The 139,584-nt window shown below is 41.4% G+C and overlaps 5 protein-coding genes and 2 long non-coding RNA genes across 13 annotated transcripts; 5 read left to right on the top strand and 2 right to left on the bottom strand.

Moving 5' to 3' along the window:
- Positions 1-24,509: 24,509 nt before the first annotated feature.
- tex2 (testis expressed 2) lies at positions 24,510-53,344 on the top strand. Of its 3 annotated transcripts, none has more exons than XM_028599544.1 (13): positions 24,510-24,920; positions 25,820-25,881; positions 40,271-42,026; positions 44,602-44,802; positions 45,635-45,998; positions 46,719-47,002; positions 47,666-47,809; positions 47,956-48,055; positions 49,964-50,084; positions 50,598-50,714; positions 50,991-51,200; positions 51,965-52,085; positions 52,920-53,344. In XM_028599544.1, the coding sequence occupies exons 3-13, from the start codon at positions 40,296-40,298 to the stop codon at positions 53,067-53,069; spliced, it is 3,543 nt and encodes a 1,180-aa protein (XP_028455345.1). In that variant the 5' UTR covers positions 24,510-24,920; positions 25,820-25,881; positions 40,271-40,295; the 3' UTR covers positions 53,070-53,344. The 3 variants fall into 3 exon arrangements, with proteins under 3 accessions (XP_028455345.1, XP_028455344.1, XP_028455346.1); XM_028599543.1 differs by having other exon boundaries at positions 50,592-50,714; XM_028599545.1 differs by lacking the exons at positions 49,964-50,084; positions 51,965-52,085; positions 52,920-53,344 and having other exon boundaries at positions 50,592-50,714; positions 50,991-51,119.
- Positions 53,345-55,214: 1,870 nt separating this feature from the next.
- Positions 55,215-56,144, bottom strand: LOC114569604 (uncharacterized). The gene is made up of 4 exons (XR_003694409.1): positions 55,923-56,144; positions 55,723-55,804; positions 55,502-55,544; positions 55,215-55,356 (listed from the first exon to the last, which is right to left on the bottom strand). It is a non-coding gene; the product is annotated as an uncharacterized LOC114569604 (long non-coding RNA).
- A 115-nt stretch (positions 56,145-56,259) lies between these two features.
- ern1 (endoplasmic reticulum to nucleus signaling 1) lies at positions 56,260-76,438 on the top strand. 2 transcript variants are annotated; one of them, XM_028599740.1, is made up of 22 exons: positions 56,260-56,538; positions 61,863-61,983; positions 64,562-64,595; positions 64,783-64,855; positions 65,109-65,181; positions 66,189-66,311; positions 66,802-66,903; positions 66,993-67,254; positions 67,880-67,958; positions 68,283-68,442; positions 68,863-68,976; positions 69,141-69,337; positions 69,514-69,778; positions 69,902-69,992; positions 70,078-70,267; positions 70,659-70,758; positions 70,912-71,111; positions 71,490-71,637; positions 72,554-72,681; positions 73,055-73,178; positions 74,567-74,634; positions 74,718-76,438. In XM_028599740.1, exons 1-22 carry the CDS (start codon positions 56,461-56,463, stop codon positions 75,270-75,272), a joined length of 3,285 nt encoding a protein of 1,094 aa, XP_028455541.1. In that variant the 5' UTR covers positions 56,260-56,460; the 3' UTR covers positions 75,273-76,438. The 2 variants fall into 2 exon arrangements, with proteins under 2 accessions (XP_028455541.1, XP_028455540.1); XM_028599739.1 differs by having other exon boundaries at positions 70,078-70,291.
- A 1,220-nt stretch (positions 76,439-77,658) lies between these two features.
- Positions 77,659-89,172, top strand: samd9l (sterile alpha motif domain containing 9 like). The gene is made up of 3 exons (XM_028600640.1): positions 77,659-77,843; positions 78,750-78,813; positions 83,692-89,172. Exons 2-3 carry the CDS (start codon positions 78,810-78,812, stop codon positions 88,329-88,331), a joined length of 4,644 nt encoding a protein of 1,547 aa, XP_028456441.1. The 5' UTR covers positions 77,659-77,843; positions 78,750-78,809; the 3' UTR covers positions 88,332-89,172.
- A 934-nt stretch (positions 89,173-90,106) lies between these two features.
- On the top strand, positions 90,107-98,744 carry gaa (alpha glucosidase). The gene is made up of 19 exons (XM_028599183.1): positions 90,107-91,146; positions 91,850-92,001; positions 92,534-92,699; positions 93,133-93,229; positions 93,337-93,456; positions 93,636-93,754; positions 94,017-94,148; positions 94,395-94,505; positions 94,595-94,708; positions 94,893-94,977; positions 95,198-95,315; positions 95,769-95,902; positions 96,129-96,280; positions 96,534-96,682; positions 96,779-96,920; positions 97,057-97,155; positions 97,506-97,670; positions 98,216-98,368; positions 98,531-98,744. Exons 1-19 carry the CDS (start codon positions 90,598-90,600, stop codon positions 98,594-98,596), a joined length of 2,823 nt encoding a protein of 940 aa, XP_028454984.1. The 5' UTR covers positions 90,107-90,597; the 3' UTR covers positions 98,597-98,744.
- LOC114569369 (uncharacterized) lies at positions 97,085-98,303 on the bottom strand. The gene is made up of 3 exons (XR_003694398.1): positions 98,166-98,303; positions 97,441-97,624; positions 97,085-97,213 (listed from the first exon to the last, which is right to left on the bottom strand). It is a non-coding gene; the product is annotated as an uncharacterized LOC114569369 (long non-coding RNA).
- Positions 98,745-99,704: 960 nt separating the features above from the next.
- Positions 99,705-123,810, top strand: tbc1d16 (TBC1 domain family, member 16). Of its 4 annotated transcripts, none has more exons than XM_028599184.1 (13): positions 99,705-100,066; positions 104,943-105,155; positions 106,855-107,017; positions 107,505-107,813; positions 114,403-114,597; positions 114,811-114,958; positions 115,109-115,273; positions 115,854-116,002; positions 118,331-118,465; positions 119,417-119,603; positions 119,875-120,054; positions 120,717-120,863; positions 121,515-123,810. In XM_028599184.1, the coding sequence occupies exons 2-13, from the start codon at positions 104,975-104,977 to the stop codon at positions 121,806-121,808; spliced, it is 2,253 nt and encodes a 750-aa protein (XP_028454985.1). In that variant the 5' UTR covers positions 99,705-100,066; positions 104,943-104,974; the 3' UTR covers positions 121,809-123,810. The 4 variants fall into 4 exon arrangements, with proteins under 4 accessions (XP_028454985.1, XP_028454986.1, XP_028454988.1 ...); XM_028599185.1 differs by lacking the exon at positions 99,705-100,066 and adding an exon at positions 100,166-100,287; XM_028599187.1 differs by lacking the exon at positions 99,705-100,066 and adding an exon at positions 104,083-104,155.
- Positions 123,811-139,584: the final 15,774 nt, after the last annotated feature.

Below are 139,584 nucleotides of genomic sequence, written 5' to 3'. Positions count from 1 at the left end.
CAGCCTTGAAGAAGTTAAAATTAGTCCTTTTAAAAGGCAAAATTCAAAGCCGGGAGCATGAAAAGGAGGGCAGAATGAAATGTCGGCACTGCAGTGTTAAAAGGGAGATGGGAGATGAGAGATCCTAGTGTCTGACTTTGGTGTGACTTCAAAAGGCTGTGTTTAAAGCGGCAGGCCTTAATGCTGGCCTGATAGCAGAACTATCGTGTCTGTGTGACCTCCCACAGCTGGCCAGCCAGGGACACAGGATTAATGCAGCATGTGTGTGTGTGTGTGTGTGTGTGTGTGTGTGTTTGGTGATTTCTTGATGTGTGCGTATGAGCTTGTCTGCTTTTTGTACATGTGTGTGTCAGCACTCTTGTGGCTATAGCTGTGTGCCTTGATGTGATTGTCTGTGTGCCCTTTAATGTTTGTGTTCAGTGTATGTGTTTGCCTGAGCCGTGACTTTGCGCGAGTGTGTGCACACAAAGGTTGAAGATCTAAGCCAGGCTCTGCCCTCTCTCCCTATGCACAGGGGCTTTTTTTCCTTCTTGTTAAGATTCAAACGCTGATAGGCTTTGAACTGCAGCTGTAGACTCTGCAGTCATTTCACCACTTTAGCTCAACTAGCTAAAGTTGCCCTTGCACTGCCTGCCACCCTATCGCTGCTGCCATTACAAACCATCACACCAGCCACATTAACTGCATAGCAGCGGGCGAAGGCATGCGGCACTGTTTATTAAAGCAGGGATTGATGTGGCAAAACTGACAAGTGGTCTGAACATGAGGTCGCTTGGCTCAATGTTTCCCTTTCGGAGAAAGACAGTTGATCTAATGTTTGGCATGCAGTAAACAATTTCCAAAATGGATTGAAGTAAGGTACTGTATATTCATTTAACCATATTAGCTTTTTTGACCATGCCAGTAGAATGCCTCTATGGATGGCAATGTCAGTCCACAACTTTGATCCAGACTGAACAATTGGATGGATTGCCATGACATTTTGTACAGACATTCATGCTCCCCAGAGGATGCAATCCACCAAATGTAGTTATCCCCTGACTTTTCATCTAGCACCACCAGCAGGTCAAGCTTTTTATTCGTCCAGCAGCTTGGTTTATGACTTTCTAAATCTTGCAAAACGATCAACATTCTCATTATTCCTATTAGCCTCAGCTGTGTTTTGTGTTCAGCGGTAATTAGCAAATGTTAGCATGTTAACAGGCTAAGCTAAGATGGTACACATTGTAAACACTATACCTTTTTATATCAGCATGTTAGCATTGTCAGTAGCTGTGTTTCCATGAACATTTTGTAAGCACATTTTGAAGTTTTGCATTAGAAAAGCTGTATGGAAAATTCGATAAAAAATCCTCAATTGTGCTAAAAGGTTTTTATGCTCGCTTGAGGTGGTATTTGCCTTTGTGGAAAAAAGAGTTGATGCGCTAAATGGGATATGGAAACACGTTTGCTGAATAGGTTCTGACATAGCATTTAACTGCTGTTAGCGTCTTGCTGCATGCATTAGAATTATTGCATTAATTTGTCTTTGTCTCCGGACAACATGAAACATGGCCAATTCTAGCTGGTATCAATTAAAACTAGCTTAATAAACACCTGGTTGTTCTGTAAAGTACTTGTAGAGACAATAAAATCTGCGAGTCAGGCAGCAAGACGCTCCGCTTCTGAAGTGCTCCTGGTGTGGTATGGCACGTTGCGGAGGACCGAACCAGAGACGGTTTAGATCCGAGACGCCCCGACTCAGAGTGGTTTCCTGTATCTATGTCACGTGGGCTCCACCACGGCCACGCCTCTATAGGAGACTAGCAGCAGGTCCTGAGTGTATTGATTCCAACGGGAGAAGTGAACGTGAACACGTATTATGAGCGCTTCTTTGGCCCCCATAGTCACCAAAGTATATATTGGACCCATTTTTCACACGCCACATATCTCCAGAATATTCTGACACTAAAATGGCATTTTCAGACGAACACATCAGGAGAAAATTTACTTTGTTTGAAAGTTTCTGTCTCAGTACCAAACTCTCGCAAGATCTGGCAACGCAGAGAAGCTAACGTCAGCTAATGTTCGTGAACGCCCTAACAAAACTAATCTCCCCTAGAACATACAAATACATTTTTCAAATATGGGGTAGCCTGTGGCCAGGATAGCTCAGTTGGTAGAGCGAAAGCACTTATACAGAGGTTCATGCCTTGCCTCTATCTTCCTGCATGTCTTCCCCCTCTCTCTCCCCCTATTCATTGCTTTTCTATCATTAAAGGCATTTAATTGCATTAAAAGCAGAAAAGGCCCAAAAAATAATCTTTAAAAAAAACAAAAACATGGGGTGACCTCTAGCTCACCCCATATAAGCTGAGGCCTTTGCAGCAGCCTGGGTTCGAATCTGACCTGCGGCCATTTGCTGAGTGTGATCCCCCATCTCTCTCCCACCTTTCCTGTCTATCCACCGTCACTCTGAAATAAAGGGAAAAAAGCCCCCAAAAAATAATCAATTTTTATTTTTTATTCAAATACAACTGTTCTGGATGCCCGGATAGCTCATTTGCTAGAGCGGGAGCCCATATATAAAGGTTTACTCCTCGACACAGCGTTCCCGGGTTCAATTCCAACCTGCGGCCCTTTGCTGCGTGTCATTTCCCCTCTCTCTCCCCTTTAATGTCTTCAGCCGTCCTGTCAAATAAAGGCCTAAAATGTCCAAAAAATTATCTTAAAAATATATATATATATATCAATTTTCATCCATCCACACAACGTTCACTACATGTTCAACGAGGCCACGCCCCTGTAGGATACCGTTTCATACCACTGATGCTGCTTGAAATGCAAGAACACCTGATTGTTCTGTCTTGTTAAAATGTTCAGGTGTTCAAAAATGTGAAAAATCTCTAAACAGCGTCTTTGATTCCTCACACTGATTGAACACAAACATTGCTGGTAATTACCATGATGGATTCTTGACAGATTAATGGGTCTGGATTTTCTTTCTTTTTATAACTGTTATCATCTTGCACAGACTTGTCAGTTTATTTTTCTCTCTCTTTCTGTCCCTTATGTTCCTTTTGGTGCGGCTTTCCTTATCTGTTAGAGCTAGCAGGTGAGAAATGCCGAGCAGTCTCTTTCCTGCTCTTTAAAGTCCAAAAGGCAGGATACTGCTGAGAGCTGCCTCTCTTCTCCTGCACTTGTTTGTTCTCATTTCATCTCTCTCTATCTTCTCTCAGGAGAAAGCGCAGACCAGTGCAGATGTTGTGAAAAGACCACTACCTACACACAGCTTTGACACACCTTCATATCTTTGCACCTTTATGTTCCATTCACAGAGTGGAGCCCATCAGGGAACCTTTCTCTGCATATGCATCCCGCCACGTCCGTATCCTTGATTTCTGTTTTGAACTGAGCTGAGAGAGAAGACCTGTATGTGCCTATCAGTTGATCAAATAAAAAGTTTCCAGTGGTCACCTCCCGGCTCCTGACTGTGTGTCCGCTCGGCTGACAGCGGGAGAGAGAGGGAAACATCAGGAGACGCTCCTGTCACACCCCGATCTCTGCTTTGATGAGTCACATCAAACGATGTCCATATATATAAACGTCATCCTCAAAGGAAACACTGGGGGAGGTGTGTATATGTGCGGAAGATACACACAAAAAAGAAGAAAAAAAACCTGATAAAGACATAAACAGACTTCTTTGTTTTACTGGGTTGAGCTGTAGATAAGGTTTACTTATTCAAAAGTGCCAGATACAAGGATTGTAATTTACTTCAAAGTTCTGTGTGTTTGGGATTGTGTGTTGTGTCGAGATGCAAGTTGCCAGGCAGAGATAATAGACTTCTAAAGGGATATTAAGGCTTGGAAGTCTCTCGCCGGGCTATTCACGGGCAGAGATTTAGCCGCTATCTTTGCTATTGTGGCGAATTTGCATCTCAGGCATTGGAGCAACTGTTTCTGCAGTTTAGGGTTTAATCCAAGCTGTCATGTGCTGGCAAGGAGTCTGAGATGATAGCACACTGCAGAGCGCAAAAAGGAAACATCAAAGACTGATAGACTGATAATGTTACCTAACTGGATTTGAATTTGATCTACTATTCCTCTTATTCATATTCTACTTCCTGTTTCCTTGTAGCTTCTGCAGTTATTATCAGTTTTGTGGCTTTTGTTGATGATTCTCTTTTTACTTCTCTTATTTTCCTCCATTGTTTTGTCCTCTGGCTCTTCTTGGCATCGTGTTAAAACTACAGCTGCCAATAAAGAGGCTTTTTCCTGTGATGAAGATTTAATGTGCTTGTCACATGGCGCAAATGGCATATGTTTGCCCCCGTTGCTACTTTCTCAATATTCAGCTAGAGAGAAGGTAGGAGGCATGCATTTATTTATCATTTCCTACAGGTTCTTGTGCTGCTGTCAGGAGAAAATGAACAAAAATATACTTAGGCACCAAGTTGGAAATGTTTTAGGGTTGTTTTGTGTGTGCTGCTCAGTTTTTTTTTTTTATATGTCCTCCATTCAAGTTTAGATTCTCTGCCCGAGCCCGAGCCCGAAGTGGACATTTCCCGCCACTATCCATGTGCAGCATCTCTTCCACTCGCACGCATCACACCGCGCCTGCTGTGCTGTAGCTATGGTTTAGCTTAAGTGCAACATGGAGCTTGAGATGTAAAGCAAAAAATAAAAACAGGAGAATTAGCCTACCTTTGAGCAAGTTTGGAGGAAAGTTGGAGGTATGGAACCATTTTAAACAAGCCGTGGGCAGTGACAACATGTGTGTTGGCTTTGTCGAGTGCATTAAGTCCAGCATGCTGCTCGACTATGACAGCAAGAAAACGGGGACGATGAACAGACCCATGAAGCAGGCTGGCCATGGCAGAAAAGATGATAGTCATCCTTCAATGTCCTCTTTTCTCCAAGCATACCCCTTTTAAACAGATTTCTGCAGTTCTAACAACTCGGAATTGTAGTTGAGAACGTCAGTTATAACGGCCCACGTATTAAAAAATTTTTTTGGGTTTAAATCGGGTTTAGGCTCATAATTCCAGTTAATGTGTCGGGCTGGGTTGGGCTCGGACCCAACGTGCACGGGCTCGGGTAGGGTCGGGATTGATTTTTTGGGCCCGATCTAAGCTTTAATACAGCACTTCTTTTCTTTGTGACGTATTTTTTCTTTACGGCCGTGTTTTGTCACTTTTTTCATAATGCTTTCCTCCAGCCTGTTTTATTTGTGCCCAAAGAATGGCGAGGCATGTGTTTGTTTTAGATGGCTCCCCCACTTAAAAAAAAAAGTGGGTTAAAGAATCAAGCGTGTGCAGGCTATCTCCCCCTCCGTCTTTTTTTTTTTTTTTTTTTACTTTTCTGAAGGCCACGCAGAGGTTTAATTGAACATGGAGCACTTTCTTAAAACTAAATGGGCTTCATTCTGCTTTTACGTTAGCTGGAAGGGGCTTTAATAGCATGGTTCCAAGGAAGAGAGGAGGGGGAGAGGACTGAGTCATACAGAGATGTGAAGTTTTATGTCTTTGTTCATCTCTGTCAAAAAAGGAAACGAGGAAGATTGTGCATTGAAGATGAGAAAGAAAGATGCTGCTGGTGCACAATTTTTATAGAAAGAGTACTTTGTGTGTGTGTGTGTGTGTGTGTGTGTGTGCTGTGACATGTATTATATTTTTATATGGCCATGTGTCTGGCTGCCTGCATGTATGTAGTTTCTTGCACTGGCCTCCATTTGTGCCACCCTCCCGTCTCCGCTCTGTCGTTCTGATGAAAGTGATCAGGCCTCTTGCGCCAGCACGGGGCCCGGCCCGCTCATTAAAAATGCTAATGTCTCCCGCCGGGTCTTTGATGCAGGACCCAGGCACACAAAGCCAGCCAAGGTTACCAAGGGCTTGTGTAATCCTTTATTCGAGGCCCGAGGCAGGGAGACACCCAGCTGAGAGCCCTGACAGTCACAATCAATCATGTCAGGGACGCGTCACACAGGTCTGATCACCCCCTGCAACACGCTCTGCATTAATTAGCTAACGGAGGAGATGCACAAGAGCGTACTGCACACACACATACATGAACAAACAAAAAGTTCACATACTACATCCTCCAGCTTCTTGAGTGGCTTCAGATAGGCATCAAGCTGTGGATCTCTCAAGCTGTCAAGATGTGTGTGACTTAATTACTGTAATAGTGTGTATGTGCAAATGGACGAGGTGTGTGTGTGTGTGTGTGTGTGTGTGTGTGTGTGTGTGTGTGTGTATGTGAGAGAGAAGTCTTTGCCATCATCACTTCTTGCAAGCTTCTGATCACGTTTCTCTCCTGACAGCAAAGCAATGACGCTTAAAAGAGAAAGAGAGCAAGAAGGATGGAAAGAGAGAATAAGATGGGGGGGTGGGGGGGTGGGGGGTGGGGGAGAGAGCAGAGGATTGAGATGGGGGTTGTTTTGAAGTGTGACATCATGTTATCAGAGCTTGCCTAAAACCTCGATGGCTGGGCAAGAGCTGTGATGATGATGATGATGTGTGTGTGTGTGTGTGCGTGTGTGTGTGTGTGTTTGGAATTTGGGACACAGGTCTCGTCTGACTCAGAACAATAACACAAAGAGATGGCTCCCCGCCAATGCTCACCCCCACAAACATCTAGCTTTCAGCAAAGTATCACACTTTAATTCTTGATTGAAGAGAATAATGCAAAACTGCAAACTTTGAAGCAATACCTCACCCTCAAAATGATCATTTGTATTAATTACTCACCCTGTGTTACCTTGAATTCTTAAAGAAAAAATTATTTTTCTCACATGCGTCCGTGGTGAACGAAGAATCCAGAAACTGAGAAAATGATTGATAAATCCACACAGCCCCCTATTACTCGATTATTCTAAATTTTTTGATTCTTCGCTCACCGTGGAGGCATGAGAGAACAAAAGGGGAATATGTGTCAGGACTTAAGCCCGATTCATTCAGTTACCTGCTCTGTACGGTGGCCGACAGGGGCAAACACACTGCAACTTAATGAAACACACACAAATAGACAAAACACAAGCAAATTAAAAAAACCTCTTCATAAATAAAAGACAACACATGCGCAGCATTTAGCAAACACGCTGCAAATACACACAACACAACCAAATACACAAATGCGCTGCAAATACAGAAACTATGCAAAAAGAAAAGCGCACAAACTCCGAAAACAGAAACGATGCAAAAAGAAAAGCACAAAAACCCAGAAAACAAATGCAACAAAAAAACCCGCTGCATCCAGATTACACAACAGAAGTTCTCCAGGCCTCTAGGGGGAGCGCTAAGTGGCACAACTTGATTTTCGACCCCAGTCAGCTGCACAGCTTCAGGGAAGGCTGCTCTCCTGTACCTCGCTTATAGCTCCTTGGTGATCCCTCCTCGATCCTCGGGGCAGAAATAAGAGCTTTGAGACGGCCTTCACGAAGGAGGGACAGAACAACTTCCCGTTCAGCCAGGGACCGAGGAGCTATCAAATAAGGGAACTGGGATGTACTGAATATATCGGCCCATCTCCACCCTGTCTGATTGTCTCATTGTCTAGTTTGCATTCACCTAGCTTTTCAGCCTGCTTGATCCCTGGTTTGATGATTCTCTGCCTCCCCCTTATTTGATAAGTTTGCCTGATCTGACTGTTGTGACCCTTGTCTGTCTTTTGACTAAAGTAAACTTAGTCTTTTTTTGCCTATGAAGGTTCCTACCTGAGGGAATGACTCTGAAGTATCTGCAGCAAAGAGCTGGTCAAATTCTCTAAATGCAAAAAAAAAAAAAATCCTTTCTTATCTCCTTTAGCATAGGGCACACTAGACCATCCTTTGGAAGGAAATGAGATAATGTTGTCCCACAATTCATTGCAGCAGCAACATTTAACCTTAAAAACAAACAACATGCCTATCTTGCATAAATGTAACAATGATTTTCGTACAATCGCACTACTTGGGATTCATGTTGATAAAAATGAGGACAGCGGGGTGAGCATGAGCAATTCTGAGCCTTAACAATTTGGATGAATGACCTCAGTATTTTTTAAATCCCGAATACGGCCCTTATAAATGCTGAGATATTGTGAACAAGAATGCTGATATTATTTCACCTACAGTATCCACTTACATCGGTTACATAGTATCTGCACAGTTTTACACAGCACACAATTTGAATAGTATTTGCAGCTTATGTAGTGTATTTACATACTTTAAGCGGCTGACATTAAAATTCATTGCAGGCAGGCTGATGTAGAGCTTCCCTCAGGAGTTACTTTGCTCTTTGTAACAAACTTCTGAATCCACTGCACACACAGTAGGCTCGACTCCAAACAATACCTGAGCATACCTTCTTTTCCTGCTGTCACGCTCTGCTTTTATTTTGTATATTCTTGGCTTCCCCAGCCCTGAGCGCTTGGCACAAAGCTTGTGTGTGGCCTCATCATCATCCACTGTACTCAAAAATAGAGTGTTGCTCTCACTTCAGAGCAGGGCAGACTCTTGTTTGCTCTGAGTCCTGACAGCGGAGCAGTGTGGTTGGAAGGTGGCTCAAAGGAGACAGCGTCGACCAAGTGTGTGTGCACGCGCCGGTGTGTTTTTTTCAGTCTTGATGAGAGTAGGTGCCTGCTCGAATGAATGTGATTCATTTCTGGGAGGGAGTGCAGAGGCAATCAATTTGGCATGAAACAACCTGTTACATCTCTTCCTCCCTCAGCCTCATCCTCCTCCTCCTCCTCCTCCTCCTCCTCCTCCTTCACCTTTTCTGGTGCCACACGTCAAGGGGAAGCAGGAATGCAGGAAAGGGGAAACAACAACAGAGAATGTCCTTCTCCCTGGAGCTATCTGGCAGTGTTGGATTACAAACTGAACACACTCACATACACACACACACACACACACACACACACACACACACACACACACACACACACACACACACACACACATGCAACTCTTTGTAGTGAATCTACCTCTTGTCTCACCTTTGCCCATTACTGGTGCCTGAAATGTGAGAATACACTGGCTCGAGGGCTTGGCTCAGGGTGGCGCTTTGCACAACCTCCACCATTAAAAAATCTACAAATTCATAAGCCTTTAAGGAAGCATACATTTTGCCCATAGCTTTCTAAATTATTGATTGAGGTGAGATGGATATACGTGAATAACAGTAATCACAGTAATTATCCAGACAGATGTTCAGACAAGCAAACAGGAACCGCATAGCAGTGGATGCAGAAAGAAGAGCAAGCCAGCTTGTCACTCCGTCGGCTGCACAGTCAGGCAGCCAGACAAACATTTAGTCCAGCTGTCAGTCAACCAGCCCGACAGCCAAACCAGCAAACCAGACACTGTGCCTGGAAAACATAGAATTGAAAAGACAAGCAAAACCAGAGAGTGTCCGATGGCGGCTCCAACTTTTTGAGATGCCAAAGGAAGCGACACTCTGTCACCCAACACTTTAATTACCCGTGTGCGTGTGTGTGTGTGTGTGTGTGTGTGTGTGTGTCTCTGCAGCAGTGCCAGACCTGTTTGGCCAGATAGGATGACTGTCACCTCTCATCTTCTCAAATTAGTCTCCCTCTCCCAACCACCACCACCACCACCACCACCACCTCCTTCAGGCCAGCCCATACCAAGTTTCAGCAGAACACTTTTCAACACATTTTGGCATAGCTTACACAGAGATATTTGGCCCTATTTTCTCTGCAAACATATCCTCTTACTTCTCCTTTCTTCTTTTTTTTTTATCGTATTTGTTCCTGCAACCTTTGGGCACATTACAATCACATTCTGCTTAACATGAAGTATCTTTCAAAATATGACTCCTCAGTCCCTTTTTATTTCCTGTTTCCAGGTACTACTCTTGCAGATTATTATCTTACAACATACCTATTATTAAAGGGTCAAGCAGTCTGCAATCTGGTTCAGTATCATCATCATCATCATCATCATCATCATCATCATCATCATCATCATCATCATCATCATACTTGCCATTGTTGTGCACATACTGTTTTGCTGACAGATTATTGCCAACATTGTGGCTTACTTTCGGTTTTACCTCGATTGAAAGAAGTATTTTAGATAATCCTGCTTAACTGTTGTTCTGTATATGACCTGATGTCTGATCATCTAAACAATCAAGTTGCAATTTGTTTTCACAATGTCGCCATGTTCCCAGATCTCCCAGGCGATTACATGTTATAATAGCTGATTGAAACAATGGCCAAATCTACACAACCTTTCCTCTGGTTCTTGGGTAACACTTCACTAATGCTCCACTGGCTTCCGATAACCTCCATGCTCGTTAAATTTTTACGCTCTTTACGCATCAGCAATATGCTTCCATTTTCCCATCTCCAGTTGTTTTCTGAAGGTTTTCTCCAACCAACGATCGCTGCCCTCCTGACCCCCCACCTGCACATGCTGACTCAAGGTGTTCACTTACCCTCCTCGCTTTGCTCCCTTCCCCTCTGCCAAGTACCACTGATATGCACACACACCTGCAGCCAACAATAGAGGCCTTATTCAGGGTGGGCACACTGCTGATCCAGCCGGCCCTCTATCAAGGACTGTGATCTGGACATGGGCGGCTGCCATGCAAAGACCACGGTGCTTCTGAGAGTTACTCTAGTCAGAGCAGCCCGTGATGTTTTGCTTTCATCAGCAGCTTTAACAATGATCTCATCAGCCAAACAAAGGAAATTATCCAAAGAATAACATATCTGAACTGAGCAGTCTGTGATATAACCGTCTACTGTCATTATAGATTGGATGTTAGAGCCAGGTTTAACACTCTAAATCCTGTGTTTTCTCCCGTTCAGTCACAGACATAACATCCCCATGGCCATGACATCACTAAATAACATGCTTGTTAAGAATCTCTCTTGATGTCTGTTGCTGCACAGAGGGATGAAAGCGAGCAAATGAAAGAGAGGGCAAAAGCCATCAGATGCGTCTTCATGAGCAGCCTTTGGCTTCAAAGGCAAACCTTAGGCGCTGTGACAGAGAACAACAGCTGATGACGTCATGGAGGGAACAGGACATTTAACCAAACCTCCTTACTGCCCCAAAGCAATTCTCAGAGCACAAAAATAGAGGGAGAAAAAAAAGATGCAGAAGAGGGTTTAGGAGGTTTAATGAGGAAGAGAGAGAGAGAAACAGAGAGCACGAGGGTTCACAGGGGTTGGTGTGTGCACACATCAGGGTGGCAGGCGAGATCAGAGCCATGGGGAGCGTTCCCTTGTTTGGGATAGGAGGGAAAGATAAATAAGCCAGAATGGCTGCACAAAGAGAGGCAATGAAGAAATAGGAATGTTGAGATTCCAAAAGGAAAATCCATGTCTCTCTCCCTCACACAAACACACACACACACTCACACATACAGTACACACGTGTTCAGATGGAGAAGTGGTAAATGTGTGTGTGTGTGTGTGTGTGTGTGTGTGTGTGTGTGTGTGTGTGTGTGTGTGTGTGTGTGTTTTGTAACCATGGAACATAAGTTTTAGAAGTTTGTTATGGATTTGTTTTCAAAATGACAGGCTTTCACAACAACTCCCTTCCACTGCTGCGTGCCAGTAGAGCGTATGTTTTACATCATGACTCGCAGCCTTGGAGTAAAAAATATGCTAACAGCAAAACATCTGGCCATATCGTATATTTCTTAGTAACCTTTCTTTCACTGGAATGCTTTGGTCGTCTGATGTTATCCTAAGGCTTAAGCCTTATTGTATGATGAATGATGTCCATATGTGTTGTTGAACTGTCCATTGCCTTCCAGGTGATATTTTGTAATACTTAACTTTACGTTTTTGTTCTTTCTCAACCGTCATTAAGTTTCTCCTAATTCCAACAAATCCCAGAATGCCTTGTAACACAACATAGCACAGAAAAAGAAAATGTCTGTGGAGATTTATGATGTTTTCTCGGAATGGCTGAATGCAAAGTGATGGGTCTTCTAAAAGGACGTTAGATGTGAAAGGCCTCCTTGATCCTCCTGCGGCTGTCCACTGACCCCCATTAAGTGATTCTGACACCTTCCCCGCCAACACTATTCACAGACAGCGAATGTCGCATGGTAACCGATGCCATGAACGCCAAGAGATATGGCTGAATTATAAAATGATGCTTGAGTTTAGAATAGTTTATGTGATTTACAAGAAATGTGTTCACAACTTCCATGCTCATCACCCATATGTTTATGATCTAATATCTTAGCTCCACATCTTACTGATCAGAATAATGTCAACAGTACTCTGTAGCATACACTTTTGCATACCAGAAAGTGAAAGTTATCCAAAACCATGCATTTTCTTTTCTTGTGTTGAAAACAAATTACACTAGCACCTGCAGAAACCCCTTTTGCCTTAGCTGGGAGCCGTGGAGTAAGGAGAGGATATTGGCACCACACAATGGCTGTAAAAATCCAAAGTATCCCAAACAAACTTCATCACTCCCCTGCCGGCCTGTCCTCCCCTCTGATCTCTCTCCTCTTTCATCCTCCTCTGGTAAGGCCCCCCCCTCTTCCTCTCTCTTCGTTGTCCCCATTCTTGCTCGCTTTCGTCTCTAGGCAACAAGGCAATGGAGGTCTGAGCAGAGAGAGACAGAGACCGGCAGACAGAGAGATAGTAAGCTGCTCTTGAAACTTTGGACAGCTATGCCAGGAATGCACGTGCCTGCTGTGAGGACAACAAAGTGAGGAGGTCCTCCGTAGGAACGCAACGTGGGCAAGCATCACGTTGGTGTGCTGGAACCCTGCCCACATTTCAACTCTACTCGCCTGCTTCTCATGCAAAAAAGTTGTTCAAAATTGAGTTTCAAAGGGATATCTTTAGGTATGTATCTTTGTCACTGGGTAAGGCTCCTCAACATACTGCGTGACAGCAGGTCTGAAACTCCTGAAAGTTAATGAAATTTGTACTGATTATCATACATAAGATACGGCATATTTACTGCAGAAAACATGCTTATAACCTATACTCACTGTAAATGACATGCCCTCTTCTGTTAAGAAATAATTTGCGACAAAGAACAGCAGGGTGGGCTGTGTTGAGGCAACAAAAAGGTAGAAACAGATTTTACTGCATGGTCTTGACTTTCTTTTTCTTGTTCTGTCTTTTTTTTCGGCAGTCTACCTCTCTCTTTTTTTTCCCTTAGCTGCCGACACTGCTCTCATTCTCTCTTTCTCCTAGTCTGTGTTTTAGTCAGTAAAAAAAGAGATCCCACATCACAGAGAAGAGAAGAGTTTAAAACAAAGTGTAGGAGAGAGCTTGAAAAAGTTTGTGATGTGGCTGACTTAAAGGACACAGATGACAGAGAACACTTTAGACACCGATATGTGTGTGTGTGTGTGTGTGTGTGTGTGTGTGTGTGTGTGTGTGTGTGTGTGTGTGTGTGTGTGTGTGTGTGTGTGTGTACACATTAATCTGAGTGTCCCTGCAAGTGTATGAAAGCAAGACTGTAAGAAAGGTGTATTGACCTGTGTACATGTGTCTTTATGTGTGTCATATGATGTGAAAACATGGCTGTATACTTGTCTGGTTGTGTCAGTGTATGTGTTAGAGTAGTGCACAAATGTGTGTGTGTTATGTGTGGGCAGCTGCCCATCTGCCTGGTGAAGTCCTGGGGCCCTGTGGCCCTTACAGCCATTGACTGATGTGATTTAGTGGTGCGGGTCAAAGGTCAAGAGCCCCTAGTCTCCATCTGCGCCTGAAGAAAAGGCCATCAGGAAGGAATTAGGTTGGAGTCAATTGTCCTGGTGACATATCTGCCATCAGTTCACACACACACACACACACACACACACACACACACACACACACTCTCTTTAGTTTTTGTCCATTTTACAGATTAACCAACAGAACATCAGTATTTACACTGGTGTTAGCATTAGATAATGTTCATATTTGTATTTGTATTAGGCCTATTTTAAGCATTACTTTGAGTACTGGTGTTTAAGTATTAAAATTAGAATCAAAACTAGAATTCCAGTTATTGTTAACATTAGCATTAATATATATATGCACACAGATATTAGCATTATTATGAGTTAGAATAAATTTACTACAATCAAAGCTAAATATAATTTTCAATCCCTACTATATCCTTCCTATTATTGCACTCATGCATTCATGTAACATTTTAAAGTGATGGAAATTTACCCTGGACAGTTTTTTTTTTTTCTGCGCGTTCCCCTTTATTTCCTCTCCTAAATCCTACTAGCTTGAAGGTTTGTTTCAAACTTGAATAATCCTCTAACTGCTCGTGGTTGTTGTCCTGAGACCTTAGCACTTACTTGATGATTACAATGTTACCCTAACCGAAAAGAAGAAAACAATGTATTTCAGTAATTAACCATATATTTCCTTTTAATGTTAGTTTTGTATTAGCATTGCGTGAATATCAGCAGTAATATACGTAAGTGGTATTGTATTAGCATTAGCAGTTGTCTTTAGAATTCAACAGTAAATTATAACTTGCTCATTCCATACCAACATTTCAGTAGACAGCAGCAGAAACCTGAGGATAGTGTTATTTATGAGGAGTTGTTTGACTGACAGACAGGCCTGCGAAGGCTGAAGACAAGACGTGTTTGATGAAACATGGCAGGAGCTAAATCCCAGTCAGCCCTCATATTGAACCTACTGAAGGAGGACTATGTTGTGAAAAAGTTCCCCAAAGTGGCTCAGAAGAAGAGCCTGTTTTTTCCGCAGGTGAAGGGAAAACTGGCGAGCCAAGGGGAATAATGTTTATGTATTAGATTTCAAACACTTCCTTCCTGTGAGGAAATCCAGATATAAAGGTATGTTCTTCTGCCTCAAGGATCTGATGGATTTCTTCTTCTTTTTCTGCCTTTTATTTTCAGTATTTCCTTCTTCTCGGTGCCATGATGGCGTGACAGAGTTTGGCTCTCCATCATCACCAACACACAGGGTGTTTGAGCTAAATATGCATGCAGGTCGCTACAGAATGTATTGCCTGACATTCTTTTAAAATTTATCATGTGGGCAAAGTGTGTTTTCTCACAGCCTCAGACACCTTTAAGTTTGTGCGGTGGAATGTAAAAAAAAAAATACCTACCATTAAAAGCAATATCAGTTAAAGGCACTCCCTATAGACAAACCAATTTCTAGGCCTTTCAAGAAAAAAAGCCTGTTCTATGATGACGACAGAACTTTAATCTTCAAACAAACCTTATCCTGCTCTAGTGGATTTTTCTCGCTGCTCTTATCTTCTTGTGAGCGCTTTCAGCAGAGTGAATTTCTATATATTCTTACTTTCTTTGTCAGCATATATAAACAAACCCAAGGCCTTCACAAATACACACCTCTCTGCTTCCAAAAGTTTGATGAAGTCTTTTTCTTTCTCTCTCCCGCTACTCAGGGAGGAGAAAACGAGCTGTTAGCTCTTTGAGCCGGCTATCAGAAAATCCGGGGGAAATTTTGCTGAGCGCAGCAGTCGTACAGCAAAGGGTGATTACAAATTCAAATGGATGCTTTTACATCAATGGAAGGCTTTGAAGACCTCTTAATGAGTAGATAGCTGGAGTTAAACATTTGTGGAAGTGCCATCTTCGAAAGAAAAAAGGGGGGAGAGGGAGAGAAAGAGGGGGAGACGGCAAGGCTTTTTGATCCTGGCAGATATCTGCAGGGCAGTGCTGAGCAACTGTCTATCTCAGACCAGTGGTTGTCTTTTGAGAGTGTGCTGTTCAAGGCTCTGTTTGGATCCAGGGTTTCTGAACAAACTTGCACTAGAACAGCATCCCTGCTCCTGCGTACTGATCACTGTCTGTCAAATTTAAAAGACTGGCGTATGTGATGAAAGCGGGATTGAGACACAAAAAAAACGACGAATGACAAAAAGGGCTGCAGAGATCCGAGTGTACCTTAGAATCAAATATTGAAAATAAAATAAGAAAGCAAGAAACGGGCAAAGAAAAAGAGATCAAAATTGAAGCGTAGGCTAAAATAAAGTGAGGGGTCTTCTCAAAGAGAGGCGAAATGAAAAATAAAGGAGGGAAGCAATGAAAGAGAGATAGGAGCATGAAGGGAAGAGAAAGCAAAGCAAAGGATAAACAAACACAGGGAGGGAGAGGGAGCCGAATGTGTTGTTCCTCCATCTCAGCAAAGCAGCGGGAGTCTAGTGGAGCTTTGAACTTGGCCCCCATTAGAGGCCTGATGACGGTTTGAAGTGAACAGTTGAAACGAACCGGAGCATTTTAGATGTTAATTTGTTTTTGTTGTGTGTGTCTGTGTGTGTGTGTGTGTGTGTGTGTGTGTGGGTGTGTGCGTGTTGCATGTGTGTGGGTGTATTTTCCCATCCTTTTCAGGGTCTCCAAATCGTTCGTAGTCACACCCAATTTAACACAGCAGGATGCTTCCTTTAGCTTTGTTGTTTTTCCTTTTGCCTCCTTTCCTATTACCTTTTTTTGTTTCAGGAGGGAAGAAAATGATTCACGGTTGTTACAGCACAAATTTAAGCTGAATTCAGCTGTTTTATGGAATGTGTGGAGATGTTATCTTCATACTGTCGTGATTGGAGATTTTGTGCACTGATTGAGAGATACATCTTTAAAACTATAACTCATTGCCCAAAATCATCATTGCGCTCATATCCTTCTGTTAACCATCCATTACCACTAGTTTCTTGTGTGACGATCTGAGAAATGTGTAATCTGAAGATGGTAATGATATAAAAGTGTTTTGTGAAAGTTGACTCTCTCACCCATTAAAATCACACGCTGGCGCTTGAATAATGATGCCTTTTGGTGGCGTGACTTCTGTCAGATTGAGCTCAGTACCCGTGTTAAGTTCAATGACTTTACATTCAAATCCCTGTAATTATACAACATTAAATCAAGTGTCTGTTTGGGGGAGGGCAGCTGAGATGGCGCCAAACTAGAGGAGGTCAGCTGGCTTTTTTTATGGCTTCTTTGACCTCCGACCTCTGGCTGTATCTCCCATCAGGTCTGTGGCAGTCGGTCAGATCAGAGAGCCAGTCTGGCACCACCACCTCCAGGTTGACTCCCAGCCTTTGTCCTCGAGCTTTCCCTGCCAGGGTGACAGGTTCTAGGGGACACGGCTGGGGCAGAGAGGGGGGGTCTGGATGGGTCTGGTGTGTAAACACTGAGCGTCTGTGATCTGATGCCACATGAAAAGGGTCTGCCTGTGGGGTTGCCGGCCCATCGTCTATATGTCGACATCCCCCACCACACACACACACACACACACACACACACACACACACACACACACACACACACACACTAATGCATACACTGACACCAGATTTATGTATTTATGCATTGCGGCGGCACACCTCAAAGGGAGATGGCTGAAGGGGGTTGGGGGAGAGTAGAAGGGGAGCGAGGGGCTGTTTGGTCTGCATACAGAGACTGGTGGAGTACTGGGGGGTGGGGGTGGAGGGTGATCTATAGGTGACAGGAGAGATTGAAGGGCAGGAGGGAGAGGAGGATAAGGGGTGGGAGACAGCTGGAGAGCGATTATGCTGATTCATAAGTTGCTGCTTCAATTTGTCCAGAAGTTCTAGAGGTGGGTTCCTTGGTGCACACACACACACACACACACACACACACACACACACACACACACACACACACACACACACACACACACAAGAACATCTCTTACAAAATCTAAAAGCATTAAGTCAGATTAAGTGAATTGTCCTCATCATAACTTCAAAAGTTTTTTTTTCTTTTGCTCTATGATTATAATTACACTGCAGAAGCTAAAGGCTCAATATGTGGTGCAGTAAATCATAAGAAAAATCAGGGTATGAATATCATTGTGTCAGATCACCATCTAGTATGTTTTGATCTTTCAGCTATTTGATTAGGAAACTAGCCTGTGGCCTTAGATGTGACCCATTATTTATTCTAGCTTTCTGTACTCAATTGCACATCACATATCAAATTGTTTAAGCAATAGTCATGTTTCCATCAACATATTTTTATGCACATTTTGAAGTAACGCATTAGAAAATGTTGATGGAAACGGCCAAATTAGTTAAATAGTTTTAACGCTCACTTAAGGTGGTGTTTGCCTTTTTGAAAAAGAGCAAAATGGGAGATGGAAACAGCATTGCCAAATAAATTGTGACGTAGCGAACATGTAACTCACATGACTATAGTCCCGGTATCCGGGATGGGGGAAGGATCGGGATATGGGTCCCTTCCAGGGCGCCGTACGCTTGTGGCCCAAGGTGCGTAGTGGAGTTGCGGTGCCTCAGCCACGTTGGGTAAATTGATGAATTGCTTCAACAGCTTGAATCGCATGGCCCTGCACACCACAGTTGTCTCGCTGACACCAAATGTCTCTGCCATAACCCTGTATTCTGCACAGGTGGCCAACTTGTACAATGCTACCTCTCTCCATTTAGCCAAAGAACTTCTAAACTCTTTGATTTAGCAAGCCGGTTTGCAATCTACAATCGTGCATAACATCAACTACGCTTTGCGTAGTCTAGTTTATTCGCTCTAAACCAGTTGATGGAAATGCTTCTAATTCGCATTTTCTTTTTTTTGCGAACATTTTAAAAGTTTGCTTAAAATTTGCTTGACAATTAGATGGAAACATGACTAATCTGTAGTACCAAAAGCTAAACACTAGAAGGTAGCTTTGTGTCTTTCACAGAAGACATGCTATTTTAAGTTAAATCCGAGTGGATAAATTAAGAGATTTTTGGGGGATGTATGCTATGCATCCTGGTGTGTTCACAAAAACATGTTGATTTTTTTAATGTTGATTTTGAAGAGCTGATGTGCCAGGCATGATGGGGTTCAGTGATTTTCTCGTTTTAAGAAATAAGAGCAATAACAATAGCGTTGAGAGAGTATCAAGAGTTTCGAGAGTTTCCACACTGACTCAAAACACATCCTCAGATTGAATTGCATATTAGTTAAAGACTTCTGTTGGTGGCGACATTATGTTGACATTTACTTTTTTATATCTTGAAATATCAACAAAAATAAACCACCAAATCAGAATATGGGCCCAGACATGCTTGAGCATTTTAAGTTGGATACATCCTTTAAAATAGAAATGAAAAATCCAGTCAAGCTCAGGAATCACGTTTTTTTTTTTCAAACAAAATGTATAATGTTATGACTCTCTGTTGCAGTTCTGTTATGTCCTTGACAATTTTAAATGATGCTCTCCAGCATCTGATCACACATTAGAAAAATAACATTATGACGCAACTTGAAAAGCCTCACCAGAGTCCCTCAGGTCCTTCTCATCCACTTTCTGTCTTCATACGATTGTCTGTTGTTCTTGTTTCCTTCTCTTATAGGGTCCTATTAGTTGATTATTTCTGCTGAGATGTTGGGATCCAAAATTGCTAAATTTTGTAATTATATGTAATTAATAAAAAATCACAACACTACATTATTGTAAAAGAAATATCAAGATATAATATGAAAATCAGACAATATATTCCATCTTAATTCAAATTCGTGGAGGTGATCTCCTTGTGCTCTAAGAGCCATGGCTTCAATGTCAGACACTGTCGTTGAAACTTAACTGAAGCATTTATCAGTCATATCATATGATGTTTGCTCAAAACTACAGATGGTATTTACATCATAAAAATGTACACAAGATTTATTTCAGCCTCCAGAACAGTCTTTTAATCTTTTCTTGACTGGCAAAAAAGCTAAGCCTTCAAGAGTAGAGAGAGAGGGAGAGAAAAGGAAAGAAATAAAGGGGGATGTCTGGGTAACTTCAATAGCCTCTCTGTGTCCATCTAATATGGAGGGCTAGCATGCTGGGAGTTGGCCCTTTCCATTCAGACAGACCCCAAACTCATAAAGACCTCTTCTATGGCCCCCAACCTGAAACCCACCCACCAAAGCCCTCGCTGGTATAGGCCCCTTCCATGGGAACTTGCAATCTGCAACGTAATCCCACTTTGGCCCCTGGAGAAGCCTTTCCAAACAAACCATGTGAGTCCTAATACCCAGGGCTTCACAAGTGGCTCCTAGCTAGGCCTGAGCTCCACCACCACCAACAACTTGGCCCTCCTTCTTCTTTTTTTCTCATTCTCTCGCTTTTCTTCTTTCCACGGATAGACGACAAAAGAAAGGGATCTCCTTCTAATTGCTTCGAAGATTGAAAAGCTGAGAGGGGTGGTGGGCGGCTACAGGGGGAAATGAGACGGAGGCTCCGGAGGCAGCGGGGGACTGTCAGTCTGGCTTTGCCCGCCCTGGGTGTGCGGTAGCTGGGATAAAGGAGCTGGCAGGATAGCCTCTGCTGCAGAGCTGGGCTGAGTGGATCAGAGTGGAGGCGGGCGACTCCCAGGGCCCAGCTTTACAACTCTGGCCAAACGGAGGACTATGAGAATGTGGAGGAGCTGAAGCAGCTCTGCTGGAGGCCCTCTTCACTCATGGGAAAGGACGTCTGGTCTTCACAACTGGGATTCAGAAACCATAGGCTGCTGAGAACAGCGTGTTCAAGCCAAGAAGGAGTATCTGACAGAAAGAAGGCAGAAACATAGTGTATTGGTAGCCATCCAAACCCTCTGTGCCCCGGCTGAACAGTCCAGCCGCTATTGATCAGTGTGGTGGTAGATGATGAAGTGTGTGAACACACAGTTGGGGTGGTCTGTGACCTTTGGATCTGTTGCTATGACATGCAGAGTTGCTAATAACACACACACACACACACACACACACACACACACACACACACACTCAGACACACACCTTGACCTCTGCAGCAAGCATTGCCACAAATCCACGCCTCTTTCTTTCGCTCTGCCATCACTCAGTAGCAGCTCCTCTGAAGCTTAGCGGAGAAGTTTTGCTAAGCTGTTTGTTAGTGGGAAGCCTGAATGGGACACAAAGGATAGAAGTTGCTTTTGTGATGATAAAAATCAAGACAACATTTATTGCCAATTCCTTGCTGTTCAATAATAGTCATAAAAGATTTTTTTTCACCGAAAACAAAATTTCAGGTAAGCATGATATAATTTTGTTGGGGTCGGAGCACATAATGTCTAAGTTCAAAGATAGAATACAAAAGGGCCCCGCTTATCTGTATGTGTAGTGACACGATATCCAAAGTATTTTGGCCTTCCTAGCTCCAGAAAGTTCCACCAGTCTCCCCTCTCTGACCTCCTTTCATTCCTCCATCCCTCTGCCTTTCTTCTTTTTAATACAAATCAGCCACTCAATGCCATGCACATGTTTTAGTGTTATTTGAACTCTGGCAGAGAACTTCAAACAGCTTTCAAAGTGAACTGAGTTTTTCCCTCTCTTGCGCTCTATCTGTTTCGCTTTTTGAAAGAACACAGCCGTGCTTCCAAGTACACCTGATCAGAAGTTCGAGAGATGGGGATTATGATATGCAAATTAGGCTTTGTTATCAGCGTTGACATTCGTTAGAAAGCTGAACCGAGGAGAGGTAACATGAAAAGGTGGCAACTCACCCCCCTCTAACCCTTTTAGCATAACCTCCCCTCTCCAACACATTGGCCTACCTAAGCCCCCTTTTTTCATTTAGATCAAAAGGTTACACACAACAAAGAAAGGCCTGTGTGGAAAAGAAAACACACACACACTTCTGTGTACTTTTACACAGTAAAGACTATTGATTGGTCAACTGCCCTAGAGGTGTGTGCACATCTGTACAGTTTGTGTTAATGTCTGGATTTGACCGTGTCCTTATGAGGTTGTCGTCTTTTATGATGTTTAGGCAGAACGGAGGTCTTTGCAATTACCAAACACTGTAGAAAGGCTTTCATGTCTCTCCCCTGCTGTGACAGGATAAGGACGGGGACACACACCTACACACATATACACACACACAAACACACACATACACGGAGAGATTGAGTCTTTTCAAATACACACAGAAACATGCATATGGTTGCCCCCCTGTTCAATCTGCATACCGTTCAGTTCAAAGGAGTCCAAGCGAAGTGGCGGTCTGTGCTACTTTTCCAGCTATTAGCCTGACCCACCATCTGCAGTGATCTACTGAGGAGTGGGTTTGTGAACTTCATAAAGCTTCAGAGTGGAGATGGGCTGTCTGGCCTTTGAGTTTAGCAGCAGGGGTCCTGAGTGCTTTAATGTGAATCATACTGTTAAATAACTTTTGAGAGGTAGAGGGAGCTACCGAAACCTTACAAAAGGCCAATCCCCTGTTATATAAGTGATAATTGGCCTAGTTTCTTTCTACACCTTGAGTGCACGTCAATGACAAAGACACTGAGATATGTAAAGGTGTAGACATCCTCATCATCCTCTTATCTTCATTTTAGTATGACTTGTTATATCAAAACATCCCTCTCTTATAGAAGAAAGGTATAACAAAACAAAACAACAAACAAAAGTCAGAAGGTCCATTTGTGTTCTGGGGCTTTCAACCACATACATGATCTTCATCGACGGTTGGGATTTGCCCGGTTGTCATGGAATTATAAATGGTAAATTTTCATTTTTTTCTGAGCACTTCAAAGTCTTCTCATCTGTGTTGGTTTGTAAGCTGAGGATTAAGGTGCATTCTTGACCCTGGAGACAGCAGTTGCAAAAACAATCTCCTCGCAAGGTTCATGTAGTAGCTGCTGTGTTTGATCATATGACATGGTCTTCATCAACAGATGGACTTTGCCCAGTTGTCATTAAGTTGAAAAAATAAAATAAAAATCAACTGCAGTTTCCAAGGTCAGGAATTACCTTTGACATGTAATATATCTTTTCAATAATCAATCATTTCTGAAACTGCTGTAATTTCTACCAGAGAGCATTTTTGTAACAAGCTAAATTTGGATGTGATCATTGCCTTTTTACAAGGTGTAAGGAGAGGATAAAAGTGTGCTTAGTTGAACTATGTGCTCCCTATGGCCTGAAGGTGGTGCTGCTAATCCACATCCCAGTTACCAATGTCAACCCCACTATGAGCAGGGTCCTGCAAGTATTCAGGTGCTTTGCAATGCAGCAGATATGGTTTGCATGCACACTTTGCAGTCAGATAACTGCTATAAATGAGGTGGAATCGTTTTGACAAACTAGGACCTCAATGCGCCTAACAGGACACAACGTTTATGAATGGAAATAATTTTTTATTTACATTCCTTCAAACCTTTCAAGTTATACCTGGCTTGTATTAATGTAAGCAGTTGTAATACTGCTCAAATAAAAGACTCATATGTTAACCACATTTACTGGAACAAGAAACTGATGACGATTCAAGGAAAAATGTACATTTTTAGTGATAATATACATATTGTGATTGTCATACAATGTTATTTAATAATAAAGGTAGAGAGTGCAAAAGAAATATTGACACAATAGAATGTCTTTTATTGCCATTATACACATGTACAACGAGATTAAAAGCAACTCCTTTTTCCAGTGCCAACATGTAGGCTACGTAAAAGAAATGTAACAACATGGAATAAAATAAAGTAAGTAGTGCAAAAAGAAGAAGAAAAAGGGGGGGGTATACATGTATACGCTATATACATATATACAATAAAATAAAAAGATAAGTAAAGTTGTATATACAGTGTGGAGTAATGGTATTGCACAGTATACAGATATTGCACATTAGTGAAATTGCACAGTATTATCAGTATTATCAATAGTATTAAATATTAAATATTGCACAGTAGGTGGGTAGAGGAAAGTCCGGGGGTTTGTGGGTTAGACTGAAAACAAAAGGATATATTTAAATGCCAACTCATCAAATATGACTCGCAAAGCCAACACATCAACTGTCTGCACCACTATCACATGCTGAAAACAAATGATCAGTTAAATGTAATAAGAAAACATATTGTCTTCTATAAACCTATTAATTACTACTCATCTGTGTTTTCGGGTGCTGATAGGAAGCCTTCTGAATCGAGGAAAGTGAGGCAAGCTTCATTTATAGCACGTTAAGGTCCACACGCAAGGTGCTTTATGTGAAGAGGAAATAACGAGAACGAAAAAAGAAGAAAAGGGGGGACATTTCCTGATTTCTGATCAGGAAATAAATATATCAGTTTTACTGTAGGCATAGCTGGGGCTGAAGCATGCATCGGTGTCCACTAGATGGAACCCTTCACCTCTCAGATGGTTCTGCTCTCATGTTGCTGCTGAGAATCATCTCAGATGCATCGATCAACGTTTGTAGATCAGTCAGGATCAAATAATGTGTTACAGGTGGTGTCAGGTGGCTGTGCAGACTGACGCCTCTGCGCTCTCAGTGGGGATGCAGCACTCACGTGGACAGCTTCCCCTGACGTAATCACCTCAGCCCGGTAGGTGGCAGCCTGTTCAAGCAAATATAATCAGATGTATCTACTGGCCACCAGTAATACTGTACACCTGGTGGATCTGATCCAGGGGTGTCTGCAGTCTTACTATGTGGTTTTATTCATTTGTTAAAATGGCTCCATCTAGCAAAGGATATTTGTATTGGTTTTGTTTTGACCTTCACTAATCCAGTGGCCTTAATTAAAGGGAGACAAGGTTGTTAGTGCTGTTTGCGGAGGGGAATCCGCGTCTTACAGGCATGCTGCAACGCCATGACGCAATTCACACTCTCCTGCTGCAACACAATAAAATATGTATCACCAGAGTGCCGACGATGGGATGCTTCTTTGGGTGTAAATATCAGTTAAATGGTGAAGAGGGGAGGGGGGTGTGGCATTGACCATCACCCATTCACCAAAACAGTACACGCCCAGAGCTCGTGCATTTGTGGCGTAAAAAGCCGCGCCGGGGATCCGGTTTGGTCACTGTCAAATCTGCTCTTGGACTCTCGCTGGGTGCACAGGCCAGTCAGCCCGTCGGCAGCCCGCCGTGCTCCTTCCCTCCGCAGGCTCCGGGCTGCACGCAGGGATCCTCATCGCATTACGCAGATTCGAAGCCTGGACGCGGAGCGAACCAAAACCAATGGCCTGCACATGAAGATGCGATAACTACAATACGATTTAAGGTGCGTTTGCTTTTTTTTTTCGTCGGTTTGATTTGTGTGTCAGCTGTTAGGTCCATGGGTGTATTACAGTTCAAGACATAAACCAGGGAGCTAAAGCCAGGATGCGAAGAGGACAAAGGGGCGGATGGAGCCACAGAAGCCGTAGCTTTAAATATTTTGGTTTATTAGTGTTAATAAAAGAAAAGCACGAACAACAACCACATGGAACAAAGCTGTCAGGATGCTACAGTATGACCCAGTGTACTTCCCTATTAAAGCGAATTTCTGTGGCTGTTTCAGATTTAAAATCCTCACAGTGTTTGGATCATGTTGTCTGCCACAGCTGTGTGACTCCTGTAGGTCTAGGTAGGCAGCTGATGCATCTGTGGAGCAACTGTGGCTCATTATCTATATAGCCTGCTGTAAACTGTACAGAGCTATACCCAATCCTCTCCTCTCTTCGTGGTTCCCTTCCAGTAGCAGGCCACAGCATCATAGCCACACAAGGCATCGATCACCTAGACTTTCATCTCTGTGTCACCTAGTCACGCCAAATCCCCTCTTTATTCCAGGGATAGATCACCGAAGGCCTGTACAACATTGCTTATCAGATCATTTAAAGGAAGTTTGTGCACAGTGTCCTCCTGAAATGTTTTCTTAAGGAGCTGTAATGTGACTTCTTATACAGGTGTGTATATGGACCTGTTTTTTTTCCATCTATCACTCGTCCACCCTTATATTCCACTCAAATGGGCTGTTTCATGCAAGACACCATTTCACAACATTAGAATAAGATGTTATTTATACATAACATCTTGTTAATTTACAGTGGAACAACTGAGGCTGGTCTGAAAGTAGATGGCAACAGTTGTGCGTTACCTTACCATTAAACAAATGTATCTCTCTGTCTGTTTTTTTAGGCATGTTAGCGCCATGAGTGCAGGTTGTGTTGAAATAGATTGAATGCCTTCAAAATCTCAAGGTAAGACTTCTCTTCTGCTTTGACCGTGTGTGTGTGTGTGTGTGTGTGTGTGTGTGTGTGTGTGTGTGTGTGTGTGTGTGTGTGTGTGTGTGTGTGTGTGTGTGTGTGTGTGTGTGTGTGTGTGTGTGTGTGTGTGTGTGTGTGTGTGTGTGTTAGTGCTGGAATTGATCCATGGCATTGAACATGTTCTTCATCTCCACCGAAAGCAAAGATGTATGTTTGAATACATTTTCACATGCTGCATTTATGACTTTTTTTATACAAATATCTGTGTCCCACACTGAGGTGTGGTTGTAAATGAAGGGGGGTTTGTGTCAGCAAGTCTAAAGGGAATAACCTTTTAATTAGACAAATTGCTATGAGGGTAAAAGAAACATGGTGACAGCTGAACCATCTGAATAAGCGATTGGTTGTGGCTAAAAAGGGGTTTGATGTCTCAGTCACACATTGCTGGCTGGGGCAGTGTACATGTTTATGTGCATATGTGATGTTGTTTTTGAATTGATAATTGAGGGCAGTAGTAGAATAATCTCTTTTTGTAATGATGACTTAATCATAAATGACGTTCAAAGTTAAAACTTGAATTTGTAATTAGTTTGAGAGTTCTGCATGGTAACTGCTCTTCAGAAATAAGGGACATAAGTGTAGTCAGAGCCCAATAGTCATGCAAAGTGAAAAGGCACCATCAGCAGGAGATAAGGAAATAAGAAAAATAGTAATATGTACAAGAGGAAGGGGCTTGAGGTAGCCCAAATAGCTCACTATATATTAATTCAATTCAGTGTATTGTTATTTATAGTGAATTATCACCATGGAAAATTGTCTCAGAACACTTTAGCCCATGTAAAAGGCAAAGTTAACTATTAAATATCAACAACACAAAAAGGAATATAATTGGAACAACACAGGTTAAGATTGTTAAAACATGAAATAAAACAACAAAGGATAGTGCATAACAAATTAAACAATAAATCAAGGGTTTAGAGGTTATTGATTTAAAACATGTCCATAATTGTTTGAATAAAGAAATGTTTTAAGTCTGGATTTAAAAATGTCCACTGAGCCTGCCTCCTTAACGTTGGATGGAAGACCATTCCAGAGGAAGGGTGCACGAAAGGCAAAGGCCCGGTGACCAGCTGATCTTTTTTTTTAATATTTGGGATGTTCAGGAGACCAGCATCCATTAGATTTCTGTAATAGTAATCAACCATGGGTATTCCTCCTACTCAGGTAGGATATTAACTAACTAACAATATATGTATGAACTCTGAGAAAAACCCTGGAGGATAGATTTGAAGATGAATTATACTAGAGAATAGTATAGATATGTGTTGTTCCTGTTTGAGTTTTCATAAGTTGAGATAATCGTGTGTTCCAGCTAATTGTTGTTAGACTTTAACTTTTCCTCCTAAATATCAAAATGAATCAGTAAATACTGTCACACTATTGCCTTTCACTTTCATTTTCTCATTTTGTTTACCAGACAGGAATTTTGTCCTCAAATGTGCAATTGAATGTAGCGTTTCCCTTTATTCTGAAGGTGAAAGCAGATCCTTACATGATAAGAAGGGCAGCGCCTGCCGAGCAACGTTGTTAAAAACAGTAGCATCCCACAGGCATTGGTGTGCTGTATTTTACCTGCTCTGACTGATCTGGATAGCCTGACAAGCCAGACCCACATCAAGATGTTGGGTCTGGGAACTCACCATTGACAGGGCTCAATCCGAGGGGCGGGATAAACGGTTGTCTTTCAAATTCCCTCTGAACGCAATAGGATAGCGCTACAACCAGGCAGAGCAACGAAGAAGGTAGCAAAGCTAGTTGATAAATTAAACTTTCGCCGGCAAAACTCAGAATACATCTTCCTTTTCCTTTTTTAAGAATGATTTCAGTGCCATTCTTTGTTCTTTTCTCAAAGAAAAGCTTAACTCCAAATCTTCCAGAAGACCGCTGTTCCCAGCAGCAGCAGCAGCCATAAGCCCGCCCACCGACTCTATACACGATGACAACACTGTGCTTCCAACTTTGTGGCAACAATTTTGGGAAGGCCCTCTCACAATTCAACATGACAATGCCCCCATGCACAAAGCAAGATTCATAAAGAAATCCTGGTTTTGTGTGAAATAACTTGACTGACCTGCACAGAGCTATGACCTCAACTCCATCTAACACCTTTGGGTTTAGTTGGGCCACCTGCAAGCCAGGCCATATTTCCCAACATTGGAGCACAACTTCATTGATGCTCTTGTGGCTGAATGGGAGTAAATTCCTGCGGCCAGGATTCAAACATTTTGTCGAAAGCCTTCCCAGAAGAGTGGAGACTAAACGACAGAATAGGTTGTTTGCCAATGACTCCCAAAAATGTTTTAAACACGTGACCATAACACGTGACTGCGGTGGCAGTTTTAATCATGTGACCGTTGTATTTACCGTAATGGACGCAGTTTCAAACAAGTAGTTAACATTGTGAAACGGAACTAGTTAGGTTTAGGCACTAAAATACTTAGGCTTTAGGCAACAAAAACGATTAAAATTAGTCACGGTGTAACTACGTTGAGTCACAGATGTAACTATGTTATAAACTTAATGATGTCACAGACTAAGGTCTGTGTCAAAGTCCTGGGTGACAGGATCTGTGTGTGGAAAGAGATGTTCTACTATCACTAGTGGGTGTCCTCATACGTTTGGCCATGTCGAGCCTGTGGTCAGAGAGCCAGTAAAATGCAAATGTGATCTGCAACAGCCACACTGCCATACTGATGTTAAGTGCTGCAGGAAGCGTGACTTTGCTTATGGATTGGTTTGCGAGATAACTGACAAGCAGCACTATGTTGAGGGGAAAGGACACACACACACACACACACACATGCACAAATGCATTCACACCTTATCCACACACTGTGTTTGAATGAAAAAGCCAGCGGAGCAGCCATCAGTGCATGTCACTGTGACAAGCAGCCACAAGTGTCACAGCTAATGGCTTCTGATGCTGCCGTGTGTCCAGCTATTGACTGGAATATGAATTTAATAAAAGCACACTTACAAAGCACATACTCAACTCAATAGCCCAGCTATCCTATAGACAGTCATTCTGCTGAAGATACATCTGTTTGTACTTGAGAGAGAGAGAGAGAGAGAGAGAGAGAGAGAGAGAGAGAGAGAGAGAGAGAGAGAGAGAGAGAGAGAGAGAGAGAGAGAGAGAGAGAGAGAGAGAGAGAGAGAGAGAGAGAGAGAGAGAGAGAGAGAGAGAGATTTTCTGTTATTGCAGCTATCCCGTCAACCAGGAAGTTAACGTTAGAGAGAAAGGAGGAAGTATTTTTTGACAAGATCACACAAAGAGATTTGACCTACACACTGAACACACACTTGGTATGTGCACGGTAGCTTGGCGTTATGCTGTATGTGTGAGGTGCACCTCACCCTTGCCGAACCAAAACAAACAATCAATTCTACTAAAAAGTATTGTCTGTGTAGCCAAAGCCTGATATATCTTATTTCGGTATGCCGTAGAGCTCTATAGTTGTTTTAAAACACACTGAGCCATACTGAGCAACAGGTTCCTTTATTACCATGAACACACAGTTTATTTAGATTTTATCACACATACACTGTCTTGCTGCTATACATAATCACTAGAGCAACAAATGTGTTAATGCACAGCTTTAAAATTGAGTTTGAGTAATGTAATGCTAAAAAACCACAGTGTCCAGCTGTTTTAGGAAATTACTTAGTCTTTACAAAACAAAACAAAATATTTGTTTTTAATATTTACATCTTTAGTGGGAACCAATGGGCTTGTACAGTACCTGAGTGCCACAGACCGGGTAGGGAAGTGTTGAGAGATGGACTGACACATTGTTAGTTGTTTTTGTCTTTTCGTGGGTTTTGTTGACATTAACAAAAAATAGAATAATGCCAGCCTACACAGTACATAGTATATGACACTGTGAGGTATGAAAAGTGTCACAGACTCCAAGTTATATGGTTATTATTAGCTAAAGTGAATTGTTGCATCTATCTAAGTTTTTTTAGAAAGTAAGTTGGACTTTCACCTATTACAGGTGGATTTCTGTGAGATTCTGCATGTTCAGCCTTATCTTAATTCCCCCGAGATGCTACTATTTGATAACTGTTTCATGGCTGTTCTACTTAAGGGGAAGAAAAGGAGCTTTTCAGTTTGAGTTCAGAAAAATGTCAACTGGCTCTCACTTACCAGTACTTCTGACTTTGTGAGATCACATACAGAAAGTTTAATACAGCAAAGAATCCAGGTTTCCCTTTTGTTATTTCATCAAATTTATATGCTAATTCTGCTCAGTGTCTGTGCTGATGCCTTGATTGTGTGGCATATCACTGTTAAACAGGGGGGGGTATATTGTTAAAGATATTTTAAACTGCTTTCAGCTGCTACTTTAAGCTGCTTTCAGTGACCAATAATCTTGTAATGATGTCGGTCTGATGGCAGTGCTGCTTCTTGAAGTCAGGCAGGAAGTATTTGGGGTAAATACGGTGTGCAAACACAAATGTAAATGTAATTTAAATAGTTTATTTTGTTATCACCATAAAAGCTTGCAACAACTTTACACAGTGATCCATGAATACTAATTTCAAACATTTAAGATTCTTCTACTTTCTTCCCTTATTAACTACAGGCTATTATGTCTACGTCCTCATTTGTCTGTAAATACACTCACAATTGATGTTTTTCTATCTTTCTCTGTCTCTGCCCCCCACGTCTCCCTCCCTCCATCACTCCATTCATCATGTAATTGGTTGGATTATGACTGTTTGCGGGCTGTCAAGCATCTTTTACACAGATTATATATTGCTTAATTTTTGAATGACTGGTTGTTTGTATGTGTTCAGTCAGGAGTCAGGACTGCATGTTTATCCACCTTTTGATCTCTAAACTGTCAAATCGGGTTAGGCGGCACCAGACATCGATATTTAATGCAAATCCGTTATTTATAAAAGTGAAGCATTAAACCCATATGACACTACCTAAGCAAATCTACAGCTTGTAATTATGAAAACAAGCACATTTAGACTTTACAGAGAGGATCAGAGTTAACAGCTGAAGTTGTCAGTAGAAAGTGCATTGATGTTGACAACCATAATTAGAGGTTATAAATTGATCAGGCGCTCTTTCATCTTTGAGAAGGTGTTCCCCAGTACAGCTAAATGATGTATAAACACACTTTCTGTCTTTCACCCATCTCAAAGAGGTAGATCAAAGCCTTTTCAATTCTTTTTGGTGCTTTGGTTTAGTGTGCACGCACGCACGCACGCACACACACACACACGTCATTGACATAATGCATTCCCTAGACCCTTACCTTAACCTTAACCATCACAACTAAATGCCTAACCTTAACCCTTACCCTCACCCTAACCCTAACCTAATTATAACCCTAATCCTACAACCAAGTCTTAACCCTCAAACAGCCCTTTAACCTTGTGGGGTCCAGCATTTTGGCCCCACAAGGCTGTCCGGACCCCACAAGTATACTGTATTTCCGGTTTTTGGACCCCACGAATATAGTTAAAAGAGAACACACACACACACACACACACACACACACACACACACACACACACTGAAAACCATTCACTGAAGATGTTAACTAACACTCCACATACTCTGAGGACACCAGGGTTATACTGTGAGGAGAAGCTGCTTTGCCAAACAAAAAGCCACGGGGATAAGTGGAACAAGATGAAAGATTCACTGTTGGCATGGCAACCACCAAATGATCTGTATGGCAAGGTCTGATGTTTGATGTGTTTACGGTGGATTCTGGGTTAGAGAGAGAGTGGTGAAGAAAACTGGTTTGATCCAGCACAGCTGCGTGAGTGCTCTTTATCTCCCTGGCTGTTGTTTTATTGTTGTTTTGTTCTCTCTCCTCCTTTCGTTAAGAGATTCAGAGCAGCGGTGGTTCTCACCATCAAACCTCTTTCCTCTGATGCTGCTGGAGCTCATAATTCTGCCAGTCGATGCACTCCAAACCTGGAGCAGCACTCGTGTGTTCATACTGTATGTGCTTTTGGAGGTTTGAGTGCATGTCTGTTGCTATTCTGCAATAATGGTCTAACAGGAATATTGACACAACACACGTTAATAGTGTCAGTATTTTCCCCTGTCAATATGATGGAGGTCCCCACTCCCCTACTGGAGCAGCTCCATCAAAACTGTCTCTGAAGCCTGTGCAATCACATTTTCTTTGTGTGTTAATTTTTTATTTGATTTGAATGTTATATTGCATTTTATATGAATAATTCTTTATCAGAGGCCAAAGACATGCAATAAGTGTTTTTGGAGTAATATGTCCCACATGCTGTATCACAGGAATTTTTTTACAAACTCCAACATTGTAGACATTTATTTTATATTAATCAATAATATTGACAAGAGCTGATACAATTATTCAATTGGCAAGCAAAAGAAAAATAATTGGCAACAATTCAAATAATTAACTATTTCAGCAAAAAATGCAACAAATTGAATGGTTCCAGTTTCTCAAATGTTAAGTATTTTCAGATTGTCTTAGTGTTATTAAAATGAATATTTTAGGGTTTTTCGGACTGTTGGTCAAATAAAACAAGCAATTTGAAAAAATCAGCTAGGGCTGTGGGAAATTGTAATATTTATTTGTTCACCATATTCTGACATTTTATAGAATAATTGATTAATAGAAAAACAATTCTCCCTTTAACTGATAATGACAGTAGTCGCTAGTTGCAGCCCTATTGGCATAAAAAAAATTGTCGTTTTAATTTAAAAAAGATTTGGTACAGTTTTGGTCAAACCTTGACTGGCTTGTGTGCGGCAGATACTGCCGTGGAAAGAGCAGTCATGCTCAAAACTTTGTGCTTGCGCCACTTTTTTTCATCAGTCAGACATCTCCCTTGAGGCTCTGTCCTTTTTTTTTTCTCCATGCATCTCTTTATTCCTCCATCTCTCTGTCCGTCAGCAAGAGCTTTAAGTGGCCAGCCATGTGTTATGGGACTAACACCTAGACAGCCCCCTGGAGCTATTTTAAGAACTGCTGCTTGTGTTTGCTACCTCAGAGTCAGGTCTTTTGTAAGTCAAAGTGGGTGTAGCCTTATACGATGTGACCCTGAGCCTGCCATCTCTTCATCCACGTTTAGCTCTTCTTCCTCAAGTGCCACTTGTCTATTTTCCTGTCTTGTCTCATTGTTTTTCTTTTTTAGAAGAAACAACCAGTAAAAATAATTTATCCCCTTATATCCATTCAGTCCTCTCATCCGTTGCTGCATTCTTTTATGTAAGTGTACAGTACATCTACATGTATACCATAACCAGTGGGCTAGTGATGACAGGGACCAGTGTTCCCTGGAGAGAGCAGTGGAGCATGAAAAAAGGGCTAGTGGTGTGTTAACCTGCACTCTGCTGTTATGTGACTCTGTGGCCTGTAGTATGCTAGAAAACAAAGGCCTTTTTTCTTTTTCTATTTCTCTCTTCATCTCTCAACCTGCTTTATGTGCTCTCTGCTCATTACCTGGCTCAGTTCACCCTCCCTTTGTGTTACTCTTGTTTGCAGTCATACATATCCAGGCAACTGTGTGTGTGTGTGTGTGTGTGTGTGTGTGTGTGTGTGTGTGTGTGTGTGTGTGTGTGTGTGTGTGTGTGTGTGTGTGTGTGTGTGTGTGTGTGTGTGTGTGTGTGTGTGTGTGTGTGTGTGTGTGTGTGTGTGTGTGTGTGTGTGTGTGTGTGTGTGTGTGTGTGTGTGTGTGTGTGTGTGTGTGTGTGTGTGTGTGCTGTTAGTGACAATCGACTGCTCCTTGAGTTTCTCTCGCTCTCCTTCTTTCTCCCGATCTATCTTTCGCTGTCAGCCTCCCCTTTTAATGCCTCGCCGACTTGCTTCTTACTCGACTTGCTCTCCATTTTCCTCCTGCTCTATTTTTCACACAGTCATCTGCTCAGTATGCTCCTGACGCTCCTTCATTTCTTTTTCCTCGTTTCACTTTTCTATTTGATCTTCCTTCTGTGAAAACTTGGCATGCCAACTTAACATCCTTCAGCAGAGGTCACGTCAGTCTGTCCTCGACACCTGCTGACGCATCCAATCACATCAGCTTCACTTAAAGAGAAGGATTCAGTAGTTCGGTTCTGGAACAGATTCATGTGGAGTGAAGTAGACAGAGTGGTGAAGTTCTCAATTGAACAAATACAGCAAGCAATAATCCAACAGAAATACCCACAAAATATATCATGATGCAAATCATTTTTGTCCTGGTCTGCTCAGCCCACATGGTCCTCGTCATTGCAAAGCTGTGGATGTTATTTCCAAATCAGAGGCTTGAAAGTGGGTTTTTAAAGCCAAAGTATCTCCGCACCTGCTGAAGTAACTGAGTCATTGGTATTGATCCATGACTTAAAATAACTCCCACAATTACAGATATATCGTGGCCATTTTGTAAAAGTGGGGACTGTAAAAGTCTTAAAAGGGAACTTTACAGACTTTACACATCAATGTGTGTTTGCATGTGTTGGGGAATGTGACTGCATACGTGAGGAAAGTTGTATAAAGCCTTGTTTTGTGGTGCCAGATGGAGCCATGTGAAATCTGATAAATTGCCTTAAAGTGCTCATATTATGCATTTTGGCTTTTTCCCTTTCCTTTAATGTGTTATATTTCCTTTTTGTGCATGTAATAGGTTTACAAAGTGAAAAGACTAAAGTCTACTCCAAAGGGACTTACCATCTCCAACAGTCCACTGTTCACAAACTGCTCCAAACAGCTCTATTGTAGCCCAGCCTTTACTTCCGTGACGAACGTGCTTTGTAACACATGTTATAATGCTCGCCTAGCTGCTAGCATGGCACGCCCTCATACTCTGCTTCTGACTGGCTAGTAGTCCTTACCTAGCTACTGAGCATGTGCGACTCCCAACAGAGATGGTCAGAAGTGTGATGTCTCACTCAGTAGCTAAAACAGAGAGCTCAACACACAAGGTGAAAAGAGGAGCTGCAGCAATGTGCAGTACAACAAATATGTTTTTTTTGTAAATTAAACAATGTAAACCTATTCTGATATAATGTCTAAATACAATTATGAACCTGAAAATGAGCATAATATGAGCACTTTAAGTAGTGTCACTTTAGTCAGCGTTGGTTGGGGCTGAAGACAAGTTTGAAAATTTTAAAATAAATGCATTTTTGTATTGCAATCATTAATGTTATTAGTTACACCTATGTTTTTCCTGCTACAAGTCAAATTGTCTGCTGTAAAAAGGTCTATGAATCTAAATCATTTGGGAACATTGGAGTGTGCTGTGAAGTTTCAGGTTAAGAAGATTGTCTGCTGCTAGGGAGATTTTGTAGCTGTTTCCCCTTGTTTCCAGTCTCTGTGGTAAGTAGCTGGGTTCTGGCTGTTTGTAGCCCCCCTTTTCCCCACATTATCAAATATCCAGCTGGTCTTCCATCTCTCCACTAGAAAGTGAAGCTTATTTTCCAAAATGTTGACTACACTTGTGCAGACGTTCTTCTTGTCGTTCCTAACTCAGACCTTTACAAAAAACATAATCTCCAACTGTAGAAATGTACCCCAGCCCATGGTCCCTGGTGTTGTGTGACTCTTGTATAGGGACAGTGGGTCCTCACCCCTCCGACTCCACACGCCTCCTCGGGTCCTGATATTTGTCAGTGTATGTGACAGTCCAGAAGTATCTACCCATCCATCAAATGCAGTGAGGAGAGGGAGACCATGAGTTTCTATCAAAAAAAAAAAAGGAAAGAAAGAGACTGAAAAGTAGGAACATGGACTCTGCTGCAGCATCTGTCAGACCCAGTATATCAGCTGTGTTTAGCAGGAATGAAACAAGCAGAAAATAAAGAAAACTGTAGCGAACGCTGCTTTTCAAAGCACAGCTGGGGATGTTAAATCACAATAATCGCTTCTTGGCTCTTCAAAAAAAAAGAGTAAATTGGTGGTTTTCAGTGGTTCATTCAGCTGAAAGAAAATAGACTCAATATGCTGAAAGCGGCACAAACTGTTGACCATAAATACATGCCCAGCTCTCTTTCAGCACCCACTCTGTACCTCCCGCCTCCTCACCACTTATTCCTATGTTTGTTTTTTCCCTTTGGTGCCGGTTTCAAGCAGGATTTTGGGGTGGGACATAACATGGAAAGGGATTAGTTATTGTGGATAAGGACATCGTATTCTAATATCAAATATTACATTTTTTATGTACCGTAGAAGTAGTTCACTCCACAGCTTTTTCTTTGCCATTTTCTGCTTTTCTCTCCAGTCTCAGGTGTTTACCTTGCATCCCCTTTCCGTTCACCCTCTTATATCATTCTCATACCCTGCTGCTTTTAACCTCTCTCCCCTCCTCTCTCGTCTCCCAGGGTGCTGGCTTTAGCTGATCAGAGTGGCACTGCTTGCTTTGATTAATTGGATGAGTCTTGGCTCAGTGCCAGACTCCTCTCCTCACCTCATCCTCGTCCTCATCCTCATCCAAAAGCGGCTAAAACAAACACAGGGCTTTTAATGGCAGTAGTGCATTGATGAGCGGAAATAACTAAAACTATATGTGTCGGCAAACATTGTGCAGGTTGCACTTTATTTAACCTGAAAGGCACTATACATGTTGTGTCACCTATGGTTTAGCTTTAGCCGAGAATCTTTTGGGCGGTGCATGAGCCAAATTCATAGCAGTACATACGTTATTTTAGGTTTAAATTGTGAAAAAAAAAATGGCCATAACTGTCAAAATACAAATATGCACCATAGAAATTGAAATGTACAAGGTTTGAAAATAACATAAAATATGTACTGTAGGCACTTGTAGATTTTGGCTGTGCCCTCATAAAACCAGGAAAACTTGGAACCGTCCTTGTCTGCTCACCCTGTTGACCTCCACAATCTTTTAATCTGTCCTTCAGGCTTTGATGACAAACAACAACCACTTCCATCTCCATGGCTCTGTCTCCCGACTCATTTGTTTCCACCCTCCTCTCTCCTCTCCGTCCCTCTCTCTCGACTGTGTCATTCTCCCCATTTTCTCTCTCCATCTCTGCCGTCTTCAAGTGAATCCCACTTCAAAAGCTTGTCTCTGGAAGGTCGTCTGCAGCCTCCACAGATCCCCCGTGGCTCTTCATCTTCCTTTTTTTTTGTTGCTCTCTTTTCTGCCTCTCCCTTTTCTTGTGTTTATTCAATCTGCTGTGCCCCTAGCACAGCTATGGCAGAAGCAACACACAAAATAAACCCATTGTAGCACAGCCAAGTGAAAGGCTGGTTGGGAAAGTCAAACTCTCTGTTATTCCATCCCAGCAATTACAATCTCTGAAGATGCAGTGCCAACTGGAGAGCCCCCAAGGGGCGTCAAGGTATTCTCAGAAATGCAGACAATCACACAAGCTAACTGCTCTGTTGTTTCCCCCCGTCCCTTCTCCTTCCATTACAGGACATTTCTGTCAACCAGCCGAGTGACTGTGTGTGTGTGCAAACGGCATGTTTCTGTGTCTTTCTGTGTGTGTGTGCTTGTTGTGCCCTGCCTGTTTGATAATGCTAACCATTGACGATGGACTCTTTGTGACGTGGAAGAATAAACAGGCCCAATAACTCAATAACAACTTGAGGCCCCATTTAGTGAAATCACCGCATGATGAATGACTTTGGTTCCGCTGTGTTGAGACTGTACAATAGACGCCTTGTTCCTGTGATCACTAGAGCCTATAACAACTGCTTTGTTGTGTGATCATGTCGTGCATGTTGTTATGCGTGGGCAAGGGAAGGAGGGTTTGTTATATTTATGTATATGTTTATGTTTTTTTACGATCCCATAAAGCAGAAATAATGCAATACATGACAGTTATAGCCTAGTAAAAGATTAAATATAAGGACTAAATGGCAGACACAACAAATGGAATGAGAAGTATCAGAACAATATTTGAGCTAAGAATTAAAATAAGTAAAAGTAAAAAGACTAAATAAGAATTTTAAATGAATGTACACACAAGGTCCCAACCTTTTTATTTTTTTTACCACATCTGTTTAAAGCGGCACTATTTATTTGTATATGAACAATGGGTTGAACAATAGGTTAAATGATTATGCAATGATCATCCAATTCAGTTTACTCAAACATTTACTGTATTAATTGAAAAATGTCTCAAGGGTTTGCTTTACTTTGAATCACTGCACTAATATTTAGTTGCATAACCATTATTTCTGAGAACTGCTTCACATCTGTGTTGCATGGAGTTGACCAACTTCTGGCACCTGTGAACAGGTATTCCAGTCCAGGACGATTGCACTGGAATGTCCACAATTCCTCTGCATTACTGGGTTTTGCCTCAGAAACAGCATTTTTTTTATGTCACATATGGGATTGAGGTCTGGGGATTGGGCTGGCCACTCCATAACATCAATCTTGTTCATTTGGAACCAAGACTTTGCTCACTTACTGGTGTGTTTTAGGTCATTGTCTTGTTGAAAGACCCATTTCAAAGGCATTTCCTCTTCAGCATAAGGCAACATGACCTCTTCAAGTATTTTAATTTATTGAAACTGATCCATGATCCCTGGTATGCGATAAATGGACCAAACACCACAGTATGAGAAACATCCCCATAACATGATTTTTGCACCACCATGCTTTACTGTCTTCACAGTACTGTGACTTGAATTCAGTGCATGGGGGTCGTCAGACAAACTGTCTGCTGCCCCTAGACCCAAAAAGAAAAATTTTGCTCTCGTCAGTCCACAGAATTCTCCTTTGGCCAGTCAATGTGTCTTTTTTTCAGCAATGGGACTTTGCGGGGGCTTCTAGCTGATAGCTTTGCTTCACATAGCCTTCTTCTGATCGTAACAGTACTCACAGGTAACTTTAAGTCTTCTTTGATTTTCCTGGAGCTGATCATTGGTTGAGCCTTTGCCATTTTGGCTATTCTTCGATCCATTTGAATGGTATTTGACCGTTTTTTCCCACGTCGTTCAGGCTTTTGTATGCCATTTCAAGGCATTTGAAATCATTTTGGCTGAGCAGCCTATATTTTTTTGCACTTCTTTATATGTTTTCCCCTCTCCAATCAACTTTTTAATCAAAGTCCGCTGTTCCTCAGAGCAACGACCCATTTTGCTGAGTATTTCAGTGTGAAATGCACTATAACCAGCATGCACAACATTTGCTTCCTTCCTTCCTTAAATATGGGCCATAATTGACGCCTGTGTCTTCACAGAATCAATCACCTCACTAAGTGAACACAACACCGCTATTATTTTGAACATGCCCCTTTCAGTTCCAGATTCAATTACACAGAATGAGCAGCATGCATGTCATGACTGTTGAGTCTGTTGGTTTTCTATGACTATACAACACTTACTAGTAAATTGTTTGCCATGTAGAAATATCACTTCTACCAAAAAATTAGATTTATGAGGTTAGTGATGTTGGACTGCTATTATTCTGAACACAACTGTACATTCACTTCATCAAAAGGCAACAAAGTTCAAAGTCCAAATAAATGTTAACATTGATCTGTATCTGTTGGATGTGAAAACATTTCTAATATGTTAGCCATATCAACTTTATAAGGTGTCACAATATTCCATTGTCGTTGTTTTCAGCTTTTTGCACTGCCAACAAAATGATCAACTTAATGCAGTTTCAAGTTAAAATAATCAAAAAGCTTCCAAATGTGTGGCCGGGTTAGCTCAGTTGGTAGAGCAGGCGCGCATATATAGAGGTTTACTCCTCGACGCAGCGGCCGCAGGTTTAACTCCGACCTGTGGCCCCTTTGGTGGATGTCATTCCCTCCCTTTCATGTCTTCATCTGTCCTGTGAAAATAAAGGCCTAAAAATGCCCCAAAAAATAATGTTTCCAAATAATAATTTCCATCTATAATGATGATTTTCCATCCACTAGCCAGAGTAGCATCCTTCCTGTGTTTTCTCCTTCTCACAGCATTTAGTCAGCTGCAGTCTGCCTCCCATGGAGGGTGGAGTTGAATACAACTGATATGCTGATGGCCCCTCTCCTCAAGGCTCATGTGTTCTGTAGTAACCCATTAATCATGATGCCATAGCGGGGGCTAGTGAGTGAGTAGGATGCTGGTGAGACAGAGAAAGGCTAGGCCTGAGAGCGACTCAGTCTGTCAGCTAAGCCCTGCATAATGAGGGCTAATGGATCGGGGAGCATGGACATACCTGTCCAGTCTACTCGCATTAGGATGAATAGAGAGCTGCGGGGCTGTGCTCTTCAGTCCTTTGTACTGTGTGTGTGTCTGTATTGAAAGTGTGTAGAGCAGTGGGGGGTTTCTGAAATGATTTAATCAAATTGCTGATTTGCTATTTCTTCCATGCACCGATTTTTCTGTGGTTATTAACAGTGTACTGCTTCTGTCTCTGTCTCTCCCAGGCTGTGAGCCCTGTGCAGGGTGGTGATGAGCAACCAGGGCAGCAGCAGCAGGGGAAGTGGCCAGCATGCTGACACTACTCCCTCCCGTCACACCCCTGGACCCAAGCTGCAGGTGCAGCGCTCCATCTCTCGTGACATCATCACCATCCACTTCTCTGCTCTGGGGAAGGAGGAAGACGACGAGGAAGAGGAGCTCTACGGCCTACCTCTTGGATCTGCTGGGGCTAAATCCGAGCTTGATGGTGCAGGTCTAGAAGCTTCAGGGGCTGACGACCAGTCTGTCGCCACAGGCTTGGAGGCAAAAGAGGAGGTGCTGTTTGAATTTGCCGGTGTGGAGACGTCCTCTGGAGCTGCTGTGCTCCCCGTTTCATCCACCACCCTGTATGTGCAGCCTTCAGACCTTCATCCACACACACCCTCTCCAGCCGTGACTATTATCCCCACTCCCACGCACCCCCACCTGAGCTCCACCCCTCCTGCCAGCTCCTCCTGGCCCTCTGACCGACCCTCAGCCAATCCCTCATCCACGAGCTCTAGCTCCTCCTCCCCTTGCAAGTCTGCAGCGCTGTCCTCCTCCAAGCCTTTCCTCAGCCTGGTCAGGTCCTTGTCCAATGACGTTGAGTCTCGCGAAACCACTCCTGCGCCCACCACTGTCGCGCCATCGCACGCACGGCACCGTCACTTAATGAAATCTTTTGTGAAGTCTCTTTCCACGGACACTTCGAAAGCCGAACATCAGGAAGGGCCCCTTCATTACTATCATCAGCAACAGCAAGTGCAGACATCCCAGCGGCCTCCACCTCGCAACATGCAACTCTTCAAACAGTTCTCCCAGCCTCGATTGTGCTCCAGCCCTGTCATTGTCAAGAAAGCAGGTGGAGACTCCAAAACAGCCCCTTCTTCCCCGATCAGGTCCCCAGATGGTAGGTCTTTCTTCAAGGTCCAAGAGGTGGAGGCCAGGATAGAGGATACTAAGCGACGGCTGTCAGAGGTGATGTCAGACCCTCTGCAGCTTTTTAGTAAGATCATGGGGGATGAGTCTGGCGTGGGAGCTGTTGGGAGTGCCACTCATCGTGCCAAATCGCTGTCCTCCAGTGCGTCAGAGCTCAGCGGAGTGACAGCGGTAAACGGACACACAGAAGGTAACAACAACTATAGCATCAAGGAGGAGGAAGGGGCAGAAGAGGAAGAAACCCCCGCGGGCAAGGGCCCTGACTCTGTTTTTTTCTCCTTCCCATCACTGGCACCAGCCCCAGCCCTCACCCAGGCCTCCTCGTCCACTTTCCCCAAGTCTCCTTCTCTTACTCTGGGCCGCTGCTCTATGTCTGCCCTGGTTGCTCGACAGGAAGACGAGGACTTTTGTGAACTGTACAGTGAAGACTTTGAGATATGTACCGATACAGAAACGCCAGATGGGGATCGCCCGGGGTCCCGGCAGCCCCATACTGGTAGCACTGGGTTGTGTAGTGAACTTGACACAGAGGAGGAGGAGAAAGAGGAGGAGGAGGAGTTTGAGACTGTGCCTGTGACTGGCCTCATCTTCCTGACACAGTTGGTTTACTGGTACATAGTCCTTCCAGTGCCACCTTATGTATGTGCGGTGGTGCATGGGATAGTAGCTGGGTTCATGTTGGCCTTGCTGGTCCTCTGGCTGTCTTCTCCTGGACGCTCCTCATCAGGGACGAGAAGAGGGAGGCGAAGGATAGAGCACTGGAATGTGGCCCAGCTGGATATCAAAGAACCTGGAACCGTCAAGGTGAGACAAAGCATGGCATGGATGGCCAAGTTTGGACCTGTTGCTATATGACTTCAAAATGTCAACTTGTTTGGAGCTTCTTCTCAAAGGTGTCCTTGCTTCACTGGCTCTAGGAATACCATTAAGGTCTTGCTCTGCTTCAAGGGCAAGGACCTTGAAGCAGAGCAAGACCTTAATGGTAGTGCTCTGCTTCAACATTATCCTTTGCATATTTAGGCTGCATGCTTTGCACAGTAAAACATTTGCACACTCGCAAAAAAACACCTTGTTTTATATAGCCAAGATAACCTTTATTAGATTTAGCCTTACAGGTTTTACACATGCAGCTTAGGAGCCACACAGATCACCTACAACACTGCACTTGCAAATCTGAATACAGCTTTGGAGATTCTGATTACGCACGCGCAGATTCTGAAGACACATTTGCAGAACTCTCCACACACATTTGCTACATTTATTTGCTACAATAATGGCCCCACACAAAGAACTTTTATTTTGTATCTTTTAGACTACATGCTCTTCGCTTTCGCAGGAGCCAAGGACTGAACTTTCCCCTGTTGTTTCAATTGAATTGGCTTTGCTCACAGAGCCTCCTTTGGGACTGATAAAGCGGGAGGTTGGATGAGAATTAAACTTGATCCAGCCTCATGGGGCCCAGCAGCAAGATATTGGGTTTCATTACTCTTTTCTCCAGTGATGGCTACAGTTTTGCTTTGTACCAAACATTCGAATGAGAGTGGCCACCACAGTTGCCCCCTGTTCTCAGTTAACCTTAGTCAGTGCTGTAGAAACTCTGCTAGAATTGAAATGTTTAGTAGTTTGAGGGTGTGTGTGTGTGTGTGTGTGTGTGTGTGTGTGTGTGTGTGTGTGTGTGTGTGTGTGTGTGTGTGTGTGTGTGTGTGTGTGTGTGTGTGTGTGTGTGTGTGTGTGTGTGTGTGTGTGTGTGTGTGTGTGTGTGTGTGTGTGTGTGTGTGTGTGTGTGTGTGTGTGTGTGTGTACCTTAGTGGGTACCAAGCTGTTGCACAGGAGAGCCTTATGGCTAGAGGACACAGCTGTTCCAAAAGAAGAGCGCAGCAGTTGTGCAGTACATTATACACACATTTGAATGATAGACCCCAGAGCACACAAGTGCAGGGCAACAGCAGTGGGGGCACACTTTCTCTTCATCGTTCTCTTCCTCCGAGGATCAACAAAGAGTCAGTGTTTCAGATGCTCAACTTTATCTTTTGTTGTGTTGTATGAACTTTGTGGCACCGCACCTCCTGAGTGAGAATTTTGTTTTGAAATATACTGGTATGTGATTTAATTGTGATTCTAGAAAAATGCTGCAAAGAGTGATGTTTATTGATGACAACAGTTGGCACACAAAATTGTTGTATACCTACACATTTTTCATGTTTTAAGAGTAGAGCCACACAATGCAATTGTGATATTAGGTAATCACGGATATATCGGTTATCGGCATCCATTTTGGCCAATAAGTAACTAATTGCATTACAGAGAATGCCAAAGATATGTTTGCGATTTAAAAAAAACAACTAAATAAATGTTATTTAAATGTGTTGTTATTAATATTAATACTGGGCGATATATCATCAGACTTTTTAAAACTCTGAGGTAGTCATTATTGGTATCAACCACCAGTGTTGGTCATCTTACTTTAAAAAAGTAATAAGTTACAGTTACAAATTACTTCTCCCAAAAAGTAACATTGTAAAAGTAATTAGTTACTCAGCAAAGTAACTGTGACGTTATTTTTTATGTTCTATAACACTATTACATTCTATAACATCTTTAACATCAAAGATGTTTGTATTGTTTATATATCCTGGGCATAGCATGCATGTTACATAAACATTTTTGCCTTTAATTTCAATGAGCGAGAAGTAGTGCCGGTACTTCCAGTTCAAGAACGCTAGGGCCTACCTTCGAATTTCCCTGGCTCGACGCTATTGTTGCTGTCTTGTGTTTAGTGGTAGTCAAAGCGTGCAGTGAGACAACGTAAGCAGGGCATCCGCCCACCCAGCCAATCATCATCGCATTTGCAACGGTGTCATCATCCCCCCCCCTGCTCTCTCCAGGCAGCTGGTTTGTAGCCAATGCCTGACACCTCGCGCTTCATTCAATCAAGTAACGCGTCACTTTACATTCTCAGTAACGATAACGGCGTTGCAACGATGGGAAAAGTAATTAATTAGATTATTCCGTTACTGAAAAAATAACGCCGTTAGTAACGCCGTTATACTTAAACGCCGTTACTCCCAACACTGTCAACCACAAACATACATTATCATTGGCACTCTATTCACTAGTGGGGAGCGCCACATTAACTAGTGAAGCTTCTCGAATGAGAGGCAAAACTTATTTTTTGAGATATCCTTTTAACCTGAATGACAGAATCCTCATAGACAGGTTAGATGATGCTGTGTTCTGTCAGTATATATGCACAATAAACGTTTGGCATATTTGTACAGTGTGAACACCGAAACTCCAAACTCCTTGGTGTTGGTGAGAATATAATTAGAGACTGTGTCAATTAAAACTCTTCCCCTCTCCCCCACCCTCAATCTCTTAGGGCTGGATGAATGAGATCCACAGCTACGACCCAGAGATGTACCACGCCACCCTGACCCACTCTGTTTACGTCCGTCTAGAGGGCTCTGTCCTGCGTCTGTCCAAGCCTAACCGGAACATCTCCCGTCGTGCCACACACAACGAGCCTAAACCGGATGTCACCTACATCAGCCAGAAGATCTATGACCTGACGGATAGCAAGGTGTGGTGGTGGTTGTGTGTGGGTAATGAGAAATGCAAGAGAGATGCTGAAATTTCAGACTGTGTGCTTATGTGAGAGAAGGAAAAATATGAATGTGTTAAGTGCATGTGTGTCTCCGCTGGCTCCTCAGTGTATTTGTGCTTTTGACGATGAGTTTTACAGATGGTGACATCAAGCACACATCCCTTCATATTTGACTCTGCCTGAGTGCATGCTTGCTAATAGGTCAAGTTCCGTGACAAGGCTACTCATTGTCAGAATCACATAGCGTGTGTAAACATGGAGTGACTATCACAGTCACTGACCCTGTACACACAACTTTGCGTATTGTGCTGACTCGTTTGTTTTGTATATCTAAAGCGAGGACGGTAAGAAGACATTTCTCAATTCATGAAGCAAAGGGGTCATTATGGATGTCGTCATCATGCAGCTTCTCTCTGGAACTGAAAGGCTCCCTAAAGTATAATTTCACCATCATTATTGTGCGTATTTAGTCCGTCTTAAATGTTACCTGCAACAACAGACTTAGACAGACATTAACCATACAAGGGATATATTCCTACGTTGCTGGTCAAAGACAAATTGAGCTTTGCGTTAGATAAACATAATTACAAACTACATGAGTCGTTTGCACTTGTATTCCTGCCTGCATTCTTTCCTTTGGTTTATATTTCCAAAAACATTACCCCAGTTGCTGCCAATTTTAGTTTGGCCTTATTTTTCATTATTTCAATGTGGACAACCTACTGCCCCAAAAACAACAACAACAACACTCTAACATTGTCATCTTCATGCTTTGATTATATGAACTCTGTCTATATGCCCCCCATAGATCTACCTGCTGCCCCAAAGCCTGGCTAGGAAGAGAGTTTGGAACAAGAAGTACCCCATTTGCATTGAGCTGGCCAAGCAGGAGAACTTCATGTCCAAGGCCCAGGTAGAGAAGCCCGAAGCTGGGGAGGAGAAACTAACAGGGCTGGGTGAGAAGCTGGAACAAACTGACAAATACGAGAAAGTTGAGGTATCAGGGTCAGCAGAGGAACCCAAAAGACCAACCTCTGGAGGGGGGGATCTGACTATCTACCTGTTTGGGAGGACGGGGCGGGAGAAGGAAGAGTGGTACCGGAGATTTCTGCTGGCATCCCGAATAAAGTCAGAGGGAAGAGGTGGTAGTCTGCCTGGCATCTGCAAGAGTGGTGAGTTTAAGACTGAGCTGTGTACAGTATCACACACCAAAATGCAAACAGCCATTCATGTACAGTATATGGGTTTATCTGTCTCTCGCACCCTTTCCATACACATCCTATATTTGCACAGACACACACATCACCTTCCGCAGTCAGAATAGCCATTGTCTTGAAGATGTAACTACACAGCCATCAGATCTGTGCATAAACCCCCAGTTTAGGGACTGCCGATCCCCTCAATTGAGCGAACAGATGAGTGTGAATGGGTCAGCAGGATTACATGCACAGAGAAGCAGCATATTATAGCATTGGTCTCCACTGTGGGATATAAGCCTGCAAGGATAAGGCCCAATTCAAAGGAAAACATTAGCACTGTGCAGGTCTAGAGATAAAGGCAGTGCAGGGTGAACAGGATTACTGGGAAGATGATTTAAATACCAAGCCCTTTTTTGTGGATATACTGTACATAGCAGTTGTGTTGAAAATGACTGTTCCAGTGCTAATATGAGTCAGAGAGAGGATGCAGTGTGTCATCTGGTGTAAAGCATGCTGATTCAGAGTATTGCAGTATGTTGTGAGAAATTAATAAAATAATAGATGCTCACTATCCAAGGCCTTGACCATGCATTATGTATGTAAAATATGATGCATTGATTTGAATCACTGGAAGTGTTGTTGATGCATAATTGTATCACATTAACCCCCCCCCCCCCCGCCCTCCCCCTTTAGCCTTCTTGCCCTCCCGCAGTAGCAGCATCCAATCTGGTGGAGGTCTGGAGGCTGACAGCAGGAGCAGCAGCCGAGGTAGCCTGGAGGAGCTGCCTCAGTCTCGCAACAGAGAGACCTCCTCTGCTCCCTCCTGTGGCTATAGTGGAGGGATGAAGCAGAAGATGCTGTTGGACTATAATGTCTACATGGCCAAATATGTCAACCCCCACGCCCCAGAGAAAAGCCCAACTGCCACCGACAGCCCTGGGCCCAGCCCAGAGAGCAGCCCCACAACTACCAAAAAGGTAGGAGACTGGGGGATACATGAGAGACTGAAAAGACTAACCAGGCAAAGTGGGCATCACCTGGTCATGTCACTTGGTCATAGGTAATTTGTAGTTATTAATAATTGTAGATGTGTTGGTGAAATAATATCAACTAAGTCAGTCCCTGCTTTTTTACTTAAAAGTACCCTGTGAAGTTTTTGACCACTAGTAGCGCTATGGAGCAATCTTTTTCTAAAACTGGGCCCCTGTTTTGTTTGTATTTGATGGTTGATTTTTGTAACGTGCAAAATAAACTTGGCAATACGTCAACAAAGGGCAAGTAAGGAATATAAATTGTTTTAACACATACATTATCTGGATAATGATATCGAATTTTTGTTATCTCTATTTTTTTAAGAATAGGTTTACGCTGTAATGGATTGCATTTATACTTTGCATTAACATGTATTTTTTTTGTATCCAGGTAAGTTATCCAGATATTTTTTTTACTTTTGTTTGTTTGAAAAAAAACTCCACAGAGTATCTTTAATTGTGTGGCCATTTCATGTAAAGTGGCCCTTAGTCTAGTTTTCAGACCTTAATTATTTGAGTTTATATTGTGATATGCCATGTGGCCCACCAACAGGCTAATCTGGCCATGAAAGTAGATGGAGCCTTGAAATAAAATGATGTGTCCTTCAGATACGCAGGAGTTCAGAGGAGACGGTGGAGCCTGAGGCCTGGGTCAACGCTTTTGTGGGAAGGATGTTCTGGGACTTCCTGGGAGAGAAATACTGGGCCAATGTAGTCTCCAAAAAGATCCAGATGAAGCTCAGTAAGATCAGGGTGGGTACTGGTGCTAGCTCGTACAAACATACATCTGCAGTATAACTAACACATCAGAAAAATGTATCCACAATGTGATAGGTTCAAGAGACAGTTTTGTGTGTCTGATGGCTGTATTTTGTGTCTAAATGTCTTCTGTGTTTCAGCTGCCATATGTTATGAATGAGCTGACTTTGACAGAGCTAGACATGGGCTTTTCCATTCCCAAGATCCTTCATGCCTCCAAACCCTCTGTGGACCACCAAGGTAGGAAGAGAAGCTACACTAGGTATGTCATGTTTTCCACATGGTGGAGGCCTGCTACAAAACAGATTTTAGACCTGCCATCAATCTTCTTCCCCTTCCTCTGCTATCCTCCATCCTTCATCATAACCCAGGCTGTTTATCAGTTCTCCCTCTTACCTGTCTGACAGAATAGTGAGACATGCTTCCCTTTTCTTTTCCCCTTAATCTATCCATCTCCCTCTCGTCCCATTCCTCCATCTTCCCTAAACTTTGCTCTTCTCTCTGGATTAAGACATTTTCCCTTACACTCCAACCCTCTCTGTTCTGGAGTCCAGCCCCTCTGCATGCCTCGCTCTATTAAGCCACAGTAATTAAACTTCACGTTTTGGGTCATCCTCATCCATTACTGAGACACTGACTCACCCTGCCCGCTGCCTGCCTTGAGCCCCAGCAAAGGGATAGGTTGGACACACAGAGACAATACAGAGATGTATGACATATTAATTCCTACCGAGGTGGCCTGGTTTGAGAGGGGGGGATGAGAAATGAGAAGCTTACAAAGGGGAAGAAAATGAACAGGTTGTGGGAGCAGTGTTTTGATCATTAGTGGTGCTTTTAAGCAAAGAGTAAAGGAAGACATTTTTTAACATAAAGCTTGCTATTTTTCCCTTAATTAATATGGATGTAATGTGTAGGCTACCATATTTGTATTCTTCTGTCCTAATTTTTGAAATATTCAAGGTGTATTCAAAGATGGTTTAGTCTAATGTCTGAAGATACATTTTGCTATTCAGATGAAGCAGCCAGTCATGAGTCATTCTCCTGTCAGCCACATTCCCACGGCTGAGTCTGTGATGTTCATTAATGTGGTCTGTCTCAACCTATACACCCACAGAAATATACTCACAAAGCATAATCAGTTGATCCCAGCACATGGGGGGAGGGGGCTGGCATATCTAGAAGCGCTGTAAACCTGCATGAACAGAACACAACAGGATGCATTTGCTTCGATAATAACATTCCTAATTTCATACTATATTAATATTTCTTTTCTCCTGTGATGATGATAAGAAGGAGAGTGACTGAGTGCCTCCTGACTCCTTAATGTTGGGATGGCATGATTTGATTTACAATATTTGTACTGTGCTCCCAAGAACTACTAAATGCACAAAAGCTTATGATAAGCTCGGCATTACTTATATAATTAAGTAAAATGTTTTATTCAGTACCCAGACATTAATAATGTGATCATATGTTTATCAATTCTACAAGACTATCAAGGATTGGACATAATATAGGGTTGGCTGATATGGCTCTGTAAGACTTGTCTCATATAATATTGCTGTTATACTGTAGTGATATATTTCCCAATTCGATGTAGAAGTGGTTTAGCTACAGTATGTTGACATTTATTAGGCACTCCAGACCGTCTCTCCCTCCTCTGTGTCTCGTTCTAGACAGAGGCAACGAGACACTGTCCGACATTTTCTGACTTAATGCTGTCATTTAGTTTCTCTTTGACACTGCTGCCACACACATACAAACCAATGAGCATTATGGAGACTAGAATGAAGAGTCGGAAGGAGCGAAGCAGAGGATTAATAAAGATCACTTATCAGTTATAAACAACGTTACGGTTAATTGAGCAAACAGCAGGGGGATCGTCCTCCCGTCGCCTCTGCAGAAGTGTAAACAGGAAGTAGCCTGATAAGCCAATAAGGAGGCACCTCTTCCCCAGAGCTGACCTTTTCAGTGTTTGCTAGATAGGAGTTCCTCCTGACAGCTTTGCAGGGGACCTTGCCATGCAGATTACATACATATTACTCACAGAAATAGCATTCTGAGTTGGTATTGTTGGGGATGAAAAGTAGCATGGTTATAATTTTGAAACGTAATATGTATGCATGGTTTCCCTCACTATCTGTCCAGGTCTGTGGTTTGATCTAGAGGTTTCCTACACGGGCTCCTTCCTCATGACACTAGAGACCAAGATGAACCTGGCCCGTCTGGGGAAGGAGGGGGAGGGGCTCGGGGAGCACGGAAAAGAGTGGTGAGGATTTCAATCACATTCAGTAATGAAGCTTAGTCTGAGTTTTGCGAGTGATTGTTTGTGTTTGTCATTCTTATAACACATTCTCAGTGACTAGGCCAAAATAGCTTGTTTGAAGGATTAGCCTCTTCTTTTTTTTTTGCTAAACAAACAGCTCTGAGCTGAATGCTAATTGAGTAGATTTTCATTTAGAACCATTAGTTCACATCTGTTTTTCACAATTTCCTCTTGCTCCCTTCTCTTAATATACAAATCCTCTCTCTGGACGCTTACCACTGTGGATTTGTCCAATGGCTGGTGAGTTTGGGAATAGATGCCCATAGACGCCTGTCACTGAAACAACACATTTTGTTCTGGGTTATAGTTTCTTTTCTTAACTGAATCATTGGCGATTAATTCCCTGTGATTTCATCACCAGTGGGGATGCATTTAATGGGAATTGGCTTTAACTGTTAACCATTAAAGCATGACTTTGCAACAATGAGTGTGTTTATGTGTGTGTGACAGGCCCAGGCCACGGACATACTGTCTGGCAGACAGCGATGAGGAGTCGTCTAGTGCCGGCTCATCGGATGAGGAGGACCCCCCTGAACTCCTCAGTGACAAAGCCATTCTTCCTGGAGCCGAGGGGTGAGCGCATGTCTCTTTACATCATCACATGCTTGAATTGAAAATGGGCAGAAACAGATTCACACTGATGTGTTGAAGCAGACTGTTCTGGCCTTTCAGTCTGCCCACCCACTCAGTCCCAAATGTTCTGAAAGTTTGCTGCTGATTTAATGTAGCACCCGGTCACTCCCTCCATCGTGGGTGCTGAGTAGCAAGAGATGCTGTTCAGAATAAATAATGAACCTGACTCACTCCTTGCCTCCCTTCCTCCTCCGTTTCCATCCACTGCTCACGTAGCTACGTGGGAGGCCACAGGCCCAGCAAGATCATGCGCTTTGTGGACAAGATAGCCAAGTCAAAGTACTTTCAGAAAGCCACAGAGACGGAGTTCATTAAGAAGAAGATGGAGGAGGTGTCCAACACACCTCTGCTGCTCACTGTGGAGGTGCAAGAGTTCCGTGGGACACTGGCTGTCAACATCCCACCTCCCCCCACGGACAGAATATGGTACGTTGACTTCCAGGGAGGGGTACATTTAACTGAGGATGTAGTCAGTGGGTGTATGGGAATCCTGGTTTGAGAATATAACTTGGCGCCCTCTTATGGGCAAATACAGACATTCAATAAAAATGTGAAAAATGAACATAATATACTTGATATTTAAGAAAATGAGGGCACAAATGTTTCTATTTTCATTGAAGATGTGGAATGTTAAATCCTTAAGCACACACTGTGTGCTTTATGAGCTTAATTATAATGATTATCTTAGTAAAAATAATAATGATCACCTTCAGCATCTATAAACAGTGGTTCCCAATCTGTAAATTGAGAGGACAATCTGAGGGGTCACTGGATGATTAAAACAATAAGAAGGAAAACATGTATTTCTGTTTTCAAAATTATGTTTTTTTTATGAATACTCAATACTTTCACCTCTTTAGGCATCTAAAAGACCTTCAAAAACAATCCTACATGGAAAAATCACTCTTCGGCACACACTGAGGCCATGAACTATGATGAGAGGTCAGAAGTAGACTCTGCCTCATCTTAAGGGGTCACAAGCCAAAAATGTCGGGAACCAGTGATCTACAGCATCATCCTGATCTTAATTTGTGTCGCACTGCCTTATGTTGTAAAATAGGAGAATGTATTCAATTTTGTAGAATAAACCAAAGATTCCTACTTTCATGGAGCTTGAAAACTCAGACTACAATTTAGCTTGTATAAGATTATATCATTTTTAAACATGAATGTGTCCTCTTGGTTGTCAGGTATGGTTTCCGGAGTCCGCCTCACCTGGAGCTGAAAGCACGGCCTAAACTGGGTGAAAGGGAGGTCACTTTAGTTCATGTGACAGATTGGATTGAGAAGAAATTGGACCAGGAATTCCAGGTATACACTGAGAAAAAGATGCAAATGCAGAGTCATGAATACAATTTAATTACATTGTTAATATAATTAGTAGGTTATGTCATATTTTATGGTGTGTATCAACTTGCCTGACTGAGAGGCTGAAAGTTTACTCAAGGACAATGTCTTTGGGATTCATGTATGGCTGCCCAGCTACATGCACTTCAAAGCAATGTGCCTGTGGCTTTCCCACCCTTCATATACCCAAAGTAATGATACGCCTGCCTCTAGATAACTGCCCTGAGGCACAGCTGTAAAACTACTGTCCCTGTTAGGTCTACCACACATATACATTTATCCCTGCCTGACTCCGCTGGGGGTTATTATTATGTACCATCCCCCTAAACCATGCCTCCAGTAAAATAAAGTGCTGCAGTGCTCACTCTTGTCTTTTGTGAGTGAGTGTATACAACTGGCTTTTAACAAATGTTGAACATCAAGAAACTTAGGCCTCATTGGTTTCCAGACATGACTCTCTGACTGACTTTTAGCTAAACATTTCCAGCTCAGGTCGACATAGTCTCGCTTTGCCAGACCTTCCTGCACAGCGCTGCGGTGGAGGGTCTGGCTAGTCCATACAGCATATGCACAGGGGATGATGTATTTCAGGTAATTTTTTTTCCAATTTGTGTGTGCCAATATAATCTCATGCCACTGTCTTTATTTGGTGTATATTTCTTTAGTTACAAAAGTATATTAATCTGTAGTTTCTGCCCCATTCCCTTCACTAGAAAGATAGCTTTTGATTAGGTATATTTCCATTTTATTGTTGAAATTAAGAGGACTTTGCTTGTCACTGTGCTTGTCCTCCCACAGAAAATATTTGTGATGCCAAACATGGACGATGTATGGCTACCCATAATGCACTCTGCCATGGACACACGTTCCAATGCCAACTTGGTTACTATGACAAATGATGCCTTGAAGGACCCAGAACCTGAGGAGTCTGAGGTCTCTGACATGTGAAGACTGCTTTTCAAAGTGCATAATGACAGATATTTTATCAGCATGGTAATATGGCAAGTTCCCGCCCCTCTCATAGACCCATGGCTGTCGCAATGGGTCGGGCCAACTCTCCAATATTTTTACCCATGTTCCAGTCCCATTGTTGAACCACCGATGAAGTGCACTCACAAAAGTGTTGGGGTAACTAAAAGCAGGAAAACAGAGGACAATTGTGACTGATAGATTGTCATTCAATCTCACAGTTTTATTTCTGTGACATAAAATATTATGATTAATTCTCTGATGAAATACAATACATGGGCATGTCGAGACTGCTTAAAAAATGTGTGTGGTGATGGATCGACTAACAGCCATCAGATTCAACCAGAAGAACCATAATACCTGTGATGTACAGCTGCACCAAACATGGTAGTTGAATGGTGCACATATTTGTGCAACCTTTCTAATCAAGTGGTTTATTGTTGCTATAACTCTACAAGAACTTTGAGGCCACTGATGAAGAGCGTGTATGTCTGAGTGAGCAAACGTTTGACGGAATAATCCTAAAATTTGGAGATGGTTTTGCTGAAAGCCCCTGCGTCTATTATTTGATACACATTTCACAGGGATATCAACTCATTGATCACCCATCCACACTGCTGCCTGTGCCAGTTGCCCGGCACCTTTATGCAAAACAGATAAATGGCGCTCTGTCCATCGAAGACACAGTTCAGTTTAAATCCACAATGGACACTATCATACCATAACAGCCTGTGTGCTTTTAACTGTGTGGTAGGGATTAGAGCTAAAACTGACCTTAAAGGGGAGAATTAAAACATATCTGCAAAGACAGCAGCTAAACATTGCCTAGGTCTGATGAATGTATAAATAGGAATGCAGCTCCCTAGCTGTGCAAGGTATAGCTCATTCACTGACAACGTGCTTCTACACATGCTTCAAGATTTCTTTTAATGTTATATTCAGAGTTGAGTAAAAGTATATAACTTAATTTTTTATTGCCAAAGCAATCTTTCAGTCCTGTCTGAGTATGAGTTAAACCGTGACAAATTAGCAATCAGTTAATTCTTGTGTTCCTATTAAGGTCACTCCAGTGATGTACAGCCTAAGTTTGGGCAGACTGAAACCCTTTTGTAAGTTAGTTTTTTTTTTTTATGTAAACAGGGGAACATACCCACTCTTCCTGTTTAATTTGAATAAATAACATACTGGATATTAGCCATATTATTTAATGTTAGCATTCAAACGAATGATTTTTGTTGAATTATTTATTGATGATTTGCTGTTTCTTTCTGTAGGGTACTGTACACATTCAAGAGGAATAACACTATGTCAACTAGAACAGCTAATTTGTAATCTGCCATGGACGCCCGGATGCTTTACAGGCAACTACTATTTTACATGTTTTACATTTAAATGTGTGTTGGCGAAGTGTATTAGGCAGAAAGTGCCTTTAAAATAAACATTCCTCTGTAGTGAGCCACCACATTTGTTGCATCAGTTGAGGATAGAAAGTGTCTTTGTGCCATTACTGTGTATGTCATGACCTTTGTTTCCACAAGTTTCGGTGTTGTTCATTTGCACAGTGACGAAATATCAAATTACTGTTGTGTTCAGTGATGTCACAGAATGTTATGGTTCTGATCATTGTGGATCAATAAAACTTTTTGCTTGGAAAGTTTGTGCTTCATTGTAGTTCAACAGAAGAAAATTAAGGACTGCCAAATTCTCATCAGAAGCCATCCATCTGTGCATATCATGATTGCTTTACATTTCTGTTAAGGGCTGCAATGATTATCTTCATTATTAATTAATGTGATTATTTTTGGCTTATCATTCTGCCTATCAATAAAGAAAATATACAAATGTACATCCACAAGCAGATTTATGATGCAAGTCAGCAAGGACTGTGCACTTATTCAAAATGCTAACCCCTAAAGTTCTTAGTTGCTGCATTTAGATTGTGTCTTGCTTTTAAAAGAGAGACTTGGTAAAATTGCCAAGAAACCCCAGTTATAACAAGACATATGATCTTGCACTAGTCTTGACCTGTGTGAATAGCCAAGGAAAAAGCCATTCAGGTTTAAACTATAGTGCCTAAAAATCAATTTACCAAAACATGTAAGTGGAATGAAATGAAGACAATACTGTGCTGGTTAAGAAATGCTTTATTTATACAGGACATACTCCTACAGTTTAGACTTCCTGTTTTAAAATGCATGTTAATTTGAGTCCTGGCGTCAGCTATAACTTACAGCTCATTTATTTCCAGAGCACCGCAGTCTGATTGCTGCAGAACAAAACCAAAACAAATCTGTTATTGAAACACCATGCATTAAAGACGTGATGTCAGACTTAGGCCATCTTCATAAAAATCTGAGAAGTTTAACCATGAGAATTATTCATAACTTCCTGCTCACCCAAAATATACTTACCATGTTGCTAATGCTGGGATCTGTCCACACCGAAACCTATTCCCTGTAAAAATAAAAAGGTCTGAGTGAACACGATTATTCAAAACATGCACACCAGACTGCTGTTTGTGGGTCAAGTCAGATTAAATGTTGACTTCATTTTTTTACATCAGAAGTCTAACGCACGTTAATCATCATTCGTGACCTAAAAAGATTTTAAACTTTTTTTTGATTATACTCACTCGTTAAAGTCATTGCGGGCCATCATCCTTCAGACCTCGTGTAGCTCAAAACCACCGCATGGATCAGAGTTTAATACGGGACCTGTGGATCGCACAACACATTGAGAAAAAAAAAATGTAAAATTTGTATTAGAAAATATATATAGAAAATGTATAGTAAATTTGCAATATTGTCGTAAAAAAAACAACCGCAAACTTACCTCCGCATTTCCACGCTGATGAGGCCTAGTCGCATCGCTCCAACATGCACAATAATGTTTTATAATATAAAGTACATTTTCTGCATCCTTAAGTCATGTATTATAATACTGACTTAAAAATAAGCACAGAAATAACCTTTTCCTAGCCATGTTAAATGCAAATATTTCGAGTCGGAATAGAGCAAGCATGGTCTCAAGAGCGGACGTCTTCTGCAATCTGTAGAGAAAATGTCCCCCGGAACTATTTTATAGCACATCCGGTGTCTGTGGGTCTTTTCTCATTGGCTCATACGGACTGTACGTTTCCCCTCCTCCACTTGTGTGGATATCTATCCCAAAGTTCAACCCCCAAGCTTTTAATTCCAGGAAGAAGCGGATCCAACGTTGTATCCACCGCTGCTGGCTGGCTCTGTGCCTTCAACGTTACAGCGTTGATTTAAAATAATTTCATAATCTCTGGTTGTGAGCCCAAACACGTTTTCTATGTAGTCAACGGCCGTCAGGACCAGCTGTCTATCCCGGTTTGAGACCAGAAAATATGGACTGGACAGTGAGCAGTCGGGCCCTGTTGTGGTGCATTTTGGCGTTGCTTTGCTGCGCTGGTCTCCCACAAAAGGTAAGAGGGGCTAACTGGATAACTAGCTTAAGTTAGATGACATTAGCTAGGAGTTACCCGCAAAACTACACTTCCCGTTAGATTCGTTTTTCTGCCTTTAGTGCCACAAATATTAAAGTCCAAAGTTAAATATGCTATTCTGTGAACCTTTAATTGAATCTGTGTGCTGCGTATTGTCTTGACTTGATACAAGCTAACATAAACGTTAGCTTGCTGGCTCAAAGCACTAGTATTTAAGTATAGCTGTGCTTTAGAAAGCCTGTAGTTAACTTTGCCAACATAGTATTATCAACGTAAAACATTTACAATTCATTAGTCCAGTGTCACAAATCAAGGAAACCTTTTAAAGTACGGAAATTAGATCTCCATCTTCTTTCTGGAAACTAGCTAGTAGGTGAATTTAAAATACAAAAATATTTCTGTTAAGGAACTATATGGTAATTTGCTGTGCATGTTTATCATTTTGTTTTAAAGCTAGGCTTTCCCAACCTTTTTTAAAAATATATTTTAATGTCATCAACTCCACCCAAGTGAAGGTGAAGTATCAGTGAATAATAATAAAAAAAGCCATTTTAGTATTATTATTGTTGAAACATAGACCCTATCAAGGCTTGGTGAAATGCTAATATTTCTACTGCTTGCATGTTAACTTAACACCTCCTTATCTTTTCACAAGACTGAACACAAGTCTCTTGCTTGCACATAAGCAGCAGTCTTAAAACTTGCACAGTAAATGATGCAAGTGTAGCAAACCAGGCAGCGCAAGTTTGATGTCTTGGTGAAAGTTTGGTCTTTGACATTGTGGGCTTGCCAATAGATGTCTGTAGACATAAATACTTGTCATAAACATTCAAAACAGAAGACATATTTATATTAAACCGTAAAAATAGAAGCGTAATGCAAGTTTAAAGGATGCTTTACGACTTAATCCTTGTGTGGTCCTTCGGGTCCTTGTGACCCAAAGGACAAAACAAGGGTTAATGAAAGCCTTCCCTTTGAGTTGATTAGATCTCCACTGTCATTTGAAGTTAGCAGGACAGATGCAGTATGTGTGCATTATCTGTAGTCCCTAAAAAGGTTCCTACCCAAAGACATTGTTATGCATGATGATTCTTTGTGGTTGGGCTGATTCAATTATGCACAATCTGCACCATTTCAGTGAAAAAGAACATCTATGCATCTGTGCACATCAACATGAAATATGATTGGGTACACAAACAATAGGTTTGTAAAGTAGCAACAACTTTGCAAGAAAATGCTGGAATATAGATCTGGTACTGTTAACCAATTTTTTAAATCTTTACCAAATGAATTAGTTTAACAGAGAATGGGTTCCATAGTATTAGTGTCTGGCACACGTGGGAGCTAGCTAACTTGCTGAAACTGAGCCAGATCCTAGAAAGTTATTAGCTTCAAGCTAGTAACCCACTTTAGCTAAGAAGCAGATTAAAGTAGCTTTATAATCCACTATAATGTCTCAGGTTATAGCATGGTAGACAGTCTGCTTGTGTAGTGGGGGTGACAAATGATGAAGGCTATCTATAGATAGTGACATTTGTATGTGTAAGGAGCTACAGAGGAAAATGCATATCTTTCTCCGATCTCTTTTACAATTTAGCTATTTTAAGGTCAGCTGAAACGGTTTGTTTCAACAAATATTACTGTTTGTAAATGCTTCTCACATTATGCTAATGCATCACTTAACACATTTGCCAGCCCTTTACAACCACACTAATATATTTTTTGTAAACTTGTAACTGTTTCTAGAACACAATGTGTCCCTCAGCTGTAGTTTACCAATTGCTCTGTTACTATGCCCCATATTTTATTTCTTTAATTTTTTTGTAGATATGATTCAGAATGAACTAAGACAGGCTAATTTATTTTGAAAATGTTGTGATGTTCCTACACTATCTTATCACAAACATACTGTGCTTTGACGCAGTGTGCCTGAGCGAGGGCCAACACATGACATCCTCCTCACTGAAGCAACCCCACGCAGAGATGTTAGGAAGGTTACTAAAAAGTGCTCTACACTAAATTTTAAAAGTTTGAAACACATTGACTTTTGAACATTCCCATCCCCATGACATCCTTACCTGTGCTACTCTCGTAAAATTCAACTCTCCCATTGGTGTCTGAGACTGAAGGAAATCTAGCATCCCCAAGCCTGTGTCATCTTTATCTTTTTCCCCTGATGCATCTCTAAATGATCACATAACAGCCTGAAAGGTCAGATGGTAAATTAAAATCTTTGTGTCCGCTTTGCACAATCAGTAAGACAACTAAACAGTGCATCAGCTTTTCAAATGACACTACCAATTTAACTGGCTTTATGTAATTCAGACACACACTTGTTTCTTATGGAGCCCCACCGTTATTGTTGTCCGTCTGTCTGTGGCTTCTTGTTTTCTGATCAGTTTTTCAGAAGACCTTTTACGGCCACTAAACTCATTTGTAATGATCTGTCTAAACTAATACAGATTGGTGCAATGATTAGTCTCTACATCTTTACCTTTCTCTGCCCCATGAGTCCCCCCCCCTCCCCTCCCTCCCTCAGTGTCTCCTACATTTTTGTCCAGTCTTTCTCCTATAAAGAGGCCCTCTTTACTTAATACCCGAGCAATTCTCTTTCTTCTAAGGCGAGTGATTGCATTTTTACAGCTTTTGTCCAGGTTTCTCCAGATATTGGTTGGTGGTGATGTAATATTCACAAATTTTGAAGAAATGAGAGCATCTGACTAAGTGGTTAATGCAGGTGTACTACTAAAGTGCATGTTTACACTCAGTGGGAAAGCTATCCTGTGTTCAGGTTGGTCTGCCATGCAAGAGGCTGTGAAGCACAGTGACATGCTGGCCGGCTACCAATGATATCATGAGCATTGTAGTCTGTTCTTTTTTTAAGCTGTGTCTGGCCTCATTGTAGAGGAAAAAGTGAAGACTTCAGAACCTGCCAAGATGTTGCTTTCGCCCAGTTCTGTAGTATTATGTAACTCACTTGCGCAACAACTAAACATTTCTGTGTAGAATGAGGAAATGAGAGGAAAATGCCCCTGTGTTTAATTCTTCTGAAAAAAGCTTTATAACTCATCTCCTCTGAGTAGCTAAACATGATTGACCAGATGTTCCCAAAGCTAAACACTGTAGAATATTCCGTGTCCATCCAAAACTAGGAGGCTAACAGATGTTAAGAGAGTTATTTGCTTGCGAAACCAAGAACCCAGATTGAGGTTACGGGGGGCCCAAAAACAAGTTGGTTATGATTCTCCCAGTACAGTTAATGCTGGTGAGTTCGCAGCCCAGTGGGAACAGTCACAGGTGCACAATATTGACACAAATGCTTGTATAGGATGTGAGACTACAGCAGGGGATCAGTAGGCAAATGTGGAAGGACCCAGTTTCCTTCTGTAGAGAGGTTGAAACTTTCAGTTCATGGGGTTGTTTTGGCCTTTGGTTTTTCTTTGGAAAGTTAGTCAGTCTCTAGTATTTTCCTTAATCAGAAAAGCTAAAGAACACACAGGGAGAAAGTGATTGTCATGCACTGGACATCTTTTTATGGCATTGGTTTTGTGAGGAAATGCCAGCTGTGTGAGCAAGGGAAACACCCTGACTGAGTGACTGTGTGCTTGCTCTCCAAACCACATGCTCAGGCCCGACTTTGGCTCTGGTGGTTGTTTGTGTCTGACCTAGGAGCACCTCAAACCCCACCTTCTTTATCTTCTTTCAAAGTGTCTGAATGATCAGAAGAGTGTGTTTAGTAATTATATATTGATTATCTGTATTATAGGTATTATAGGGAATTACTGTAATTGTTGGGGTTTTGGAATTTATAGAGTGTGGTCTAGACCTACTCTATCTGTAAAGTGTCTCGAGATAACTTTTGTTATGATTTGATACTATAAATAAAATTGAATTGAATTGAAATAGGTGCTTTATGTAGGGGCTGTTTGCACTGCCCCAAGGGAGTTGTTCAAGGGGCTTAGTCAGGGATGTTGGGGATGTTGATCAATACTGCTATAGTTGAGCAGGAGAATGAGGGCTGTCTGCTCAACTTTTTTGACTCCTGTGGTTAAGACAACGGGTTAAGTGGTTAAGACACTCTGACCCTTAAGGCAAGTACTGAAAAGTCAGTCGGAGCTATCATACACCCCCACGGTCCAAAAACGATAAGATTCCCATGGATTTGTTATCAAAAGCCGTGTTTTTAGAATTCCATAGTGGGTAAGTGGAGCACACATCACCCACAATGCTGTTAATTCTGACATAAGCCAGGTCAGCTTTTTCGACTCATGTGGTTAAGACAACGGGTTAAGTGGTTAAGACACTCTGACCCTTAAGGCAAGTACTGAAAAGTCAGTCGGAGCTCTCGAACACCCCCACTGTCCAAAAACGATAAGATTCCCTTGGCTTGGTTATCAAAAGCTGCTGTTCTATTTTTTTCTTTTCTTTTTCTTTTGTATGGTGACTGTCATTGTGTTTTTGTCCCCTGCACTATCATTTAATGAACCAATCCAAGTGTTCCCATGTCTGTTTATGTGGGAGAGTAGAAGGTTCTGGAAAGAAGGCTGTCTATACGGCCTGCCAGCCCACTATTCATCTGTTCAGATAGAAGTTGGAGCACTCTCGTTTAAAAAAAAAAAAAAAAAAAAAAGCCAAACCATCCTTTTGAAGTATGCTGTGCGGTAGCACTGGTCCAATGCTGAAGTTTAGAACATGCATGCATGCTCATGCCCAGTTTGTTTACCGTCCTCCATGTTGCAATCCTCGGCTCCGGCGTTACTTTGAACCCTCTGAGAGTTCATTCAGCAACATGCCCTTCGTTACCTAGCTAGTCAGCCCCCACCTAGTTTGCTCTGCAGCTGTCATGTTAAGGTATTGATTTGAAGTTCATTGATTTGTAAAGCAGACTAAGGTGGCACACTCCCTAGGGCAGCACACCACCCCACCCCCTTCCAGCAGAATGCTAACTATACCGCGGTGATGATGAAAACAGGCAGCCTGCAGTAACATTTGTCAGACAATGGACAATCTTCTGCCACTTTGCTTCATATCAGTGTGTGAATAATTTCATTAGCATGCTGTAAGTTTAACATAGTCTGAGTGATTAGTGGCTGAAGTCATTATTCACAACCAAAATGCAGAAGCACACCTTTTTGACCTAAGCTGTGGACTTAAGTGGGAGCATACATGCTCCCACAGGCCTGCTTGCTAATGTATGAGTTTATTGTGTTACCATGATGATGAAAGTGCCTTATAATTAGTAGAGAGTATAGATGGGTTTGTTTGTATTACATCACCTTGAGTTTTGCGTTGTGTTTCTGTAGGGGGTTTGCAGCGCCAGCACAGTTTCCCTTCCTGAAAGCCTGCTCTTTGTGTCCACCCTGGATGGAAACCTGCATGCTGTTAGCAAGAAATCCGGCTCGATCAAATGGACTTTGAAAGAAGGTAAGGGGAGAGGACAAGAGTCAAGTAACTTTTTGTTAACTTTTTTTTAATTTTTTTTAACTCTTTGTAGGAGTTGGGTTTTTTTTCCTCCAAGGCACAGTTTCTTATTCAGGTTACATTTGCAACAACAAAGTGCTTTTGTTGTGTTGCCACAGGAAAAACAATGAGATGAGCTCCCATTGCTGTCTTTTTTAACCACAATGAAGTGATTGTGGCTTTAGTAATTTTCAGTGTCAGGGTAGTACAACAAAACAATAAGACTTTAATTAACTAAAGAATTAAACTAAGTGGGGGTCACATGTGAGATTTTGATGCCAAATCAAGGCTGTGTTACTTGCTTTTGTTGTCTGAATTGCTCTATTGGTCTGCACCAGCAGAATTTAAACCAAAAGATTTAAATGCATTAACACTCCTAATAGAAAAATATTCAACTTCAGTCTTAATACTAGGGGTGCACGATTCAGAAAATGTCACGTTTCGATTAATTAATTAATTAATTAGTTAATCATTGATTTTTAGGCTCGCGATTGAATTCAAAATCGATTTTCGATTCAAAAACGATTCTCGATTTAAAAAAAAAAAAAAAAAAAAAAAAAAAGATTCAAAAAATGAAATGTAGTTACTTTTACCATGTGATTACCAACATACAAAAAAAAAAAAAAAAAAAAAAAAGAATCTCGATAAAGATTTGAATCGATTTATTTATTTTTTTGCACACCCCTAATTAATACCTACTATTGCTGTTTAAGGTTTGTTTATCCCAGTAATTTTTCTAAACATGGGAGTAAAACAGGCCTATATTTTCAATTATGACCGGTTGAGAAACAAAACATATTACCGATAGGGCTTTTTGGTATTCTTGATTTATAGGAAATGTTTTTAGGGATTAAGCCAAGGCAATGCTGTGGGATGTTCTGTTAGGCATGGAGACTGGGTAATTATTAACAAAGAGAGGGGAAAATATAGCATGTAATCAAGGTCGGAGTGGGCAAGGGTAAGCAACTTTGCTGTAGTTTCACCTGCACACACAGCGTGTACTATGGATGGTAATGTAGACTATACGATTAGGAACGTAATTAGATAAGATACAGATAAGATATTAGATAAGATTTATTGAAAAACGTTTGCTGAAAAAGTCCATCTAAGACGTACTGTTGTTTCAGTTTATCTTTCTTATATATGACAGTTAAAGACGGTTCTGACTTTCCTGTTCTAAGCGTACAGTTTCTCACATTTTTTTAAGGATGACAATATTTCATGAGACATCTAAACTACTGTGGTTTGAAGTTTGAACCCACAAGTCCTGGTTAGGTCCACCTAATACCCAAGTCATTAATAATCAGAGGCAGAGACTGCTTCCTCCGCATCATCTGTTTTTCTGGAAGAGCTATTGAATATAAATTTGACCAGTTCTGTACCAGGCCTCACACACACCTGTTATTGTGCTCCAGTCAGGCAACCATACACCAACATAATGAGGGGGAAGCGGAAATCTTTTCCCTGGACCGAGACAGTACAACTCAGCCCACATGCATGTCCTCTCCCTGTTTTGCTTGTCACTCTCTGTTGGCTTTGCAAACCTGTATTTATGTATACGCTTACCGTGGTTAGCGTATTTTCATGAAACCATTGTTTTCTCATCGCCTTCTGCAATTACACATAACAAATGCTGATGCTTCTTGAGCACAAAAGTCAATGACCACCTTCAGGTAATCCTCCGCCTCCCCCTGCTATTGTTGACCCCTTCAGGCACCTCCACAGAGATCCGCACCATCTGGTCCACGCCCTGTATGTTCACACTGTAGGGAGGGGTGTGTTTGTCTAGTAGCATTAGAGGTTAGGGCCTTTGCTCTTGGCTTAAAAAGCTATTGTAGTATTTTAACCTTCTCACTATAGCTGAACTTAGCTTCAAGTGTATATATATATATTCTAACAATCTATAATATCATATTTTGAATGTATTTTCCCCTCCTTCCAGGCAGCTTTTAGTTGCTACTTTCTAGCCATGCCACATGGTGTGGAAATCAACTTGCAGCCATTTAAACATGCACTTCCTAGGCTACACCACAGCATAAATGGAAACTAATAGCTGCTTGGAAGGAAGGACACCTAATGGATAATGGAAAATTGTAGGCATTAATGTAAAATGTATCAAACTTGTAGTAAATGGGCTTGAAACATGCAAAAACATGATATGGTCCTTTTTATAAGCACGTGTCTCTGGGAGGCATTTCAGGAATAAAACTCGCAACATAGCTAGATAAATTTTGTCATGCCATTTCTACACATTTATTTACAATATTTAAATACAGTGAAACATTATACATTACATTAACTATATCGGGATAAGTGTAAAATCTGCTTCCTGGACTTAACCCTGTGCTTTTCTCAGTCTGTTAGATGGATCTTTGGTATCATAGAGGCTCAACAGGTTAATATGTTCCAGTACTTTCTAGATGATATGACCTCTTTAAAACTGTTCTTCTTTTACTCTTAACAGCTTCTGGCCACGGTTCACATTGTCGGTTGATATTCTTGTCAGTCCTGACTTGCGTCTTGTCTCCTTTTCTCCTCACAGATCCAGTTCTTCAGGTCCCCACACATGTGGCAGAGTATGTAGCTTTGGAGTTATTTTTCCGCATGGGTGTATGTGTAAATATCCTTGTGTACTGCACCTATCGTCTGTAATAAAAGATGGTGAATGCAAATTTTATTTGGTAACCTGTCGAGCTTGTCTTAATCTGTCACTCCCTTTACTGGTCTCAAGATGTGATGCATCTGCTTAAATCTTTATTCTAGGCCAGCCTTTCTGCCTGACCCCAACGATGGCAGTCTGTACTCTCTGGGAGGAAAAAACAATGAAGGCCTCACAGTAAGAGGAAATTATTTTTTATCACAAACTATAATCTCCCCTCTTTTGAGAGAAACCCACTGTTTAGTTCCCTATTCTAGAGAAAAATGTCTCCTCCTCACCATGTGTGTCATTTAGTCATTCTAAGAGTAATGCACCACTGTAACTGAAGTTACAAATGTGGTGGTGCATGCATGATGTTCCACATGTATCATAGGACATACAGCATGTTATGGTTATGTGTAATGCTCATTCATTCATTTTTCTCAAACAGAAATTACCGTTCACTATCCCTGAGTTGGTCCAAGCTTCTCCCTGTCGCAGCTCTGATGGCGTCCTTTACATGGGTAAGGTTAATTCTCAGATAGACATTATATCCTGCCTTTTGATTCAATACATTCATAAACACACATTCAACACATACTCTGTAGTTTCCTTATCCATTACCTTGTGCAGTCCATGTCCCAGTGTGTCTTCTCACCTAAATGAGCTGGTGTTATCTGGATATCTTCCGACTTGCGGTCGTAGCCTGTGGTCTTTTGAATTTGAAACCGTTAACAGAGGAAAGGTAATCTACCATAGTGACTGTCATTGTTTAAAGGGAAGCGGGTGACATTTGCTTCCCCGGAGACGTTATCAGTGAAGCTTTTGTTTTCATTCAACTGAAGCTGCTGCTGGAACAGAGCATATTGTAGTTGCAAAGGTCTGAATGTGCTACAGCCTAAATTCTCATCCTTTTAAATCTGTTTACTGTATGTATAAAATGTTTGCTAAATGGAGTTTGTAGGAATTATCAGGCCAAACCATCCTCCATCACCTGGACTCCCTAAAGTAGCGGTTTCCTGATTTTTATGGTTTTTTTGCATTTATCTTTAATAATCTATGATTAGGGTATTACTGCCACTCCCTGCATGACAAAGTAAGTGAGATGCCAGTAGTTAGATGCCATGATGGGTTGGTCATTAAATGACAGAATGGTAACACCCATCACTGTGAAGGATAGATGGCTGCATGTTATTTTGCTTGACTGCCACTTGTGCAGCTTTTACACCCTCGATTTGGAAAAATAGAAAAGCCACAAACCTTTTAACGGGAAAATAGGGAGAAACCTCAGGAAGAGCTGCCCTCTTCCAAGGTGCACAGACATGCAATAGGTGTGACATTTACAGAGTAGACAAAAGTACAGAACGTACTATTAAGTAAACATGAAATGTTATAAGTAGTTTTATTATTAGATAAGATTATGAAACTAAAATATGTTGTGCTTTTCCCAAGGGCAATATACATAAATGCTGTAATCATGGCAGAGGTATTGATTTTGTCTGTGTGTGTTTGTGGATGTGCTCATGTACAGGTAAGAAGCAGGACTTGTGGTATGTGGTGGACCTGTTGACTGGTGAGAAGCAGCAGACCCTGACTTCCTCTTTTGCTGAGATGCTGTGTCCATCTTCATCTCTTCTCTATCTGGGACGCACAGGTAAAAACAAAACACATCCAGCAACACAAGTCCAGCTATTTCTTTTCCCTTAACTTTGCCAGCCTCATTTTAGTCACATTATCATTGCAGACCATCGCATTCAATCGTTGATTTGATTTAATCTGGCTAATGAATAGGCCCCAGACTGTTGGCAAACCCTTATTTACCTCCTGCTCATCTCTGCTGCTATCTCTGCCTGTCTATCCATGGGATGGTAATTGTAGATGAGACCTAGAGAATGAGAAGCCTGCAAATTGAATACCTACTAAAAACCCACTCTTAACATGGTGTCAAGTCAAAGCTCACTTTGTGACTCAAAAGTATACATGCTGGACTTTGTTTCACCGTGTCTCCACATTTTCCATATTGTGAAATTGAACACCACTTTGCAGTTACTCCCAAAAATGGATACCCAAAGTATGGCTTTTGTGTATGTTACATGTTTGTTTTTTTTCCTATGCGAATATGCCCTTGTTCATCTCTCTTTTAGAGTACACCATCACCATGTATGACACCAAGAGCAGAGAGTTGCGCTGGAATGCCACCTATTCTGATTATGCCTCCACCCTTCCTGACGATGACACCAAATACAGTAAGGCTCTTGGACACATTCGCTCTTTTGTTTTGTTTAGTTTCTGACAGACCGTGCTAATCACTCGTCCGCTCTTTGGTTCCCCACAGAGATGGCTCATTTTGTGTCTAATGGTGACGGCCTCGTGGTGACGGTGGACAGCGAATCGGGAGATGTTCAGTGGGTGCAGAACTATAACTCTCCGGTGGTGGCCATGTATATCTGGCAGCGTGAGGGCCTCCGCAAAGTTCCCCACACTAATGTGGCCGTGGAAACCCTGCGTTACCTCACTTTCATGTCTGGAGAAGTCGGCCGCATCACACAGTGGAAATACCCATTTCCCAAAGAGAATAAGCCCAAGAACAAATTCCTGTAAGCAGACGTAGTGCAACGATCCCTACTTTTTGTCAGCTATTGTTTTTATGATTGTAACTACTTTGACATTTCTCTTTTTGAATACCCTTTTTTTTTTTTTTTTTTTTTTTTTTTTTTTTATTTAATAAATAGAAATATTGGCCAAACACTGTTTTAAACATGTTGAAACCTTCATTGTCTATGTATGTATTAATCATAGGGGCTTAACTTACTGAACGGGTGAAATCAAGATTACTTTTGTAAAATGTGAGATTGCTTAATGTTGGGATGGAGTCGAGACATGTCGTAACTAACAAATGGGTGCTGCTGGGTCTGGTTTCAGCTCTGGTTTCACTTTAAGTACTGTTTTTATTTTAAAAACATTGTGTTCACTCTTTACACCTGCCTTGCTGAAAAGGACAAACGGGACTTTCAGTGGTTGGGCCACTGTGAAAGTATCGCCTGTTAACGGTGATGATGGAGAACTGTAAAAGTTTCTCTCCATTTCTAATCCTTCATTCACTCCAGATGTGTTCACCCAGATCGTATTGTCACATCTCTATTTAGCATGAAATATGTACTGTATTTTCAAAAGTAAGCAGGCATTTGTTTAACTGCTTTTTCTTTTCTTCTTTTTTTTCAGGGCCACATTGTATGTCGGCAAATACTCCACCAGTCTATATGCCTCTCCCTCCCTGGTGCACGATGGAGTCACTGTGGTGGTGAGTGACAGTTGCATGTATATCTTCATTTAGGCAAAACACACTTCCTAATCAGTAAGACATGAGTCAAAGTGTATCTACTTGTTTTGTTTTCATAATCTTCATTTTTGATTAGTGGTTTCCAGGTATGCCAGTGAGTTTGTGTGAATACATCCTGTTCTAGTTGTGTCTTAGCTTGCACTACTTACTTCCGTCACTCTGCCTCACTGGCCTGACTCGGATGAATAGTAGTTTCCTGTCACAAGAAATACAATTGTGGGTTTTTTTCTTTTTTTGCTTCTGAAATGGAAATTAATCTAAATGTTTGTTTGTGTGTATGCACAGCCTCGTGGCAGCACCTTCCCCATGCTGGAGGGTCCGCAAAGCCAGGAGACTGAAGAGGACAAGGAGTGCGTCATCACACCCAGCACCAGTGTCAAGTTCAATGCTGCGCTCCGGGAGCAAAACCGTATCAACTTTATGAGGAACTACCTGCTCCTTATAGGTACTACATTAGTACATAAATCTCAAAGTAATATCCGGTCTGAACTACATACTCTGGATAATGTATTCTTTCCTGGCACAGTGAGGGAGAGGGATTCAGGGCCACCCCCTAAAAAAATTAATAAATAAAAATAAAAAGTTAGTTTTACTAGCAATTCATGTGCTAGAGTTTGTGCTGTTCACCACATTTTGAAGTCCAGGGCCTTGAACAGTTCACTGCACGTTGAGTGACTGTGTTGCACGGAGACTGCCCTCTGCTGGATGATAAAATAAATCATGTGATTCAGAAAACTATAACTACATTTAAGTATCATGACCGAAATCAGTGTTTGGTGATTATTCATGATTCTGCTGCTGATGATGATGATGATGATGATTGAGGATGATGATGATGACTAAAAAGTTCACTCCTGCATTTCAGGTCATCATGAGACACCCCTTGAAGCTCACACCAAGATCCTGGAGAAGTTCCCGGACAGCTTCCCTCGAAATCAAGGCAATGTCATTCCACCGACTACTGACAAGAAAGTTGAGGTGTGTGTGTGTGTGTGTGTGTGTGTGTGTGTGTGTGTGTGTCTGCATTTTGTTCAGAAGATTTTTTTTTTTTTTTTTTTTTTTTTTTTTTTTTTTTACATCTCAAAACATCTGTGCAGATTTTCTCACAATTTTCCTACCTGTCCTCACCTCCCACCATGTTGCAGAAGGTGAATGATAGTGGTATGGATGATGGCCCCCCTTCTCCGCTGCCTGAAACATCTATCCAAGAACCTGGGACCAGCAGTCGCACTGTGCGTCCAGAGGCACCTGTGGACTCTATGCTCAAAGACATGGCCACCATCATCTTCTCCACTTTCCTCCTGGCTGGCTGGGTGGCCTTTGTGATTACCTACCCCAAAGTAAGTCAAACATCACCACCTAGTGGACTGCTGGGGGCCTGCAACTTCCTACTTGACAGAAAATATTTGATTTGTAGAAATGAGGCTAGGAGTCTCAAATCCACAAGTGGAAATGAGTGCTGAATGCTCTTTAGTTTTTCTTAGAGCCTCATACATGGTCTCCTCTCTCACCACAGAGTGTTCACAAGCAGCAGCAGCTACAGCACCAGGAGTTCCAGAGACAGATGGAGGAGAAGTTGGAGCTGCTTCAGAGACAGCAGCCGTTCCCCCCTGCAGACGTGGGCCTGGGGTTGGCCCCAGACAGCGACTATCTGGAGGTGGCCCGCGCTCGCTCCGAATGCTCAGACCACAGCAGCCCAAATGTCACCCCCCGCGCCTCAAACCACTCCAACCTGTCTGTGTCTGAGCTGGGAAGCTCTGCCAATGAGCACGAAGATGCAGGTAAAGATTGAGAAATTAAAATGACATGCACACTTTTATTTTTTTTTTTTGTGCTTCTTCAACAATTGAGTAAGAATTTAAACCCTGTTTTCACTGTCCAAATTTATGTATTTGTCTTATCAGAGGAGGACTCCACTATTGTCAGAGTGGGCAACATAACTTTTCGTCCCAAAGAAGTCTTGGGTCATGGTGCTGAGGGCACCATTGTGTACAAGTAAGTCTGAACAATTATTTATGATAACTTTTGTTCAATTTAGAAGTACTATTGCAACGTTGTATTTCCATTGTTTCTCCACAAGGGGGCAGTTTGACAACCGTGCAGTGGCAGTGAAGAGAATTCTCCCAGAGTGCTTCAGCTTTGCAGACCGGGAAGTCCAGCTGCTGAGAGAGTCAGACGAGCACCCAAATGTCATCCGCTACTTCTGCACCGAAAGAGACCGTCAGTTCCAGTACATTGCCATTGAGCTGTGTGCTGCCTCACTTCAGGAGGTAATAAAAGCCTCAATAGATCACGTAAGCACCTTTTGGAGTCTGGGAGAAGCTAAGTTGTGTGTTGTTTTTTGCTAATAGCAGCCACGTTTTAGCTGATGGTTCCTTAATGATTCATTACCTTTTTGTGCCATTAGCATGTAGTTGTACTGCGAGTGTAAGTGTATAGGACTATATGATTTAGACTATATGAAATTCAGCAATAAGTGAAGGAAATAGCCAGGATTCTTTCTTTTTTGTCATTATTCGTAAAGCACTAAAACTAGAAGAAAGGACCTCCCATGCTAAAATTAATTTGGTGCTTTATACATCTTCAAACTATACAGTATGAAAATGAGACACAGTGTTATCATTATTGGACTACACTGACTGCGGTCTTTTATCCCTCTAGTATGTTGAGAGGAAGGATTTCGACCGTCATGGACTCGAGCCAGTTATGCTTCTTCAGCAGACCATGTCAGGACTGGCCCATCTGCACTCTCTCAACATAGGTATGCATCACTGAACATAAAATCACTTTCTTCTTTTCTTCTTCTTCTTCTTCTTCTTCTTCTTCTTGGCTGTTTTACCAAACAACATCAACACCACGTAAGTAACTGACCTCTTGCTTATCTCCTCTAACCTTTTTATACTTTTCCTAACAGTTCACAGAGACCTGAAACCTCACAACATCCTGGTGTCCATGCCCAATGCCCACGGTCGGGTCCGGGCCATGATTTCAGACTTTGGCTTGTGTAAGAAGCTGGCAGTGGGCCGCCACAGTTTCAGTAGAAGGTCTGGGGTGCCTGGCACTGAGGGCTGGATTGCTCCTGAGATTCTCAGCGAGGACTGCAAAGACAACCCGGTGAGTTGGTGGTAGAGTAGCTGCTCTCTCGTGGTGGGTAGACGTATTGTTGGTTGTCAGAATTCACAAAAGAAACCCAAAATGATACACTTTTTTTTTTTTTTTTTTTGAAAAGATGTGCAATCACTTCATGACAAAATATGAGCATTCAAGAAGCAACACCCAAATGTTCTCCACTTTTGACAGAACCAAACACTGAAAACTGCCCAAAGGGTGAATGTGGGACCCAAAGGAGCATTAGTTGACCTAATCAACTGGATACACCAACCCTAGTATACATAACTTGATACTGTGTAGAAATAGTTTTGGTGGCAAATGTGTTTCCTTACATGCCACACTGTGACCTCCTCCATTCTTCCCTTGTCTTGTCCCTTGTAGACCTGCGCCGTTGATATCTTCTCTGCTGGTTGTGTGTTCTACTACGTGGTGTCTCAGGGAAGCCACCCCTATGGCAAGTCTCTGCAGAGGCAAGCAAACATCCTACTGGGCACATACAGCCTTGACTATCTGCAAACTGACAAACATGGTGAGGACTAAAAGCTTTGCTTTTGTTTTCTCTAGAGATTTTTTTTTTTGCTACCGATAGCCGAACGTCGATGAGCCGTTTCGGCCGATTAACAGCTCATACCGCTCTTTTTACTTTTCTTTTTATATCCGCGGCTATAGCTGTATTACAGTATAGGTCAGTTTGACTACTTTGTAGTGTATTGGGATCTCCACCAGTTGGCAGTGTAACCTAGGCTATAAAGAATGTAAAGTTGACGTCAGGATGTATTAAATTTTGGTATGTTGGTATGTTTTTGGTATGTTGGCTGTTTTTCCATTCTTTACAACGGTGAAGCAACACGGACACACCACCCTCGTTTAATGTGCAACTCAGTCTCCGTTTCTGTAATCTGACCTGCAAACTGCAGGCAGTTCTTTGATCTGGTTTCCTATTCACTCGCCATAGTGTGACTGACTCGCATGGCAATCCGCTTGTCGTGCTTACCTCCAGTATATGTTGCGAATGCCGTACAGCTAATATAAGTGTCCGGACAGAACTCGCGCTTGTGAACTTTGGTTGCACATTACGTGCATTAATCTACATACAAAAAGGCTAAACTGGCAACTAGAAGGCATTATTGCTGCACTCTTGATCATGTATTTTTAGTGAGTATCGGCTGATAATGATCGGCGGCCGATCAATAGTTTTCTCAGATCTCTTCAGGTGAGGTGAGAGGTGTACAATAATAGTAATGTAGTTGGTAGGTAATGTAGATTACTATGGACAGGTAGGGTTGTGTGGGTGATTGGTTGTTTTAAGTATTTTGTACAGCTGTGGAGATTTATTTGATGGCAAACATTTATGTACAATATACAAATTATTTTTAAAATAATGTATGCCGTGTGATCATACCTTTCGAGCACATCATAACCAGCGTGTTTGTGTCATTTATCAGAGGCCATTGTAGCCAGAGATCTAATAGAGCAGATGTTGAGCATGGAACCCCATAAGAGGCCTTCAGCTGAGAGCATTCTCAAACACCCTTTCTTCTGGAGTCTGGAGAAGGAGCTGCAGTTCTTTCAGGTCAGCTTTTTACTTATCTATTTCTCTGCTTATTTGTATAGATCACATGTATTAGGCTGTGTACTGTAGTATTAGAGACTAGTCTGTGCACACACACTCAGGCAACTTTTGGAATTGTATAAATCCTTATGTACAGTATGGATTTCTCATTAATAAACTTCTTCATAAATGCAGGCTATTTTAATGTGATTTGGGCAGTAATAGCAGGTTATCTGTATTGGACTGTAGAAGAAGATGATTGATCATGTCTACTCTGCATTCTTACAGAGTTTTAATACAGGATGTATTAAATCAATCCTTTTTTTTTTTTTTTTTTTTTGCATGTATAAATGGTCTGAATGAGAATAAGACGACTTTTTGTGGTTGCTTGCAGGATGTGAGTGACAGAATAGAAAAGGAACCGCTGGACGGACCAATCGTGAGGCAGCTGGAGAGAGGCGGGAGGGCTGTTGTCAAGGGGGACTGGAGAGAGCATATCACAGTGCCACTGCAGACGGGTACGAGATTGGCTAAGTTTATACAACATGTCGAATACAAACTTCTGCCAAAGTCCTGACCCCCCCGGTTGTAAAGTAGTCTTCTTGTTTCTTGTGTTGCTTCAAACTTAGTGTTATAGTATACAGTAGCACTTCACAGTTGAACTGAATGCTGTATCCTGTCACTACAAAATATTACTGTGGGTGCTGAAGTACGCCTGCTGCTTCCTGTCAGCATTGCCATTTGTTTTATTGGCCAGTAAAGCAAATGGCGCTGATATACTAATGAACTGACAAAGCGAGGTTATGTGGGTATACTACATATATAAGGGGGTATGTGGGTATAATACTATAACAGCATAGTGTAAAAGTATGTGTTTTTTTTTTTTTTTTTTTTTTTTTTTTAGCTAGCCAGTCCTTCCAGAAAAAACCGCTGGACGGACCAATTGAGGCAGCTGAGAGAGGCGGGATTGCATAATTCAATGCATAATCAGCCAAAGTCCGAATATATTCATGCCGGGGCGCATTTTTTCAAATATGTATACAGTAGCACTTCACAGTTGAACTGAACTTCCGTCAGCATTGCCATTTGTTTTATTGGATAAATTGCCGATTTGAACTGACAAAGCGTGGGTAAAATATAACAGCATAGTGTAAAAGTATGTGTTTTTTTTTTTTTTTTTTTTTTTGCCAGTCCTTGATTTCATAATCATAATCCCGCATTTTCGTTGCAAAAAAATCACATATTTTAGCAGAAAGTTAAAAAAAATTTGCGTTTACTTCACACAAGAGCAGCCATTTTCCCAGGGTGTTGGAGGTTGAATTTGACATGTACTTTGTCTTTTAAGTTGGTATCCAATAAGAAACCTATCTTAATATCTGATGTCTACTCAAATTTCCTTAAGTGCTCCTGCTGTCTATATTATTAACGATTTTTGAAAGTCTGTCTCTTTTGTATGTTTTATTTCCCTCTGTTTAGACTATTACTTTTATTTTTACTTTAATATTATATTATTTGTATACATTTTTGTTTCTTATTTGTTTACTTATTGCAATGACTGAATATCTGTAAACTTTTTTTGGAAATTAAGTTTAAAAAAAGCAGGGTGTTGGGGGAATCACTTTTTCTTCTCTTTTTCATCAAACCGCAGTTTTTGCAAGTTTCTGCAATTTTTGCAAGTTCCCGCAATTTCATCGCATTAAAACTGCATAAATATCCTGCATATTCCATCGCATTTTTTAAGAAAACGTGCCGCATAATCAAGGATTTTTGCCCGCAACAATCACAAAAAAACTCTGCGTTTTTCTGGAAGGACTGACAAGCTAATTGTTTTATACTTGAAGTAAGTCAAACACTGGGGGACAAATGATTTAAACTTGGTGTGTGTCATTCTCTCTTTATTTGGCAGATCTCAGAAAATTTCGCTCCTATAAGGGTGGGTCAGCCAGGGACCTGCTGCGTGCAATGAGAAATAAGGTAGGAATGTATTTACATGTTTTGTATTTAAAAGAAATCCATCTCTATTGTTGGAGGCTTAACGCTTAACCTTCCTTCAACAGAAACATCATTACCGAGAGTTGCCTGCTGAGGTTCGGGAGACTCTGGGCTCCATCCCTGATGACTTTGTGTCCTACTTTACCTCCCGCTTCCCCCACCTGCTAATGCACACATACCTGGCCATGCGGACCTGTGCATCTGAGAGACTATTCCTGCCTTACTACTCTACTGCAGAGCAGTTTGCAAAAACACAGGCCCAGTACACAGTACACCTCGGGCCACAAAGACCAAATGAGCCATGCACTCAAAACCTGCCAACACACACATCATCACCTGAGGAACCTACACACTCACAGCCGTTGCAGGTGTCTGACATAACACCTGTTGAATCGGTGCCCTCTACATCACCAGATGAGCCTGTATCTCCACATTTGCCAGTTCAGACAGTGCCGCCAACAGCGCCAGCACTGTCCACACAGACTGACTTGCACAGTCAAACAGTGAACCCCACGTTTACTTCCGAATCGCCTACAGATCCTCTCAGGAAAAAAGAATCCAGTCAGTGTGAGATGCACACACCGCCAGGTCCTTCAACACTGGATAGTGAACCAGTGTGAACTGAACCAGAGTCAGGTGGACCCAGCACAGACGGGAGCATTGCATTAAAAAGTGGCACCAAGTGGGACTCAGTTGCTGCACCGTGAGCTGGTGAGGACCAGGCCTGCAGTGCCTGGGATCCACTGCTCGCTGCAGCTGCACCCTAAACTAAGTGCCTTCTGCTCACATGGGTTCAAATGTTCCCCAACAGAGCCGTCCACAAGTCTGTCTCTGCCTTGAGGAAGTCGGATAACCAACATGGTGTTGTTGGACATTATCTTGTAGCTGGACTGAGCAAAGAGGATTTTTATTTTTATTTTATAATGGCATGTCCAAAAAAAAGTGTTTGTCCCAAAAATATCTGGCCTCTATTGTCGGGGGAAACGTGTCTGGATGTTGTTGTTGGGTAGTTTTATAGTGCAATGTTGTATTTCTGAGTGAGCCTGTTCACTGCACAAATACTGTAGATACTTTTTTGTATAGACCGATTCAGAATTTGGATCATTGATGATTAATCATTTAATGTGGCCCATGTGCTTTTTTTTTAACTATCACTGTGCTGCATGGGTACAAATCTTTCAAATTGACTATGCTAAATGTGCTTGATTCCCGTTAATGCTGCTAGACTGCTTCTCTTGTCAATCAAGTTTTGCTGACTCCGTAAGAGTGGACCGTTCCTAAGGGTGTTCAGGGTGGCATCTGATTACGGTCGGTAATTTTATTCTTATTAATATGAATTTAGAGGTCAGGCTGCAGAACTTGCTTATCATAACTTTTCAAGGGTGTCAAAGTGAAATTAATGACTTGCACAATAAATTCTATTTTTTTTTTATACTCAGATTTTGCTTGTTGATCTTACTAACTACAGTCAGTGCCTAACAGAAGCTATATTATATTTAACAAATATTTTTATTTAAAGGTGCACCAAGCTGGTGTAACCTTTCTCTGTCTGATGTTGAAAGCAAAAGAAGGAATTTTACTTCAAGCAAATGAAGAAGGTCTCTGCGAAAAAGGACCAGCATAGTAACACAGAGCTGTTAAGAGCCAGTGTGTGAATCACTGCATTCTCTTCAAGTCACAGATATAAATGTATATACATGTTAATATATCAGACTTGCATATCAGAATGTAAACCGATGAATACAAATAAACCAAAATGCAATTTAGCCAGAAAGTAACAAAGGAACACTCATCTATCTATCAGTTTGTGCTTTCACTAAAGAGAGGTTTTTAATGTGTTAACATAACTTTGCTCAAAGACTGGAAGCAATAGCCAGTAGAAGTGGTCCAGGTACCCGGTAGAGATGTCCCATTGTTCCCTTTTTTTATGTGGTGTAGAACAGGTGTATAAAACAATGTTTTCCTTTATTAATAATTAAAACTTTTAACGCCCAATGACATAACCTGCTGGGGCTGTTCTGTTAATACTGGTACCATTTCTGGTAAGCATTAAACCATTTGAACAGAAAAATACTTAGCACAATATGAGGCAGCTGCGTCGGAGTAGGACAAGTATGTCAAAAGTTGCAAAGAAACTCGTGGCGCATCTGGAACTTGGAGACTCGCCCAGTGGAACATGCGAACATAAATTTAATAGCTGCCAGCTATTACATTTATGTTGGATTGTGTGCTGGAGTTTCTGTGCAAGCATTAACTCTCACGTACCATTTATCTCAATGTTATATAACTTTGGGTGTGGCTCAACAAAGTTATATAATGTGGAGAACAGTGGTACTGCTCAGGTCAAACAGGTGATTCTTTGTTTGGGTTTGGCTCAACAAAGTTATATAATGTGGAGAACAATCACTGCTCAGGTCAAACAGGTGATTCTCACCTTTTTTTTTCTTCTCATTAACATGTCTTCCAGTCCAAATTGTAAATCCCTGGCTTACCTACATATTGTGCAACATTCAGCTGCCAGACTCGCTAGGCATGTGTCCTCTGGTTTTATTGTGGAACTTTAAATTATTAAAAAGTATTACATTTACATGTAATTTACAATAGCTTTGCCAATGTACAGTGCAAAGAAATAATGAAACTCTTGGATTTCCCAGCATTTTTGCACAAATTAGTATTTCAATATCTTTGGGTATTCTTGCATGGTTGCAGCGTTGTTCCTTTTTGCTTCTGCGTTGCTTGCATGCAGCAGCAAAAAGTTACTGACCTATTTTAACGTGATATATTCGCTTATGCTTGGCTGAATCTTGACGTGTGTGTGTGTGTGTGTGTGTGTGTGTGTGTGTGTGTGTGTGTGTGTGTGTGTGTGTGTGTGTGTGTGTGTGTGTGTGTGTGTGTGTGTGTGTGTGTGTGTGTGTGTGTGTGTGTGTGTGTGTGTGTGTGTGTGTGTGTGTGTGTGTGTTGCTAAGTTATTTCTTCAAAAACGAAACTTAGTGAGTCAGTGTAGGTGCAGCCCTAGACTGTAGCCTACAGTCTGGTGCAGCCCAGAGACAGCTAGAAATGCCATGGAGTGAAGATACAGCAGTCCTGCTTTTGACGCTCAATGGTTGACGTTAAACTGGAACGTCGTCTGAAACTAACTCCATAACAGAAAAGGGTCAAAGGCTGATTTTTTTTTTAAGAATTTCCCCGAGGTAAGACATTTCCGCCTTTTTTGTTTGCTAGTGTAGGCCCGGAACAACAAGAAATGTATTTCTTGCTCCCGATTTGTTTGTGGGCAATCATTGGAGAGGTTTTTAGAATGAGACTTTCTGGGTCGATCTTTGTAGCAGAGACTGTTTAGAACCTTGTTTGTAGGTAACGTTAGAGCAAACTTCAGAAAGGCTTTGTGCAGCCGCATTCATTATCCACCCCAAATCATTGTCTCGCCACTGGGGAAACTCCAACCAACTCTATATGAGGCGTTACGTTAGGCTACTTTTTTTGCTGTCTGACAGCAAGGTAAAGTGGTGAAAATATTCTGAATATACTGTTGTGACCGATAAAGGATTTTTAAGGCCGATACCGATACAAATATTTGATGATTTAATGATTTAAAAATCCGATATTCCGATATATATTTAAAGAAATAAATCCAGAAACTGTAACAAAACAAACAGATTTCCTTAACATTATTTATTTGTAGTTATATATATTTGTAGTCACTAAAATAATATGATAATGCAGTTTAAAAATAAGTTTGTTTTATTGTCTCAACAGAACGGAGGAACATCAAAATATATTAAAGTTAAAATACAAACTTAAGATATGAAACTTAAAGTCCTTTGAACAAAAAGACAATAACAAAAAAATCAGAGTTTGTAGAGAAGGGTGTTTTGTCCGTTTTTTATAAATGATTATGAATATTGAATATTATAAATGCATTATAAATGCATTATAAATACAGATACCGATAGTTTGGAAAATACATAATATCAGTTGGGCTCTAGTGTGATTACTATTTTTACTACCAAGTTTGACTAGATAATTCTGCCTGTGAGCCAGTTTCATGTCATGATGATAATCAGCAGAACGTAACTGTATAACGTTTTCTTTTGCAGATGGAAGGTGATAATATTAAACACCAAAGTGTATAATGTGACAGAAGGAGAAAGAAAATCATGGGTGAGTGGAGTGACAATTTTTTTTGTTTTTATGAGATGGCCTTTTTTCAGTACAAGGAGGTGTAGTAGTTAGATCTGTGTGCAGTGGCATTTCTCTTTGTTTTCTTTGCTTTTAAAGTGTTAAAAGGTAACTTTTTTTTTTCTTCAAACTGGACCCTATTTTCCCACGTTTTGCGTTTAAATGACTGATAGGAACAACAATATTCTAAAATGGTCCAGTATTAAACCAGATTGCTGCACAGCAGTAGGGCTGGGTATCGTTCCAAAGTATTCAATACCAATACCGTGACTTCAATATCAGTTCCTAAACTACACTTTTTTTAATACCAATTTTATAAAACAAAAAGAAATTACAACATTACACATTACGGTACAAATCTTTTATTTATTTTCGTAAAATACGAGATCGTATGTATTTTGAACAAGCCGCCATTACTATCGGCTGGAGAAGCCAGACCCACGTGATGCGTTTGTCATTTCCGGTTTTCATTTTTTGGGCAACAATACAGATTAGCGCCGCCTGCTGTTATGGGGACGTATTACGTCTTGCGCACACGCAGAACGTACGCTCATGTCTGCATAGCTTCGGTGTGTTCCGAGGCACTTATTGGACCTTGGGGAGCCGACTGATCAGTCCGACTGCCTTTTCTGCTGACGTGTAACATTAGACAGCCAATCGCAAACATTATTACATCTCGGGAGAAGCATACTGCATGCTTATTGGCGTATTGACACAGATGAGCTGTCCTCCTTAGGTATGTAAATTGGGTATTGAATGACGAGGAATTTTTTGATACTCAATACTTTAGAGCCAATTTGGTCGGGGCCTAAAAAGTATTGAATCTGTTATCCAGCCCTACTCAGCAGTGGCGAATCAAGCTACAATGTAAGCTATTGGGCAATTGAGCACCTTCAATTTACGTCCACTAAAATGTTCAGATTATTGTTCCAAGTGTCTGACAACATCATGGAAATGATCCCTACAGAGGTCGACCTTTTTTTAGAAGAGTAAGATCCTTTTTCTAACATAAAAACATCCCCGAAATTGCTATCGCCAAACCCATCAGACTTCATTTAAATACACAGTAATTTTACCGTCATAAAATACACTTCATTCAAAGTCGACAAACATAAATTAAACTATAAAAAGCCATCTTGGTTTGTCTTTCCACTGTTCCAACAATCGCCTCTCTGGTTTGGTTGGAATAAAGTATTATTTACCGATTTCCATGTGGAAATGTGCTGGATCTATACATGCAAGTATTGCTTTTTTAAATGGAGTATGATGGATTTAACTATAGCGATCACGGAGCGGTTTCTGGTTAAACGAAAAGGATTTTATTCTTTAACAAAAAGGTCTTTCTTTTGGGATCCTTTCCATAATGTTGCAAAAACACACATAATAACAATATGAGCCAGTGGCCAAAACTTTTTGTTTTTAAATGAAACTATTTTTGCGACTAATTTTTTAAAGCTGCATTAATAAGTAATTTTATACTAGCAATGAGTCAAATGATTATGTGTAAAATGAAAGCGGTCACCTATGGTGGCAAAAACGTCATTTATCACTCCACTCTGCAGTTCCCCTCAACTATATGGGGCATTTTAGGGCGCTTTCACACCTGCCTCGTTTAGTTTGTTTGAATCAAACTAGAGTTTGTTTGCCCTGCTGGTGCGGTGCATTTGGGCAGATGAGAACGTGGCAATCGAACTCTGGTGCGCACCAAAAGCGGACCGAACAAGCATACCGAGACCTGCTTGAAGAGGTGGTCTCGGTACGCTTTCAATCTAACTCTGTAGCGGTTCTTTTGTGGTGAGAACGTGATTCGTACTCGAACTGCACCAACTAAACATACTCCGCAAGTCTGAGCTAATGTCTCCTGTTGTCAGCTGTGTTTAGTAGGGGTGTCACGATTCTCCAAATCCTCAATTCAATTATATTTTCGATTCTAATGTCACGGTTTGATTCGATTCTCGATTTTTAGCTTTTTGTTTTGTTTTTTAAAGCACAGGTTGCTATGCCATTTTTAGACTAGACTTGTATGTGATATAATATCTGACCTTTGTTCGCAATGTACCACATTACATTGTCAAATTTAAAACATTTATTAACAACATAATGTAACAATAACATGTCTTCAGTCAATTGGAAACTTGACAATTTGAGTCAAAGTTTATCTTCTATCAGCTTGAATCACTCGGCCCATTCTCCTCTGACCTCTAGCATCAACAAGGCATTTTGGCCCCCCGAGGACTGCAGCATTCTGGATGTTTTTCCTTTTTCAGACCATTCTTTGTAAACCTTAGAAATGGTTGTGCATGAAAATCCCAGTAACTGAGCAGATTGTGAAATACTCAGACCAGCCCATCTGGCACCAATAACCAGGTCACGATCTAAGTTGCTTAGATCACCTTTTTTTCCCATTCTGACATTCAGTTTGGAGCTCAGGAGATTGTCTAGACCTGGACCACACCCATAAGTGCGTTGAAGCAGCTGCCATGTGATTTGTTGATTAGACAATTGCATTAACGAGAAATTTAACAGGTGTTCCTAATAATCCTTTAGGTGAGTGTAAGCTGCTCTGTTAAGGCTACAAAACGTGCATGCAGGCTGAAATTCAACTTTGCGGTTTTGTTGGGATAAAGCTATAAGCAGAAGGAATATCCGCTAGCTGCTAGGCTAATATGCAATGGTAAACACACAGAATATGGTACACGCACATAGCAGAGCTTGCAAACTGTGGGTTTTTTGTTGACAACGTGAAATTTGTCAACATAACTCACTGGAAATCCAAAATACTTTCACACACTTAAGTGAAAGAGGAGGGGGCTCAAGTTCTGTCGATGGGTCTCCAGCATCTGCAGTTGCCATGCTATCTTTTGAATGGCTCTAGCTTTACGGGAGGTTGACTGACTCGCAGCACTTCAACACGTTTTTTTCATAGACAGTATATAATAATTAACAGCTTTTCTAGCTGCAGCAGCTGTTTTCAGCAAAAAATGCTTTGATAGTATAGTATAGCTGTGATAAACCCGCTGTACTCTACTTGCCCAGCACCAAACAACTAGGGCTGGGCATCGTTCAAAATCTTTCGATCCGGTGCCAATTTCGATACCTCAGTTTCGATGCCGGTTCCTTAACGATACTTTTTTCGATACCATATGTTTTAAAATCCATTTCAATGTCAACAAAAATACATTAAACACAAAACTTTTATTTTATACCATATTTGTGAATCAAAACAGTTATCAAAATTTAAAAATTCTGGTAACACTGCTCACTCAGAGAAACATTAATAAGACTGGTTGTGCTTTTCGATAGGGATGCGCCAGTCAGATACTTAGGATTCGTAACAATCCGAACTTTAAAAATTAACAAAAAAAGAGAAACCTTTTTCCCACAACATGAATATATTATAAGTAAAAAATAAATAAATAAACAAATGACATTGTGTACAGGCTAATATTGAACTAACTATTAGTGCAAACTGCATAATGACACAAACCTTTTAACAATAAACTTGGTAAACTAATGAAGACTTAAGGAAGGAAAGGAATGTAATTTAATTGCCTTGGTGCTGAAAGGTGCTGTAGAAGTTGCCTTTCCTTACAACCTCAGTCAGTCATCAGGGCACAGAAACCACTGTTGTGCCTGATTGTCTCCGAGGAAGAACAGCACACGACCGCTTTCAGCTTGCCATAAATATCATATCAAAGCAAACACTGTGTGCGTGAAGTTTTGAAAAACTGTAACCACACGTGAAACCACTTTATCAGCATTGCCATGACTCACTGTGACCTCAACAAAACTGAGTAAACTAGACAAAGCTAACAAGGCGCAGTATAGCCAGAAACGTAACTCCAAATGAGAAACATTTAAACATACCTTTAATGTTTTAGACATCCATTCAATTAAAAGAAACTATGAGATGTGCTGCGCTGGTGGAAAAAACACAAGACCACAGCCACACTGTTTGTGTTTCCCACCAGTAGCAGCAAGCGTGTTTTCAGCACAGCTGGAAGAGTTATAGAAGAAAGGAGGACTGGACTAAAACCTTCCACTGTGGATGCTGTGCTTTTTCTCTACGATGCTCTGTAAGAGACTGTGCTTTTGGCTGTAGCGTGGATTAGTTTAGATTGTACAGCCTGTTTGTTTTTCTGCATGCCGAGCAGTTTTTTTGGTTTTGATAATAAATGTTTAAACTAACATTGGGATATGCTTTAAGTGTTTTATATTTATGGATTTTATTGTAATACTGAGTTTATTGGGCCAGGGCTGGGCTAGGGCCCAGATTTTTAGCCCTTGCAGGGCTCTAGCTAACATTACTCTGGATCAACTGGATGTGTAAATAGGAAATTGTTCGCTAACCATAGGTGATATGTCTTTTGATTGCTTCAGACAAGACATGCTGTCAAGCTATTAAGAATGTGTGGGTGGGGAAGCTTCTTTCCATCTACTGCACATTTAGCAGTAGTAGCATCTAGAAGAGTGGCAACAGCCAGCCAGTGTTTGAAGCTCTGATATTAAGAGAGCTGATACTGATCCTTTGGTTGATTGATTTAAGGTAAGCACTAAGATCAATAAAATTGGTGTTAAGTGCCTTGGGAAAGCAGGATATTTTGGACTACACAAAGTGTCTGGTCTGTAGAAGTGGGCCTTTGGCAGGTTAAACCTCCCAGACCATTGATTGAATGAGACAGAGCAGTATTCTATAAAGCAGTATTCTATAAAACAAGATTTGTTGACAAATGTTGTCCCATTTAAAGTATATACTACTTCCAAACATCTGCCAATTGCAAGTGTGGAAGAAAACTATCGTGCTTCTCCAATTATTTGTAACCAAACATATTGTTTTTTCTGTCTTTTCTCACTACACAGCTGACGAACTTGAGCAGTCACCCAAGAATTGGACTGAATCTCAAGTAAGCACCTGGCTAAGATCCATTGGAGTGAAGGAGCAGTACATAAAAAAGCTCTATGAGGAAGAAGTAGATGGACAAATCTTTCTTGCACTGAATGAGGACTTTTTGAAGACAAAGATTTGCATGAAATCAGGGCCTGCTCATTTGATTATTCAAAAGAGAGATGAGCTCATCAAATCCAAGGAAAGGTCTCAAGAGAACAAAAAGCTGACTGGTGGCAAAAAAACTGAGTTGGAACAGAAAAGGATTAATCAAGAAACTGTTCAATGTACTCCTGCAACAAGTGAAGGTCCTCCAGCACAGACTCCGGGGAGAGATCAAGATGTTTTGAAGGACAAACAAACTGCTCAGGAACAATGTGTGTTGATTTCAAAGGAAGATTGCAGACCACGACCATTTGATCAAGAAGGGATTGATTTCATATATGTAAAGCACAGAGTCCTGCAACCTGAATCGGGTGCTTTTAATCTGACAACTCCATGCCATGAATTTAAGTCTTTTTCTATAGCTGCTGCATTGGATCGCACAAGACTCCAAGCTAAGTTTGCCAAAGAGGTCCTTAAATTTGCAACTGGCTGTATGAATATCAGATCAAATGGCACAATACACTTTGGCGTGATGGATAGCAAGGAGGATGCAGGGTATGTGCATGGTGAGATAGTTGGTATCCCTATACAAGAGAAAGACATTTATGTAGATGCTTTGGACTACATTGAAAGGAGTTTCTCCTCTGACAAGGAGCATGTACGCCAGTGTGTGCGTCCACCAAGGTTCATTGAGGTTATGGATCGAGAAAGTACAGAAAAAAGCTATGTGGTAGAGGTTGACGTTGTGCCTTCAGTGGGTATTGTTAAGAACAAAGTGTATGCAGTTCGTCTGCCAAACTTCAAAGAGTCATCAAACAAGGTAGAATTTGAGAAAGAAACAATTCTGCGGAGGGTGGGTTCAAAAACAGAGCCAGTGATAGACAAAGACCTAAGTGATTTTTACCAGCGAGTCAAAGATCGGGATGCCCATAGAGAAGAAGCAGAGAAAAGTCAGTTCCTCAGTGCTCCAGACTTCTGCCAAGACCTCGGAAGGAAACTCACAATGCTAATGACCAGTGGGAAGAAATTCATGGAAAAGGACAAATGGTTCATATTTGTCACAAACAAATTCAACCCTGATGACCTTTGCAACATTGACTGGCTGCTTAACATGAACATATTCTGTGTGTTTGACTTTGACCCAGACTCAAAGATATCAGGTCTTTGCAGTAGATACCTTCAGCATCATGCTGCAAACATGCATTCTCTGCAGAGCTATAGGATGTCCGGTGACATGAGCATCAAAGAATTCACAAGCCACTTGTATCTGTTCGACCAAACTAGCTGGATCTTTTGTAATGGCCGTACAGACTTCAAAGGAAGTGAAACTCCATGTGATGAAATGACTTGGATCAAGACAAAAATGACTTTCCTGCGGGAATCTGTGTCTTTGATCTGTAAACAAATCTTGCCAAAAGGGACGTTCCAGGTCATTTTTCTTCTCACATCACCAGTTGAGAAACCACTCTTGCACACCTTTAATGAGTTTTTCACAGACATGGAAGGCCATCAAGACATCATCTGCATCTGTGAGTCACAGGAAAACTTTCAGAAGTGGCAAAGCTTTGCAGAGGGCTCATGTGGAACAGAAACTGTGAACAATTCCAGTATTGTTGGGATGAAAATGAGTCACATTAATTCAACTCTGCAGCAAGTACAACCCGTAAAGGCATGTGCCAGCAAACACTTGCCAGTCTTTGTGAAGGGGACATGTCTTCTTGAAACACACGTAGAGGAACAGATGTATTCTCTTGAAATTCTGACGGTCGATCATTGTGATGAAACAAGCGAAGACTACATCAATGAGGAGAAAGCAAACATTGAACAGCAGTTCTACCGTGGTGGAAGAGTGAACTGGTTGAATTTCTGGCTTGCTGAGAACAAGTATGTTGGAGACTTAATTGAAAGAGATGCCTATCGCGATGTTTCCAAACTTCTCGATGATGCTTTGAAATGCAATACAGATGAAACTCCGGTGAACAGTATAAACATCTACCATCACCCAGGAAGTGGTGGAAGTACTGTCTCAAGACAAGTTCTGTGGAACAACAGGAAAGACCTAAGGTGTGCAGTTGTGAAGCCTTCCTACTCCGCTGCTGTTGTTGCACAGCATGCAGTTGAATTAAGAGAATGTGAAGAAAAAGATTCACAGAGGTGTCTTCCTGTGCTGCTCCTCATTGAAGACTCAGACAAAGATTATCTAGATGATCTCAGAAATGAACTAGAGGTTGCCATTCACACCAAAAGAATCCAGTATGGATCTCCATGTTTTATTCTGTTGAGCTGCCGACGGTCCTATGATCCAGAGAAGAGATGCAAGGAATCTCCATTACAGAATGTGTCTGTCACTCACAAACTGTCTGCTCAAGAGAAGAGGAAGTTTGCAGGAAAGCGACAGGTGCTTGAGAAACAATATGAGCCTGCATTTATCCTGACTTTTGTTTTGATGAGTGAAGGATTCAATGAGAATTACGTTCAAAAGTTTGTGGAACATTTGCTGCAAGGTATTGACCGTCAATCAGTTGTCACTCGCCTTATTCTCTATGTAGCACTGCTGAACACTTATGTTCAAAACTCTTTCATCTCTCAATCCCATTGTGAAGCCTTGCTTGCCTTAACCTTTCACTTGGAAAGATTTCACCAGCATGAGTTTGAGAGATCACTCAGCCCTCAGGCACAACTAGTGTTCTTGCACCTTAGGGACGACAAGACACACATTGAATCAATCCGAATCATCCACCCACTTGTTGCAAAGGAAATTCTCCAACAACTTTTGGGGGACCAACAGACCCAAAGCAGTTTGGCTATGCGTTTGCTCTGTGAGAACATGCTATTTGAGCACAGATTTGGAAGGGAAGAATATCTGTCATTTTTGAGAGCACTTTTCATAAGGCGAGCCAGAAAAAGCAAAGGAGACAAATATGATAGTTTTTTCTCTCCTCTGATTGAGCATGTGTGTGAAAAGGAGAAAAGCCCAGACACAGCAATTGAGCTACTCAAGGAAGCGTTCCAGTGTTTCCATAAAGATCCATTCTTTGCACAACAACTTGCTCGTCTTCATTATACTTATGAGAAGTTTGAAGAGGCAAAACACTGGGCAGAGACAGCAGCCAAACAGCTGCCCAACAACTCATACATACTCGACACAAAAGGGCAGGTGTACAGGAAATGGTTCCAAGCCAAATGCAAAGCTATTGACAATGACAATGCACCAAAGACTGCCCAAAATATAGCAGATGCTGTGGAAACTGCACTGAAAGCCCTGGAGTGTTTTCAAGAATGTGAGAAAGCAGCTGATGCAGATATGGAAAACCTTAACAGCTCAGGGTTTTTTTCTGAAGTTGAGGTTGGATGCAGCCTGCTCAAACTGATCTCTTCATCATCAGTGTTTGCAAACAGAGCCAATGGCCATTCAGAGTGTATGAAGTACCTGTTAACAGATTACATTCCGAAGGAAGTTGAAGATGCCTGGGAACCATTTCATGACCGTTTGAAAAAACTTCACAAGACGATGCAAGATGCCTTGGAATGGATTTCAGAAGATCTCAGTTACTTCCAGACAGACATTGGTACTGATGAAGGAGAGACCCCTGAAAGTCCTGAAGAGAAGATAAGCCATCCACTGACATGGTTGGCAAAAAAATCTTCGGAGTATGGGAAGTACTTCAGTGAAGCTTATTCTACTGCACTTCTACAACATGGGCAATTAATCCCAGGCAATCTAACTCCTTTCCAAAAAAGAATGATCATCTATCATCTTGGCGGGGGTAACATAACATCCATTCTCTCCAAGCTAACTGACCAGAGGGATGCAGTACCTCTTCTGGAGACCATCCTTTCTCTCTACCCCAACAATCCAGAAAAGGCCAAATTTGGTCAGAGGGATATTGTCAATTACATAATGACCCACATTTCTCTGAACTGCCTTTCACCACAGACTCAAAAGGTAGCTCCTCTGAAAGATCTGCAGGCACTTTGTCATCAGTTCCCAACTGATAAAAGGAAATGTTTACCAAATGCCCTGTTCTTGCTTACCTTGCTATTCTGGCCAGAGGATCATGAAACAGACCTTGAGAAAAAAACCAAATATGCAATTGTGCAATCAGCTATTGAACACCTGGAAAAAGGCTACTGGAACAAGAAGAAAGACTTTCCCCCGCGGAAAAGAAGGATTTACACCCATTTCTTTCTGGGCAATGGGAATGGATTGGATAAGTTTGTCCAGAAGAAAAAGGTTGAAAGAGTCACAAAGGGGTTCTCTGTCTCTGAGAAACGCATGAAGTGGTTTAGGGGTGAGGCATGGAAAAAGCCTGAGATTGCCAAGATGCTGAAATGTGTGTCTGGGTGGACTGAAGATGGAGTTGTGTACCTTGAGGGCCCCCGGAAAAAGAAGTTCAATATTCTGCCTCTTCATGTACCTTCAGTGCCTCATAGTAATGAAAACATCACATTCTACCTGGGGTTCACATTCAGAGGCCCTGTTGCCTGCAACATCATTGTGAAACCATAGTTTGCCTTTGAACAATGATCCTGCACCCAGGCTGTACATTGCCAAGAGCAAGAACCGATTACGAAAAGATCAATTCAAAAACACAAGCCTTTTTGTAACATCTGACAAGTAGGCAATATTTGTAAAAAAAACTAAACAAAAAATGTTGAGGCACGTGGTAAGGTATGAGTATTGTTGGTTTGATATTTACTGTATATGTATACAAAGTTTTCTTCAAAATACAGTCAAACTGTACTGATTTTGTGTGTGAACATGGACTATGTTATTACTTGGGGAATCTAGAGTGAATCATGTCAATGTGCTACTTCACAGCACAATGCTTCTCAAATAGGAACTTTAAGTCCCTATTTGGACCAGTATTTAGTATCCCGTCAATTTCAGATTGTTTGTAGTTCGGGTGGACTGCAGTTCACACCATCAAAATGTATTTCAAATGTATCTTAAGTGACTATTTGTGCTTGGATTTTTGCAAAAATTGACTCCCATATGGTGTCATTCTATGGAGACTGAATACTACTAAACAGAAAAAAACGTTTTGTGTGTTGTGTGGTGGCTGTTTTGGTGACCAGAATGTGATGAGTGAGTAGATCATGATAGCTTATACTCACTCTTCTATATTTTCCAGAAATTGGTTTTAACAATAAATGTTTTCAGAGCTAAATAGCAAATATAAGGCTACAGTGCATACCACTTTTATTGCTATAATTTTTTTGTTCTGTATTTTATATACTTATATTGAATGATCTGTTTTTGATAGTAACATGAAGAACTCATTGACTGTAAACAGTGTTTTTAAACATAAAACATGCCACTGAACTCAATAAACCTTTTTTTCCTTCAATTTTAGTTTGATGAATGAACAAACTACATCAACATTTCAAGTTCAACTGATGGTCTTTTCAGAAGATATTCATTAATTTATATTAATTTATAGTGCAGCCACTGGCAGACTTTATAAAACAGTCTTAGGTCTATACTTGAAAGAAAGAAACAAATTGACATGATCAACACTGTCCAAAGAACTTTAATATTGTTACTGCAGTTTCAAAGAGCGTGCACATATGGAAAACTTCTGAAAGAAAGAAAAACACTGCAGTGTTTACAGTTTAAGTAAAATTATAGGATGTTTATCTTTTTTTTTGGTAAAATTCCAAAGATTAAGAGCGATCTTTGCCAGTGTGATTATCTTTATTTTACACATGAGAACAGTCAAAATAGAATTGTCTGTTCATCGCTCCATTGTGATACTGAGCTAGACCATGTAGCTTTAGAAATTATAAAATGACCTAAAAATCAAAATGCTGGGTGTTTTATTTAATAGAAGTATTTTGGACTAGTTTTTGTGACTGAGACACGTTAGTCAGGGTAGCCAATATGGGATTAATACATCTCAAATGCAGATTAGTATAGCCAACCTAATTCTGAGACATTTCATAACAAAAAGGGAGTGAAGAACTTTTCGGACATGTTAAGACAATTGAGTCAAGTTAATGCATTTTTTAATAGTGGTTAAATATATCAGGGAGTTCTATTAGTGTGTGTGATCATCAGAGTTACATTTTTGGAACTAGGACATGATGATCAGAAGAGATAATTCAGATTAAAGTATAACACACTTTAGAAGTTTGATGCAACAACACATGACACGATAAATATAACTTCTGAAATGATGAAAATGTTAAATTTAATATTAAAACCTTTTTTGTTTGTTTAATAACTGAAATGACGTAGTTTTAGTTTATTCACAAAAAGAGGAGAAAGGAGAAGCAGCAGCAGCAGGTTTTTGAGCCCTTTTGTCCTAGTATGCTTGCCCTAGTTTGATGTTCGTGTGCACTTTGCTTCGATGTTTACAGAAATGCTATTTCATTGTAGAATTCTTATTTCACGGAATATCTGCGTGTTCCGCTGCCTTGCAGCTTATCTGCCACTGCTCGCATGTCGTTTGGTTGGAGAGAAATGTTAAATACGAGCTGCGACACTGAACTGACCGGAACTGACCGATAGCTAATTGCTAACTAACGGCTAACAAATCATTCTGCCAGTAAGCCAATGAAAAACTGTTCACGTCCACAACGTAAACAAAACTGTGAGTCATTGATATTATTAGTGGTGTAAGTGATTTTCCATTAGTGATATGGTCAAAACGGATTTTTGAAATTGGTACAAATTAATTTACTATTAATTATTTTCACCATATGAAGCAGACATGTATTTTAGAGCTCACTTGAAGTGCCCTTTAACCTAGCAAACCATCTCTGATGAGGGTATGGGGGGTCTGCTGTCTAACCTAACTGCAGCAGTGCTCCTCCTGGCCTTTGCTTTCTCAGTATGTTTGGACATTAACCACTTGACAATCCATCAGAACAGGCTGGTTAGATCAGTCTATGCTAAGCAAAATAAAACCAAAGCCCATGAAAGACTTGGTAATAGTAATAATAAGCCAGCAAAACCACAGAACAATTCAGTGGAAACAAGGGAAGTCCACCCAAAAAGCTCCCAAGAGACTGATATATCCAGAGATGATAAATGCACCATTGCCCCAGAGAGCCGGTTTGACTGTGCCAGAGACCGGCTTCTCGGCCAGAGAGAGTGTGAAGAGAGGGGATGCTGTTATGCCCCACTGCATAACTTTGATGGACCACCTTGGTGCTTTTACCCCAGCTTGTACCCTGGCTACAAAATGGGTCCCCTCATTCCCACCACGCGAGGCCAGGCTGCCACCCTGACCCGTGCCACCCCCTCATATCTCCCCAGTGATATATCCACTCTACGGCTGGAAGTCATAGAAGAGACTGCAGGCTGCTTACATGTCACTGTAAGTACCCAATACTTATGTTCAAAAGACATGATGAAGGAAATGCCGGAGGGCCCACTTGAGTTCCCTGTTGATTTGCATGTAAAAGTTACTGTAATGTAGTTTGAGTGGAAAATGTAGTCTATTGCAAGAGTAAAATGTATCTTCATGTGACCATTGAGGTTGGCAGATTTAAAAACATGTAGGAGTAAAACAGAATGCATGAGCTGTGTGATTTGAGAGAAGTGGAAGTGATTACCACTTTCTATGAAATGGCGCAACAAAACCTTGGAATATTATGGTGTACCAGATGGTCAATAATTTTGATCTGTTTACATTTGCTAACTTTGTCTCAAAAGCCTGATAAAGAAGGCAAGATGGACTATTTAATTCATATTTCCTTGGATGTCTCCATCATTATGCAGTACATGTGTCAGGGTTTTTTAATCTTGTTGTAGAGATCTTAAGAGCTCATTGTGAAAGTTGCTGGAGTTGATTTTTTTAAATAGTTGTGTTTGAAAATGTATATGCAGCCACTCTTAATCTGGTTTTATGTGAATTTTGTGGTGTTGTAAGCCAACGTGGTCTTGGCATGGTTATATGAATAATAATAATAATAAAAACATGTATGAGATCAAGAGATTAGACCTTCTTTTATTCTATACACACTGTTTATTAGGATGTGCGGGTTAAAAAAATGAACTGACATTTGTGTTCTCTCAAGTTAAAGGACCCATCATCTCAGCGATATGAAGTTAAACTCCCAGCTGGAGTTCCTCAGAGCAAAGCTGATACCCAAGATGCCCTCTATACCACTGAATACCAGTCTGACCCATTTGGCTTCATAGTGAGGCGGAAATCTAATGGAAGGGTGATGTGAGTAGTTCTATTCAGTTTTATTCTATATAGGAAGAAATGCTAGTGTTTCTATTTGCAAGGTGTTCACTCCTTCATATGGTTTACTTCAGTTAGTTTGATATTTATGTTTATACACTGTATATTTTTGGAATGTATGTTTTTACTATTTATATACACTCAGTGGCCACTTTATTAGGTACACCTGTAAAATGTAATGCAGTTCATTACAACAGCTCAGCTATAAATTCTACCTTTACAAATATTATATTGTTCAGTTTTGATTGACACTGTCAACACTGACACTGTTTAATTTTTGAGGTTTGCAGAGGTGTTGAACCGGACTGCATTATATTGAAATGTATTGGCATTATATTGTATAGATGTACCTAATAATGTGTCCAGGGAGTGTATTTATTTCAGTATTTGTATTGATCATCTGATCATCCTCTGGGCTACAAAATGCATGAAATGACCAGTGATGTGATGATTTTCTTAATCATGATTATCATGTAGATCATGTTTGTTTGTTCTCTGTGTCCTGCCTGTCCAGTATGAATACCACGGTCGCGCCTCTGCTGTTTGCTGACCAGTACCTGCAGCTGTCCACCGCACTGGCCTCTTCCCTTGTGTCTGGCCTCGGGGAGCATTACACCTCCCTCCTCCTGGACCTTAACTGGACTTCTCTGACTCTATGGAACAGAGACATGGCGCCTCATGTGAGTCTATTGCAGTGGCTTCCAACCTGAAGGGTCTGAAGGGTCATAGATAAATAACTAGATACAAAACAGGAAGAAAAAATATTCGTGCTGCACAAATTATTTTTTTTCTCTAATCTTGGTGTAATGGATAGTTTAACCTCTTCCACACTTCAAAATCTACATAAAACAAAACTCAAAATCTTATCTTAAACAAAACTTAAAACTTTTAACAAGGGGTTGCAAGTAGTCATTGCATCACTTTAACAGTTAGTAACCCCTGGTCTATAGGACATGATTGTCTCTTCTTTATTAGCACAATAAAACATCCGGAAATATTCTGACTTCAAATATTTTAAATCATGCTGTCTCTGCAGAACAGTCCTTAGTGTTCCTTTTGTCGTTCCTGCCTTTTTTTCAAGTTGTAGATGTTAAAACTTGTCTTTCTCTACAGGCTGATGCTAACCTCTATGGCTCACACCCGTTCTACGTAGTACAGGAGGAGGACGGCTTGGCACATGGAGTTTTTCTACTCAACAGCAATGCAATCGGTACAGAGCTGTGTCATTTTTTTGTCCTTACTTTCCATACAGAATACATTTTTCTGGCATATGTGGGTATTTATTATTGATGAATATTTTTCCAAACGTCTCTGCAGAGGTGATATTGCAGCCGACCCCCGCTCTTACCTGGGTGGCTATTGGTGGAGTGCTGGACCTGTACGTTTTCTTGGGTCCTGATCCTCAAAGTGTTATACGACAGTACCTTCAGGTCATTGGTATGTCATTTCAGCGTTGTCATTCAGTAACATATCTTCATGTAGCAAGAGAAATGTGTTGTTTTTAAGTGGAAAACCTGTAAAAGCTTGTCTACTGTATGTTCAAAGGAGCCCTGAGACAACCTAATAAAGAGTGGATGGGTATATGTGTTTTCCTCTTGCCATTTATCTATCCCCAGGATATCCTATGATGCCTCCCTATTGGTCGTTGGGCTTTCATCTGTGTCGCTGGGGTTACACAACCACTATTACAACCCGGCATGTAGCACAACGCATGCACAATGCAAAATTTCCCATGGTAAATAAAGTACTTACAAAGCTCTATAAAATGGAGGTAAATATTAAATCTCCAAGAACATTTTTCTTTATGTACACATTTGACCATGATCGAAGAGAGGTTTGGTGAATGTCAGTATTAATTTTAACATATAACAATAAGTCCAATCAACACTTAGTAACAGGTAAACGTTTGGTGTGACATCCTCAGATACTTTCAGTTATCATCAGCGCTGCACATTGCTGACATCCAACTGAGAAGATTTTGCTTTTGTCATCCCCAGGATGTGCAGTGGAATGATCTGGATTATGCAGATAAGCGCAGGGTGTTCACTTTTGACCCCTGGCGATTCGGGGACCTCCCAGAGATGGTGGAGGAGTTCCATAAGAGGGGCATGAAGTACATCCTTATCCTGGTGTGACATCTTTAAGTTTATAAGACTTCACCAACTGATGATGCTGATCAGTAAATACTTTAGCATTCATTATGAAAAAGGAAAAACACACGCATCAGTTGTTTAAATTGGTTTGAGTGTAATTCTCTAAATGAGCACAGGTAATTGTTTATGATTACATTGTTTTTCCACTATATATATATATATACTATATATAGCAGCAAACCCTTCTTGTGACTGAGTCATGCTCTGGTTTCTGTCTATGAGGACCCGGGGATCAGCAGCACCAGCCCCCCTGGAACTTACTCGCCCTTTGATGATGGACTGAAACGAGACGTCTTCATTAAAAATGCTACAGGACACATCCTGATAGGGAAGGTAAGACTTTTTTTTTCTGGGGATGTATGCTTTTCTGTCCTATTGTGATATGTGTATGTCATTCATATTTTTTTATATTGTGTATCGAGGTTTGGCCGGGCCCAACAGCCTTCCCTGACTTCACCAACCCAGAGACCAGATGCTGGTGGGAGGACTGCATCAGAGATTTTCATTCTAAAGTTCCTGTGGATGGTCTATGGATTGTGAGTATTTATACACACACAGAGCACAGGTTATTTAGTCACAATACTGTCACTAAGACGTTATACATCATGTATGCCAGGTTTTCTGTTCTGAGACATGTACATGACTGGTTCGTGTTTAGTTTGTGTGCACCTTAAAACCGCAAATAACTTATCTGCTGTTTTTCTCCCATGCTCAAACCAGGATATGAATGAACCAGCCAGTTTTGTGCAGGGCTCAGTGGAGGGCTGTCCCGACAGTGATCTCGAGAACCCGCCCTACACACCCAGTAAGTGTATTGGACCAGTTACTAGCATTTAAAGGCATACAAACATTATTGGTTTTACATTTATAGTCAGTTTAAACATAAAACCACATACATGTATTTTTACATAGATATTGTACAAGATACCATTAAAATGACTATAGATAGACAACTGATCTGTTCATTGCTACATATGTTGCATTAAGTTGTAGCCTGTGTGTCTCTTTGACTGTCTTACAAACAGGGGTGGTTGGAGGCCAGTTGAACTCGGGGACTATTTGTATGTCGGCTCAGCAGAAACTGTCCACTCACTACAACCTACACAATATATACGGACTGACAGAAGCCTATGCCACACACAGGTTAGACCATGCAGCAATCAGATGCAGTTTGCAGAGATAGTTTTGCAAGAGCGGGTTATTTCACTGTGAGTGAAAATCAGAGTGAAATTAAGAAATAAGTTAATAGCAGCAAAATAATGGCCATTTTATGTAAGCCAGTGATAACATTATTAAAAAAAATACTTTTTACCTTCTTGTCATATAGCTCAAGATTAAAAGCTTAGTGTGAGTAGTGGTATAGGTCATTGGAATTTGAATTGCTCCTCCTAAATGTATGTTATTGGGTATTTTAAAATTGTAAAAAGAATAGAAAGACAGACTTTTTTTTGAGAACATGCCAATTTTGAATTGAGAATACTGGAGGCCAAAGGACCACAGCATAGATACCACAGAATACATAGACTAAGTTGTTCCTTGGCTTTTGTTATTTGTTCTGTATACTTTATCCATCCTGGACTTTGTTCCCATCTTCAGTGCTCTTATGAAGGTACGAGGGAAAAGACCCTTCGTCCTGTCTCGCTCCTCCTTCCCTGGCATCGGACGCTTCTCTGGAGTGTGGACAGGAGACGTCAGAAGTGACTGGGAGCAGCTTCGATACTCCATCCCTGGTGAGGAGATGTAGCTTCTGTAAGGTCCTAATACTGTGTTGTTATAACGTTCAAATGTTTTCACATGTGTTTGAATGCATGTGATTATCAAGTGGGATGTTGTCTTGAGATAGCTCTAGTTTATGACAGCTCTATATGTGGTAGAATTTAAAAAAAATCTTTTTTGAAGTGACCACAGAGCATTTGATGGTTTTAGACTGACTTTTTGCACCTGTTCCCCCCGCAGCCGTGCTGCAGTTCAGCTTGTTCGGGGTGCCCCTTGTGGGGGCAGACATCTGTGGCTTTGGAGGGAACACCACTGAGGAATTGTGCGTACGATGGATGCAGCTCGGGGCCTTCTACCCATTTATGAGAAACCACAATGACAAGCCGAACGCTGTGAGACAGAGACACTGTTTGTGTGTTTGCCTGTGTACTTGCTGTATGTTTGTAACGGTTTGCTAACTTGTGTGATTCATTGAGTTCATTTAAGTTCACTTTTCTTTTACAAGTTACGTTAGTTTTTTAGGATATTGGAGTCTGCCCTGTATGTGTTTTCCACTACGTCTAGAGTATCCATCTGTTACATGTATTATTAATATAGAGGTAACTCTATATCTTCTCATTGTCTGTGTGTTTCTGTGTCCCTCAGCCCCAGGAGCCCTATGTATTTGGGCAGAAGGCCCAGGCCGCCATGCGGAGTGCATTGAACCTGCGTTACTCCCTTCTCCCCTTCCTCTACACACTCTTCCATCATGCCCACACTTCTGCTGACACTGTGGCCAGGCCTCTCTTTATGGAGTATGTGTCCTCTCCTTTTTATCCTGTATAATCCTATGTAAATGAAATAACTAAGACCATTATCTTTTCTTCTGCTCGTCTATCCATCCCTCTTAGGTTTCCCACTGACCCTAACTGTCAGACCATAGACAGGCAGTTCCTGTGGGGGAGTTCACTTCTCATTAGCCCAGTCTTAGAGCAAGGGGCAGTAGAGCTGGCCGCTTACCTGCCCCCTGGCATTTGGTACAGCCTACACAACGTGAGCTTAACTTCAATCAATTTGTGTTTGTTTACTGGTAAAGGCCACCATATTTGAGGCTTTCGGTGGTAACACGTGACTGAAGCGTGCAGCTGTTTCCCTTTGGGCTCTGTTTCACTTGTGCTTTGCTCTTTAGGGTCAGCCTTTCTACAGTAAGGGTCAGTACCTGCTCTTGCCAGCCCCTCTGGACACCATCAACATTCATGTGAGGGATGGACATATTATCCCTCAGCAGGTGGGTGTCTGCTGCCAACGTGCACCTCATTTTGCTGACTTTAGCACATTCGGTATCCCTGTTGGTTTAGTATGAGACAAAGTGTGGTAGATATATTATTAAAAGAATGTCTGAGAATGGGAAACATCCACAATACATTTTTGTAAACACACTTGTTACACCTTTATTTAAACAGTAATCTTGGTTTTCAGTTAAATGGCTGTGACATTGGTGCGTGTGATCAAATTATGTATCAGTGTGTTCTATCATGACATGCTGACTGACATCTTAAAGCTGAAAACTAACCAAAACACTTTGGTGAGAAGTGTGCATTTTCATAGTTTTTCTTGGCTCTGCCTTTTCTTGTGAAGGAACCTGCTTTGACAACCGCAGCCTCGCGCAGAAACCCTTTCTTCCTGACCGTGGCGCTGTCAGCAGGCGGCTGGGCCTGGGGCGATTTGTTCTGGGATGACGGGGAAAGTCTTGAAACCTTCGAAATGAGAAATCATTGTTACATTATCTTCATTGCTGGCCAGGTAGGGAAGAGACAAGTGATATTTGCATTGGAGCTGATGAGGCAATAATTTGCATTTTACTGCACTTCTACTTGATTCAAATGACTCTGATACAATTGTCTAAATTGATGAGACATCACTGGACAATATTCTGCACTATGCACATTTATCTATTTATTACTCTATTTATTACTTTGTGTCACCTCCAACTGTGCAATGTCATCTATTCATTCACACCTTACTCATCTGTATATCTGTGTTTATATACTGTCTGTTTATATAAGGTTGTTTATTGTATAAATACAATTGTTACGTTGTACATTGTAACAATTTCTATTCTATTTTTCCATTCCCTATACTTTATATATATATTTTCTCTTATGTCTACTTAATGTGTATTTGTGTTATTCTGATGTGTGTACAATTTACTTTTGAACTGTTGTAGCACAGGAATTTCCCCAGTGTGGAATTAATTAAGTCTATCTTATTTTAAATTGGTAAAAACCTTGACATTACCATATTTAGATGAAAGAATAAAATAAATGGTCACAAAATGTCTTCTTCAGTCTCAGGTGGTGAGTGATCCTCTTAGGCTGAATGGGGCCCTGGATGGTCTGGTGCTGGGAGGGCTGCAGGTGTTCGGGGTGCCCTCACCACCCCTATATGTATTAGCCAATGGGGACAAAGTCAGGGATTTCACTTACCGCAGTGACACCAAGGTGAGTTCTGTGTGACTCAGCACTACCTCCTTTGGTGTTGTCTTCCTCAAAAAAGATAATGAAGCCATTCTGCAGATCATCAGACTCATCATGTCTACTGTCTTTGTGCTATCAAATCTAACCATTAAGTCAAATTCTGTTTGTGTCTTTCTCTTGCCACAGGTTTTGACAGTGACCAGCCTGGCCTTGTCCATATCAAAGGTATTTACAGTCCAATGGGCTCTCTGATGCATTGAACTTTATTGCCCAAGAACCTTAGGGAGTCTTTGTATTTTTCTGCACTGACACCAGCGGATTTTCTTGAGCCATCGTTGAGATGCACCTTCCGCTTCCTCTGCCTTTGTTCAAATTGGAAATTAGTACTTTGTAAGCAGCACTTTTATAAAAATGTGAAACCAAGGGAGTCATCATCTTGATGTATCAGGTTTTCCTGCGGGGTAATTTTTGCTGCTAACTGCCACACTGAAGCAAGACAACGTAATGTCTTCTAAATGTATATACTTTCTAAACCTCTTTGTATTTTTTAAATCATGTTTATATATCGTTGTTACTGAAGTGCATTATTAATAAAAAATGTGAAAAAAGATACATTTGTGTGCAGCACTGCATTTGAGTTTATTATGCTCCAGTTATTTGCTTATTGTTTACTATAATTCTCCTCAAAAAATGGTGCGCATCCTATGTTATTCTGTCTCTGAGATGAGATACATTATACCAACTTATGTCATTACTTTTTATCAACATAATACAAAATGGATTATTTGTTTTTACAAAGGACACTACTGCTATTTTAGCATCAGTTTCATCACATGGTTTTTAGTTGATGAAGCTGAATAGCATTTGCATGTACCACCATCATTGTACAGGATATATTGAATATATAAATGATTTTTTTTATTATCTCCAAGCCAAATTTACAATAAATTAAAAACAACTCAATTTAAAAGGTTATAGGCAGTAAATTGTGTATTATAAATTTAGCAAGGAGCGTAATTATTTATTGCCTGAAATAAAATTAAACGGACAGGTGCCTGCAGCAGCTGTGCAAGGAGATGCTCTGACTCCACCTCTGGTCCTGATGGTGCACCAACTGCATTCGAGCTTCTGCCAGTGACCTTTAAAACGTCACTTGTGATGAAAGAAGGGTCAGCTTTTTAAGGTAGGCTGCGGGTCGGATGATGACTTTGGTTAATGTAAAATATATTTGTATACATTTTACAGGACATGCCCTGATGTCCCTCCTTGTTTTTAATCTGAAATCTAAAATTAGCGGTTTGTGTGATAGAAAAAGGCTTTGACATTACGGAAGCGGCGGAATTTGGGGGGATTGGTCTGGAACTGTTAGTCAAGTTAGACACACATGGCCAAGCTATCATAGGAAGTAAGACAGGTTTAGCTCATAAATTAAAGTGTCTTGCATTGTCTCAAAGGGCCAGCACCGTATTCGCCAACAGGGAGGTTTTACTTTGAAAGTGTACCGGACGTGTTACTTTTGCTGTAGAAAGAGCAGCAGTCAAACGTGTGGTGTCACTGTCGGAAAACACAGGGCTACAAACAAGACTACGCTCCTGACATAACAGCTGAGCTAAATCCGGGAAAAAGGCGGTGAAACGACGCTGGTACATGCCGTTCGATCCCCGGTTGCCCGGTGAGATGGATGTCCGACATGGGCTGTAGACTTCTGCGGCGGGACTGAAGGTGAGAGCTCAGCCGCTTGGCCCCGTTTCTGCTATTCATTCATTTATCCTTCTGGAACAGGTGTATTCCATCAGTCAAAAATGACACATTTTCCCGGTACGAGCAAATGATGTAACACTTGTTTTTTTTTGCTGCTGCTAGCATAAACAAACTTTAAAGTTACCTGTAAACGCGGACACCGTGAAATGTAACTAGCAAAGGATTTCGCCCATGGTCTAACGGTAGGCAGCTGAAATATTGATGCTCAAGATGGTACAGATATAGCTGCTCGGGCCAAAAACACGTGTATTAGTGTGGCCCTGTGTGTAAATAGTGCTGTGGTGGCACAAGCCTTGTCCCATCCTCCCCTCTCCTCCTGTCAGGCTGATGCTGATGGAGCCCCCGACATCATGGCACGCCTCTGCTACACAGCCTGTTACTGTACTACTGAGGCTTTTTACCCAGTCCTGCCACAGTCAGGACAGGGAGAGGCCACCTTCAACCAGCCTTTTATTTTGGTAGTTTAGCCACTGTATGGGGCTAACGACTTTAACCTGAATTCACAGTACTGATTAAGCAGTAAAAGGTAAACCCCTGTACATTGTAATGCAGTTCAGTACATCATAAATGCTACCTATGTGAAACATTTTTCCATCCTTGAGGTGATCCTGTTTGGTCATTTTGTAAGGCTGTAGTTTGTGGGTTTTTGCATCGGATTACAATGTTTTGTAAAGGTTTTTTTTAATACTTTTCTCTACTATATTGGTAAAAGAGGTGTAAAAAAAAAATTATTATCAGAAACACCTTTTACTGAAATGCATTCTAGAACCACATCACACTTATATTTTAGGAAATTTTATTCTAGGTGGATACAGACATTTATATTTAAAAGCTCTCTTGGCTGATATTCTTTTATTTTTTACATTAAAACCATAAGCAAACAATTTGTCGAAGGATCACTTAAATTATGTCCATGTACTGAGCTAGACATTCATAGTTGAAAAATAAACTAGTCAGTGCTCTGGTAGACAATTTTAATTTATAGCATTCCTGTTTTTAAAATAGGCCTACTTAAAGGATCTTTGCCATTACTGTGCTGCAATGTTTTTTTGCTTATCAGTTGACTAATATGCTGATATCAATATAAGAGATAAGCCTATATTGACTGATATATCCGCCCAGAGGCGCGGGAAGTCATTTTCAGCAGGGGGTGCGGTGTGCTGGCGTGGGGGGGACTCTACCTCTACCACAGGCCTATATAGCAGCATCACAAAATTATGATGCAATACGTCTGATATGCATGGCATTTCAATAAACTAAACAAAATATGTGCATTATCTGGTCACACGGTCACAACAGATTATATTAGCCTAGTCAATTTACAGATAGCATAATAGCTCTTACCTTTAGAAGTTCTAATTTCTTGTCTTTTTCAGTGATCTAGAATCCACTCCCGTGGTACCGTTTCGCCGTTGTGAAGGTGTCTGGCAGTGCCTCGTTAGTGAGAGAGCGGGTCTTTCTGCCGCCAGCCTCGTCCCCCCTCCGAGATGCTGGACATTTAGCCGCCGATTCCTCCCGGACGGTCTCTGTAATCGGTCCCCGTAATCGGTCCCCGTAGTGCAGGGTCTTCAGAGATGATGGTACCTGAGGGGCCATTACCTTGTTCTGTAATGCTGATGACCGCCGGCCTCATCTCTGTCTTTTTCCACAACAACTTCGCTAAAGTTAACGTTAGCCACCGTTAGCTGTGGCTGAGTGGAGCTGGTAGAAGGCAGCGATTTTTTCAAGCTAACGTTGGCTAGCTCCTCGACATCCTCCTCTTTGTCATTCCCAGCTCTTTTAAAAAAGCTATTTATTTGCGGGGCATTTTTATAGCAGCCGCTTCTTTCTCTCTCTTTTCCACACTTTCACTCGCTGATGCAACCCAATCTGACCGGGGATCAGTTACAAATTAATTCCACTCTTTCAATCTCAACTCGTTCTTAGAAAGCTGATCTTGGATCAGTGTGATGTAAACAACCTGCTCTATGCCCAGCCACCTTTATCTTTAGCCAATCTACACAGTGCATGCGGCCTTCTCCCAGTCATTACATTAAACAACTTTTATTTTATTCTGATTGGATAATTATCACCATAATGATTAATGCCCATTGGGTAATACGGGTTTAATCGCAGTTTGCCAACAACGGGTGCTGCCACCAACAGGGGGTGCTGCAGCACCCCCAGCACCCCCAGCACCCCTACTTCCCCGCCTATGTATCCGCCCAGTTTATTCATTCATTAGGCTCTAGTACCTTTTTATGATTGTAGAACAATTTAACCCTTTTCCCAGAACAGAAGTAAATAATTAATCACCTTTGTTTTCTTTCCTTTTAATTTGCAATTGCATCACTTAATACCAGCGTGCGGTTGCAGGGGTTATGTTTAATGGCTTCTTTTTTTTAAGTATGCCACCTGTTCAGCACAGTGTATTACTTTATGACATGAAGCTTCATTATAAGAGTTTTCCTGAAGGTAAAATATGTTTTGTATGCTTCCCACACTCCCACTGAGTCACCCATAAAGTTTCCTCATAACTTACCCAGCCATTGAGTCCACAAGAACCTTGTTTTTTCAGGCTTCTATGATCCTGGTCTCCTTTCAGTTGCCCCAGGCACGTCAGTAAACCGCGCAGATGTAAAGGGGTTCTCAGCTCCTTTATTCAAATGTCAGCATGACAACTTAATTAATGTTGCCCAGAGGTGAGAAGCTGAAACCCGAGCAGCTTCTATACTCGCAGATATATTTCCATGGTGTAGGTTTCAAGTTCTTATCAAAAGTTTTTTCAGCAGGCAATCTCTTAAAAGTTTGTAAAACAATGCGAAGTATTCTGCAGGTCAGAGTCAGACGAGACTAAAGTTAAGGCTGTGAATCATTTGATAAAACAGTGAAAGGTCAGAGACGAGAGGCCAGGTGTGAGCACACTGAGGTGTTGACAGCATAAAAGATGAAGTGAGAGGACTAGACTGAACGAGCACTATCAAACTGACCTGAGTGGCCCTGTAATCACATACAGACCAAAATAACCACTGGAGCAGCACAGCAGTGACTTATGTTATCGCTGTTATGAGGCTATTGGAAACAGCTGTGTGTCATGTTTAAGCTAGCCTGTCATTATGTTCAGGTAGCATATTTTGGGAGTTTGTGTCTTGCAGGAATCCAGAGTCAGAGTAGTACACTGCGTTAAGCCCTTCTGGTTTATTTACAAGTGGATTAATGTCGTGCTATTTGAAGCAGTTATCATGCAAATAGCCCAGAGGCAGCAGCTTATTCAGTACTGGTAGTCTAATGTTGTGGCTTGCGGATAGAGGAACGTTGACTTGGCAAGCAAATACTTTGTCCTTTTTGTTTTTTTGATCATTATGATTTCAAACTTTTTTTTTTTCAAAAATAAAAGTCTTAAAGCATATAAAATTTGTTCTCTCTACATTATAAATCACTTGTGAATATTGTAGAGACAAAATTATTAGTTGAGAGACTGAAATGTGTTTACTTTTTTTGATTGGATTTTGATAGATTAGTTATTTTAGTCATTTGTCAAATAAAAATGGCAAACATTTGCTGGCTCCAGCTTCTTGGATGTGACAATTTTTTACATTTAGTTTGGTTTATATCATCTTGAATTGAGTATCTTTTGGATTTTGATGTCAAAACATCACCTTGGGCCCTCAGACTTTGGGACATTGTAATTTTTTTTTAGACACATTTATTAACCTGTAATTGAAATAAAAAGATGATAAAAATTAGTAGAAGGCTGAGATTATTCACATGTGCAAGAAACAGTAGACACCTTTTTTTTTTTTTTAAACAAGATGTACTGCACAAATGGTAAAACACCAACACCCAAACTTTAACATAAATGTAAACCAAATGATTGCCTACAGTAAGCCTCCTCTTCTAGGTCATGCCTGGTTTTCGTGCCAGCAGACTTCCTGTCTGGGGCCTGGCATCAGGAAGTTGGGTGCCTGCTTAATCAAGCAGAGGTAAACATGCCCTCTGAGGAAAAAGGAAGAAACATTCCTCAGTTGGAGTGGGGAGTACATGTCAATGTTCTGCCAACAAGAAAACAAGGTAACATACATGAAGTGGGTCTAAAGAGACAGAAAATTAAGTTCTAAGTGAGGTGATCGAGCGATTTGTGTTTGGTGTTCTTTGAGCCTGAAAAGTATGATTCCCTTCAAGTCTTTTCAAAGGACAAAGCCCTCAGCAACACACTGTGCTGAAACATAAAAAAGTTTCTTTCTGCTCGACTCGATGTTTGTCTCAACACAAATATTTCCCTCTGAAGCAGACAAGTTAAACACAGGTTGTTGGACGTGCAGTTCAGTGCTGCAGTTGATGACATCTGTTTGCTACTGATAAGTGCCTGGAATTTCACACGGATGGAGTGAGGTGTGTGTGTGTGTGTGTGTGTTTGTGTGTCTGTGTGTGTCTTGTTTGCAGAAGGTGGGACCCGTTTGGGTACACACTACAGTTCTGCCCACAGATCCTGTGAATGGGTTTGTGTTAGTAGGTAGAGGCGTTGGCAAAGAAAATGTGGCACATGGAAATGCTGAACAAGTATGGAAGGGTAAGGGGATTGCGGGGTTGAGCGCTGCAGAGAGGACACTGCAGTAAATACAGGGACACCTGTGACAGAGGAGGTGACGTGTAGGTGAGGATGTGTGCAGTCCTATTATAGTGCCAAGCTGTGTCACACTGTCCTTTTTTTTTTAAAATATGTAGCTGTCATGTTTCCTTTTTTTCTCTCATGTCCACCCTTGTATTGGCTTTACCTGGTCTTTAACACTCCCATGCTATTACTATCATGGACTGACCTCCCCTCCTGTGCCTCCCTTTTCTACTCCCAAATATTCAGAGGATGGGCCCAGTGTCCCGGTATCTGAGGAGATGTCTTTGGGTCGGCTCCTGCGGCGTGCCTCCTCCAAGGCCTCCGACCTCCTGACCTTTAACCCAGGGGCGGGGGGCTCATCGTTACGTCCGGGCCTGGATGGCGAGATCATCTTCTCCAAAAACAATGTTTGTGTGCACCCCGCAGAGCCCCTGCCTGGCCTGGCAGAGCACCACCCAGGTAAGGCTGGACTGATGTTGAAAGTGTCCTTCTGTATATCTGTGTGGTGGGAATGGAGATGTGGAAAGAACCGTTCATCCAGTTTTCCTTTCAACTTAGTTATTAGTTTTTTTTTAGTCGCTATGGTACTATTATCAATAGCATGGTGCAGTGTTTCAAAACTCTAAGTACGAGACTCCCAACTGATCATACTTGTTAGTCATTCAATCTAGCATTCAAAGCAACTGATTCTCCTTTCATTTGGCTTGTAAACATCTTTCACTACAAGACCAATGTTTGAACCACTAAGTTTCTGGTGAAATACAACAAGTACATTTGTTAAGTCACCTAAATATATCATAGTGCAATTCTTTCAGTTATGTTATTGTAACAAGCACTCAGTCCAAGACCAAACAATGTAAGATACTTGTTTCAAAATGACACTTTGAAGTGCTAAAGATGATCCGTTTGCTTCACTGTTTTCACATTACAGTAGGCAAACATGTAACTGTACATTACCCATCAAATTCAACAACAAACTATTTCCACAATTCCTATCCCATAATCAGAAGTGTGATCATTGAAGACATCTTCCCCACTCATCGATGCAACAAACTTTTACTGTATTGCAACGTTACTGTAAGGTTTTGTTTAATCAAATACTGTAAAAAAATCAACAACACTGTAACTGAACTGAAAAAAAAATTGTTTACTGTAAAAGTTTTCTGTAGTACACACTACACTAACCTGCATGAATTTGGCCTTGGAAAAAATCTTCTTGAATGTCCAATCCAAGCCTGACATTGGTCAGCAGTGATGTCATCACAAGCCTCATCCACTCTATTGTATTATACACACTGTAATCATTGCAGTGGTCCTTCGTGGCCCTTATGGTTTGAGCACTACTGTAAGTTACCAACACTAAGGTTCTGGGTTCAAATCCCACCAAGGTCAAATTTCACAACTTAGGGCGGTGATTCTGAAGTTTTGCATTGGACCATGTCAGGCAAAAAACAACAACCATACATACAGTATATAAGGCAAATGTTTCATTGACTCATCAGTTATGAACAATGAGCACAGTGTTAGTAAAAAGAATTTTAACAATAGAGAAGAAAGAAATCCTGTCCAAAGTTATGCATGTACTTTGTGTGACTATATTGTATTTCAATGTGAAACTGGTCTTTCTAGATGCTTTTTTTGTACAAAGTCAATGTCAGATGTACTTAGAGTTGTGAAAAAAGGTACTTTTAAATGATCTGTTGGTTAATTTGTACTTAAGCAAGTGAAATATTACCACATACTTGTGAGAATAGTACCATAGCGTCATCGTCAGATGTTCTGAATTTGAAATTCTTAGTGCAGTGACAATGATACAATCCATCAGCAGCGTCCCAGCCATTTTTTATATACAGAATTACTAATCCATTTCAACTAGCAAATGGCATTGCACTTGACAAGGCACGTTTGCACAATGCCTAGCACCTTTCAACAACAAGGTAATTCAAACTGCTTTACATAAGACATAAAAAGGCACTAAGACTGTGTGCTCACCTCTCAGGGTGTGTCGTCATGTCTTTGTGTGTTTATCTCTTCTCAGCTTTCGTGTTTGTCTTTGAGTTGCAGCTGCCTGCTACTAATAAAAAGTTTTGTCAGTTCCTCATGTGTCACCTGTTTTCTTCTCAACATAATTATTCCTAATTTATGTTGCCCCCTACAGGCTACCTGTGTGTGCACACGGAGAAGGATGACAGCCTGGGCACCACCCTGATTCTGACCTGGGTGCCCAACTCCCGCATCCAGAGGCAGGATGAGGAGGCGTTACGCTACATCACGCCGGAGAGCTCCCCCGTACGCAGAAACGCACGCCGCCGAGGCAGACGGTAGGAAAGTCATTTCTTAAAATGTGTATCCTCAAAGTGTATTAAATGTCTCGGATGCACAGAAACAGTGTTTGTGTATGTTATTATAATGATAATCAATGATACATCTCTTAAGGAACACTCCCTAAAGCTATAGTGCGTAGTTTCTTCCGCCCCCATGAGGAATTAATGACATAACAACACTGTCGGCGCGTCCCCATGATACAAGCCTTCCGTGACCGCGCACCGCCGTTCTTAGTCTTAGTCTTAACTAGCTTTGTAGCAACTCATTTGGCAATTGCTTGAATGTAACAGACGTTCATTAATATCAAAAAGTTAGGCACTAAAGCTTTTAAGATATTCAATATTTGAAAAAAAGCATGTAATTACAGTATGAAAACCATAGTTACACTGAGGTTAAAACATTTTTGTTAAAGTGTGCAGCCCTATATCATTATTATCCAGTACATGACAATGATTGTGTTTTTAACCCAACCTTCCCCTCCAGACCCCACTCCCGTCACCCAGCAGCCCAGGAGGAAGTTGAGGATGAGGAGAGGAACGTTACCAGCAGCACCTCGGCAGAGAGCCACGGCCTGGTCGAAGAGGCGGGGGCAGATCCGTCCTCACACCAGCAGCAGCTGCCCTCAGCGGGGGAGGAGGGCGACGAGGGCTCCTGCGAGCTGTCGGACGAAGTGAGTCGGGACAGTACCATGGGTTCAGACTCGGACACGTTCTCCTCCCCGTTCTGCCTGTCGCCCGTCAGCGAGGCCCTCTGTGAAAGCAGCGGCTCCGTCTTCCTGGACAGCGAAAGCAGGTCAGTGAGTGGGCCGAAATGGGCTTCGTTCATGATCCGTGTTGTTATTTTTACACGGCAGAGTTAAGTTTATCCTTTGTTTTGTCATTCAGCGGTGTCCACCTCACTTATAATTCAATTCAATTTCAATTCAGTTTTGTTTATAGTATCAAATCATAACACGAGTTATCTCGAGACACTTTACAGATAGAGTAGGTCTAGACCACACTCTATAATTTACAAAGCCCCAACAATTACAGTAATTCCCTCAAGAGCTCCCTCTTGGGAAGAAACCTCGGACAGACCCAGGCTCTTGGTAGGCGGTGTTTGACAGGCCGGTTGGGGATATGATGAACAGTGGCAGTAATAGTCACATTAATAATGGAATAGTGACTTCAAATGGTAGTCGTAGTAGTTCATGTCATATCAGGGTGCTGGGTGAAAAAACATAAGGACTGCGGGGAGTAAACTCCCCAGAAGCTAGGATTAATAACAAGCATTATTAATAACAAGCATTATAACTCCACTACTGTCCCACATATTATCAAAGATTGGGATGTTTATGGCACCCTGGTAGCCGAATAGTTAAGGTACATACTATATTACCTTTTTGACTTTTGTGACTTTGCCAGTGCAAATTTTGCAAATTTTTTTTTTTTCGTGCTTTTTCATATTCTAATTTCTATCACAACATCTCAAGTCCCGCTTTAATTCTGGTGGAGCTCTAAAGGAATTCTGTCAGCTGTTCCAGTCCTGTACTTTATGATGCCATCTTCTTGCCTTGAGCATTATGTGTATTTAATATCCCTGTGATCTCGCTCTGTAGGGTTGTGGTCTGTATAGCCTTTTGGGGTTTAATTGTGTTCACTGCTACAGTAAGGAGCCCCTTTAAGAGCAGAGCAGAGTTCTGTCGAATACAAAAGCGTTTGTTGCATTAAGTATTTATAATATATTTTAATGTTGGTTATTGTCTCTAAAAGAAATGAAAACAGACATTTTCAGGCCTTTGTTAAAGATAACATGCTGCTGATTGCTGTTCAACTTAATAGGGCCTAATTGTGTGTTGAAAGTAAGTGAATCATATTTGCAAGAGCAGTTATGTAAATTTGTTGCATTCAGATTTAAAAAAAAGCCTGAGAAGTTATCAGGACAAATGGGAAAACTGGATCTGCAATCAGACTCGTAGCCATATTAAGATCCAATGCCCCTGCACCTCTAAACAGACACCAAAAGAATTTTTATTATTTTTATAATAATATGTATAAGAGCAAAATTATGAATTTAAATTAATCTCTCATGTGATGATGATCCGCTGCTTGTCTTGGTAGTTGTGGATCCCCACAAGTCTTAAACTAAGCCTGCGAGAACGACTCTAGATCATCACCTTTCTCTTTCAACGAGGCATTTTCAGCCTGTATGGTAGCTAGTTTAGCTTCAAGCAGGGCAAGCCGCGGTTTGTTTTGTTCAAGAGTAGCTTTGATTCCACAGATCCGTTCCTCGTGTGTCTCATTATAAAGATTTCACTTGATTTAGCTTTGAGTTGAGATGCGATAAAGTCTCAAGTTCCGTCTTCATAAAGGTGTAGATAGACTACACCTTTATGCGCCATAAAGGTGTATGGAGCTCATGGAGCTCGGTTAGCTCCATGCTTGGCGCTCAGTTAGCTTTGCTAGTCACCGAGGTAGCAGATTCTTTATCACTCTGTTTTCTGTCCCTGAGTTGCTTGTTTGACATATTGAGATCGACCGGTTTATCAAAAATGACTTCAACTCACTGTGGTAATCAACCTTACCAAAATTGGTGATCTACGTGGGATTAGATTAATTACATTTTAACTATAAAGATAAATCTGATAAAATGTTATGTATTTTCTTTAGGAGTTCCTCCCAGGCTTCTCTTTTCAAACCAGTATTTAAAGGTCAGAGAATTGTCAAATAAATAGCTCACTCAGTAAGATTTGACCAGACATTCAAAAGCCTCTTGTTAAGGTGTAATATTTATTAATGCATACTGTAGTTCCTCTTGTTGGTCTAAAAGCAATATAATTTAAATATATTGGGTGAAAAACGTGGAATCAGCCTACAAAATACTCACTGCATGTAAGTTGATATGTAAACTCCCCCCAGGTTGCTTAAACACAAACACAATTACCCAGAGGACATGGCCTCAGTGCAAAGCTACAGAGTAGTAGTCTCTAGTGAAGACTGCACTGATGTTGTGATTTGTAGGACATGTTTTACAGACCAAATACAAAAAAGGTTTTGGGTTATTTTTGGCAAAGAGGATTTATATTTCTTCCATTATCCCTAAATCTAAGTGTGCTGTAAAATAATGTAAGGTTGTGTGTTTTAGAGTGAATGAGCTGTCTGTGTGTGTTTGTGTGTGTGTTATTGCTGCAGTTCCTACAATTATATTATAAATGTGCTCAAATACTACAAAGAAACGCATTTCTCAGTTGATAATGCTTCTTATATTTGATTTCTATGTGGACTTTACCATACTGTCATAAATTATTATCTGCTCTAATCACTTATTTACATCACTCTGAGGACCACGTTTGCGGCCACGCTTTCGGACACAAAATGTCTGAAATCTGAGAAACTCTGAACGACTAGCTGTCTATTGTAGCATTGTAACTCAGATGGTTATTTGTTATAAGTTACATTTATTATGTGTGTCTTTTCAGTTACCATTTACAACCACAAGGTGGAGCCAAAAAGAAAAGAATTGATCGCATGAAGGATAATTTGCACTCGGAGGCCACAAGGTGTCTCAATGCACTATAGCTGAATGTGTCTTGAGAGGGAAAGCAGGTAGATGACTTCAAGTAGAAGGCATGAAATGTTAACATTCTGAATGTTTTATAATGTCACAGATGGCCCAAAATAAGTCCCCAAATCCTACAAACCCCAAACCTCAGTGCTTCCAGAGACTGTTCTCTAATCAAGCGAGCCATCTGGACAGTGATTGTGTTACTGTTCGGACCTCAGGGCCGTTCAACTTTATGATTCCCTCCGTGGTTGTTTCCTCACGCAGCTATTTGGCCTGACATGTTGCCCAGAATGTGTGAGCCTGTGTCAGTGTGTGTCAAGGAGAGTGAGAGACTGTGTGTTTAGGCCTTTTTAACCACTGTCAGACCCCAGCTTGCTGTAAGTGCAGTCAGTGTGTGACTTGGCAGCACTCTCTGCTTCACAGCTTCTAACCTTTACTCTGTCCTTCTCTTCCTCCATTCCTCTGTGCTTTACTCGCTGTTAGCATCTCTCTTTAGCTCTCTGGCACTCGTATCCATCCTCTTCTTTGCCTCCCCCCCCCGTATCGGATTCTCCTCTATCCCCTATCTGTCCCTTCCTTCCACTCTTCATTTTGCATCCTTTCCACTTGCTCATTCTCTCTGTTTTTCTCAATATTGTTTCTTTTGGTGTTGCCCACCTCTCAAATATCTTTCCCCCTCCCCTACCCTAAAGTCTGTGTGAAGCCCTTTGATTCCCAGTGCTCCCGGGGTTGTTGTGCTGGGCTGAATGTCAGCTCTCCGGATTAGAGGACTGAAGAGAGCAGAGCAGCAGCCAAAACCCTGGAACCCACTCAATCTCCCTTTCTCTCTCTCCCTTGCTTTAATTGACACTGTTAAGGGGCCAGGAACTGGAAACATGTCACTTGGAATCATTCAAAGAGAAAGAACCGCGTATGGGAGAGCGAGAGCGGATGAAAAGGGGGGGAGAAAGAGGAGAGTGGTGGGAGCGAAATCCACAGCAATCTCTGTCGAGCTTCTCAATGAGTTCCCTTAAAGTTTAACAGTAGTTTATGAAACTGCTGTTGACTGTCAATGTGTTCCTTCTTGAGGCTTTACTTGCAGATTTTTACCACTAAGATCTCAGATAATTGGTTTCTGATATTTGTGGTTTATGATGGTGGTCATGACCACAGTTTTTTTTTTTTTTTTTTTTAAGATCATATTAAGAGTAGAGCAGAGGTAAAATTATCCCATTTGAAGAGCTCAAGAAATCATTAAAAACACACATTTATGTCTCAGAATGTCTTTTTTTATTTATTGGACCCCTGTTGGAAGTTTCCATGTATTATTTTATAACATTGAATCAAATTAGATTTTAATGTGGCTATTTTTGACACTGATCAACAGAAAATTTGAATGATTTTTTTTTAGATTATTTTTTTGGCACTAAATCTTTATTATATAGGACAGCTGAAGATGTGAAAGGGGAGAGAGAGGAGGAATGACATGCAGCAAAGGGCCCAAGGTCAGAGTTGAATCCACAGCTGCTGCAGTAAGGACTGAGCCTCTGTACATGGGGCGCACGCTCCACCAGGTGAGCTATCCAGCCGCCCCAGAAAAAAGACCTTTTTAATTTCATAGTTAAAAACAGAAAGTAGATCTAACTGCTTTACAGATACCACATTAGTTAAATGGAGATCACCTGCTTGTAGTCAATGAGCTTGAACTGATTGTAGGTATCTGGAATCAATGTTGGAAAAAAATAAAACTTGAATACTTTTTTATAGGCACTGTACTAATCTCAGGACCCCTCACATTTATCTAGTACTTAGAAAGTCTTACATCTGATGTGTTCTGTTTTGGTTCTGGGATTATTAGAATACCATATGATTCATAAATAAGATAGCAAACATCAAATGTTTTTCTCCAAACTCCCAACTGTACTGACCACTTTCCAGTGTGCGCACTGCAGAGAGCCAACACCACCCCCTTCACCCGAGCCCTCCCTCATCTCTCCAGGGATTAGCTGAAGGACCTGGGAGTCCCTGGAGGCCTGTTGCACTTGGTCCTGGTTCTCAGGGTGACCTGGCAGCACCTTCCTCCAGGGTAAAGCCTCCTGTATGTGGAGCGAGGTGTTATGAAGGGCCTCGGGGCAGTTTTGATCTCACCCTGGCCTGGTGGGACATGTCGGTTGCAGCAGCCTGACTCCATCAAAACAGCTTGTTTACATAATGTACTCTATGTACAGTTTATGGCTTGCCTGCAGCCTGCATCTGCTGCCTGTAGTACATGGACAGAGTCAGGCTGTTGACAATGACAGACATTGTTAATCACTCGTTGAGTTTCCGCTTGAATGCAGCACAGCGGAGGATCAATGCTATAATGCCAAGAATCATGTGGTTTCTCACCACATTTTCCATGGTTTTTGCACTTTAGTTTATGCATGGAGAAATATGCAAAAGTATATTTATATATGTACTTTAGTCATGCAAGAAGAATGAAATAAATGTCTGCTGTAAATGAGCTCATAGGCCTTGTTAACACCCCAAGCTTGGCGGTCATCGGAGTTATGAAAAAGCGAGTACAGTAGTTTGTTAAAATATATTTTAGATTGCTTCACTCTCTTACCAGAACTGTCTGTGCCTCTCTCCCAGTCACCTTGTATTCCACAGTCTTGTTTGTGCCATGATACATGAGACAGAGAGCACTAAATCACCAGATAGCAGAGGAAACTGTGCAGCTTGGATTGATCAGCCTTGTTATTTTCCCATCTGCTTACGGGGAAATGATTAGCCAGACAAGATTGATTCAGGGTGTAATTGATTAGACTGGGCCGGCCTCCCTTATCTTTTCAATGCACCAACATGCCACTTGTGTTTACCTGTAAATTTGTTGTAAATAAAATATAGTTTTCTGAGTGAACATTTTTAATTTCTTACAAAAGGATACCTTTAAATTCACACATTCATCCATACAAAAGAGATAAACGGTTATTGTAGCATTGTTTTTTATATTAGAGATAATTTAAAGTATTTCTGTTAAATAACTTTGGGTTTTAATTATTTCAATAGATTACCAGTGTGTTTGAAAGTCAGTAGTAAGCAGATAACTTCATGTAGACGTCTACTGCTCAAATGTCAGAGGATTAACACATTTCTGTGCTGGTCTGTTTCTCACCATCAGCATGTCTCGAGACGTGTTTAAGAGCGCATCATGGTCATTAGCTGTGTGTGTGTGTGTGTGTGTGTGTGTGTGTGTGTGTGTGTGTGTGTGTGTGTGTGTGTGTGTGTGTGTGTGTGTGTGTGTGTGTGTGTGTGTGTGTGTGTGTGTGTGTGTGTGTTTTTGCAGGATGCAGATTTGTGTTGCCACTTACACAGCTTTGTCTTTCTTTGTTTTGTCACATGTGTGTATGAATGTGTAGTGTGTGTGTCTCTCCTCCAGGAACCCTCGGCTCATGTTTCAGTGCCGGGAACAACATGCTGGCCATAGGGGAATGACAGGGGAAATTGGACAGTGTGATTTGTGTGTGTACAGATTTCCGTGTGTGTGTCCTCTGAAGCCTCTATGCATTCCTCCCATTCTCAGCCTCTTGGTGTAACTATACTGAGAAAACAGGGCAGAACTGAGCTATATGTCTGCACAATTGTCTCTGGGCCAAACACCGCTGGCCACTGTATACATGATATTTATTATTAATGTTCCACAGAGAAGAATGGCTGCGTTTCTGAATGTGAGGCGTAAGAAAAGACAGATTTATTTGTTTTTAAGGCAGTTTTAAGCCTTTCTATGATTTTATGGAAAACATCACTCAGTTCCCTAAAAGCAAGGTCCAAAAAATGCATTCACAAAACTCATTCGTTTTGGGTTTTTTTTTGCCAGGGAACTGTGCGAGGAGTCCATGACCCACTCTGCAAGCTTCACCTCCAGCCTGGATAGCCACGCCCCCTCCGAGAGCGGCGGCCAGTCGCAGTGCATGCGTTGGGAGGAGCAGCAGAAGGTGCTGGTTCTGGAGCAGTTGTGCGGCGTTTTCAGGGTGGACCTGGGACACATGAGGTCGCTGAGACTCTTCTTCAGGTCAGCGGGGAGTGCAAAGCTCACAGGGAGGTCATAAAGGGAGTCACCATGTTGCGCTACGGTGCAAATTTATGATTTGTTGTAGGTTTCAGGACGGTGTCGGTTTGTTTTACGACGATTAGTTGTTTTGGGTACGTTAAATAATAATAAGTATTATTGCAATTGTTAGTGCTTTAATAAACACATTCCTTCAAATGTCCTTTATCGTTGCAGTGATGAGGCTTCTACCAGTGGCCAGCTAGTGATTGCCAGCCGAGAGAGCCAATATAAGATCTTACACTTCCATCATGCTGGCCTGGACAAGCTGGCTGAGGTCTTCCAACAGTGGAAGTGCTGCAGGGAAACTCAACTCAAAGACCAGGTCGGGTTACGATTACAAAATCTTGTTCGGCATCTCGTTTTAGTGAGAAACCAAGGACCTTTTCAGCCTTTCTTTTCCCTTAAAAAAGTTTTCTACTTAAATTTTGGTTCTGTGGCCAAATTTTTTGCCCATTGATTCTCTTTCCGTCAGGTGTCAGATGAGAAATCGTGCATGCAGTTTTCCATCCAGAGGCCCATCCTGCCGTCGGCTGAGACCCACCCAGAGGAGAAGCTTTATCGCCGGCTGGACGTCACTACCTGGCTACGTCACCTCAACCACAATGGGCAGGTGGAGGAGGAGTATAAGCTACGCAAGGTATGTCTGTGGGTGTTTTATGATCTTGTGCGATCATTTTGAAAGGTCTCACCTGTTGCTATCCACACAGTCAAGCTTCACATTTTCTTAGTCATAGAATTTTTTTTTTCTTAGTTACTAAAAGTCATTTTGAAAGGTAAAGCCCACAGTGTATAACTTTCACTTTGAATCAGCACCTCACGTCTGTAAATAATTGGAGGGTTGGTCTTGGCCAATGTCTCCCCGTGAGTCATTTGAGTTGTCTGGGATTGACTCAAGTGAAGGTTTACCATCTTACTCAAATGACTCAGTGGCAGTTAGACTGTGACCAAGAACATTTCCTGTGTAAACACGCAAATGCAGGAACAGAAGACCACTGTTTTCGCTGGACATGGCAGATTATACAGTTCAGGGGTTTCGGTTTTGCAACACTCATGAAATAACTCATCTACTGTAGTTCAGTAAGATACTGGTTGAATGCAAGGTCTATATCTAGTTTGCATGCCGTTTAATATGTTATCATATTAGGAGTGATCCCTCACTGCGTCCCTTTTTGCCCTTTTGTGCTCACTGTGTTTGCTCACTTGCCACTCTCCGCCAGGCCATCTTCTTCGGTGGTATCGACCCATCCATCCGTGGCGAGGTGTGGCCCTTCCTGCTGCACTACTACAGCTATGACTCCACCTCCCAGGAGAGGGAGGCCTGGAGACTGCAAAAACGCACCCACTATCATGACATCCAGCAGAGGAGGTGGGGAACAGGCTGAAAGAAATGGATATACGTGTTTGTTATATAGTGCAGGAATCTGGAGATTTCCTGGCTGCTACTGTGCCACAAAATGAAAGTTATTTTAAGGTTTATTTGCAATACAGAAATCAATTCATTTAAGAAGTCTGATCAAGACACAGCAGTGTTCTTGACACTGTGAAAACAGCGGATACACCGTCACGTGGCTGCAGTCAGTCAAACAATAAACCATATATGAGTCTGTTGTGGTTTCTCATCACAGGCACTGAGCAATCAATAGGTACAATCAGGGAAGTGTTAAGGGGAGGTGGCGGGTGTGAAATAAAATGTCTCTAGAGAGAAAACATGTCAGCGGTTATCAGATCATACTCTTGGCAGAAGGAAAAAAACACAGACACTCACACAAAGAGTGTGCACATATTTTCGCACCATTATGCTGCTCTGTCTGTAATGAATATGATAATTGGACAGGTTTCATCTGTATGGCCTATTAACATTTTGAGTACATCAGTAGGTCTTATCGAAGTCAGGTAATTAGAGCCCTTGTGCTGACTCTGATGTGGATTCCTTTTAAAGATCATTTGACTGGAGCAGCCTCCGGGGCCACTGGTTGATCATTAGGAGCAAGGATACATGACTGTGGTTTTGTTCCTTGTCTCCTAAACTCATGTCCTTCCCTTAGCCGTGATGATTACGCATCTGCAAAGGGATGCAATGCAGCTGTAACCACTGCAGACGTAGGTCAACAGGCAAACAGTAAACGGAATAAGTGAAAGTGACCGAGAAGAATAATTTGGATATTGTCATTGTGAAAAAAAACTGCTAAAAAATCACTGAATGACAGCCTTTAGACACACACACACACACACACACACACACACACACACACACACACACACACACACACACACACACACACACACACACAGAAAACAAAAAAAAAAACATCTATATAGTTTATACTGCCATACATAAGCTGGATTTCTTCATCATAAAGTACAATTATTGGGTAACTTCTTTCCAGCTAATGCATGAGGAATACACATATTTTCTGGTCTTTAGATCATTTTTAATACATTTACTAACAAAAACTTGCATGATTAATATAGGAAAATGTCCTCTCTGGCTGGCTTGAAGAGGAAGTGCTTATTACATTTTTGGTGCAACCGTGACAAACATTCAAAATAGCTCTTTTTTGGTTAAGAGGAAGTCCACTTCTCTCTGTCAGTAACACTCTCTTTGTTCATAAAAGCATCTATGGCTTCAGCAAACAATGATTTTCATTATTGCTTTTTTCCCCCTGAATATTCAATTAACCATTTGGTCTGTCCAAGACGACGTCTTCAAATTTGTCCGACCAACATAGAAAACATAATTTTCTTTTCATCGACTGATTGTTTCAGGTTTAAACATCTTTTCAAAGAAGAATCAGTCGTGTGAATGAACTTTAATGTTAAAGAATCATTTAAAATAATTGTTTGTACTTTGTGCTCTTTTGTGTGTATTTCCTTGAGATTTGCTGAGATTTGTGTACTTTAAAAGCCCATCTAGGATGGGCAGACTAACTAAGACTATAAATACTGTGGCATTGGTCCATGCTCTATACTTGTCCCTATAAGAATGAACATGAACTAAAATAAATAGAAGTTAGTCCAAGGCAGTGGTGGTGTCTAAAACGAGTATGTTCCTATTTAATATTCCTCTGTAAACACAGCTATATTTTTGCTTAACCACACCGGCCTCAGACATATAAAGTGATGAAAACATGTAGAGAGAGTGAGAGAGAGAGAGATGGCCGGGGAGGGTCCAACCACGCAAACACACGACACTGAAACTAAACAGTTGCGTGGCGTTGCGTCAGGTGTGCACTCATTATCCCTGGTGGGGCCACAGGAAAAAAACAAACCGTGTTAATTAAATCCCCTCTGCTTGTTAGGGCTTGATTGTGCTATACACATATTACATTGCTAATGTAGTCCATTACATTTAGAGGGATAGATGGGGCTTTTATGGTTGTGGTATTGTCCTCAATGGAGCACTTGATGGTGAAATAGCCCTTCAGTCCACTGCTTGCCCACTCCCACATTTTGTAGTTCATTTGCAGCTACCCAATAGTGTTTACACCAGAGTAACATTTTAGTGGAAGATTATTTGATTAAACTATATATGTTTTTCCCCCTTAATTTCCTTAGAGATTGTGCAGTAAAAACCTTCTTCTTCTTGTCTTTTTAATCTATCATAACTGACTTTTGAAACTAATCTTGAATGAGGAAACGACTGCAGTTTCTTTATTTCATGTATCTAGCGTTTCCGCTTTTCGTATGGTTTCAGATTGTCCATGAGCCCGGAGGAGCACAGCGAGTTCTGGAGAAAGGTCCAGTTCACAGTGGATAAAGACGTGGTGAGAACAGACCGCAGCAACCACTTCTTCAGAGGAGAGAATAACCCCAATGTGGAGATTATGAGGTCAGACCACTTATCTTTATTTTTCCCTTCTTCCTTTTTCCCCCCCGCTTTCCCCTGTCTCTTTGCCCTCACCTTCTCTCAACCCATCCTTATCATTGCCAATCCGCAGCCCAACGCACAGGCGTACCTATTAATTTCATATTCTGAACCCTGGGGGAGCCGCAAATGAGTTTCATGCTTTATTGACTCTGACTAAGCCGTCTGAACACTTTTGATGCATACTCCGAGCTAATGGCTTTCTAAACGAGAAGCAAGAGGATTTAAATAGCATATTAGTTTAGTGACTCTCATCGAGGCTCCTGCTATTTGTCTAGGTATTATGTCTTATGCTGCGTCTGGGGCAGGGTGATCCCAGATGCATCTCATGCTTCCTCGGTTATCTCACATCTATTGTACTGATATGATCACAGATAACTTTCTCTGGGTCGTTTGATCCAAGCAAGCTGAAGATCCTTCTTATCATTTTTATCTTTCATTTTTCAAACACTGCAAAGTCTGCAAGTCCCTTCAAATGACATCTATTTTTACTGTTAACATTTCACTGAATAATAAAACAAAGTCCTCTGTGTTTTCCCTTTGTTGAAGTTTACTTCAAAGTAGTATCCATATACAAAAAAAACAACAACCAAGAAAGATCATTAATTAGCTCCCTGGTTACCAGAGGAGTTGGCATAGCAACCGCTTAAGCGGGGCTTGTCATGTTTTTCTGGGCATTAGCAGCAATGCTTAAACACATGTTGGATCATTCAGCGTTTGGGCGGGACCATGATACTCTCAGTGGTTTGGCTTTGCTGCAGGGTCGTGGAAATGTCTATACAAGAGCCTTAATAAAAAGTTGAAATGTTTATGACACTCAATTGCTATATTGTATTAGATGTACTGTTTCCTGCTGAGATGTTACAAAAGCGCTTGATGTTCATGCTGTGATCATCATGGCTGTCCTTGACCCAGGCGGATTCTGCTCAACTATGCAGTGTTTAACCCAGACATGGGCTACTGCCAGGGCATGTCTGACCTGGTGGCCCCCCTGCTCACTGAGATCCAGGACGAAAGCGACACCTTCTGGTGCTTCGTCGGTCTCATGGAGAACACCATCTTCATCAGCTCACCGCGTGATGAAGACATGGAGAGGCAGCTGGTAGGATGTTTCTTTGTGTGTCTTTGAGTTAGGCAAATGTCAAGTTGTACTTTATTTGTGTGTGGTTTTCTTGACGTGGACACATACATCACACCCCCAGTCTGTACAAGTAGAATAGAAACACACAAACCTGTCCAAACAACACCTGTGTATGTTTGCTTGCGTGCAGCCCAGAGAAGCATAATGCCAAGCCTAATAATGCTCAAATCTCACTCCAAAGTGTTTGATTGTGTTTGTAAGACAGTGTGTACCCTCTCTGGCCCGCCTCCAGATGTATCTGCGGGAGCTGCTGCGTCTCATGCTGCCCCGCTTCCACCAGCACCTGACCAGGCTTGGGGAGGATGGCCTCCAGCTGCTCTTCTGCCACCGCTGGATCCTGCTCTGTTTCAAACGAGAGTTCCCCGACACCGAGGCTCTGCGCATGTGGGAGGCCTGCTGGGCACACTACCAGGTCAGGGCACAGCCGGAACGGCTCCTTTGCATACACAAGTTTGTAAGAAAAACTTTGCATAAACGAGTGCATAGAGGCACTGGACTGTATTCTGTTTCAGTACAGCATGATCTTTTGAATAGATTTTCTGGAAGCATGCAGAAATGCACAGCTAACATTGTCTGCAATAAAAAGAGTGCACGTTATCCCTTTTAAAGCCTGTCACGGTAACTAAGACGGTTGAATGTCACATACCAGATGGACCAGAAGCAAGAATTTCTGATTGATATATGATTTTTCAAGTAATATTGCATCACAATGTACATACAGTACAAGTCTTACTTGTCCAAGTTTAAATTTGTATTTTACCTTTTTCGAAACAAGTTTTTAATCACTTTTTCTTCCTATTACTTCACATCTCTAAGCTCAAATTTTCAAATACTATGCCCTCATACTTTGCATTGTCCTTGAAGGGTTTCACCTCAAATTTGCATTTTGTGCATATCTGTTTTTCCCTGTTCTGTGGTAACCTTCATATTGCACCCAGCAGCAGGGGCACAACTAAATAAAGAGATCTAAGACCATGTTTACATTAGGTCCTTAAAAAGCTGCTAATTTGCAGATATTCCTGCATTTGTCCTCCAGTGTTGACAGCTCACTAACCTCTTACCCTCTCTTCATAGATGGACTACTTCCACCTGTTCCTGTGTGTGGCCATCATTGTTCTCTATGGCGAGGATGTGACAGAACAGCAGCTCGCCACTGACCAAATGTTGCTCCACTTCAGCAACCTCTCTATGCATATGAATGGGGAACTGGTGCTACGCAAGGTATGCAGCAGTAAATGCTCTGGGTATTTTTGCCCTTATGTCACCTGTGTACAGTACACCCAATGTAAATGTCTATCCATTCATCTTAAACTATTACAATAATCTGTCTGATCTATGATCATAGTTCTTCCACAGACTGCTGCATTACTTTTAATTCAAACCGGCATTGTGTTTGCATTAAAGTAGCCCTGCCCAATGCTGCAGCAAAGCAGCGCTGACATACTGTAACCTGCCCACAAAGGCCTCGCGGAGCTAAATGGGATGTTGCCATGTCATGCAGAGGATTTATGATCTGCATCCCTGCTACTGTGCCTGCGTCTTCATGTTTATAGATGCTGTGTTAGTGCTTCTGCAACCACAGACACTGTGTTCATGTTGGCATGCAGCTGGCGTAACTCCTTTTGTTGTTGCCAGAGATTTTGCATCCGATGCACGCCGGCATTAGGTACCACATCGCATTGCTGACCTTGACATTGTTTTGTTACCAAAGTCAAAGCTATTGATTTATTTTAATGTTTTACTCCACTATGTTTGATATCTGCAACACACTGTTTTGCATTCCCTGACTTTGTTTCTTGTCCATCCAAAGTTCCTTTCACTCTTTTTTTACATATTTTAGTTCATCTTGCCACTTTCGCCCTGCTCTTTCAGGCCCGCAGCCTTCTATACCAGTTCCGCCTGCTACCCAGAATCCCATGCAGCCTACATGACCTTTGCAAACTGTGTGGCCCGGGGATGTGGGACAGCCGCTACATCCCCACTGTGGAGTGTTCTGGTGAACACCCTGACTCACAGAGCTGCCCCTATGGTGGCACCTCCACCCCCCAGCCCTCCTCACCCTCACTGTCATCCACGCCCTCGCCAAACTCCACCCCCACACCTCCACTGCGGGGCAAGAAAGGCTCCAAAACCCGGGATATTTTCACCTTCCGGAAACAGTCCTGAGGCCGAGGCCATGGGAGCGTTGCTGTTCTTGGCTCATGTTAGTACAGCAAAGGTTTGTTCCATCTGCTGGATTCCTGAACTGTTTGTCGCCCTTTGACTCCTCTCCCGAAGTCCCTGCCTCTAGTTTCCCTATCTTACTGAGGATTATTGTAACTTGATCTTTTCATGTGGTGCAATGTGGAACACTGCCTTACCAGAATGTTATTTGCAATGTTCAGCATCACATAAATCCAAGATGAGGACGGTTTGCTACTGGACGGGCCGGAAGTCAAGAGTCTGTTTTCATCTTGGAGCAGAATAGACAATCACCAGGCGCTATGTTGGTCTGGAGCTACTTCAGGTTTGAGTCTGCTGCTGGCTTGGCATACTTTCATGGGCTTTGTGGGCAGGGGTCACATCAGGGTCTGAAGCAACCGGCATGAAATCGTGCAGACTCTGACCGAGGGTCAAATGAAACTGGAGATTCATTCACAGGACTTGAACTTCAACTTTTAAAAATGTTGCAGTGTTCTCACAATGGAATATTTGTGTGAATATCAAATGTGCATATCTCAAGTCTGAGCAGGACATTTTTAACAAAGAACAGTTAACCTACAAATAGGATTATAACAAATTTACTGGTATTTTTTTCTTTTTTAATTTCATTTTCAAACAAGTGAATGTTTACGTTTTAAAATAGCAGTTACAAATATATTTAGCAATATTATATCCTTGCATGAGCGATTCTTGACATATAGATGGCACAACTTGTTTGTTAGGAAACACTCAAGCCCAAAACAGAGGTAAGAATGTGTTTACATGACAAACACTTTTAGGGCTCTGCATATTTCCTCATCAGATTGTGAAAAGGAACATTCTCATAGTTTTTCTCTGTTTATAATGTTGTTTCCCGACAAGCAGGATAAAGCTAGGCATATGTTTCCTTCTGATAAAAGTCAGACACAAACATTAATTTTACCTGTCGAGCAATAGGAACATAATCATTTACACATTACCATCATAAGATATCATTTCCTGTTTGAGGTGTGGGATGGATATGACAGCGCTGGCTGCCAAAGAAAGCATAGATCATGTTTTGATCCTGACAAAAAAGATTGACAGCCTCGTGTTTTCTCTTACATTGTGTCGCCTGTGTTGAACCATGTTCAGACAGGGTTGTGAAATAACGTCAGCACAGTGTTTTTTTCTTACCTCCAGAGTTCTCTCCACTTTCACCTAAAAATGAATGAAAACACACTATCAACACTAAGAATCAGTCCACATGAATGTATCTGTTGTTTGTTTTTTTAAGTGTGTGTGTGTGTGTGTGTGTGTGTGTGTGTGTGTGTGTGTGTGTGTGTGTGTGTGTGTGTGTGTGTGTGTGTATATATAAACTGGAGTGACCTCTAAACATCTGGTAATGAGTTGGAGAACAGCCGTAGAGGCCCCCCCCCCCCCCACCCCCGACCAGTCTCTTTAATTATAACAGTCATCATAGGGAGAAAAAGAGAAAAAAAGTAAAGCTGGCTGTTTGGTCTCTTCAGAAAAAAAAAAAATGGGAGAGATGGAGAGGAAAGTAACGATTTAAGCGTCACACAGGGATATATAGTGATCTGCATCTTGGCTCTGTGATTTGCAAGTCCCTGATGTAAGGTGGTCTCCACTCTGAGGCTTTTCCCTGAGAGCTTTTGAGTGACACTCCTGGGGCTGAAAACATCTTCAAATTGCTGCTAAAATGTAACATTAAGACCTTCAATCAAACCCCCCTCCCCCCTTCTCTCACTCTCTCTTGTGGTCTCGCGCTCTCTCACTCAGCAAGCAGTCTTTGCAAATGACATTCATAACTGCTCCTTTTCCCCCATTAGTTATCATGTGCAGCTGCTTGCTGGAAAAGCCTGCAGAGTTTTGAAGATTGGGTGGCTGCGTTGAAATGAGCAAAGTCAGAGATGCACGATGGGAAAGTAATCAAAGTGTGTGTGTGTGTGTGTGTGTGTGTGTGTGTGTGTGTGTGTGTGTGTGTGTGTGTGTGTGTGTGTGTGTGTGTGTGTGTGTGTGTGTGTGTGTGTGTGTGTGTGTGTGTGTGTGTGTTCGTTCATTAAAATCACATTGTCTGCACAGGCATTGTAAGTCACGAGCCTACTTAATGACTACTCCTATTCAAAGGGGTTTTGACCATCACTGAATGTACAATGTTGCTGTTGATCTCTATGACATGTTGCTGTATTACTGTACACATCTCAGAGAAAAAAAGAGGCTATTCTTATTCTAGGTATTAATAAAAAAAACACAGGCATACTTTCAAGAAACATCTCTAAAAAATGTTTGACTGAAAAACAAAATGTACCAAGTGTACAATTTATAAATGCTTTTCTGACAATAAATGACTTGTGATTGTGATCTGATACCAAGTAAAACTGCTGGGATTTACAGAACCACCACTAATTTTTTTTTTATCATTAAACGCCGCTCGAATAAAAGCATAAAGTCTCCATTTTGTTTTGTAATTTATGAAGTAAACACATGGATATCAGGATTAATATAGAAAGATAATCTAATACGATAATTTAAACGAAATGCATTCATTATATACCAATAAATATTGATGACTATCATAATAAAATTGTGTCAAATGGTTAGGTCGATTGTGTTGTAAATGATGAAAAGAATATGCACATATAAGATAAATAGAGGTATTTATAGTATTGAGACTTTGACGATCAGTTTGCTCTACCCTGCTTTGTGGACAAATATACTGTTATAATCTCCACAGAGTTTTTCTCCAGTTTTTGGAGACCTCAGTTTACTGGGTGCATCCATTTAAAAAAAAAAAAAAAAAAAAAAAGACGATGATCTTATTAGGTAGCACTTTTCAAAGCTGGTCTAGAATTTCTGTTGAAAATATTCCATGTCAGTAATATCTCAAACATCTCAGACCAGGAAGTTATAGGGCAGCTGCAGGATTTGTTTTGTATGCTGCTGACATCATATAAGGAGACTTGTAACATGTCAATTCAATTCCAGGGTGAACTTTCCCTTTAAATGAAGGCCGCGGCAACAACAACGTACGATTTGACGGCCTGCTCTGCAGACAAGTTTTACTAGAAGGTATGAAAAGAAGCTGTTAGACAGAGTTTCCAACTTCTTCCAATTGTTTACTTGGTTTTATGGCGGAAAACCACTGTTGTGTGAGCACAAAGCTAACTGATTTACCTGAGAAGACAAGAAAAAAAAAAAAAACCTGTTACCATGCAACAGATACAAAATGTACCTATTGCTAAAAAGTTTTTTTTACAAATTCTCTGCAGGAAGTTGTGACTCATCTTAAAAACTGCTGTAACGCTGATTAAAAAAATGTTTTTTTTAAATGTCACGTTGTCATCAATGGCATTTTCTATCTACTGCGGCAGTTACCTCATCTTGTGGAAATAACCTGTTACCATGCAACAGATACAAAATTTACCTATAGCTAAAAAGGTTTTTTTACAAATTCTCTGCAGGAAGTTGTGACTCATCTTAAAACCTGCTATAACGCTGATAAAAAAATGTTTTCTTTTTATAAATGTCACATTGTCATCAATGGCATTTTCTATCTACTGCGGCAGTTACCTCCACTTGTGGAAATAATCTGGTTTCACTCGCTAAGTGGCTAATTTGCTAGCCATTTTTAGATTTTGGGTTCTCAGATGCTGCATGTGTGAAAACAGAGATAATCTGTTTGTATCTTTAAAAGGCAGGATACCTTTACCTACCTATGATTTACTATAGTTGTAGTGACATGTGATACTTCTCAAATTTCAGCCACATATACAACAACTGACCAGCCTGCTACCTCCAATCCAAGGCACTGACACACTAAATTCCCCTAAGCAGGAAGTAGAAAATAAGATGTTGTTGTTTGTAGTCTGCCTTACTTTGACTCTTCATCTTTCAAAGATGAAAAAGACAAGGTGTAAGTTCTCCTCACAGGGGATTTCCATTCCAGTTTTTAGACAAACAATATAAGGCCTCCCATGAGAAAAAGCAGCAAAGCAGACAAGTCTTTCCCAGAGTTTAACCCACAGTCTTATCAGCCTTGTGGCTGTTCGGCTGTGTGTGTGTGTGTGCACGTGCGCACGTGTTTGTGGTGGCTCAAGCATTTGACAGCAATTAACTGACTGTCACAGACAGCTGTGGAGATAGCATCAGACACTGTCGTCAGGTGCCTGGTTCATGGAAAGCAAAAGGAAGACTCTGGGCTGACAGCCGTCTTTGGGGAATGGCTCTGGCAGCGCAGGTGTTCTGGTTTAGTCACTATGATTGGTTCCAGGAAAATACAATTGAACCATTTTTCTCTGGAAGACCCATACATGTTATGAATGGATTTCTTTGGAATTCAGTGACTAAACAATTGGCTGTATTGGGTGTGGCTGATCTAAAAGTCCCTTTGTTTTAACTCCTCACTATATTAACCTTGTTTATTAATGCAAGACATCGCTGGGATGAGTATTGTGGGTTTCAATGGGAAAATGAGTTGGAAATTATGTTAACCTGTACCCCGAGATCGCCCAGGGACCTTATCCATTGTAAGCAATTCTCTACTGTACGTGTGATTATTCTGCTATCCAGAGACCCCGCTGCCTCTGATGTGGAGGCCTGCCTGCCTGCCTGCAATTACAACCCATTAGTGCCTGATTGATAGCTTCACTGAGAGCTAATGCATTGCTTTAGAAGAAAACAAGATAAAAGGAAAATGACAATAAATACATAAATGAATAAAACAGCACTTCTCATTACTCAAATCTTTGGCCTCTGCGTCATTTGAGTGACTAATGCAGTTTTTATCCACAGAAAAAAACTAAATGACCGATGACTGTACATGTGGATGATGCAGCAACACTGGATCCATTGAACACCATAAAAACTACATCACCCTGTTGTTAAGTCTATTGCTCGTTGGAGACACTTTGCTTATTTCTACATGGCGTTAGATTAGAGAGTGTTTTGTACGTTACTATGAATGATAAGATCTGTGGTTTAACAGTAAGACAAAAATATGTGTGTGGAATGAATTACCCGACCTGGTGTGCTTCAACCTCATGCTACATGAGCTCCACAGACACTATCAGTAACCTATGCAAAGAACTCAAGCTCTGTGGAGGCTCTTTGTGTTGAATTAAATACTCCTGTGCTCTATCAGTTAGTTACAAGTGGATCATAAACTAAAACCTGCCTACATGCACATGTGTTATCCAAGAAACCACCGCTTACTTTCCTTTAACCCCCCACCACCACCCTCCAATAACTGCCCTTGTTGAATTGCAGCCCTCCTCAATTCTCTTGTTTTCCCCTGACTGACAGTGCGGGGCCTGGCCACTCTCCTGTCGTGAGGCCTGCATTGAACGCTGGGTTATTGCCCCCTAATTATCAATTACAGGGCTCTGCTTCCACACCTGGAGCAGGCCAGGCTGGGAATGAGTTTAGCCCATTATAGGATGGACCTCCGGCTGGGCTGTTTATGGAGGGGGCTGGGCTCTACCCTCTGGAGGTGTTAATGGGCCTTTCAGGGGTACAGTCAGCCGGCTGATCCATCAGAGTGTCTAATAACATGCTGCACCGCTGTTGGGATTTTAATGCATGTTTCTAGTTTTGATTCTTGTCATTATTTGTCATCATATATATACAGATTTTATGTTCCGTTTCTCTCTGACATGAATTTCAAGTGATCACAGATTGCAATAAAAATGTTTTTTGCGGCTCTCAGAGTGCTTTGTAAGGTCCAGGAAAGTTACTGAAGCGATTAATATCTCGGCTTAGGCTTGGAGTCAAATTGTGCAAATTGTTATAGACAAAGCATTTGTTACAAACTGGAGACATGGATGCGTTTTTGGAGCTTGACCCATATTAGGGACTAAAAGATAAAACATGTCTGGTGCTTAATGGCCATTTCATTATAGTTGATAAGAATTGTGTTGGTGACCTCACATAAGACAAAAAAGCACTGTAGACATAAAACAAGTGGTAAAAACATGAAATGACCATATTCACCCATCAAAAACTGAATTAAAAAGCATCTATAAAATTATTGAATAAATAAATAATGGTTCCCATAGGGAGGCTATCTGCACCATAAACCCAACATGTTGTATACCACTGTGCACTTACCATCACAGTATAGATGGATGAGAATATAACATATTATATATAACAATATTGTTTTAGAAGTTAAGGAAACAAACAGCCTTTGGATCTGTACCGCCATCTAAAAAAAGTCAAGAAATCTCAACCTCTACTACATCGATTTTGAACAGATTGTCTTGCTAGTCCACCATGGAGTCCTCTTCTAACTGTATTTACTGAGAATTCAAGATGTGCAGAGCAGGTTTACTGATGAGGAATGTGGGGTCATCACCTATTGAATTTAATCAGAAAGACCCATTAAACAAGTATAAGAACCATGTCCCTCCACTGTCAGGATTTGTAACAGAATCAAGAGGGAATCTGCTCTCTGAATTATTGCCTCGTCACTCTGCTGAAGCTTCAGACCTTGCAATATTAAGCGCAATATATTCAAATATGCTGCAGCATTGAAAAACTGTAGCGTGTCATTTTTTTGTGGGTGTTGATATCTTTATTCACAGTAAGTGATGAAGTATGACATGCACTGCCGCAGCCATTTTTATCTCCCACTCTCCTCTTTCTATTCATGTAAGAAAACACAAAAACAGATCTGTCTTTTCACCCTTGAATGCAAATGGATTGACTTGGCCTCTTATCATGACAATAGTCACTCTTCCAAGCCTGTCTCGTCTGTGCCCTATTCAACTGTTAGCAACGTTTAGTTCAAGGAGTCAGCTTATGGCATCCATGCTCTATATCATACAGAAATGAAAATGAGGCGTTTCTCAGAATAGCTGCAGGCAGACATGGGGTGGGGGGCTGGTAGTTGGAGGATTATGGGTGACAGGGGTGAAGATATATGTTCTGACTTTCTGTGTATTTTAGAGCTCACGTGTTGTTTTGAGTCTTTGCCATGCTGAATGCTTCTGAGATATGCCACAGGTGTTATGATGGATTGGAAAGCATGGTATGTGCCGCATTAACTTTGCAATTGGTTTACAGAGGGTGCAGGTGTGTGTGCTTGTTAATGCAAACACACTTCTGTGTGTGTTATTGTTTGTATTATATTGTTTTTAGCCTATATTTCAGATCCACTCGCTCGTCCCATCGGTCTTCCTACTGTGCGTGTGTGCGTGCGTGCGTGTTTTTTGAAAATATAAACTCAGCTTGTGAAAGATATTGTATTTTTATGTACATGGTCTTTTAAATTGCTGCTGAAAAAAAACATTATCCCCAGCAATGACTTATCATATGTAAGCATATTTAAACAGTATGAAATCAAATGCGGTCGACACAGTGCTTAAATCAAATATTTAAATAATGCCCCGTGCTTTTAAGTTATATTGTAGCTATACTTTTAAAGCTTTTGTTCAGAGTTGTTAAAGGGCAAGTCTGACAATGTTCTATATTTTTCTAATTATCAACAAATTGCTTGATAAGACCAAAACCAACAATTAACCGATCCACTAACAAATACTTCCTGTTCGTCCAAAGCCTCTGTGCCATAGCACTCATTGTTTTTTAAAACTGATTTAAAACCCATCAATTAGCCACACTGCACTGGCAGAAAAAATCTACAGTGCCCAGCTGTTTTAAGAACCATTCGGCTTGGGGCTGAGTGTTACAGGCAGGGTAGAAATGTCAAAAAGTATTGAGGGATGGACTTGGGTTGGATCTTTTTATGAGCTCTGTTGATTAACAAAAATATGGAATGTCAGCCTTGTCCTCTAATAGCAAGACAAGTAGAGCTGTTCAACATTATGTGAAGAGACGTTAGAAATATGTGCAATAATTCTGCTTGTTGCTTCTTAAAAATTTGAGTTTTTGTCACTTTTTCCCAACGTTTTTTTTTTTTCAACATTCTTTTATAAAAAATTCTAATGCTATGAAAGTGAATACAACTTGTGAAGAGCGTTGTAGGGAGCCATCCACGTTATTTCTTTTGGAAATTTGGTTGAAAGAAACCCAAATTTCTGATATAGAAACTTTTTGAAAATGGGTCAAATTTGACCCGAGGATAACAGGAGGGTTAAGCTTTGGCCCAAAAAAATGCAGAATTTACTCCTATCTAAGTAAGGTCTGTTAAACTATTTTAGAAAATGGGCCTTTTTTTTAAAAGAATGAAACTATATATTTATGAGCCATTTTTATGGTTTGTGTCTGTAAAGAAGACAACATTGAGAATTCAGAAAATATTGAGAGGTGGACTAAAATGTTGTTGGTCTCATCTTTTCATGTGATTTGTTGACCAAAAAGACACAGTATAGAGTGACACCAGTCTGGTCCTTTTTCTCAGAACTCATCGAAAACAAAATTGCCATTTGATGTAAGCTTTACAATATGCATTATAACAAAAAATAAAACAAATAACTTCCCCCTGTAATTACAACCAACCACTGATGATGAAATTCAAAGTCTGGAGCTAAAAAGTCATCTTGACAACCGGATGTTGCTATGATGTGTCCACACACCCTCGGTGCATTAAGCCTCTCTGCTGTCCCCCGTTGTGCTTCACTGGGGCCGAGGGATATGTGCACTGACGCAAGCTCCAGTCTCTCTTGGGCAGCCATGCAGGTAAATAAACTGGTGATTGTGTGCTGAGGGAGGACATCACATGCACAGATGAAAAAGCCTGTTGATTACTGATCGTCTAGCCACAGTAATTATGCTCCATGTCCTGCCTCTCAGCCTCGAGATGAGCTCTGGATCAATCTTTAATACGTTGACTAAAATACAAATTCTGTATTGACCTGCTGGGAAAATCTCCTCCGAGCAGGATCATTTATTTGTATTTAATTGTATCCATGCTCGTCATTGATTTCAATATAGGAGATGATAAAAACAGTCTTTCACCGTAATTACTGATCAATTTTAAGAAATTGAAACTCTCCTGTAATTTAATATGTAACAACATCTCTACTCTCTGCCTGTGTTGTTGATGACTTATTGTTACTTCATGCCACCAAGTGAGTCTGTGGCTCTGACACATCTAACCTTGGACAGAAGATCCCGATACCTCTATTGTGTTTATTCTCTTATTCATGTCTGTAGAATCTTTGTGGCTTGTCAGCAGACAGTTTGGTCGCTTTGTAGTCACACCAAACTGTGAACAGTTTTGAACAAACAACTCAGCTTTATGTGTTTTTATACCTTGTTTGTTTGTGAAATAGCTATTTTGTTTGTTGACTCAGGGCTGAAATATGTCATTGACTGAAATGTGTGTAAATAAGATGAGTTCTTTCAGATGATTTTAAGCCATTTAGAGCCAATGAAACCTTGGTAGCTTTTCACATTCTTTCCTTGCTTGTGTCTTCCTCTTTACTGTTGAGAACCCTTGTGTTAAGGAAGGTTAAAGTGGGAACACACACACACACACACACACACACACATGTCAGGGTTCTCATTAAGACAATAGCTGTCATTTCCAACAATACACCAATTAGAGTGTATCCTGTGCTAACAAAGTGCTTCGTTGGGGGCTCAATTCCTCCTATTCTTCCAAATCTTTGTCACCTTAAATGAAAAGCACTTGTAACATCAAGTGTCTATCCACCATTATCCCTCTTTACTATTATTCTTCTCCAATAAGCGCTGCAGCTTCCCTCAGGGCGACAAGGCGAGGATTGATGCAATTCAATCCTAATCAGACACTGTTTGCCTGTTTTTTGGATTGGCTGTTATGTTCTCTCACGATGTGAAAGGCACGGCGCCTCAGGCACAGCTGACTGTGACGGGGTCCCCACGAGGGACCCTGTCGTTGCTCCATGGAGAAGAGTCCCTAATCCAGGATTATTCTCCCAGACCCGCAGCCAGCTGGATTAAGAGATAGTCAGTGGAAAAGGGCACCGTCAGCACTCTTTCCTTAGCAGCTCAGTGGATTAGAGCCGTGCAGCCGCCGAGGTGCAGAGACAGAGAGGAAGGTCCCCTCGCAGCTACTCTGCAGCACCATACATGGAGATGGAAAAAAGGGGATGGTTGAGTGCACACTCATACACGATGAAGAGTTGATTTTTCCATTCTTGACTTGGGGTGTTCAAATATGGTGTCAGGAGATAATGGTGGGCTTAATGGGTGGATGGTGCTACACTAAATAGAAATAAGAAATTAAAATAAAAACCGCCTTCACACATTTGTAGTTATTTCTGCAGTGAAATCCATATCTCACGGCCCCGTGTGCAGGCCGTACTGTCCGACAGATGAAATCCCCATACAGCTGCTACCTGTCTTCCCTCATTAGAGAGATGATCTACATTACAGTCTGTGTGGGTGTGCGCTTGTGCATTCTGCAGTGTGTTTTTTGTTTGTGTTGGGGAGAGAGAAAGAATATTTGAAAGCAGCAACTGGTTGCATTTGTATATCTTGTGTTCTTTGTGGTGAGTGTGAAACCAAGTGCATGATTGCAGCAGCAGAGCAGTGTCAGATACCCCCAACTAGTTTCTACAGCCAGTTATTAGCTAGTATTGATTGTAAAGTAGTCAATGAGAGTATAGTCTCAATGTGCCCTCAAAGCTGCCACGAACGGATCAATCAGGGCCTGCTGCTGAGCCTTTGTGTGACCGACATAATGGAATGTGCACAGCAATGTACAGTGTTTGCTTTCCTTGACAAAGAACAAAAAAACATTTTCTTTTTTAAATGTGTGTCCATTGTTACATTACATTTTTCTGCAAGGTTAAGAAATGTAATCTTTTTCCGTGTCATCCACAAATTCAAAAGCAATTTTCTTTTATCACCGTGCAAACAAATGCATGTGTTTATCCATGAGACTGAGATGCATGCAACCACATTACCTCCCCATCAAAACCACATCCTATCAACTTAATGCAGAGAAAGAGGCCATATTGAAATTGCCAGGTGCCTAATTTGGTCTTTGTTGCTCATAATTGAAACCACTCATCCCTCCCCCCACTGAAGGGTAGAAAGAGAGAGAGAGAGAGAGAGAGAGAGAGAGATAACTACCTTATAAGGCAGTAGGCTGTTATGAACGTGACGTCTCATTCCCAGCAGCGTGCTGGCAGATGATACGGTAAAGCCCACATCTCAAATCCATCTGAAGAAAGCTGGCTCTCATAGGCTTTGGTTTGATAGCTCCAGCTGTCTCGTTTAGGACTACATGTGTGTATATTAGTGTGTGTGTGTGTGTGTGTGTGTGTGTGTGTGTGTGAGTGTGTATGTTTGAAGGGGGGATGGTGCATGTATGTGTGTGTTTTCCAAGGATGCATGTGTACTGTATTATTGACTGACTCCTGAATTACTTCTCTGCAGGGGGATTTTGTTGAAAGTCTTTTGTGTATGTGTCCACAGGCAAGACAACATGGATGATGAATAAAGGTGTGTGTGTGTGTGTGTGTGTGTGTGTGTGTGTGTGTGTGTGTTGACAGAGAGGGATGCTGAGTCAGGTGGGTGATTTATACAGTGTAAGCATTGCAGTGCAGGTGGAGGCGCACACACACAGACACACCATGTGTAACATCATGTTTCTCTTCTTATTTTGTTTATCTGCTTGCATTCCACCACGTCCTCTGATTTAGTCTGTCTTTCCCTTCCTCCTTTTCTTGTTGCATCCCTCTCTGTTGCTCTTCTCTTTCTCTTCTCCATCACTATCCCTCGCCGTTTCCCTGCATTTCGGTGTTCCCCTCCCCCAACCAGACAGCCTGGCTGTGTGTGTGTGTGTGTGTGTGTGTGTGTGCGCCTCCCAGCTGGGGGCAGCAATAGGGAGGGATGTTCTTTGGGGAAATGGAGGACGGTATGCAGTCTGCTCCTCTTGGAAAACCGTCTATCATCTACTGTGTAGGATTTCTCCTTCTCTCTATCATTTGTCAACAGTGAATTTCTTCTTTTTGCTTTTTAAATATATCTCTGTTTTACTGTATGTAATTGTTCTGCAAAAAAAGTAGTTCACTCTACCTGTCACCCTCTCCTCTCCCCTCTCTCTATCTCCCTTCCCTGCTTTCCCCTGTTCTTTCCCTCTGATTTACCAGGATTCTTTTTGCTGTTGCTGGTGCCCTCTCAGCATGTGCCGCTGCCCCCAACAGAGAGGGTTTTCTCCTGTCACTACACACTCCTCACAGGGTATCCTCTCGCTAACAACAGCCTCTTTAAAGCCTAGCTCTTCATTTATCTCAGCTCTCTTTTTTTATCTCCCATTCTTGCTTTTTTTTTTAAGTGCCGCAAGGTCCTTTCAATTATCTTCCCCTTCTTCTCGCCGGTTGCTGGGAGACAGCTTTTCTGTGCAAATATTTGCTTTTCATGAATATGCCATCATTAAGCACCCTGCATAGGTGTGGGCGTAGCACCGACGAAATGTTAATTGTGGCTCGGCGAGGCCCTCTCATGCATTCCTCCCCTTGCAGGAATCTGGCAGGAGCTCAGACAGGGAACAGACGTCTGGGTCAGGGCAGGCTCAGGCAGAGAGAGTGTGAGAGAGGCTGAGAGGAAGAGAGAAAGAGGGAGAGCAAATAGAGGGAAAGGAAATGAGGAGTGTAAATAGGAGCAATTAGAGTGAAGTTAGACAGATCTGTAAACATGAAGAAAACAACATCTAAAACCTCCATTTTGCTCCATCAGGTTTAGCGTCCAGTCTAATCCTCCAGACCTCAGGGTCTAACATAAACCACAGGGGGGTTTCAACTTTCGGAAGAGCTGCTTTGTTCCTCTTGAACACACTTCCCGACCACCTGAAGGCACATCAGACACTGGACTCTTTTAAAGAATTCCTTTTATGTTTCTTACTAAATTATCACAGTATTTCTAAGTTACTAAAAAGCCAACCACTAATTCCTATCCCACTGCTTTAGATTTTGCTGTTTCCCTGTTGTTTTACCTGCTTTTAATTACAGTGTGGCTCTATCCTCCTATTTCCCCTTTGAGATTTGCATTTAATGAAACATGTGTTATTTATAAAATGCATTATTATCACTATTATTATTAAGGCCAAAAAAATTGAAAGTGCATATGCCCGAGGGAGTTTAGTCGTCAATTCTAGTACAACTGGATGAGGACCAAGAGGCCAGCGTGAAAAGAGGGATTAGAGTCTGTTTCAACATGGAGCTGGTATCTGTTGCAAGATCGCCTTAATATGGTGAACAGCAATGGCTTTGTTTTAGGCAAGGAATGCAGCCGGTTCAGCTAAATTAGAGGCAGCCATTTCCATTGGCATGAAGGCTTGGCTAAATTGGCAGAGCTCCTGGATTGGGGAGAACGTTGACACTGTGATATTGAGTAAAACAGGTCAAAACATTGGGCAAAATCAGCAGATATTTGGTTAAAGTCCTATTCTTCAAAATGGGTTTCCAGACTTCCTGACTCATGGACCAGTGGTGGAAGAAGCACTCAGATCATTTACTAAAGTAAAGTCCCTTTTACAGATGTACTGCAACCTTGAACTTACCTATCTCAGTTCGACCGGACATTAGATAGACTTATCCCTGCCAGCTCCCTAGTGTAAGTTTGAATGTGTAAATAGAGCAGCTCATTGTCTGGAAAATTCACAGCGAGCACGTAGGCTTGTTAATCATGTTTCTATCATGCGGTTGGCGCAAAACCTGAAGAATACAAACAACTGAGGGAGAAGAAGAAGGGTCATTTATATCGATGAAAATGTCCAACTGGAAAGACAACAAAATTCGGGAACGTCTGTCGGTAAGAGCTTAACGCCAAAATCGTTAGATATTAAGTAGTACATAAGTATTGTCAGAAACCGACCAACAGGAAGGAAGACAGCTTGGATTGTAGATGCAGGACAGACCGGTGGTGTAGAGGACGGAAATATATTATTCTGTAGTTTTAGCTCTACAATTGGAGCGTGAGACTGTGTGCGAAATTGCCTGTGCAGAGTGACACACAGAGTGTCGTCACAGGGATGACATGACTGTGGCTAGTCCCACTGGGCCACATGACTGCTGCCACTGCAGAATGAGGTGCGATTGTCCTGAGTCTGCCTCGCTGTCATCAAGTGTAATGTCATACATTAAGGATAAATGGAGCAGGGAAGATCCTGCTCCACACTGAAATGTGGATGTTTGTTTGTCTGGAAACTCTCCCAATTTCCCCTTTTCAGTCTTTTCTTGCAGGTACTGCATATGTGTGGGATGGAAGGATGTTTCCTCTTCCTCGTTATCCTTCGTTTGATCCTTTCTGTTTCAGCCCCAAAAAATCCCCTTCTCTTTCTCAGCTCTGATAGTTTCTTTCCACAGGTTAATTCTCCTGCATCTCCCCCCTTTGTCTGTCGCCTACCACCTTCCCCCTCCCCCCTCTCCCTGCCTGATGCTTTCCCAGAGAAGTCAACCTGTTATCGGCAGGGTCTATGAATAGCACACGGTTGGAGCTGCGGCCCACTCACCCCCCTAACATAGCTCATGTCTTATGCATTGCTCCTGAATGCCGAATCCCTCAAGCCCGATTTCTACAGTTACCCGGCTGTAGTTCTGCTACCACACCTAGTTTTCAAAAAATTAATATTGTAGAGATTTATATATACCACAGTTCTCAAATAATGTGAACACATCTCTCAGTTCATTAACAGCAGACAGTTCATCTTGCCTGAATGTGGGTGTCTCAGGTGCTTCATCTGTCTGCCTCTCTTGAGCTGAAAAAGAAGATAAAACATGCAACTGCTAATAAATTGTTAGACTCATTTGCATTCTGCACACATTTACTCACCCTTTTCCTGCACCAGACACCAGTTTGTATATCATCTAAAGATTGACCTGCATATGTACGCAGATGCAGCGCAGAAATAAGCGTCCGCTGCTGTCAATGCCACCATTCTTCCTACGGTGCTCCTGGAAATTTGGTTGTGGCAAGATGCTTATTTCCCAAACACTGAAACCTGTTTACAATGCAAAGAGTTGTGGCATCATCCTTCCAGTGTTTCTCCTCTATGCCGCAGCTCCAATAATACACCAGGGACAAGGAGCTTAGCAGTGACAGCCCCAAATCCCTCTTTCCACAGCACTGATTTCTGGATTAAGGAGGGAATATTTCCACACCTCTGAATTGTATTGTGTTACGGAGCTCACACATCTTTTCATGCATCTTTTCTACTGCTGCATGCATCGAAATGGGAGCATTTCCTTATTTACACAGATTTAGAGTGATTCTGGATGGGGCATGGGAGGCTATAAATGAGGTTTGAGGCAGGGAGAAGGTGGAGAATATGAGTGATTATTGTGGTAAACCCCCTTTATGGAGGGATTTTGGAGCTTCATAATAAACAGAACACCTAAACAGAGTGCTTTTGCATATTTTGGTTACTGAAAAGCACATTCACTCAAGGCAGGGTGGATTTTTTTGTCTTTAAATTCAAGCTATGCCTTAGATCTGGACTCAGTTCTCCCACTGCTTTGACAGATTTGGATGCCACAAAAAGGTTGGGAATATTTTCATTCCAGCCTGATGAAAAAACCTCCCCACTTCATTCCTCCTTTTCCTTCTCCTCTCCCACTTCTTGGCCACTCCTTTTTCCCTCTCCCTCGCTCCTATCCTCCTGGACCCTCCTCACACCCTTCGTCATTTTTTCCCCTTATTACATTACGGAACATTGTTTTGACTTTCCAGGTTCCGCATTCTTCTGCACGGCATACCGACCTGCCTGCCGGACCGCTGGAAGAATTTCTGGCCTGTGATTATCCACTCATATTTCACACACACACACACACACATGCACACGCTCACACACACACACACACACACACAGGGGAGGCAATAAATTAATGGAATGGGGTGTACTCTTTTATTACCTCTGAAGAAAGGTTTATTGTTTCTTGTTGCAGGGGGTTGAATTGATTTAATGTTACTTTCCAAAATGTCCAAATGCCATTGATTTGCTTTTGAGTGATCAATCTAGGGAGATTTGTGTTTTTTTTAACAGATGCTGTATGACAAACGGAGCATGTTTGTGTGTGTGTGTGTGTGTGTGTGTGTGTGTGTGCGTGTGTGTGTGTGTGTGTGTGTTGCTGTAATTTTCCTCTTTGTGAGCCAAATTAAACACAGCTTTATTGCGTGTTTATTTTACATTTACTGAGAAATTAACTTCTGAAGAGCAATTAATTAGAAGCCGGAAATGATGAGAATCTATATCAATCAAACTGAAATTTCCCCCATGATGCATCTGAAGACATGCACATGCATTCCTAATTATGGCAAAACACACATTTTGTCGGCAATAACTGTAATTTTTGCCTAAATGAATAAACAAATTAAACCAGTTTATGTATCTGGAGCAGACACATTAATGCTTGTAAACACACATGCATGCACAACACAACATACACACACACACAAAAACAAAACCTACCAGTTGGCAGTGGGTGTTAATTGTGTTGGGCCTCAGGGCGAAAATAACATTGCACAAAAGACAGAGGGACAGAGTGTTCAGTCTTTTAGCAGCCTACGCCCCTCTATCAAGACAAAAAGACACAATCATGTCGCAAATATAAAACACACTGTATCTTCTTTATTATTATGAAAAGATTGACTCATTATGTACATTACGTAAACAATATTTATATACATTTATATTCTTTCGTTCAAGTTGTCTTTCTTTTCTCCTTTACAGCCTATGTCCTCCAGTGAATCCCAGTAGACAGTGTTTTCATGATTATATCTGACTGTTAATTGCTAATTAGGCCGGTTTAGCAACAGACCCCTGTGTGAGGTGATAGCACTGTGTCGGTGTACACAGAATAATTACAAAGAAGGTGTTGTAGGAGTGTGTCAACATCTGCTCCCTGTGTGGCTGTAAGAAAAGAAACGGAGAGGAGCCTTCGCAAATGTGACAGGTTGTACTTATCGGCACAGTGGTATTTGTGCAAATATTTCAATCAAACTTGATATACAGAATTTAGAGCAAGAACTGAAAGAATGTTTAATTGTTTAAACCTTATTATATATAACCTGTTTTCCTTCCATATAGAAGCTTATACAATGACTACCGGTATATTTGAATGTAAACTGCACTACACATATTTGTTTTTTTTTTAATTTCAGGTCTTTAAAGGTCATGGTGAACCAATTAAATGTAAATTAAGTTTTTGTGAGAGGAATCACTGAACTAATGCAATGTTTGGCAAAAACCCATGACCATATTTGTGTACGCACGTCAGTAATGCATTTCCTGTTAAAAAAACAAATGGAAAGCGATGAAAACACCAAACAGTGTGAGTTTCGCTATCAGTATATGTCATGTTGCTGCAGCACAATGAGACATTGTCACATACAGAACATATTGTTTCTCATTCCAGAGACAACTTCACATGAATGTATTGTAAACGTGTGTGTGTGTGTGTGTGTGTGTGCGTGCGTGTGTGCGTGCGTGCGTGCGTGTGTGGGAGGGAAGGAGGCAGTTTGTGACAGTCAGGAATTTTGAGAAGCAAAATGTCCCACCAATAAAAAAGGATTTAAAATGGGAAAACAATACAGATGTTCTCATGAAATATTTGCAACACACAGCTGTATTGTCGCTCTTCTGCAACACACACACACACACACACACACACACACACACACACACACACACACACACACACACATCCCTCCACATTCTTCTTGTACTCATTGATTGTCTGTGTGTTTGAGGTTTGAGACTGCAGCTCGCTGTGGGTAGAACTATTCTGAAAACACATGTTGGTCTAATGGATTTAATATGGTTGTACATTACAGTTAACAGAGTGCCGGAGCATCAGTACCACTTATATGGAAA

The sequence above is a fragment of the Perca flavescens genome, chromosome 15 (genome assembly GCF_004354835.1).
Source record: "Perca flavescens isolate YP-PL-M2 chromosome 15, PFLA_1.0, whole genome shotgun sequence".
NCBI lineage: Eukaryota > Metazoa > Chordata > Actinopteri > Perciformes > Percidae > Perca > Perca flavescens.
Note: the sequence above shows the minus strand (reverse complement) of the source record. Positions and strands in the feature narration are given on the sequence as shown.

Excerpts from the sequence above, each read along its gene's own strand:
- tex2 (XM_028599543.1), top strand. The coding sequence starts at position 40,296 with ATGAGCAACCAGGGCAGCAGCAGCAGGGGAAGTGGCCAGCATGCTGAC. Across the intron at positions 47,003-47,665 it reads GCCCCACAACTACCAAAAAG|ATACGCAGGAGTTCAGAGGA; the intron begins GTAGGAGACTGG and ends TGTGTCCTTCAG. Across the intron at positions 51,201-51,964 it reads CCCCCCACGGACAGAATATG|GTATGGTTTCCGGAGTCCGC; the intron begins GTACGTTGACTT and ends CTTGGTTGTCAG.
- ern1 (XM_028599739.1), top strand. The coding sequence starts at position 56,461 with ATGGACTGGACAGTGAGCAGTCGGGCCCTGTTGTGGTGCATTTTGGCG. Across the intron at positions 65,182-66,188 it reads TGATGGCGTCCTTTACATGG|GTAAGAAGCAGGACTTGTGG; the intron begins GTAAGGTTAATT and ends GCTCATGTACAG. Across the intron at positions 73,179-74,566 it reads CACAGTGCCACTGCAGACGG|ATCTCAGAAAATTTCGCTCC; the intron begins GTACGAGATTGG and ends TTTATTTGGCAG.
- gaa (XM_028599183.1), top strand. The coding sequence starts at position 90,598 with ATGGGGGGTCTGCTGTCTAACCTAACTGCAGCAGTGCTCCTCCTGGCC. Across the intron at positions 91,147-91,849 it reads CAGGCTGCTTACATGTCACT|TTAAAGGACCCATCATCTCA; the intron begins GTAAGTACCCAA and ends TGTTCTCTCAAG. Across the intron at positions 93,755-94,016 it reads ACAATGCAAAATTTCCCATG|GATGTGCAGTGGAATGATCT; the intron begins GTAAATAAAGTA and ends TGTCATCCCCAG.
- tbc1d16 (XM_028599184.1), top strand. The coding sequence starts at position 104,975 with ATGTCTTTGGGTCGGCTCCTGCGGCGTGCCTCCTCCAAGGCCTCCGAC. Across the intron at positions 118,466-119,416 it reads CCCAATGTGGAGATTATGAG|GCGGATTCTGCTCAACTATG; the intron begins GTCAGACCACTT and ends TCCTTGACCCAG. Across the intron at positions 119,604-119,874 it reads AAGACATGGAGAGGCAGCTG|ATGTATCTGCGGGAGCTGCT; the intron begins GTAGGATGTTTC and ends GCCCGCCTCCAG.